The sequence below is a fragment of the Schistocerca nitens genome, chromosome 2 (genome assembly GCF_023898315.1).
Source record: "Schistocerca nitens isolate TAMUIC-IGC-003100 chromosome 2, iqSchNite1.1, whole genome shotgun sequence".
NCBI classification, from domain to species: Eukaryota; Metazoa; Arthropoda; class Insecta; order Orthoptera; family Acrididae; genus Schistocerca; species Schistocerca nitens.
In genome coordinates, this window is record NC_064615.1 from 271,862,912 (window position 1) to 272,007,090 (window position 144,179).

At 40.4% G+C, this 144,179-nt stretch overlaps 1 protein-coding gene across 3 annotated transcripts; it reads right to left on the reverse strand.

Moving 5' to 3' along the window:
- Nucleotides 1–17,702: 17,702 nt before the first annotated feature.
- Nucleotides 17,703–95,049, reverse strand: LOC126236017 (actin-related protein 2-B). Of its 3 annotated transcripts, none has more exons than XM_049945032.1 (10): nucleotides 94,913–95,049; nucleotides 94,155–94,265; nucleotides 92,592–92,609; nucleotides 85,415–85,494; nucleotides 75,871–76,006; nucleotides 64,033–64,242; nucleotides 63,776–63,925; nucleotides 49,535–49,628; nucleotides 22,575–22,759; nucleotides 17,703–18,781 (listed from the first exon to the last, which is right to left on the reverse strand). In XM_049945032.1, the coding sequence occupies exons 1-10, from the start codon at nucleotides 94,958–94,960 to the stop codon at nucleotides 18,611–18,613; spliced, it is 1,203 nt and encodes a 400-aa protein (XP_049800989.1). In that variant the 5' UTR covers nucleotides 94,961–95,049; the 3' UTR covers nucleotides 17,703–18,610. The 3 variants fall into 3 exon arrangements, with proteins under 3 accessions (XP_049800989.1, XP_049800988.1, XP_049800990.1); XM_049945031.1 differs by lacking the exon at nucleotides 92,592–92,609 and adding an exon at nucleotides 87,865–87,882 and having other exon boundaries at nucleotides 94,913–94,975; XM_049945033.1 differs by lacking the exon at nucleotides 92,592–92,609 and having other exon boundaries at nucleotides 94,913–94,975.
- Nucleotides 95,050–144,179: the final 49,130 nt, after the last annotated feature.

The following is a 144,179-nucleotide window of genomic DNA, read 5'->3' on the forward strand; positions in this document are numbered from 1 at the left end:
CACTATGTGACATATTAAAACATCCAGCCTAAAAGCATTAGAGTGGCAAACACAAAGGGACAAAGGACATGTGCAAAAACTTATACAGAATGATAAAACCCACTGTCATGTATAAAACATAAAACTAAATTAGCCGATGAGGTGTTGTAAGCTAAAATTAATGGCAATGAGTCCGGTAACTGAAGAGTCTATTGCAGGGCAGCCAAAGGACAGCTCACCTAGGTACGGGCCACTGTCAGCCGGGCACCACACCGACACTGAGGTGGGTCATTACGGCGCAGGAGGTAGCCGTGTGTCACCCAAGCGTGGCCAATGCGGACACGACAGAGAACCACAAGGTCCCTGCGGGAGGCCTGTGTAGAGGTCTTCCACACGTACATAGTCTCCTTATTTTATTTTTATTTACTCGTCAAGTTCTGTAGGACCAAATTGAGGAGCAAATCTCCAAGGTCATGGAGCGTGTCAGTACATGAAATTACAACATAAATGTAATAACAGATAAAAATAAATGTTCATGAACCTTAAAAAAGTCAGTCCATAAGTTTAAGTAAACGCTATCAGCAATACAATAAAAAAAAGCTTAATTTTTCAAGGAACTCCTCGACAGAATAAGAGTGACCCATGAGGAAACTCTTCAGTTTCGATTTGAAAGTGCGTTGATTACTGCTAAGATTTTTTAATTCGAGTGGCAGCTTACTGAAAATGGATGCAGCAGTATACTACACACCTTTCTGCACAAGAGTTAAGGAAGTCCGATCCAAATGCAGGTTTGATTTCTGCCGAGTATTAACCGAGTGAATGCTGCTTATTCTTGGCAACAAACTAATATTGGTAACAAGAAACGACAATAAGGAATATACGTATTGAGAGGCCAATGTCAAAATACCCAGACTCGTGAACAGAGGTCGAGAAGAGGTTCGTGAACTCACACCACTTATTGCCTGAACTGCCCGTTTCTGAGCCAAAAATATTCTTTTAGAATGGGAAGAGTTACCCCAAAATATAATACCATATGACAATAGCGAATGAAAATTAGCAAAGTAGACTAATTTTGTGTCGAACAGTCACTCAGTTCTGATACCATTCGAATAGTAAAAATGGCAGTATTAAGTCTTTGAACAAGATCCTGAATGTCGGCTTTCCATGACAGCTTACTATCTATCTGAACAGCTAGAAATTTGAACTGTTCAGTTTCAGTTAACATATGCCCGTTCTGTGAAATTAAAACATCTGGTTTTGTTGAATTTTGTGTTAGAAACTGTAAAAATTGAGTCTTACCGTGATTTAGTGTTTGTTTATTTTCTACAAGCCATGAAGTGAGGTCATGTACTGCACTATTTGAAACCGAGCCAATGTTGCACACAACACCCTTTACTACCAAGCTAGTGTCATCAGCAAACAAATATTTTAGAGTTACCCATAATAATAGAGGGCATATCATTTATATAAATAAGGGACAGGAGTTGGCCCCAACACTGATCCCTGGGGCAACCTCCACTTGACAGTACCCCACTCAGTCCCCACATCACAGCCATTATCAACATTGTGAATAATGACCTTTTGCTGACTGTTGCTAAAGTAAGAGGTGAACCAATTGTGAGCTACTCCCCCTATTCCATAATGGTCCAACTTCTGGAGCAATATTTTTTAATCAAAACGATCAAATGCCTTAGTTAAATAATAAAAATATGCTAAGAGTTCAAAACCTTTTGTTTAACTCATCCAGTACCTCATAGAGACAAGAGAATACAGCATTTTCAGTTTTTAAACGACTTCTAAAGCTGAACTGTACATTTGATAGCAAATCGTGTGATATACGAGGGCTATTCCGAAAGTAAGGTCCGATCGGTCACGAAATGGAAACGACTATGAAAATCCGATAAAGCTTTGCACAGATGTGTTGGGTAGTGTCTCTAGTATAACCCCAGTTAGCATCACGTCGCTCTTCTCATTTCTGAGCTCGCAGTGAGTGCGTAAAGATGTCTAGAAAATAGTGTCTGCCGCCAAGTACGGGGGCCTGGTGAGAAATTTCCCCTGAAGCTATGCAGCTAACATTACATAACTGTCGTGCTGTTTCGTCTTCAAGACAATTCTCAGCCGCATTCTGCAGGGGCAATGAAGATGCTCCTGCATCGTTTTCAAATGGAAATGTGAGATTACCCACAATACAGCCCGTAATTGTCTCCCTCTGAGTTTCAGCTCAGGTCACATGAACTGCTGGTTATGAAGACAACATTTCGGCACAAGACAACGAGCCGTAGGCCAGCGTAGAGAATTGGCGGAGAGCACTGGCGGCTGCCTTCTATAGCGAGGGTATGGGAAAGTTGGTACAACGCTACGATACACGTCTAAGTCGGGTCGGCGACTATGGAGATAAGTAGCTGCAAGGTGTATCTAACTGTTGCAAATAAAACATTTTTGATTTTTACCGTGGTTTCCATTTCGCGACCTATCGGACCTTACTTTTGGAATAGCCCTCATAAAATGATCAATTATCCTTACATACGTAGCCTTTTCAATAACTTTTGCAAACACTGATGGCATAGAAATAGGTCTAAAATTATCTACATTATCCCTTTCTCCCTTTTTATAAAGCGGCTTTACTACTGAGTAGTTTAATCGCTCAGGAAACTGACTATTCCTAAAGGAAAAATTACAAATATGGCTAAACACAGGGTTGGTTGGTTGGTTTTGGGGGAAGAGACCAAACAGCGAGGTCATCAGTCTCATCGGATTAGGGAAGGACAGGGAAGGAAGTCGGCCGTGCCCTTTCAGAGGAACCATCCCGGCATTTGCCTGGAGCGATTTAGGGAAATCACGGAAAACCTAAATCAGGATGGCCGGACGCGGGATTGAACCGTCGTCCTCCCGAATGCGTAAACACAGGGCTAACAGCACAGTACTTTAATATTCAGATAGACACTCCATCATAATCATGAGAGTCCTTAGTCTTCAGTGATTTAATTATTGACTCAATCTCCCTCTTGTCTGTATCACAGAGGAGTATTTTAGACATCAATCTCGGAAACACATTTGCCAAGAAAGTTGTATGATTTCCTGTAGGAACTAAATTTTTATTTAATTCACCAGCAATGCTCAGAAAATGATTGTTAAATACTGTACGTATTTCTGATTTATCAGTAACAGAAATATTTTTACTGTGAACTGACTTTATATCGTCAAACTTGTGCTGCTGATCAGACACTTCCTTCACAACTGACCATATGGTTTTAATTTTATCCCGTGAATTAGCTATTCTATTTGCATACCACATACTCTTTGCCTTCCTAATAACATTTTTAAGCACCTTGCAGTACTGTTTGTAATGGACTACTGTAGCTTGATTGTGACTACTTATAACATTTTGATATAATTCTCGCTTTGTTCTACACGATATCCTTATCCCACTAGTCAGCCACCCGGGCTGCCCATTACTGCTAGTATCCCGTTTAGAATGTTCTAATGGAAAGCAACTCTCGAAGAGCATGAGAAATGTGTTAAGGAAAGCATTGTATTTATCATCTATGTTATCGGCACTATAAACATCTTGTCACTCTTGTTCCTTCACAAGGTTTAAAAAACTCTCTATTGCTATTGGATTAACTTTCCTACATAGTTTGTAATTAACTATGACATTGCTTTGAGTACAAAAGCCTTTTAGTGTTGAAATTTGTGCATCATGGTCTGAAAGGTCATTCACGCTTTTACTAACAGAATGCTCATCTAGTAATGAAGAATGAATAAAAATATTGTCTATGGCTGTGCTACTGTTCCCCTGCACCCTAGTTGGAAAAAACACAGTTTGCATCAGATCATATGAATTTAGGAGATCTACCAACATCATTTTTCTTGCACCATCATACACAAAATTTATATTGAAGTCACCAAATATAACTAGTTTCTGGTACTTCCTACAAAGTGAATCAAGAACCCTCTCTAGCTTGAGCAGAAATGCTCTGAAGTTGAAGTTAGGGGACATATTAACAACAACAATTAGAAGTTTAGTCCCACTAAATTCAACTAGCACTGCGCAACATTCAAATATCTGCTCAGTGCAGTGTCGTGATACGTCTGTGGACTCAAATGGAATATTGTTTTTTACATACAGAGCCACTCCCCCACCCCGCAAGGAACTCCTTGAGAAACAGCCAGCTAATCTGTAGCCTGATAAAGGAAGCCTCCGAGTTGTCAAATTATTTAAGTGGTGCTCTGATATACCAATAATTTCATAGTCAACATCTATAAGCAGTCCACTTACTTTATCTCTAATACCTCTTATATTTTGATGAAATACGCTAATTCCTTCTCTACTTGGAAACATTACATCCTCAGAAGGTGAGCCCTTAGTTAGAGGAACTTCCTTTAAGCAGGTATACCTATCAGCTGACTTCAATCTAAAAAAGGTGCAGCTCTAACACCAACTACTACAGGAATTTTTCCATGAGTGCCACCACCTCCACCACCACCACCACCACCATACACTACACTATCACCTATAAGCTTAGCCAGCTTGTACTGCGTATTGAGGTTATGCCATTCCATCTCCCAAAGCCGCCAAACCTTGTGGCATAGTACTGAACGCAGGTCAGTTGCAGAGAAGCCGATCTCCATAAGCAGTTTCCACACAGCCTGTTTGGCCAGCCTTGCGGCAAGTTTGTTGCCTGGGATTCTGACGTGACCTGGGGTCCAGACAAACATCACTGAACAACTGGACCATTCCAGGGCTTAGATGGACTCCTGGATGGTTGCTACCAAAGAATGACGATGGTAGTACTGGATGATAGTCTATAGGCTGCTCAAGGAATCGGTACATAGAAGGAACGACTCCTCGGGGCATGAACGGATGTGCTCAAGAGCACAAGATATTGCCACCAGTTTGGCAGTGAAAACAGTGCACCCATCGGGCAAGAAATGCTGTTCAATGTGTCCTCCATGGATATACGCGAAGCCGACATGATCATCAGCCATCAAGCCATCAGTGTAAACCACTTCATGGCCTCAGTACACGTCAAGAATCGAGAGGAAGTGGCAGCAGAGAGCCGCGGAGTTAACTGAGTCCTTAGGGCCATGTGAAAGGTCCAGGCGAAGCTACGGCCTAGGTGCACACCATGGACATGTATGTGAATGGACCTCAAATATAGGTGGTAAAAGCAAGGACTTTGGAAGCCCTGACCTGGGCCGCCGATGCGGGAGGTGAACCGCCATGGGTCAGAAAAGGAGACTGTAATTCAGATGTGCAGGAGAACTACGAACGTGTGCAACATACCTAGCCAGCAGTTGTGCACGCCTAACCTGCAAATTGACACACGGTCAATACAGATTTAGAAAATGCCATTGTGAAACATGACTAACTCTTTATTCGCATGAAGTGTCGAGTGTTACTGACAAGGGATTTCAAATTGATTCCATATTTCTGGATGGCTTTTGACACTGTACCACACAAGCGGCTTGTAGTAAAATTGCATGCTTATGGAATATCATCTCAGTTATATGACTAGATTTGTGATTTCCATTCTCAGATGCTTCCAGCACCCAAAATAAAAACAGCTGTATGGTGGTGATGCTTACAGTGTTCTTGGAAAATAAGAGCACGAAATTCAATAATATTTGTCACTTCTTCCCTGATCATGGCCATAGCTACATTCCTTCAGGCCAAGTGTTTGATAAAATTGAGAAGTCTTACAGAAAAATAGGTATCTTCTCTGCTAAAGAATATTATGATCTTTTAGAAGGTAATGGTACTATGAATGTTCTAAACACAGAGTGGACTGTTAAAAATCTAAGAGACAGTGCTCAGAAAGTACTAAAATCCAAGCTAGCATGCACAATAAACAGCCAGAATATCACCTCATACATGGAAGAAAAGAAAATTGTTAATGTATCAGTAAATGACACATACTCTAAGAGACCCAGTACAAGTTGACATCCCGAGACAAAAGAAACTGTGCCATCCAACACCCAGAAAGAAAGAAAGAAAGAAAGATGTGTCTGCCTTACTAAAGTATTTTGAAATTCCAGATGATACACAGGAGTTTTATACAGATGGCTCAGACGAATAATGTATAGATGTAAGAGGGAAAACTTAACAGCAATAAAATGATTGTAACATGCAGTACTTTTTGTGTTATTCATTTCATACTTCGTGTAGTACTGACAACAATGATATAAACTAAACGATTATGTTAAAATAGTTATCATTGCTATTATTATATTATACCACTGTATTTCTATTATTATTGTTTGTGTTCTCAATGAAGTCAAAAACTAAAATTAAAAATGCTATCTATAATAACCACAGACCTTGGTGGGGAGGCTTGTGTGCCTCAGCGATATAGATGGCCGTACCGTAGGTGCAACCACAACGGAGGGGTATCTGTTGAGAGGCCAGACAAATGTATGGTTCCTGAAGGGGGGCAGTAGCCTTTTCAGTAGTTGCAGGGGCAACAGTCAGGATGATTGACTGATCTGGCCTTGTAACACTAACCAAAACAGCCTTGCTGTGCTGGTACTGCGAACGGCTGAAAGCAAGGGGAAACTACGGGTGTAATTTTTCCCGAGGGCATGCAGCTTTACTGTATGGTTAAATGATGATGCTGTCCTCTTGGGTAAAATATTCCAGAGGTAAAATAGTCCCCCATTCGGATCTCCGGGCGGGGACTACTCAAGAGGATGTTGTTATCAGGAGAAAGAAAACTGGCGTTCTACGGATCGGAGTGTGGAATGTCAGATCCCTTAATCGGGCAGTTAGATTAGAAAATTTAAAAAGGGAAATGGATAGCTTAAAGTTAGATATAGTGGGAATTAGCGAAGTTCGGTGGCAGGAGGAACAAGACTTTTGGTCAGGTGAATACAGGGTTATAAACACAAAATCAAATAGGGGTAATGCAGGAGTAGGTTTAATAATGAATAAAAAATAGGAGTTCAAGTAGGCTACTACAAACAACATAGTGAACGTATTATAGTGGCCAAGATAGACACGAAGCCCATGCCTACAACAGTAGTACAAGTCTATATGCCAACTAGCTCTGCAGATGACAAAGAAATTGAAGAAATTATTCAGATAGTGAAGGGAGAAGAAAATTTATTAGTCATGGGTGACTGGAATTCGATAGTAGGAAAAGGAAGAGAAAGAAATGTAGTAGGTGAATATGGATTGGGGGTAAGAAATGAACGAGGAAGCCACCTGGTAGAATTTTGCACAGATCACAACTTAATCATAGCTAACACTTGGTTCATGAATCATAAAAGAAGGTTGTATACATGGAAGAAGCCTGGAGATACTGATAGGTTTCAGATAGATTATATAATGGTAAGACAGAGATTTAAGAACCAGGTTTTAAATTGTAAGACATTTCCAGGGGCAGATGTGGACTCTGACCACAATGTATTGGTTATGAACTGTAGATTAAAACTGAAGAAACTGCAAAAAGGTGGGAATTTAAGGAGATGGGACCTGGATAAACTTGCTAAACCAGAGGTTGTACAGAGTTTCAGGGAGAGCATAAGGGAACAATTGACAAGAACGGGGAAAGAAATACAGTACAAGAAGAATGGGTAGCTTTGAGGGATGAGGTAGTGAAGGCAGCAGAGGATCAAGAATGTAAATAGATGAAGGCTAGTTGAAATCCTTGGGTGACAGAAGAAATATTGAATTTAATTGATGAAAGGACAAAATATAAAAATGTAGTAAATGAAGCAGGAGAAAAGGAATACAAACGTCTCAAAAATGAGATCTACAGCAAGTGCAAAATGGCTAAGCAGGGATGGCTAGAGGAGAAATGTAAGGATGTAGAGGTATACCTCACTAGGGTTGAGATAGATACTGCCTACAGGAAAATTAAGGAGACCTTTGGAGAAAAGAGAACCACATGTATGAATATCAACAGCTCTGATGGAAACCCAGTTCTAAGCAAAGAAGGGAAAGCAGAAAGGTGGAAGGAGTATATAGAGGGTCTATACAAGGGCGATGTACTTGAGGACAATATTATGGAAATGGAAGAGGATGTAGATGAAATGGGAGATACAATACTGCATGAAGAGTTTGATAGAGCACTGAAAGACCTAAGCCGAAACAAGGCCCCCGGAGTAGACAACATTCCATTGGAACTATTGACGGCCTTGGGAGAGCCAGTCATGACAAAACTCTACCATCTGGTGAGCAAAATGTATGAGACAGGCGAAATACCCTCAAACTTCAAGAAGAATATAATAATTCCAATCCCAAAGAAAGCAGGTGTTGAAAGATGTGAAAATTACCGAACTATCAGTTTAATAAGTCACAGCTGCAAAATACTAGCGCGAATTCTTAACAGACGAATGGAAAAACTGGTAGAAGCCGACCTCGGGGAAGATCAGTTTGGATTCCGCAGAAATGTTGGAACTCGTGAGGCAATACTGACCCTACGACTTATCTTAGAAAATAGATTAAGAAAAGGCAAACCTACGTTTCTAGCATTTGTAGACTTGGAGAAAGCTTTTGACAATGTTGATTGGAATACTCTCTTTCAAATTCTGAATGTGGCAGGGGTAAAATATAGGGTGCGAAAGGCTATTTACAATTTGTGCAGAAACCAGATGGCACTTATAAGAGTCGAGGGACATGAAAGGGAAGCAGTGGTTGGGAAGGGAGTGAGACAGGGCTGTCGCCTCTCCCTGATGTTATTCAATCTGTATATTGAGCAAGCAGTAAAGGAAACAAAAGACAAATTGGGAGTAGGTATTATAATCCATGGAGAAGAAATAAAAACTTTGAGGTTTGCCGATGACATTGTAATTCTATCAGAGACAGCAAAGGACTTGGAAGAGCAGTTGAACGGAATGGACAGTATCTTGCAGGGAGGATATAAGATGAACATCAACAAAAGCAAAATAAGGATAATGGAATGTAGTTAAATTAAGTCGGGTGATGCTGAGGGAATTAGATTAGGAAATGAGACACTTAAAGTAGTAAAGGAGTTTTGCTATTTGGGGAGCAAAATAACTGATGATTGTCAAAGTAGAGAGGATATAAAATGTAGACTGGCAATGGCAGGGAAAGCGTTTCTGAAGAAGAGAAATTTGTTAACATCGAGTATAGATTTAAGTGTCAGGAAGTCGTTTCTGAAAGTATTTGTATGGAGTGTAGCCATGTATGGAAGTGAAACAAGGACGATAAATAGTTTGGACAAGAAGAGAATAGAAGCATTTGAAATGTGGTGCTACAGAAGAATGCTAAAGATTAGATGGGTAGATCACACAACTAATGAGGAGGTACTGAATAGGATTGGGGAGAAGAGGAGTTTGTGGCACAACTTGACTAGAAGAAGGGATCAGTTGGTAGGACATGTTCTGAGGCATCAAGGGATCACTAATTTAGTATTGGAGGGCAGCGTGGAGGGTAACAATCATAGAGGGAGACCAAGAGATGAATACACTAAGCAGATTCAGAAGGATGTAGGCTGCAGTACGTACTGGGAGATGAAGAAGCTTGCACAGGATTGAGTAGCATGGAGAGCTGCATCAAACCAGTCTCAGGACTGAAGACCACAACAACAACAACATAATAATATATGCATTTTACAACAATGCTGGCATATAATAAACACTACAGCACATAAAAAAATTAGTTGCGCAAAAAATACACGGATTTAAAGAAGGCAACATAACTGATACCGGCAACTATGGGCATTTATCGACTTTTGGCAGAAAAAAACCACCTTAATATGGTGTTACAAGAATTATATTTTAATGTATTTTATTACAATGCTTTACTAATAGCCGTGAGATCTAGCAGTCATCTATACGTTCAAACGCTCAAACATACATTGATGTCCAAAATTAAAGTAACAAACTGCTATTTCCCCTTCCTGTGCCTAATTCACGATACAACCATACAAACTGTGAACAGATGTCGTTACGATCATGTTCTGCGTAGAAAATGGCATTCTGATCAATGAACAACCATGACAGCAATGATGGCAGGGCACCGATCAAGCAGGGCAGGAGTTTGCAGGGCAGTCCCACATCCACAATCACCGTGTACACAGTCACAGATGGTGCAGTATGGCACAGAGAAGATGCCTACAGATGCTCTGCTGTGGAGGGCAATAGAAAGAATGGAAACATGTTGCAGCTGATTACGTTCTGTTTTCTTTATATTGTTTCTACTTTACAATCACCTAGTTATACTGCTTTGTGGCAAAATAAATGCAACCTTGCATTTCCGTTTAATTTTGGACACCAGTGTATATATCTAGTTGAAAACAGGAAAACTATCTGTTGCATTTATCAAGTCCTGAAAAAAATTAATAAATAAAGCTTCTCAGTTGTGATAATGGCTTCTTGCAACACACAGTAGTAGACTGCAACCACCAAAAAGTGAAGCACACAAGTTCATATACAGATTGTGTGTTAACTTTGAAAGGGGCAATGCCAGTCATTTGATAAGAGTTAATGAGCTAACTAACAGTGGTAAATGTATGAATCGCTAAAGCATCAGACAAGATAGTGACAACTGAGAAGATTGGAAATTCATCTGTAAGCTCTGTTGTTAAAAAATACAGAAAGGCGAAGAGTAGATCAATCCATATGGCAAATAACTGTTTGGATGAAAATATAATTAGACAGCATGTAAGCATAGAATTGTATGGTTTACTATCTATAGTCGCCTCTCTGCCGAGTGCAGATCAACGGTGGGCAGTTGTTGTGTAGCTTTCGTGGAGCATGGACGGAGTGTTGTGTTGACGCTGTGGCTGCAGCATGTATCATACAAGTTATGATGAAGTAATTGAAAATATTTGCCCCACAAGTTTTGCGTTTAGTTTCAGTGTTCATGACGCAGTATCAATGTTTATCCAAAAGGTGGTGATTTTCAGTTTCGTGTGTCATGTTGGGAGAACAACAATCAACTGCGCCACGACGGTTACGGAAAAATAATGTGGATTGGTATGATCATAACTGCAATTTCTAAGTGAAAGAAACGCACCTCATTTTGAGTGACTTAATATCATGAACACAGGTACTTTCTCGTTCGTATATCGTACCTGGAATTTTATGGAGCATTCACATCGCAATTCGGTCATGTGCACGCTTGTGTTGTAAGCTATTGAGTTTTTACTGTTGGAAGAACTTTGCCAATCATCGACTGATAATACATCCATTGCACAGTGATTATTTTGTGTTCTGTGTACCATGTTTTTGTATAGGATGCCATCATATATACAGCAACCTTACACGTCACATCGGACACGTACTTTGAGTACAAATACTGATCACATCCATTGTGGAATAATGTTAATTATGAACAGTGCAGCCTCACCCTGTGTGAGTGTTTAACAGAATACAGTGAATTCTACCAGATCAACTTGGTATTGCTGGTGAGAGTTGCTCTTCTCCCTGCTATTACAGGACACTTAATAGCAGGCAGTGCATAGAGCAACCAGCACGGGAAGCACCTTTTATGTGGGTTTAGGCACACGGTCGTTAAATACCCAGCCCTGTTCCTGTGTCTAGGGGGTACGGTCTCAAGTGCTAAAGGCTAGCTGTTATTAGTACTGCATATCCACCCCCTTTTCCTCCCAGGCATGTTACAGGCATACGAGGTGCTATCCAAAATTTTCGGGACTGGTGCTGCCATCTGTTGAAAACCTTACTTTTGGACCAATAGTCACCATCACCCTGGAAGTAGTTCCCACCCGCATGCGCACACCGGTCCCAGCGCTTCTGCCACTGGTCAAATGTTTTATGGAAGTCCTGTTCTTCGAGGGTGTTTATCACTGCCAGTGATGCTTCTTGAACCCTCTCTAGAGTGTTGAACCTACAGCCTTTCAATGTGAGTTTAGTTTTGGGAATAGTGCAAAGTCGTAAGGTGCCAAATCTGGTAAGTATGGTGGGTGGGGTACAACTGTCATGTTGTTTTATGCCAAAAGGGTCCCGGTGAGCAAGGACATGTGACAGGGCGCGTTGTCGTGATGCAGCAGCCAGTTCCCTTGATGCCAAAGTCTGGGCCGTCGTCGCTGCATGTTTTCACAGAGCCGTCACAAAACATCACAATAGTATGCGGAACTCACTGTTTGGTTGGGTGGGACGAATTCTTTGTGCACAATTCCCTCGGTATCAAAGAAAACAATGATCATGCTCTTCACTTTGTTCTTTACCTGTCTCGCTTTTTTGGGTCTTGGAGAGCCCAGGCTCTTCCACTGGGACAATTGTTGCTTTGTCTCTGGGTCATAACCGTAAATCCAGCTCTCGTTGCCGGTGACCTGCGACAAGAAGGTTGCATCATCAGATGCGGTGTGACAAAGGTCCATGCACACTTCAACACACTGTGCCTTCTGATTGGCAGTCAAGATCCTTGGCACAAATTTTGCGGCAACATGATGCATGACCAATTCATCAGTCAACATTTGTTAACGTGTCCCATAACCAATACCCACCTCATCCACAAGGTCTTGAATGGTTCGACGTCGATCCGCACAAAGCAATTGTTTAAGTTTGGCAACAATGTCTGGTGTTGTGTGGCTAATGGGCCTTCCAGTGTGAGCATCATCTTCGACGTCTGTACGGCTGGTCCTGAACTGAGCATGCCACTCAAACACACGTGTACGGTTCATGCTCTGTCCCCCAAACACTTGTTGAATCATTGCAAGGGTCTCCGTATCACTTTTCCAGAGATTCGCACAGAATTTGATACACACGAGCTGTTCTGTTCGCAGATCCATCGTAAAATCGACACACACCAAACACAGAGTATTACTGAAATCACTGTGGACACGCAACATGACCTCCCAGCTGAATGCCACTCTGCACACTGACTCATCAGATATGCAGCTCTCACCAACTAGCGGTGCAAATTTCTACTACTACTCCTTTCCAGATGGCAGCACCAGTCCCGAAAATTTTGGATTCCACTTAGTATGTGTTTGTATTGCAACATAAAAGAGTATCTGACATTTGAATTGTTGATTATGTCATAGCCAGAAAGCAAAATGTCCTCAGACAGTATGACAGGCCTTTCCATTATTTTAAGGAAAATTAGCTTCAGATGAAAAAGATTCTCAGGAAGACAGTTATTAACTGAAACTTGGCAGGGAGATGTTATTTTCTTTTTGAGATGCTGGCAGTATGAATGGTTTGGTGTAGGGCATTTTGTTGATTTGTTCGATAAAAAACCTACCATTAAGAGATGAATGCAGATAATATTTATAGATTGCTTTGTTACTCAGTTGCAGCCAAATTTCTGTCTGTGTATTGCTCTCATCATGGATAATGAGCCACAGCATCCCATTCAGTTAAATAAGGCTACTACTTCCACAAGGAAGGACAAAATTTTGGACTCGTTGAAGGAAAATAATATAGGCTTTAAAGAGAAAGTCATTAACTCCAAAAGTTCTTCATCAAATACAAACCAAAGAAACAATATACATAATGCGTCAAAAAATGTACACACACTTTGAACTGTCATAGACAATTTATTTCCCGTTCTACAAGGTTAAATATCTGTGAGAAAGTAATGTTATGTTTCTTCAACAGGTGGCAGCAGTGGCAAAGAAGTAACTGCAACAAGACGGACATGCGTTTGAGCTTTGAAGTGTGGAAGCAGATAATTAAGTGGTACCGGAAGTTTGAGAATGTAGCTGCGGTTCGAAGACAGTGGAGAAATGAGTATGGTACAGAACCACCTTCAAGGTTAACAATTACACGTCTACAAGACAAATTCGAAATTCATGGAACAGTGTGTGATGTGCATAAAGGTCGATCAGGGCGACCTCGTACAGCTACAAGTGATGATTCCACAACTGCGGTCTTGGAACTGTTTCAGTGTTCACCTCAAAAATCTTCACAGCAAGCGGAACGTGAGAGTAATGTAAATGCTAGTAGTGTGCTACGCATTCTGAAGAAAGGCAAGTTTCGTGTGTACATTCCAAGGCTGGTGCAACAGCTAAGTGACGATCCAGATCGAAGGTTAGAATTTTGAGAATGGGTTCAGGAGATGGTGAGACATGAATCGGGATTTATGGGTAGCATAATTTGGTCGGATGAAGCCCAATTCAAACTCAATGGAACTGTCAATAGGCACAATTGTGTGTATTGGGCTGAAGATAATCCTCACATTACAATTGAGAGGCTGTGAATTTGCCTTGTGTAAATGTGTGATATGGTTTGTCTGCAAGGGTACTCACTGGGCCTTTCCGCTTTGAAGGTACTGTTACTGGAGAAACGTACCTAACAATGCTTGCTGACTCCATATTCCCTGCCATTCGTGCATTATACAGTAATGATGAGTTTTATTTCCAACAAGATGGCGCCCCGCCGCACTATCATAGGGATGTACGAGCATACCTGGATCACAATGTGCCAGGCCAGTGGATAGGACGCAGGGGACCAATCGAGTTTCCTGCACGCTCTCCAGACCTCACGCCGCTGGATTTCTTCTTATGGGGAACAGTAAAAGATGAGGTGTACAAACGTAAACCATGCAACCTGGACACACTTTGGAATGAGATTCAGGCGGTGTGCGCAGAAATCTCATTGGACACTTTGGTATGATGTACGGAATCAGTGGTGACTCATACTCAGAAATGTATTGATGCTGAAGGCCACCAGTTTGAACATTGATCACATTTGCAAAGTACATTTATTTTTCCAATTGGACTTTAAGATATTCATTTATAGAAATTTAACATTGTAGAACGGGAAATAAATTTTCTATGATGCTCAAAGTGTGTATACATTTTTTTGACGCACCCTGTATAATTGACTCATTAGCAGAGAACCACTGCCACAAAGTTATAGGTCTTGTACTGTATCTGGGCTCAAATTAAAGCACACACTGCAGAGTGAAATAAAACGTCTACACTACAAGGTGCTGGTGAGAAGACTGTCATGCAAGTAAATACACACAAATGGAATGAGTTTGCAACCACATGCGAGTGAAGTCTACAGGTAGAACAAAGAAGGCATAAGAGAAGAAACAATAATAAATATGTAAGTTATTCAACAAATTTTGAGAAGAGCAGTACTGAAGATGATGCAGAGTCACCATGGCCACAGAATGTCATTCTGATCGCCATAACTAAGGTGTTTTGACTCTCTCACAAGAAAATTAAAGATAAGGTATTCATTCATTACTACATCTGTAAATTTTGTGGACTTTGCTGTTCCCTTCAACTATAGAAAAATTATGTTGTGTGAGTAAAGAGGTGAACACTGCTAGCTGGCAAACAAATGGTGGACAAGACATGTAGCTTTGGTACCGCTAAAAGCCTTTTGCAAGTGAAAGCTGACAACAGCACTGCCAGCTATCAAGACTCTTTCGCTAGAGGGAAGGGAGCTTATGGTGTGAGGGGGTGGCAGCTGTCAAAGTAGAGTTATTATTGTTTATCAGTTGGTTTTACAAAGGAAGGGCGGGGGGTTGCATTTGATCTTCAGAGAGGCAGAGGTAAATGTCAAGGAAGGTGACTTCATATTTGGAAAAGAATGTGACAAATTTGAAGTGGGCAAATTCAGATTACAAAAATGACATCGATAAGAGTGTGTGTGTGTGTGTGTGTGTGTGTGTGTGTGTGTGTGTGTGTGTGTGTGTGTGTGTGTGTGTGAGGGAGGGAGGGAGGGAGGGAGGGAGGGAGGGAGGGAGAAAGGGAGAGAGGGAGGGGAGGGGAGGGAGGGGGCATGTGAGTGCATACTGAGTGAGGTTGCATCACTAGTGGCAAAAGGGATTCCAGGTGGAACGGTGATGAGAATGGTTTTTGGGCTTTCAAGGAGTTACACAGAATGGTAGGTTATGTCATGGCGTGAAGGAGCTCATCTAGTTAGAACGGGTTGTGTTCAGTGGGGACTCTGAAGACAGCTACAACAGTATAGCTGAGACACAAAAGACTGTTGGGATTGGCAAGCTTTCACTGCCAGTGGCTCCTTCTTCAGACAAAAGGGTTGAAGGGGAAGGAGAAAGGGTAAAGGAAAAGGACTGGAGAGGTCTCAGAAAAGGTGTAGATTATGGGGAAATCACCCAGAACTGCAGGTGAAGGGAGACTTTCCAAAAATCTAACCCTTTTCTTAGACCTCTCCAGTCATTTTCCTTCACCCTTCTTCCTTCCACTTTAACCCTTATGCCTGAAGGAGCTACCACTGGCTCCGAAAGCTTGCCAATCACAACAGTATGTTATGTGTGTGTTCTGTCGCCGCTTGGTGAGTAGATTTTTTATCTATCTAATTAAATAATGTTATCAATAATTGATTGTTTTTATTGTTAAATCTCTCTCATACACAAAAGACTGCCACTTCAATAGCACATTATTTAGGTAACATCTGGAATGTTTAGCAAATGATGTTACTTTGTGGGCAGTGGCTGAATACCTTCACACCTCTTATAGAATCTTATGTATCCGGTCGTGAAATTAGTGTTCACGTGCAACGGCATGCTTTAATATTTTTTCTCTATTTTTGGTTAAAAGTTTCACAGCTCAATAACACAGAAATGATAATTGGTGAATTCTATTTTCTTTTTCTGTTCCTTATCTTTGTATTTTCCCAGGTGAAGAATTAAAAAATTAAGCTTCAGAATCCACTTTTTGTCAAAATGTTTGTCAACCCTGCAATGATTATCAATATTTCAGCAGCAAGTGAATAGATGATTCTCGTCTCCATTAATATACATGTCTTACTTTGATCTAAAATAAATGTTACATCCTTTGTATTGTCACTCACATAGTACATGCACTAACCATATGCTGCCTAACTGATGGAAATTAGCAGTCTGATCTAAAATCCGTAAACACAGTGAATTAAATATATAAAGAACCAGTTGAAACATTACAGTCCTTTGCTTAATCTTATCAATTAATTCTTCACATTACAAATATCAAGTTTTGCCCTCAACAGGGTACTTTTGAGCATCATTCTTAAACTGTTCTTAATGCATGTTACTGTTGTTGAGGAAAACCTTTGATGAAGAAGGGAAAACTGCAAGTCATACCAAATCAATAATTTGAAGACATAAAAATGTGGTACTCACATCCATTTTACCTAATCACTTATTTCAATATTATTACAGGTGTCAAGAAGTGTGTATTACAAATCTTATTTTGTTGAAATTCACTCTGTCTCTGATAGAAAAATGTTAGCAAATAATTTACTTTGTTCACCTGAGAAAATATCACAACAATTGTTACTTCCCGTTTTTGAAGAAGAAACTGAGAAAATATCCAAAGAAGATAAATTCAGGGTTGAAAACTGTAACAATCTCAATATTTTACATTTCCCTGGTACCTTCGTTACATTTTATTCTTGGCAGAAGGCATGTTTTTAGTGCTAAATTTTTTCTCCTCTAACCACACTATGTAGGAAATATAAGACATAGTACGCCAGAAAACTCAAATTCACCTGTGGCAACATAACAGGCTGTTTTTGATTTGGCTTTAATGATACATTAAATCCAAAACTGCAAATGTTAACACACTGGACAGTATTTCTCTAGATCACAGACTCTTAGAGACTTTCATTAACATGTGTTCTGCTAATGATATTCCATGAACAAGTCTAAGTAAATTAACATGTCAAGAGGTCAAGATGAATCTATCAAATTTGAAAGTTCAGTACTAATCACTGAATTTTCCAAACTATAAATTCTGTAGAGAAATGTGTCAACTTACTAATACATATAAATTTCCTGCCAATACTATTAATTATTGCTCAAGGAATTCTATTTCTGTTTTAAAAACAGAAAGTAAGAAAAATCAAAACATATATTTATATACAAGATTTTTAAAACAGTTTACATATTAAAGTTACATGACAAAATAAGAAATTTATTTCTAAATAAATACTAACTTCTTTAGAATACAAACTCTTGTATTAACAAAACTTTTGTCCTTCATGTAGACATATATACGCACACACGTGCTCCAATAACAGTATTCTCATTTAACACATTACAAAACAAACTTAAGGTTCTTATATTCTACGTTATGTCGTTTTTAAAATACTGGTGTTCTTTATCAGATTTAAAAATGTCTGCTCTAGATATACATGTTGTACAACAACAATTGTATACACAACCTATTTGTTATTTAGTTGCTTAGGAACACTGTAGGCCATTCTTTATGCTCCTTTGGAAGAGTGTTGCTGTACTTCATCACTATGGCATTTAAAATATTCAACAATAAATGAGGTACAATTATTTTCCATCTATAAATAGTTAAAAGTTCACATTTTGCTCGGCTGAGGACTCAATTGAGGTCCCTCTTTCTTGAAAACTTTAATAAATTAAAAATTAATTTACTGTGATCTTGATCTTCCCACAGTAATTGGGTGCCTTAATGCTCATTATTTCTCCCAACACACATTGTACTAATACTTCTGAAAAAAGGTGCAATGAATTAGAGTAAGTATGCATTTTAACAATATGATTTGTAAAGACACTGAATGACCATTTTAAACAGAAAAAAGTACATAAAACATTTTACTGGATTGTGATGTGCATTTTTAATGACACAATGGACTCTCCAGCAAGTAAAGTTTGCATAATCTCCAAGCCGGAATCCTGCTACTATAAATGCAACTTGCTTTTATAAAATGCCTCAAAGGCAATGAAAGTCACGCCAATTACAATAATATCCCATAAATTCTGACCGTTCTAGCTGGATCTAGCACCTAGTTTCTTTAGTACACCAACACCTTTCTCCTGATATTCTTCATTGGTCATCCAGAACGTATCTCGATCTTTCATAACATCTGCTAGAACAGCTCCACCAATGAATACCATGTCCTTTCGCCGTGGAGGGTCTTCTATGCGTATTTTGAATTTCTGGAACAATGGGATCTGTACATTAGTTTCAAGTTTTCAGACATTGCCACACAAATGAATTAATATTATACATATGTAGTAGGCTGGTTACTGAAGACATATTTTAACAGTGACATTAAACACAAAACATCAGTCCAGTTGGACATGGTAAGGAAGAGGAGAAGTGGTGATCATCATGCAGGAAACTTGTCAAATTACGCCTGAAGTAATTCAAGGACCTTGACAATCTAAATCAGGATAGCCAGACAGACATGTAAATCAGTGTCCTGACAACTCTCAGTAACTGCCCCCTTTCCTCCTCTCCCCGGTTGTATTTTGAAGAAAAAACAAATTGCAAAGGATTAAGTTTTATTATGATTTCAGTGCACAATTCTACACTATTTCTTGCAATTACAGTTTTTACATTAATCTTCATCTCTCATTTTTTTTTTTTGATATACTATAATTCTGCACAACACAAAATTACTACAAAACCTTATTCTGCAGTGAAGGAAAACATGGTAGCAAAGTTCTCAAACATCAGTCTTATGACTGGTTTGAAGACGTCCCCCATCTTGTCCTACCTTGTGCTTATCTTTTCATCTCCAGGGTGTATACATGGACAAGGAAAAAAAATTCCCGGATTTCTCCCGGACTTCCCAATTAAAAATACACTTTCTCCCAGGTGGAAACATAGTTTTTCCCTGTTAATTGACAGTATATTTTCTCTCGGAACTGTATAACTTATCAATCCTTTGAATGGTTATGGTTTTATACATGGTAGTAGAATTTCCCGGCGCTTTAGAAAACGAAACACCTTTTGGAAAGATGTTTGATGTGCAGCAACACGTACGCTGCATATTTTCGTATCACGAAAGTATAAATTCGAATTCCACCAAACACCGCATGTTACTTTCCGAAGCATTGAAATCGAGACTGCGATGCGTATTTGTAAGCCAGTCATAGCTCATGTCACGTGATCTTGCCAGCCGATGATAGCGGATATTCAGAGCTTCGGACACGTCGTGTAGTCAGTCAATAGCAACATCACTGTTAAGTAGCGCGAACACATGAACAGGAAAGTTAATGGTTTAAATTTATATATATATATATAATGTTGCTACAAGAAAAACAAAACTTTCACATATAATATAGGTCTCTAAGGCCAATACACTGCTAGGGAAGCTAAGCTTTCACATATAATGTTGGTCTTTTACGCACGTATTACATTTTAAGATATATCACACAAATGTGCCAGTAAATTTTTTAGTAACAACATAAAAATGTGATCTGGGCTAAAAATTTCTATTAGGCCTACTACAAGCAAAAAGCTTTACGTTAGGAAATAGTTTCACACCACTCATACGCTCCAGTTTCTCGAGCATGAGATCGAAAAGTAGTAGTGCAAAATTTTTATGGAAATTTGGAATCATCTTATTCTTACATAATGTGTGTGATGTCCCCGTTTCTTCTCCTTCCTCGTTCTAACAGACAATGTTGTCATCACTAATTCTGTATCTATTCCTGCCAATATCAAAGCTTATTCGCTGGTTAACTTCACTAACTTTGCCAGAATCACCAGTTTAGTTACCCCGCAATTATTCTCCGGTTATGCATTGTTACGTGTTCGTACAACGCGTTTTCCGCGCTACGTCCAGAATAGACCTTAAAGCGGCTGCTAGCCGGAGACTGTACAACTGGCCCTTGCTAGTATAGCGATCTGGCCAAAACTTTTCTGTCAAAATTTCATTTTCTTGGATACATCGAGAAGATTACACGTAATCTTTCTTACCTGTTATTCCTGCTGGTCGTTTATTCGCACTCTGGAAGTCTGAATCTATGAATTTAGCTGGTAATCGTAACATTGTTCATCATTTGCAAACCCTATCAACCACATAATCAGACAGTGGTTGGCTTTCTTTCGTTCGGCTATACTCTGCTCAACTCGTATGGCCCCTTTTTTGTCTGCAGGAAAGTTTATTTCTAGATGTGACGAGGATTCCACTGACAGAGACATCATGTACACTATGTATGCACTCACAAATCAACTTATGATTCATTCAAATCAACTTAGAATGTGTTCAACGATGTTCATAAACCGACAGGGACATGTTTCAAAGTCATACGAATAATCGATAGACCAACACGCGGTGGATGCTAGGCACTTTGTGAAACCAGTTTTATATGAATTTGCCCCCCCCCCCCCCTTCCCTACCCCGCACTCCTAGATCCAGGGTTGCTGCGCAATCTGGCAGCTTGGTCGCGCCAGTAAAATTTTTCCAGGTAGCACCTAGCTGCCTTTTTTTTACTACGACTGCTTAAACAGCCAACAGCCACATTTCTGTAGCCAGAAGTGGAAGGAGGTAGTACTCAACTGCGCATGCGCATGATCCCACTCTTAACTGCTAAAACAAATCTAATAACAGTATGACGTCATGCTCATCGAAGGCAATTTGTTGTTACGAAGCATTGCATAGTCTTCCTAAAGCCTTTGACACATTTTGCTGTTGGCAGACACTTGTATGAGCACTGCGTTTTGTTGCTGTATATGACGCATTTCCTTTGCAATTTAAGTTTTATTTTAGTTTTTTCTCTCGTTCATTTTTTATGGCTGCAATATTATTCTGCAGTAGCAGGATTCAGTAATATACTTTGTTAGAGTATTGGTTCTTACCAGTCAAAACTACAAAAATTTAACTGAGAACAAAAACAATGAAAAATTCCCGGGTTTTTCCCGGATCTCCCGGGTCGTAGACACCCTGATCTCTATGTAACTACAACACCAAACATAGTTTGTCATCTATTTTGATTATTATAGTCATGTTACTTCCCATTATTTTTCCCTTCTTCACCTCCTTTAGGTGCTTGAACTTCGTAGTAGGTGTCCTGCTAATTTGCCCTTTCTCTCCCAAATGTTTTTCATATATAGTTCTTCTGTTCTCAAAATGCAAAACCTTCCAGTTTCTTTGTCTTCACATTTCCCATAAATACAATAACGAGCTCCAGGTGTATAGTTTTCAAGAATTTTTTTCTCAGTTTTATATCAATATCTGATATCAGCAGCATTCTTACTGAGTAAAGCTTTCTTCACCTGTGCCAAACTTCTTCCGACATGCTTGATGCTTTAGTCATTCTGTGTAACCTTGCTTCAGACACTAAATTCTTTCACTTCCTCTGCCACTATGTCGTTTCCAATTTTAATGTTAAGCTAGCTGAAGTTCTGATTTCTACAATTCTTCCCCCACCTTTACCTTTGTTTTCTTTAACCTTAGGCCATATTCTGTGCTACGTACATTCCTTTCAGCAGGCCTTCCTAACATGTGGCTAGAAAGTCCATGTCATCTACAGAAGTCAGCATTGGTACTTGTTCCCTTCAACTTTATTTCTTTATTGCTTCTTTGATTTACAAGTTGAACAATAGTGGTGATAGGCTGCAACACCATATTTAACCCTTCTTATTAAGAAGTTTTCTTTCTTGACCTTACACTTTTATTGTAGCTGTTTTACATCATCAGTGGATTTCTGTATTAATCTTCCAATGATAATGAATGTTAATCCACCTTACATTACCAAAGATCTTCTCTAGGTCCCCAAATGCACAAGCTATCCAGATTTTTCTTTAATCTGCTTTCTATTACCACAAAAAATGACATGTTAAAACTAAGTGTTGCACACACCAAACTACCTAGGCACAAGCCACAGCTACAAACTACCAGTACCTCTTTCCAACTTCCCAACTCTACAGATGTTCTGTGCATACTTTCATGTATTTATTTCTATAGTCTAGTGTTATGCTTAATTATAAGTAACTTACAGATAATTTGTCAATGTCATTCTTAAGAACTCGTTCAAGGTACAGCTGCTTGATTTCCCTTTCCAGTCTGCTTGGTAAACCTGGGTACATGGTTGACCCACCAGATAACACTATGTGTTTGTATAATTCTGTGCGCATATCAATGTCGGCAGCCTGGATTGTATTAAAAACCAACTCAGCAATTCCTGTAAAAGAAAAGTTGTATATATAGTCCAGTTACCTTTCTTATATATTAACACAAATGTTTTAACACAGTTCTACGATGAGAGATTCCTATTCTGATTTGTTTCATATATGGCAATACATTCAATGGAGCTGCTACTGATGAAGGAGGAGGTGAGGGGAGTTGTGCTTTGTGAATGTGGGTATTTTATAATCTCCAAGAATGACTTTTTTGTCCAAAAGCTTAAATGTTTAGCAGACTTTTCATTGTGCCTGCCTGAGACTCAATACCTGTATGTGGTAAATATTTTAATCTCTTATAGAGTGATGTGTTTTTGTGTTTACCTACAGTAGTAGTTTCCATTTTTGTGTGTGCATCAGTCTCAAAAGGCATCATTCCCTACGAACAGTTACTGAAAAACTGTTCTACAGGCGGTTTAGCGAAGACATGAGGTGCAAGTGAATGAAGAATACAATAAATTTTGTACTCATGTTACATAAAGAGGAGATCCTCATTGATGGGGATGAGGCTGGATATAAATGCCACTGTGTCCAACATGACTACTACATGGTGTACTGCATTGAGGTCTTCAAGCAGAATAGAAAGTAGATCCATAATCACAAACCAAATCCATAAGAAGTTCTATAAAGATGCAGCTGCCAAATTTTGCCTATGGCCAAGGTATTGAGACCAGTTTTTAATGTTCTGAGTGCTTTGAGGTATTGTGGTTTCGTATCTCCAAAAGATAGGACAAACATCATAAGCTTATCACTGGGAAAATAAAAATCCTTTGACAGGACTCATCTAAGATATGTTCATCCACACACAAATGATGCACTCTTGGGGGGCAACTATTAACTATTACTCAGTATGTTTCAGACTACTCATACACATATGAGCTAGTGTGATCCACTTAAATTTACATCAGAAGAGATAAACGAGGGATTTATGCACTTGTGTATCAGATGCAGCCACTGCCAATGGAACCCTCACTACTACTGCTGATTCTTCCCATGCCCCACCATTTCGACGGAGACCAACTTAGATCAAAGTATTCTTTCTCATTAAATAGTTAAAATTTAAAACAGCCCCTTGATTCTAATTTCTAGAAAATAAAAATTTCATGAATGGTTAAAAAGAACTCGCACAATTTTTATTTAGTTGCTAACAGAAACTGCCATGTGGTTGGTTGGAGGCTACACAAAGAGCAAAACATTGAAAAATAAGAAGTACCGAACAGGGCCCCTTTCTGTGGACAATGTACAGTTCACAGTTCCACACTTGCAACATTATCTTGAGGGAAATCATTCTCTTGTTTAATAAAACTATCTGAAAAGATTTCACAATTCAGTATCATCATTTGATAAGAAGAGGATCCCATACGTAGTACCACGTGCCTTCTGAAGAAAACTCCTCCTAGGTAACACCTAAACCAACTTGTGGAAACAAGTTAAAAGATAAGCAGGACATTTTGTAAGTCTTGTGCCATAGGCAGTGCTGAATTCTGCTCCCACAATGAGACAGGGCGATTTGAAAACTTTGTCACTGGTAGTATTGGTTGTCCTCAGTATTCTCAGTGGTGATTTGCTGGTTCAGAGAGCATTAACAAACTACTCAGCAGTTAGCTGGCACTTTAACTGTGTCTACTCTTTATTTATTCAAATAAAGTTACCGGACTGTACGACATTCAGCTTGTCTTTCTGAGTGCCCACATTGTCCTACACTTTCAAGGCTACTGCTCTCTCTTAGGTGTATCCATGTCAGGAAATGGTTGCTGGAAAGCAAATCATTGACTACTTCCCACTAAGCATGGTGGAGGGGAGTGTAATAAAAGATCAATATCAGAGGACGATTCCACAAAAGTGGCAAAGAGTGCTCTGCTCCATTAGATTAGAGATTAGATTAATACTTGTTCCATAGATCATGAATATGACACTTCGTAATGATGTGGAACATGTCAGGTTAATAAAAGATGTCTGTACAAGATTTACATTACACAAAATATTGCACGACACTAATTTTTAAGTTGTTGTTGTTGTGGAATGGTAAGTCATTAATGTATATCAAGAACAGTAAAGGACCTAAGACCGAACCCTGTGGGACCCCGTACTTGATAGCCCCCCCCCCCCCCCCCAGTTTGAGGAATCAGCTGTTGTTTTAACATTACATGAACCACTTATTTCAATTTTCTGCATTCTTCCAGTTAAGTATGAATTAAACCATTTGTGCACTGCCCCACTCAAACCATAATGATTTAGCTTATCTAAAAGAATTCCATGATTTACACAATCAAAGGCCTTTGAGAGATCACAAAAAATACCAATGGGTGATGTCCGGTTATTCAGAGCATTTAATATTTGATCAGTGAAAGCGTATATAGCATTTTCTGTTGAAAAGCCTTTCTGAAAACCAAACTGACATTTTTTTAGTACTTTATTTTTACAAATATGGAAGGCTACTCTTGAGTACATTACTTTCTCAAAATTTTTTGATAGAGCTGTCAGAAGAGAGATTGGGCGGTAGTTGTTAACTTCTGACGTATCCCCCTTTTTATGCAATGGTTTTCGATGGCATATTTCAGTCTATCGGGGAAAACACCCTGCTCCAAAGAGCTATTACATACATGGCTGAGAATCCTACTTGTCTGTGGGGAACAAGCTTTAAGTACCTTGCTAGAAATGCCATCAATTCCGTAAGAGCTTTTACTTTTCAGTGAGTTTATTATTTTGCTGATTTCAGAGGGAGAGGTTGGTGGAATTACAGTTGTTTCAAACTGCACAGGTATGCCCTCTTCTATTAGTAGCCTTGCCTCTTCTAGTGAAGATCTAGATCCTATTTTCTCCATAACATTTAAAAAATGATTATTGAAAATATTTTCAATTTCTGATTGTTTGTTAGTACACTTGTCATTCAGTTTTATGGCACTAAAGTCTTCCTGTGCTCTTGGTTGCCCTGTTTCCCTTTCAATAATATTCCAAATTGCTTTAATTTTATTATTAGAGTTACTGATCTCAGACATGATACACATGCTTCTGGAGTTTTTAATAACTTTTCTTAGTACGCACAATAGTTTTTATAATATTGAACAACTTCGGGGTCAGTACTCCCTCTTGCTGTTAGATACAATTCTCTTTTACGGTTGCAAGATATTCTTATTCCTTTAGTTAGCCAAGGTTTTTTATATGTTTTCTTGGAATTATGTTTAACTATTTTCTTGGGAAAACAATTTTCAAATACCCTTAAAAATGTATCGTGAAATAAGTTATATTTCAAGTTTGCATCGGGTTCATTACACACTTCATCCCAGTCTAGCTGCTGCAGGCTTTCCCTGAAGTTTGCAATATTTATATTGTTAATTGAACGCACTGCTTTGAAAGTCTGATTTGATATACTGCATGGAGCTATGTCATGTACTGTAACTAGCTGTGCACCATGATCTGAACGTCCATTCTCAACAAGATAAGCATTTATGTCCTTAAACTTATCTTGGTCTATAAAAAAGTTATCTATCAATGTACTGCTGTTCTTTGTTATCCGAGCAGGAAAATCAATGGCGGAACTCAAATTGAAAGAACTGAGTAATACTACAAGGTCATTCTTCCTATTACACTCTTTCAGGAAATCAACATTGAAATCCCCACAAATGATAATTTGCTTCCCCTCCATCTGACAGATAGCACAACAAAGCATCCAAGTTTTCTAGAAATAGCTGGAAATTCCCTGAGGGGGACCTATACACTGTTACAAATATGAAAGTGCCATCATTTACTTTAAGTTCAATGGCATATGCTTCCATATGTTGCTCTACACAAAATTTTTTAGTTTCTACATTTTTTGCACTGTGGAAGCTTTTGACATATATGGCAACTCCTCCTCTCATCATATTATCTCTACTTACATGTGCAGCTAATTTGTACCCATTGATGCTAACCTTTTGCATATCAGTGACAATGTGATGCTCAGACAGGCATAGTACATCTATTACATTCTCAGTTTCTATATCTTCTAAACAAAGCAGAAGCTCATCAATTTTCTTCTTCAATCCCCCGATATTTTGATGAAATATACTAACATTATTTTTCACTTCACTTTTGTGAGTATCTTGAACTTTTTTAACATATTTAGTACTTGCCTGGCTGAGTTTCCCACTGGACACTGATCTTACACTAAAAAAGAGTTTCCACCATGAGATGTAGTTCCTCCCCCCTTTAAATTTCCTGCTATCAGACCAGCCAGTTTACCCTTCCCTTTCTTGTTGAGGTGTAGGCCATGTCTAGTATAGTCCCACCTACAGAGTGAATCAACAGGAACCACACCAATGTGTGATCCTGCACCAGATCCAAGTAGATGTTCCAACTCCAAATTAACTCTCCTGACAGAAGAGCTCAAATGAGGTTGGTCATGGCGCTCCAGAACCGACACAAACCGAACACTGGTATGGTCTCGATGTTGATGCAATCTTTGCCAGGTCACACTCTATGCTGTACCCCGGATCTCTGTCAATACTGTTGCCCGGCCCACCCACAATAACCACAGTATCTTCCTTAGTAAAGCCTCTACATGTTGTTGTAGTTATTGTGGTCTTCAGCCCTGAGACTGGTTTGATGCAGCTCTCCATGCTACTCTATCCTGTGCAAGCTTCTTCATCTCCCAGTACCTACTGAAACCTACATCCTTCTGAATCTGCTTAGTGTATTCATCTCTTGGTCTCCCTCTACGATTTTTACCCTCCATGCTGCCCTCCAATACTAAATTGGTGATCCCTTGATGCCTCAGAACATGTCCTACCAACCGATCCCTTCTTCTGGTCAAGTTGTGTCACAAACTTCTCTTCTCCCCAATCCTATTCAATACCTCCTCATTAGTTATGTGATCTACCCATGTAATCTTCAGCATTCTTCTGTAGCACCACATTTCAAAAGCTTCTATTCTCTTATTTTCCAAACTATTTATCGTCCATGTTTCACTTCCATACATGGCTACACTCCATACAAATACTCTCAGAAATGACTTCCTGACACTTAAATCTATACTCGATGTTAACAAATTTCTCTTCTTCAGAAACACTTTCCTTGCCATTGCCAGTCTACATTTTATTTCCTCTCTACTTTGACCATCATCAGTTATTTTGCTCCCCAAATAGCAAAACTCCTTTACTACTTTAAGTGTCTCATTTCCTAATCTAATTCCCTCAGCATCACCCGACTTAATTCGACTACATTCCATGATCCTCGTTTTGCTTTTGTTGATGTTCATCTTATATCCTCCTTTCAAGACACTGTCCATTCCATTCAACTGCTCTTCCAAGTCCTTTGCTGTCTCTGACAGAATTACAATGTCATCGGTGAACCTCGAAAGTTTTTATTTCTTCTCCATGGATTTTAATACCTACTCCGAATTTTTCTTTTGTTTCCTTTACTGCTTGCTCAATATACAGATTGAATAACATCGGGGAGAGGCTACAACCCTGTCTTACTCCCTTCCCAACCACTGCTTCCCTTTCATGTCCCTCGACTCTTGTAACTGCCATCTGGTTTCTGTACAAATTGTAAATAGCCTTTCGCTCCCTGTATTTTACCCCTGCCACCTTTAGAATTTGAAAGAGAGTATTCCAGTCAACATTGTCAAAAGCTCTCTCTAAGTCTACAAATGCTAGAAACGTAGGTTTGCCTTTCCTAAATCTTTCTTCTAAGATAAGTCGTAAGGTCAGTATTGCCTCACGTGTTCCAGTATTTCTACGGAATCCAAACAGATCTTCCCCGAGGTCGGCTTCTACTAGTTTTTCCATTCGTCTGTAAAGAATTCGTGTTAGTATTTTGCAGCTGTGGCTTATTAAACTGATTGTTCAGTAATTTTCACATCTGTCAACACCTGCTTTCTTTGGGATTGGACTTATTATATTCTTCTTGAAGTCTGAGGGTATTTCGCCTGTTTCATAGATCTTGCTCACCAGATGGTAGAGTTTTGTCAGGACTGGCTCTCCCAAGGCCGTCAGTAGTTCCAATGGAATGTTGTCTACTCCAGGGGCCTTGTTTCAACTCAGGTCTTTCAGTGCTCTGTCAAACTCTTCACGCAGTATCGTATCTCCCATTTCATCTTCATCTACATCCTCTTCCATTTCCATAATATTGTCCTCAAGTACATCGACCTTGTATAGACCCTCTATATAGACTCCTTCCACCTTTCTGCTTTCCCTTCTTTGCTTAGAACTGGGTTTCCATCTGAGCTCTTTATGTTCATACAAGTGGTTCTCTTATCTCCAAAGGTCTCTTTAATTTTCCTTTAGGCAGTATCTATGTTACCCCTAGCGAGATAAACCTCTACATCCTTACATTTGTCCTCTAGCCATCCCTGCTTAGTCATTTTGCACTTCCTGTCGATATCATTTTTGAGACATTTGTATTCCTTTTTGCCTGCTTCATTTACTGCATTTTTATATTTTCTCCTTTCGTCAATTAAATTCAATATTTCTTCTGTTACCCAAGGATTTCTACTAGCCCTCATCTTTTTACCTACTTGATCCTCTGCTGCCTTCACTACTTCATCCCTCAAAGCTACCCATTCTTCTTCTATTGTATTTCTTTCCCCCATTCCTGTCAATTGTTTCCTTATGCTCTCCCTGAAACTCTGTACAACCTCTGGTTCTTTCAGTTTATCCAGGTCCCATCTCCTTAAATTCCCACCTTTTTGCAGTTTCTTCAGTTTTAATCTACAGGTCATAACCAATAGATTGTGGTCAGAGTCCACATCTGCCCCTGGAAATGTCTTACAATTTAAAACCTGGTTCCTAAATCTCTGTCTTATTATATAATCTATCTGATACCTTTTAGTATCTCCAGGGTTCTTCCATGTATACAACCTTCTTTCATGATTCTTAAACCAAGTGTTAGCTATGATTAAGTTGTGCTCTGTGCAAAATTCTACCAGGCGGCTTCCTCTTTCATTTCTTAGCCCCAGTCCATATTCACCTACTACGTTTCCTTCTCTCCCTTTTCCTACTACCGAATTCCAGTCACCCATGACTATTAAATTTTCGTCACCCTTCACTATCTGAATAATTTCTTTTATTTCATCATACATTTCTTCAATTTCTTCGTCATCTGCAGAGCTAGTTGGCATATAAACTTGTACTACTGTAGTAGGTGTGGGCTTCGTATCTATCTTGGCCACAATAATGCGTTCACTATGCTGTTTGTAGTAGCTTACCCGCATTCCTATTTTCCTATTCATTGTTAAACCTACTCCTGCATTACCCCTATTTGATTTTGTGTTTATAACCCTGTAGTCACCTGACCAGAAGTCTTGTTCCTCCTGCCACCGAACTTCACTAATTCCCACTATATCTAACTTTAAGCTATCCATTTCCCTTTTTAAATTTTCTAACCTACCTGCCCGATTAAGGGATCTGACATTCCACACTCCAATCTGTAGAACGCCAGCTTTCTCCTGATAACGACATCCTCTTGAGTAGTCCCTGCCCGGAGATCCGAAAGGGGGGCTATTTTACCTCTGGAATATTTTACCCAAGAGGACGCCATCATTATTTAATCACACAGTAAAGCTGCATGCCCTCGGGAAAAATTACGGCCATAGTTTCCCCTTGCTTTCAGCCGTTCGCAGTACCAGCACAGCAAGGCCGTTTTGGTTATTGTTACAAGGCCAGATCAGTCAATCATCCAGACTGTTGCCCTTGCAACTACTGAAAAGGCTGCTGCCCCTCTTCAGGAACCACACGTTTGTCTGGCCTCTCAACAGATACCCCTCCGTTGTGGTTGCACCTACGGTACGGCTATCTGTATCGCTGAGGCACGCAAGCCTCCCCACCAACGGCAAGGTCCTCTGTAACCTGCCCCAGTCCAGCACTAGGTTTGAAAAAACTTGTGACCTGGTATTCTGACCCTAATTCATCCTGCAGAAGTTGGCCCACACCCCTAGCATGTGAACTACCTAGCAACAAGACTTTCTTTCTCTTTGCAGACTTCCCTACATTCTTATTCAATTTCTACATTTACGTGTCTTCTAGGTCTCTTCCCACTAAGATCATACTTCCTGTGGAAGCTATAGGACCTTAGTGCAGGAGTATCAGTGAATTTAAAGGCATGTTCTTATAAACACAAGTACACAATTCTTCCCTGGGATAGAAATTTAAATTTCTCATATTTATCTCAAATCCAGTTGAATTCCCAAGTGAAGCACAAGCCAAGTTACTGGCGAGACGGTATTTTTGTAATATCTTCTATCTAGGTGGGGATGCTGTGACATTTTTGGAGGTCATTCAGTGGAGTTGCTGGCTCCTTCCAGCAGACTTCAATATCCACCATATCCTGCTTGGAGCACCATCTGGATCACTACTCAAAATCTGATCTGAGAGGTTTAAATCTTCCCCTGTAGCAGTTTTATCCCTTTCTTTGAACTGCCTATTACATCACCAGTGGAGATGGTGATTTCAATATTGCGAAGACATAATTAGGCACTGTCAGCTGGCCTCAAGTGATGAACTTCAATCTATGGTGAAAATTTACTTGCAACCAATGTTGGTGGTATGGAGGAGAAAACTGATTTGACTGTCAAGTCCACTGTCGCACACATAGGTCTTAATGCATATACATTCATCTCCTGGATTTGTCTTTTGCTTAAAGAAACTTTGGCAGTCTCTATATACCACTATTACTCAGTCATCTAAATTTATAAAAACTTTTTGCATTTAAAATTTGTCATAATATTTCTGCGATATGCAAAGAATATTTGAAAAGTATGATATATATGATGTTAGAGTACTTTGCTAATGTATGTTTGTAAATTACGTAAAAAAAAGTGAAACATATAATTTACTAACATTTTGTCATAGATTAACGAAATGAAAATGTTTGTGTGTGTAATTTTATATATTCATGCAAGTTGTCATTTGTATAAAATGGTACGCGCCTTGCGACAATGTGTGTAGGGTGCATTGCTTAAATCCAGACACATGAAACTGTTTTTAAAAGTAAATTTATTAAAACAAAGTACAAATGAAAATGAAATTTCTTTTGCATGTAAGTAGTGGTATCTTTCAAGAATAACATTGTTCAACGTAACCCCCTCCCCTTCCTCCTCAGCCACAATGACCGCCTTCAATCTTGTCCTGAACTGATCGCACGCATTCTGTGAAACAGCACTGTCCATATTCACAAATGCTGCTTCAATAGCGGTGCATAGAAAAGCAACATTAGGGTGCCTCGTCTTACTGGTACTCTTTCAACTACGCTTCAAACATAGTAAGTAGTTGAGCGGGTTCAAATCCAGGCTACTCGGGGGTCAGAAGTCCTTTGACCAGAACATGTCAACGTTATCCGAGAACCAGTTTTGGACTACATGGCTTGTAATAGGTCCTCCTCTGCCATCCGACATATTGTTTGCTCACTGACATTCGATACTGATGTCATTTCCTCAACAACTGCCCTATGTCATCCGAAATCAGTGCCTGATCCTTTTTGATGACTGCCACAGTTCGTGACATATGTTTCCTTGAATGAGGTTTCCTTGGTGGGTCAGTGGAACCTTTCCTAGACTTCTTCAAAGCATTACGTTTGGCCACTGTCTCGAAAACAGTTGATCTCGGGTACCCAAACATCGAACTATTTCAGTGGGCGAACGCCCAGCGCAAAGACTTTTGATAATCTTGGCTCTTTGGTTGTACTCCATTCGGCGCCTATGGTTTTCAAGAACGCCAATTGCGATATCCGGCGGAACTATGACAGGGCAGGAAATTCAAACTGAAATTAGTCTGGATTTAAGTGCTGTACCCTGTTGGATGTGTGTTACGTAAAACAAAGCTGAACTGCTTTTGTATTCTACATAAGTTCCTGTGAGAGTATAAAAGTTGGCATGGGTTTTTGGTGCACTACCTGTAAAGCGAGTGGGAACGAGAACACACAGTCTGTAGCCAGCAGTGAAAGAAGCAACACTCACACGGAGCAGGCAATGTCTTGCCCGGAAATTGTTTCACAACATCCTTTGATGACAACTGCTAAATTATTACAGCTTTGGTACAATAGTTGGGCTATGTTATGGATATTAAAATGACACAAAGAAGAATTAATTAGCCCATATTCAAGAAACCTTTACGCTGTACCATGGGTAGTGTAGCCACCATCACTATCTGCCACACTTATCACTTACAGTCAACAGGTTACGATCTGTATAATTAGAATTGCAGAAGTGTGAACCATTAATCGAAAATTAACTTTTTTTGATTAATTATTGTGTTAAACATAAAATTTAGTTCACCCTCTTATTTTATTCCTAATCATCCACCTATAAAGAGTTCTTTCCTGGTGTTTGATTATTCCAAGTAAACCTGTTATAAAAACATTTGAAGTGCTTCATTCAGTATCTACAAGCATTGATTTTTGTCTTTGAATAAATGTCTGAAAATAATAGTTGTAAAGTAACTTTTACAGTAAAATGTAGAAGTACTGTATAACTTACATAACATGTGAAGTTTTGCTTGTGTACTGAAGTAGATACCTTGTGACAAATTTAACGATTTTAATATTCTTACTCTCTCTCTCTTTTTTTGTGTGTGTGGCATTAAGTGAAGTGGAAGAGAGTCATGTTTTGAGTGAAGTTCAGATAAAAATCTTTCATTTATAAATAAAATTCAGTGAAGTACAAAGAGTCATGAAGAGAAAATTGCTTATGTGGTTCAGTAACACTGAAGTAGGGTTGCATAAAATTGCTGAATAACAATATAGTGTGACCACACCTTGCTTACCTTTGGCTTTTGACGGATCGTTCATTAAGAGACATATGAACAAAGTATCTTAATAAATTTAAATGTGTGTATTATGCTATTAGAATATTTAAGTATTTAATTTGTTGGTTACACAAAATGCAAACATAGAGGTCCCCCCCTCTCGTCAATTTTTTTTAGAAAAAGAAAAAGGAAAAAAAAAAATTAAAAATTTGTGGCCTTTTCTAGATCAAAACTATACAGCTATATATGGGGGTGTAGTAGCTACAAGATTCATGTCTCTTTCTTAGAACCATATCCTCAAATTTATACTTACTTCTGACAATATATTAGGGAACAACAGGAAAGTAGGTCAAATTTACTTCTTCTGCTTCTCTGAGAAGTGAAAAGGCTCAGACAAGGCCAACTGATTCATTTCAAACTTCACATGTCGCTTGTCTACTACCTAAAATGAAGGACTAAGATGTTTTGGCTAACACCCTCCCATTTTTGTGAAAATCAACCCTGAAGGTCATGATGAGAAATCGACTCAAAATTGGCGGGATCGATAGATAACTGTAAATAGAGCATTTTTCATCATCAGGAATGGGGTCTGCAAACACATACTTTTCCAGAAATCCAGGAAAGAAACTTTTGCAATTGCCGCTTATGCACCCACGTGGTAAACGCTTTTCACTGAGCATGCCAATAATGCCGGCACGGTAGCTCAGAGTGTTCGGCCAGAGAGCTAGCCGGTCTCTGTAATAAAAAAACTGAGGGAAGGGATCAACAAGAACGGGAGGGGGGGGGGGGGGGATGGCACAACGGCTAAGGTAACTGGCTGGGAAGCACATAAAATGGGATCGAATCTTGACGAAACTATACGATTTTCATTTTTTTGAACTGTAGTTTTTCGTATCAGAATTCGTGGAGATAGGAAGGTTAATAAGGTTCTCAACTCAACGTGGAATAATAATGGTAATAAGGTAGGCTAACAAATTTCCCAAACAACATGAATTAGTAAAGAATTAAACTCTTAAGCCTTGTCACATGAAAACAACTCCGAGTAAGAGTGGTGTGAATTCCTCATGAGGGACCACAGACAGCCAATCGCGCGATGCTTGTTTACAGCGAAGCACAGGACAAAATGCATGCACGCGGGGAGAGTTATGTTGTACTGGTTGTCTGTTCATCACATCACAGTTGCGAACCTCGAAGAGTGAGGGTGTCCAGCATGAACCTTACAGAAGTCAATTGGAAAGAGTTGTTTTCCATCATTAGGCTGCCGCAAACCTCGAGGATACATCTAACTACTTTTCACTGTTAATCTGCCGAATAAAATATGTTTTGTGAAAAAAACACAGTGATCTTCCATAAGTAACAAACGACTTGTACTGTATGTAGTTTGTAGTAATTAGCTTTTCTGTTTATCCCATACTAACTAGTTATTGTTAGTTGTGGCATATATTTCAGTTGCATTATCTGAATAATGGAGGATGTACACCCTTCAACCACTGTAGAAATATATAGTCACAAATATATAGTCACAGACGATGGCAAGTGGGACGTTACCGATGCTGTGTTTTGGTGTGTGAAAGCGTTGCGAGATGGTCGTATTATCAGTGCATTACCAGAAGCAGGCAGTTCTATTTCTCAGCATTCCAGATTGATAGGAGTGGCCATTGTTGAGTGATTTTTGTAGCTGATGAATGAAATGACTTTTGTTGGTACTGAGGAACTATACCATGAAGGCGAAGCAGAAGGTGATTCAGTGGAATAAATCACAAGTAGTGAATCACAAAATGGTCATAACACTTTGAAAATGTCCACGTCGCAGGCAATCTGTGTTTCATCTGTACCCAATGAGTATTACAAACTGGTTACTAAACAAGTGAACTTTGGCGCTATACCTCTTGAAGTAAAAGTAAAGGCGGTAGTGATAGCCAGGAATCATCCACATTGGAATCTAGAAACACTGCAAAAGAGTGGAGCAACAACAGCCCTGAAATGGGAGAAGAACCTAAAATTGTGGGAAAATGATATTGCTAAAGGAGTGACAAGATACTACACATACCAGGTGATAAATAAGTGGAAGTAAGACGGATTTGTCAACTCTTGTTGTCATAATGAGAATGTAACAACGAGAATACTCCAGGAGTGGGCTGCAACTGCAGTGCTTCCATATAAGACCAATAAAGGTTTTACGTTTGCTGTATCATTATCTTGGGCATCACCTGTTACCAGTTTTAATCGTGATTACATGATGAACACCGATCAAACAGCACGCGAATATTGGGTGAACATTCGACGCACGTTACTGCATAAAGGAGAAAAAAATGAACCCTTGTCGCAGCTGGTAGTAAAAAAAACTAACCCATTCACACTTGGCGCAATATGCCATCACAGCCTCTGGAAAACTGTTGCCTAAGGTTTTCCTGTGTTTACAGGAAATTAATGTTACATTTGATCCTCGGATTACAGAAGAGCTCAATTGCTTAACCGACTCGTTGAAAAATGTTAACACTACTTGCTCCAAACCTGGGAAATTGGCAAATGCGATTTACAGAACATTTCTTGAGAGTGTTTTAAAACCATACGTTGCTGGTAACAAGTTTTGGCTAATATTGGATTCCTAGGGTGGACAAACTAATATTCTAATGTATGACACCATGTTCACAGATGAAGAGGGTCAACCGACGTGCAAGGTAAAAGTAATACCCCCAAACTGCACAGCTGTATGCCATCCCTGTGATGTTTATTTCTACTGCCAGGTTAAAACTTTATTTTGAGGCTTCAGAATTGCAGTGTGCTTCTGGAAATCCAGTGGGAATTGCACAAACGCATGGATGCAATAACAACTCACAGCATAATTCATAAGGAACTTTCAGCACCACTTTTTCAGGCAATGATATCGCATGCATGGTACGCATCACAATTAATTCCAGAAAAAGACATCTTTTTGAATGTAAACAAAGTTTGTTTTCCACCTTCTCTTTGGAAGGAACAGTGTATCTGCGAAAGATTGCATTCATTAGATGTTCTTGGTGCCATGAGTATGTTTGTTTCTAATGTTTATATGACAAGTACCATCTATATAGTTGTCTGAGGAAACGTGAGGACACGTAACAGTGACTGGAAGAGCCATTGTAAAGTGACCAAGAGTAACATTTTACTTGTTTACTATCCCAAGAGGTTTGAGAAATTTATTTGCCTACCTTTTTATCATTCCTTATTGATTTACTTACCTTAACAACATTCCTACCCCTATCAATTGAGATAAGAAAAAATACAAATGAGAATAACATCCACTAGGTTTCCTCGAGATTTGATTCCAGGTTATCCCCTTGCCAGCCAATTACCTCGGCCGTTGCCTTATCGGCACTCTTGGCAAAAGGATACATATGGGGCAATTGTAAGTGTTTCTTCCCTTGATTTCTGGAAACGTACACATTTGTGGACACCATACCTGATGATGAAAAATGCTCTATTTACGATTATTTATCAATCCCACCTATTTTGAGTTGATGGCTCTTCATAATTTTTAGGGGTGATTTTCTCAAAAACAGGAGGATGTTGAGCCAAAATATCTTGGAGCCCTTCATTTTAGGTTGTACACAAGGAAGCTGCCAAATTTGAGCTGAATCGGTTGGCTGTGTCTGACGCCTTCCCCTTGTGAGACTTAACCTTTTCTTTGCCTAGATAGGCTGGCAACCACAAAACCACTAGACAAACCAATCAATGAACTTGGTACAGAAAGGTCCTACATTCATTTATTACGGTCAAATTCTGTAAAAGGGGTAACATTATACCATATGCACAATTCCCAGCATAAAAGTGTTACACGTGGCATTTCCATTAGGACAACTACATGTTTTGTTGAAGTATAGCATTAAATCTACTCCGAGCTGCTTATTTGTCCAGATTGTGCACACACTTGCAAGACTAAAAACACAGTTCGAACAATGGAAAGTACAGGTTGGAAAATCTGTCTGGCAGAGCAGCAAGACAAGGCTGTCAGGCGCAACGTTGGGAGGCTGTGGTGGTGGGAGGAGGAGGGGGGGTAGGGGAAGGGGAGCGAAAAGGAGAGGAACAGAAACGGGAAAAAGATCGGTGGGTTTGTTGGCAGAGATGGGCGCATGCTGAGGGTGAGGGGACATGAATAGGGAGGAGGAGATAGGGCAAGGGGGAGGCAACTGTAGAGTGGAGGGTGTGGGGACAGTACATTACTGGAGGGTGAGGACAGGATAATTTTGGGAACACAAAATGTGTTTTAAGGGTAACTCTCATCTGCACAGTTCCAAGAAGCTGGTATTGGAGTGAAGGATCCAGATAGCCTGGGTTGTGAAGCAGCCCTTGAAATCCAGTATGTTATGTTCAACTGCATGCTGTGCCCCAGAGTGGTCCGCTTCGCTGTTGGTCACAGTTTGGGGGTGGCCAAGGAAACTGATAGACAGTTGGTTGGTAGTCATACCAATATAAAAAGCTGCGCAATGGTTGCAACAGACCTGGCATATAGTACAGGTGCTTTCACTGGTTGCCCAGCCTCTGTGGGATAGGATAAGCCAGTGACAGGATTGGAATAGGAAGTGCTGGCTAGGTGGATTGGGCAGGTCTTTCATCTAGATTTTCCACAAGGGTATGATCCTTGTGGCAACAGGTTGGGAGTGTGAATGGCATACAGATGGACTAAGATGATGTGTAGGTTTGGTGGGTGACTGACCACTTTAGGAAGGGTGGGAAGGATTCTGGGTAGGATGTCCCTCATTTCAGGGTACTATGACATAATCAAAGCCCTGGTGAAGGATGTGGTTCAGTTGCTCCAGTTCAGATTGGTCTGGAAGTAGGATGATAAGGTCAGGGTCTGTTTTGAAACTGTACACTGCTATGCTGTAAGGATGGTGTTCTTAAGAAGGGAGCTGGGAAAGCATCATGAGGCCAAGTTTGAGGTAAGGAATTCCTGGAAGGTGACCAGGGTGTGGTTAGGTGAGAGGGGGATGATTATAGTTGGATGATGGTACAAACTGGGAGAGGCAAGATTCAATGTTGAGATTAGATTGGCTTTGGTTGGAGGAATATGTGGCAAGGAAATGTTTACATTGCAGGAATCACAAGCCCAACATAGTTGAATTTGGGTGTAGGACTGCAGGTAAGGCCTTTGGATAGGACAAACTTCTGTGGGGGCTTAGGATTTTGGTGGAAAGATTAACAACAGTGTTTCGGGATTGTTTCAACTCTGGATTTTAGTGGAGTACATACAACTGACGGCTGTTCATATTCGCAACTATGAATGCATTTCATAACGGCTGTTCCTTTGAGCATGCAAGCATATCCAAAGGAACACTGTATCTTTCTTGATGATGATTATGATGATGAGACTGGATGACGACTTAGAAGTAATACGTGATCCAGTCACTATGTGATACATTAAGATCTCACAACAAGTATTTTGGGAAGAATTCCGGACACCCCACAAAATTTTAAGACACGAACGACACTCGCCTCATTATCGGTTAAAATAGAGGGAAGATCCTATGGGAGACCCAGTTCAACCCTCAGATCGTCATATAAAACACACTCAGTTAACAGATGTTGCACTGACAGCTGTGTCCCGCATCTCTGACATACTGGGGGCTCCTCCCAACATAAGAGGAAGCCATGTGTCAGTGGATAATGTCTCACTCTTAAGCCGAGTAAGTGCTACTTCTTCACACCGACGCGAGCAGGAGGAGGTGATCCATGGTCGCACTTAAGTCTTGATGGAATGTAATTTATTGTTCCTCACTACCAGCCACTGGGACTCCCACCAACATATGGCCTTCCTAGTCACAAATGAAGTGACAGCCCGCAGAGGGACTGAACAGCGAGCAGGAGGAGGAAAGGAGCAAGCCTCCTTAGCAGCAGCATCAGTGAGTTTGTTTCCCTCGATGCCTATGTGCCCTGGAACCCAGCAAACAATGGTTTCCTTGTTTTGCCTGTACAAGAGAAGGAGAGTGTCCTGCACTTGTTGCACCATCCGATCTGCTGGGTACATCTGTCCAACAGTGAGAAGGGCACTTTGAGAATCGGGGCAGATAATAAATTTGTCATGGCGCCATCTCATCTGCTCCACTGCCCTAAGGATAGCAAACAATTCCACATAATAAACTGAAAACTGCTCTGGGAGCCCTATCCTGAGGACAGTGTCGGGGAACATGACACAACAACCGAAAACATCTCCTTGCTTAGAACCATTCGTGTAGACGGTAATAAAATCTGGGTGGCTATGTAAAATTTCATTAAATTTATTTTTGAAAACATGGTCTGGGGTACAATGCTTCTTGTAAGCAGTCAGTTCTAAGTGCAATCTAGGCCTTGGTAGTTGCCAGGGGGATGCCCTACTCGACCCCTGGCTTTGGACCTTAATGCCCCCACCTGTAGTAATTCAAGGCTCTCCCTTGCACAAATCCCAAATGGCCGTGTCGCTTGTGGTTGATGATCGAACAGCCGTTCCAGTGGCGGCTGAACAACATAACTGGATGCTGGCGAATTAAGAATGGACAATGCTCTATATGTTCCATAAAAACACGGGAGAACTGCCGGAACAATCAGTACGCCGGGAAAGCTTTAAACATCACATCAATGCTCTATATGCTCGGCGTACCACGAGAAGAAGACGTCGAATAGACAGTGGAGGCTCACCAGCCTCAGCATACAAACTAACAGCACACTAACAAACAACAGGGCTCGTGCGATAGGCTCCTGTTGATAGCCTAATACCCTCGTGGTGAACTGTATCCAGCATTTTAAGGTATGAAGGCCTTGCTGACCCATAAATCTGGCATCTGTATTCAAGCTGGAGTCGCACAAAGGCCTTATAAAGTTGGAGCAAACATGCTTTGTCGGCTCCCCAAGACCTATGACTGACACATTTAAGGATGTTTAACGCCTTGAGACATCTCAGTCTCAGTTCTTTAATATGTGGTAACCATGTTAACTTCTCATAAAAGGTAGGACCCAGATACTTCACCTTTTCTTTAAAAGTGAGATCGGTGTCCCCCAGTTTTAAAACGGGCAAATTAAACAGACAGTGGAAACAATAGCAACACAAACTGTTTTTTCTAATGAGAATTTAAAACCTGTGGTGTGAGACTATTCCTCCAACCGCCTGATCGTCAATTGCAATTGCCGAGTAGCCATGGTGAGGCTGGAGGATGCACGGAAGATGGAGAAGTCGTTCACAAATAAGGAACATAGTACTGGATGTCGTACTGTGGTTGTAATACAATTGGCTGCTATGGTGAAAGCAGTGACACTTAAGACACTCCCTTGAGGGACACCATTCTCCTGCTTAAAACGGGCAGACAAGACATTCCCAAGCCTGTATCTAAAATATCTGTCTGAGAGAAAGGACCCTATGAAGGTCGGTAGACGTCCCCGGAATCCCCACTGATGGAGCTGCGACAAAATATTATGCCTCCAGGTGGTGTTGTACGCCTTTTCCAAATCGAAGAAAACACCGATAAGGTGTTGCTTACAAAGGAAAGCTTGTTGAATTACAGCTTCAAGCAGGATCAGGTTTTCGAGAGTGGAGCGATACCTCCTGAACCCACACTGGAAGGGACTGAGTAGGGACCTGGTTTCCAGAACCCACACTAGGCACCGATTGACCAAACGCTCCAATGTCTTTCCTACGCAGCTTGGGTCAGGCTAATACTATGGTAACTACCAGGGTCTGTCCGATCCTTTCCTGGTTTGAAAATTGGGATTAAAATAGATTCATTCCACAAGTTGGGAAAGTCGCCAGTTATCCAAATTTTATTGAAGAGCTGAAGGAGGACTTCCTTTGACCATTGGTCCAACTGAAACTGAGATGTCTCAAGGCCTTAAACATCCTTAAATGTGTCAGGCATAGGTCTTGGCGTCCATGCTGTAGGTTAACAGGTCATTTCCAGGGGACATATCACAAGACACTGACAATGCAGAATCCAGCTTCCACAGAAAGGCTGGTTGTACTCTTCCATGTTGGTGGAACGGAAATCAATATCAGCCTTCTCCTGTGCCTCCCGATATTGACGGAAGGTGGGATCCTGGCTGGAATCGGCTGTAATGGAGTTATATGATTCAGCCATTGTCTGAGCTATATCCACTGTCGATGTTACAAGAGACCCCTGTATTCGTACAGCTGCTATCGGCGGTCAAGAGTTGTGCCTTGAGATCCTCCTAATGGCTTCCCATACTGTACATGCAGGTGTGGACCTACTGATGGAGTTCAGGAACTCTTGCCAAGACCTCTGCTTACTCTCCCGAATTATTCTCCTTGCCTTTGCATGCCCCATTAGAAAGTTTGCAAGATTCTCATGTGCAGGGCATCAATTGAATCTGCGCATTGCTGCCCTCCTGTTCCTAATTGCAAGACGACACTCATCATTCCACCAAGGGACAGGTCGCCTCCTAGGCACATCCATAGACTTCGGGATGGATGATCCAGCTGCATGGTGAATCACAGCTGTAATGTGATCCACCCAGTCCTGGATGCTGTCACATTGCTCGAAAACAGCTAACTGCCTGTAAAGCATCCAGTTAGCCTTCTTGAATAACCATCTTGGTGGCTTTATTTCAGGATCTGCTCCATCAGACAGAGGGATCCAGATTGGGAAATAGTTACTACCATGAAGGTCATCGTCCACTGCCCACTGAGCAGTGTCCCCAAGAGCAGGCGAGCAGAAGGCGAGGTCTATGGCTGCAGACGAACCTGAAGCAGTGCTCAAATGTGTGGCTTGACCCATGTTCAGCAGTATAAGATCTGTTGTGTGTAGCATATCCTCAAGTACCAAATCCTTGGGGCATGTGGTGTTAAGAGCCCCATAGCGCACTGTGTGCATTGAAGTCCTCCAAACGGAGAAAGGATCGGGTTCATCAAGAAGATGAGTGAGGACCCCACTATCAAGAGGCTCATTTGGTGGTAAGTACACAAAGCACACTGTGATGTCAACATGGGCCACTATCCGAAAAGCAACAGCTTGTAGTGTTTTTGTTAAGGGAATAGGTGAGGAGTGAAAGGTATCCTTTAATACAGGCAATGCAATATTGTATTTTAGTGGAGTGTTGGCAGGGATCTTGGGAGATGTGACAAGTTGATAAGATCAGCTAGGCAGGGTTTGGGTGCTATGAGGGGTTGCCAAGGAGGAACACTGTGAGTAGGATAGGGGTTGGAGAGTGGTGTCCTAAGACAGATAACTTACGGAGGTGGTATCTGGAATTCCCTTCCAGGTGCTGGAGATTGAATGTCAGAAATGTGATATATGTAGTAGGGATTGTGTGTAGCAGCATCTTGAAAGGGATCAGAGGTACTTCTGGGATGCATGTGGCATGGAGATGTATTCTGCCGTACCAGGTTTGTGAGGACCAGGGACTGGCGGAATCTGAAATGGTGAAGGTCATTCTGAAAGGAGGGGTGGGATCCAGACAAAAGTATTTTTATGCTTAGGCTGTTGGGAGGGGAGGGTGGATTTCATGGTTTAGGCAGCATTTCAGGAACACTATGTGGGAATGGGTTTTAAACAGGTCTTTGGCCAAAAGCTCAATGTGCAACAGTCTTTTTGTTGTGCCTGTCCGGAGCTCTATGTGTCATCTTTATGGTGAGTAGCAATGTGTTGCTGCAAAACACAGTTCCATTTTCATGTGCAAGTTGGTTACATTTCCTGTAAGATGCGCATCCCTTGCACAACAAAGTGACGAGCTCACAGGATGGAAGCTCTACACATGATACCTGTTATTAATTGTACGCACAGTGACAATGTATTGGAGGTGAACACAGTTCAGCTCACTCTTCATAATATTTTCCATATCTATTACAACTTTTCTTTTCCACTCTTCTTTTAATGCTTTTTTCATAAATCATTACTAGTCTGTCAGAGCTGGTAGAGAGGTGGTTGTGCAGTTCTTTTGGTATCAGGAATTATCCAATAGTTTACCATTAATGATCTGTTTGGTTTGATGAAAAGGTATTTCCACAGTACACACGTCACTTACTAACTGTTACATAATTGCTTGGAAGTCCTGCAATAGTTGTAAGTCTTCAGTGACATGAAATGGTAGCGCCTTTTTTCGAATAAGGCCTGTTCTCTCTTGGTAGTAAAAAACACATTCTCGAGACGACCCACATTTGTTACTATTTTATAGTCTCTCTTGAGTTTCTGATGCTTTTGATGAAATATCTATGAATCCTTATTAACCGGATGTGTATTGCAGCTTTCAAAATGTGCATCCATCCGACTGGCTGATGACGATGGACTTAGGGTGCTCAACAGCAACCCCCCTCCCCTTCTCCCCCTTACTTTGTATCAGTCATACATATCTTGTGGTTCGGTGTCATTGCCTGTTATATGGGTGGCTGGGGGGGACATCTGCGGTGTTCACAGTTTGTGAGTTGCTTTCTGGACAACCCATACGTAGCCCTGCATACCTGGCAAGTCCAATACAACTAGAGGTTGCAGGGCTACTCACTAAGGGTTATCTTGCTTCAAAAGCATCTACTGAGTGACAGAGGAGTTGGGCATTTTTAAAATAACATTACGCAGTCAGGCTCCAGTTCTTGCCTGTTAAGCACCAGTAGACCAGCAAGTTATGTATTTATCTTCTTATGTGTTTTCTTCATAGTTTTACTCTTAAATTCCATGCGTGTTTTTCTATCAAGACGTAATCTCGCATTTTTGTAACTGAAGCGTAGATTCGTGCAGTTGTCACTTCTTTTTAATGGCCAGCAGCACAATTCATTAGAAGTCAGCCTCCATTGGTAACATATCAGGATGGTAGCAAGTAGCATATTTAGGATTCTCTCAGAGCTTCTATAATTTACTTCTTTAGTTGTGCTAGAATAGGTAGGATGTGTGCATGCTGCATTTGAACACAGGAAGAGCTGGCCACAGCTTGTGAACAGCTGGATGCACTTTTGGCTACAGTCACTGTCTTCAAGCTGCTGCCTCAGACAGTAGCTTTGGTGGAGGATCTGGTGTATTGCATGGGACACCTCAGGTGTGGCTTGTTTTGCCCATGGGATCTGCTGCTGAGGAACCTCCCAGTGTACCCAACGTGGTGGATCTGCCCACACCACAGCGCAAATGTTGGGTAGTAATGTGTTCGCACTGCTCAAGGCAAAGGGTCCATGTGGAATCTGCCCTTCTGGCCTTGTCCAGCCACCTTGTGAGTGGGCAGATGACTGCTCCTTCAACAAGGTCCCAGCAGGCAGGTGGGGGTGGGGCTTGCTAGTTACCAGGAGCTCATCATTATTCACATTATAAAGCCCCTTAAGAAAATAGCATCCAGAGCCCAGAGTCAGAAAGAAAGCCAATGAGCACTCTGTAGGTCTGCCATGGGGACCTAATCCGAGATGTGGAAGCCTTACCTGTGGCTATTGAGCAAGCAGGGTGCAGTTGCAGTTCACATCGACACCATGCTCAGTTCATATGAGTAGCTAGCAGAATGGTGGAACAGAGCTTGCAATTTTCAGCACAGTTCCCAGAGTTGTTCGGGGTCCTTTAATTTGAGGCCGATTGGAGGCTCTCAACCAAAGGCTACAGATCTCTGGTGGAGAATTTTAGGACTCTCCTTGACAGATCAGGAATATGCTACACAAAGGAAGCAGCTACTCAGGTAGCGGAGTACTTCTGGAGCAAAAAGAGATTTTTTTTTAAGGCTAGGTGGTAGACTGAGGTAGTGCAATGAACACTCACGAGACATGCAGATAGCAGAACCAGACCGTGTTTAGAGTAATGACACTTCGATTACCAAAAGTTTATCAGAAAATTGTTGAAGCATTGTAATGAAGTACCAGAATTTACTGTCCTCCAGGAATTTATCACACTCAATTTTTGGGACAGGGAGCTGGTTGAAACGTGAAATAGAAAGCTCAGAGATATTTACTCAGTCATGGAACACGGATTGGAAAGACAGGTTAGACGCCTCTGGAGGAGGAGTGTTCACTGAAATCGACAAAAACATTCTTTCTATTGGGGTCAAATTTGAGTGTGACTGTGAAGTTATTGGGACTCGTATAACAGGTCTTGATGGAATCACAGAGTTGTTGGATAGCTTTACTGTCCACCTGATTCCATTGTGACAGTCATTCAAAGAAACCCTTAAGCTCCATAGTGAGGAAATACCCATATCATGCACGTTAATCTGCCAAGTACAGACAGGGACGTCTATGGATTCACTGCAGCAGGTACAGACAGGCAGTCCTCTAAAGTATTTTTGAACATGTTTTCCAGAAATTGTCTTTAACAGATGATTAGATAACCTACAAGCAACAGAAATATTTTCAACCTTGTAACCACAAACAGGTCTGACCTTATCGGAGGCTAAGTATAGAGACTGGGATTACTTATCACGATGACACACCAATGAAGGTTGCTAAAGTTAATAAATCTATCAAGAAGGCTAGGACAGTGTTTCTGCTAGGAAGAGCAGATAAGCAGCTGTTAGCATCCCACTTACACAATAGACATCACTTAGTTCCAGTATGCAGGACGTAGAGGAATTGTGGACTAAGTTTAAAGAGATTATAAATCGCACGTATGTGCCAAGTATGTGGATTAAAGGCATAAAAGATCCACTGTGGTTCAAGAGCAAAATTTGAATACTGCTGAGGAAGCGAAGACCGCAGCACTCTTGCTTCAAAGGAGAATGCACAAATGACAATATGCAAAAGTTTGTAGAGATAGTGCGACTGTGAAAAGGTTGATGGACGAAGCATAGAACTACCACCATCATATTCTAGTAATATGATCTGGCAGAGAACCCGAGAAAATTCTGGTCCTACATAAAGTTGCTCAGTAGGTCAAAGGCTTCTATCCAGTCATTCATTGACCAGTCTGGTGTCGCAACAGGAGATAGTAAAAGAAAAACTGAAGTTTTAATTTTTTTGTTTGAGAAATCTTTCATGCAGGAGACTCTTACAAATGTACGATTGTTCGACCATTGCACATACTCCTGTAGCGAGGACATACTAATAGCCATCCTAGGCATTGAAAAGAAAAACCTCACTAGGTGCGGATGATATCCCAATTCATTTTTACAAGGAGTACTCTACAGCATTGGCCCCTTACTTAGTTTGCATTTATCGTGAATCTCTCGCCCAGTGCAAAGTCTGAAGCAACAGGGAAAAAAGTGCAGACGACTCCTGTTATAAGAAGGGTACAAGACTGGCCTTGTAAAATTACAGACCAACATCCTTAACATATGTTTGCCGAAGAATTCTTGAACATTTTCTCTATTCAAATATAAAAAATTTCCTTAAGGTGCAAAACTTTTATCCACAAAGCAGCGTAGAGTTAGGAAACACAGCTCAAGTGAAACTCACCTTGCTGTTTTCTCGAATGATATCCTGCGAACCATGGGTGAAGGGCATGGTTCCAAATTCTAGCACGAAAAGAGTTTGACATGGCACCCCACTGAAGACTGTTAGTGAAGGTCCAAGCATATGTAGTAGTACCCCAAACATGAGAGTGGCTCAAAGACTTCTCACATAATACAACCCAGTATGTTGTCCTCAATGGCGAGTGTTCATCAGAGACAACGTTATCATCAGGAGCACCCCAGGGAAATGTGATAGGGCTGCTATTATTCCTCTATATACATAAATAATCTGGCAGACAGGGTGGGCAGCAATCTGCGGCTGTTTGCTGATGACAATGTATACAGGAAGGGTGTCTAAAGTTTAGTGACTATATGCGGATACAAGATGACAGACAATTTCTAGATGGTGTGATGAATGGCAGCTAACTCAATGCAGAGAAATGTTAAGTTAATGCAGACGAGTGGGGAAAAGGAATCCGTAATGTTCAGATACAGTATTAGAAGTGTCCTGCTTGACACAATCATGTCATTTAAATATCTGGGCATAGAATTGCAAAGCAATAAGAAATGCAGTGAGCTTATAAGGACAGTAGTAGGGAAGGTGAATGGTCGACATTGGTTTATTGGGAGTATTTTAGGAAATTGTGGTCCATCTGTAAAGGAGATTGCATATAAACACTTGTGTGACCTGTTCTTGAGTCCTGCTTGAGTGTTTCAGATCCCCACCAGGTCAGATTAAAGGAAGACATTGAAGAAATTCGGAGGCAGGTTGTTAGATTGGTTACTGGTAGGTTTTAACAACATTTAGGTATTACAGGGACATTTTGGGAACTCAAATGGATATCCCTGGAGGGAAGGTGATGTTCTTTTTGACGAACATAATTGAGAAAATTTAGAGAACCAGTACTTGCGAGTTTACTGCAGAAAGATTCTACTGGCACCAATGTACATTTTGCATGACCACGAAGATAAGAGAACTTAGGGCTCATACGGAGGCATACAGACAGTCATTTTTCCCTCATTATTTGCAAGGGGAACAGGAAAGGAAATGACAAGTAGTTGTACACAGTACTCTCCATCACGCACCATATGGTGGCTTGTGAATTACGAGCGTAAGTGAATGTAATTTGTGAAGCACAAGTGAAACTATTACAACATCTTTGTAATTACATGCCATCTGAAACACATATTACGAATGAAAGATGTCTGGTAGGTGGTGTTCCCTTTCTCGAATGCAGGTTTGAAGACTATGCTGAAAACCAGTGTAAGCACAATCCAACATTTCATGGTCAATTGCTGCCACTTGTCTCCTACAAATCAGTCAAGGTGCAGGGTTTATGGAAATATACATGGGATTTTAGGTGTCCTGACAAAGAGAAGTCACAAGCGCTTGAATCGGGGGATGCCGAAGACCACGGGAATTCACCAAAATGGAAAATGACTCCCTCCCCCTGAAACATGCAATTAACTACATCCACAAATAGATGTGAAGTTTGTGGGTGGCACTATCTTGTTTAAGATAAAAGTTGTTCTTGTGTAGATGTTACCATCACAGAGGAGAATGCAAGAGTGTGAAGCAAGTGAATGTAATGTTCAATGTGTTGACTGTCACAGCAGCAACATAAGAAAAAGGAGAGAGAGAGAGAGAGAGAGAGAGAGAGAGAGAGGCGGAGGGGGGGGGGGGAGAAGAAGAGAAAAAAGGAGCCAATGATGTCAAAATTGCTAATTTCACACCACACCCTTACATGAGCTGCATGGAGTGGTATTTTGTGACTGATATGTGGATTCTCAGAAGCCCAGTAGTACAAATTTTGCTCATGAACCTTCCCACTCAAATGACAATGAGCTTATCACTCATGACGATTATCGCATTTCCATTGTCTTCAAGCAGCACTTTGAAGGGAGAGTTTCTCTCATTGTCATAATCTGTTACTTTCAGCTACTGAACAATAACCATATTGTATGAATGAAATGTTAATTGTTCTCAAAAACAGCGCACACCAACTCATGGCTTAACTCGCGTATGTGTCATGTAGACCACTCTGAGCTCCCACTTGATGCATGTCTCATCATCTCAATGGTTTCCAGCATCTTTGCTCTCTTCCAGAACCAGGTTCCCCCACTATCTACACAAGTGGCATCATACTAGCCATTTCAAAAAAAATGGTTCAAATGGCTCTGAGAACTATGGGACTCAACTGCTGAGGTCATTAGTCCCCTAGAACTTAGAACCAGTTAAACCTAACTAACCTAAGGACATCACAAACATCCATGCCCAAGGCAGGATTCGAACCTGCGACCGTAGCGGTCTTGCGGTTCCAGACTGCAGCGCCTTTAACCGCGCGGCCACTTCGGCCAGCATTTCAAAAACATCCTGTTCTCAGTCACCCAGTATATCATGAGGTTGATTAGGTTTTATTATTTTAATGATCTAGGTGTCATCATCATCATCATCATCATCATCATCATCATCATCATCATCATCATCCTTCTAGGAACATTTGCACTAAACAGTGGTCACCGACGAGTGCTTATATGCGTTGTAAATGCCTAATGGCAGTTAATAATGGACCTATCCCAGATTCTTTCTCATTATCTCACGAACTACAAAAACCATTCTGTGCAGAGATATTTGTGTCGTGTACAATCAACACATTTTACAACTGTGGTGGCTTTGTTTACCATAAACATGTTGCTGATCATGTTCTGCATGTACCAAAAATAAAAATTTATTATGCAACATCTTACCTTGCCCTTCAACATTGATTAGATGAGGCTGGAATAAAGCCTCGGGTGCTTCAAATCTCTCACCACCAACCTTAATAACTCTGCCATCAGGTAACTGAAACAAGAGTTAATAAGTGTATTAATTAACTGATTCTGGAATATGGAATTTAACAATGCTGTCATAATTTTTTGGAGATTTTTTTTTTTTTTTTTTTTTTAAACAAAGACAACATAGTTACATGAAAAGCTTTACTGGCAACCGGTACAGCAATGTTTCAACTATTTCTCAACATAGTCACCAAAAGAAATGGCTCTGAGCACTATGGGACTCAACTGCTGTGGTTATCAGTCCCCTAGAACTTAGAACTACTTAAACCTAACTAACCTAAGGACATCACACACATCCATGCCCGAGGCAGGATTCGAACCTGCGACCGTAGCAGTCGCACGGTTCCGGACTGCGCGCCTAGAACCGCGAGACCACCGCGGCCGGCAGTCACCAAAAGAACTGGCATACTTGTCTTCTCGTGGGATCAACTTTTGTACACTCCTGGAAATTGAAATAAGAACACCGTGAATTCATTGTCCCAGGAAGGGGAAACTTTATTGACACATTCCTGGGGTCAGATACATCACATGATCACACTGACAGAACCACAGGCACATAGACACAGGCAACAGAGCATGCACAATGTCGGCACTAGTACAGTGTATATCCACCTTTCGCAGCAATGCAGGCTGCTATTCTCCCATGGAGACGATCGTAGAGATGCTGGATGTAGTACTGTGGAACGGCTTGCCATGCCATTTCCACCTGGTGCCTCAGTTGGACCAGCGTTCGTGCTGGACGTGCAGACCGCATGAGACGACGCTTCATCCAGTCCCAAACATGCTCAATGGGGGACAGATCCGGAGATCTTGCTGGCCAGGGTAGTTGACTTACACCTTCTAGAGCACGTTGGGTGGCATGGGATACATGCGGACGTGCATTGTCCTGTTGGAACAGCAAGTTCCCTTGCCGGTCTAGGAATGGTAGAACGATGGGTTCGATGACGGTTTGGATGTACCGTGCACTATTCAGTGTCCCCTTGACGATCACCAGTGGTGTACGGCCAGTGTAGTAGATCGCTCCCCACACCATGATGCCGGGTGTTGGCCCTGTGTGCCTCGGTCGTATGCAGTCCTGATTGTGGCGATCACCTGCACGGCGCCAAACACGCATACGACCATCATTGGCACCAAGGCAGAAGCGACTCTCATCGCTGAAGACGACACGTCTCCAGTCGTCCCTCCATTCACGCCTGTCGCGACACCACTGGAGGCGGGCTGCACGATGTTGGGGCGTGAGCGGAAGACGGCCTAACGGTGTGCGGGACCGTAGCCCAGCTTCATGGAGACGGTTGCGAATGGTCCTCGCCGATACCCCAGGAGCAACAGTGTCCCTAATTTGCTGGGAAGTGGCGGTGCGGTCCCCTACGGCACTGCGTAGGATCCTACGGTCTTGGCGTGCATCCGTGCGTCGCTGCGGTCCGGTCCCAGGTCGACAGGCACGTGCACCTTCCGCCGACCACTGGCGACAACATCGATGTACTGTGGAGACCTCACGCCCCACGTGTTGAGCAATTCGGCGGTACGTCCACCCGGCCTCCCGCATGCCCACTATACGCCCTCGCTCAAAGTCCGTCAACTGCACATACGGTTCACGTCCACGCTGTCGTGGCATGCTACCAGTGTTAAAGACTTCGATGGATCTCCGTATGCCACGGCAAACTGGCTGACACTGACGGCGGCGGTGCACAAATTCTGCGCAGCTAGCGCCATTCGACGGCCAACACCGTGGTTCCTGGTGTGTCCGCTGTGCCGTGCGTGTGATCATTGCTTGTACAGCCCTCTCGCAGTGTCCGGAGCAAGTATGGTGGGTCTGACACACCGGTGTCAATGTGTTCTTTTTTCCATTTCCAGGAGTGTATTCTTGTGTCACAGAAGTCTGCCGCTTGTGAATGGAACCAGCATGTGACAGTTGTCTTTAGCTCTTTGTTGTCGTCAAAATGCTGGTTGGGGGAGAGGAATTCCTTGAGGTGCAAGGAAAGGTAGGAACTGCTGGGAGCACAAGTAAGACTGTATTCTGGATAATCAAACAGCTCCCAGCTGTATGGGAATGAGCATTGTCATGGAGCAGCACAACACTTGCAATAAGCATTCCACACCTCTTGTTCTGAATGGCACATCGTTGTTTCTGCATTGTTTCACAGTAACGGTTAGCATCACTGTTTCACCTCTGGGCATGAAGTTAATGAGCATAATTCCCTTCCTATCCCGGAACACTGTGCACGTCACTTACTGCAGTCACAGCCTGTTTGAATTTCATCTTAACTGGAGATCCACTGTGGCACCAATGCATTGACTGCTGCTCACTTTCCAGGGTCAAGTGAGAAATCCACATCTCATCGCCTGTGATGATCCCATCGAGGAACTCATTGCAGTCATAGTGATACTGCTGCAGAAATAATGGTGCTGCTCCAAAAAATTTCAATTTTTGCTTGGGCATCAGGTTTTTGGCGTCCACCTGGCACACAATTTCTTGAACAGTAAGTGCTTAGTGACAACTTCATGCAACAAGGATCGTGATATCTGCAGAAAATGGCTGCTGAGCTACATAATCATGAAGCAACAGTCCTCCGCGATGCGCTGCCGCATCAGCTCAACCAGGTGACCATCGATGAGGGACGGTCGCCCACTGCACTCTTCGTCAGGGACACTTTGATGACCTTTGGAAAAAAGCCTACACCAGCAATGCACCATCTGTTTGCTCATGATGTTCTGCCCATTCTGGTGAATTTTAATGGGCACTATGTTTTGTGCATTAAGGACCTTATCTTGCTGGCGGTGGGAGGGTGAATAAGAGATGTCATTTCAGGGCACTGCTGCCGTAGTACTGGCACCAGGCAGGACCTGCCTGGTCAGCATTTGATTGTCACGTCATAGATCTGTTGTACATATGCTATTTTCCCAGTTAAATACATCTACTTTAATGGAAGCACCACTGGGAAACTTACTTTCTGGCTGCACCTAATAATCAACTAAGGCCTTCCCTTCTACTCCCAACTGCTGAGCTTGTTGAAGACCTTCTCTCCTTCTCCTGGTCCCTACAGGGGAAATACTTTTTCGTCACCAACCCTACCAATTGGACTCAACCCAAAACCAATGCATAACCCTGCCTCAGGCAGTTCACTCCTCCATTCAATTGTGATCCACCCCCACTGTCCCCATACCATTAACATTTCAGAATTTCTCAACATCAATCACTGCCTAACCATCATTCCTCGTATTCCGTAACATGCAAGCTAACCTTACACCTGCAGAAAGAACCACAATCAACCACCTAAAACTGATCCCAACTTTATAATCCTACCTGCTGACAAAGATTCCACTACAGAGGTCTGGTTCAGATTCAATGACGACATCTTCATGATCTGGACTGTGACAGTTGGTAGGTCTGACAGGGGGAAGGGGGACTAGAGAAGTAAATGATTGTGGGTGTGTTGGAATAGAAGGATGTTCAGTCATGTATTGGTAGCAGGGAAGGGGATATGTGGATGAAAGACAGTGACTAATGAAGATTGAGGACAGGGATGTTACAGGAAAGTTGGATATATTGCAGGGAGAGTTTCCATCTGCTCAGTTCAGAAAAGCTAGTGTTGGTAGGAAGGATCCCGATGGTGCAAGCTATGAAGCATTCACTTGAAGTGAAGAACAGTGCGCAGTAACTGCAGGGTCCAGCTGTCTCTTGGCAGACAGCTTGTTTGTTATCAAGCCCACACAGAACGCAGCACAGTGGTTGCAGTTACATCACATGACTGCTTTCACAGCTAACCCTGCCTTTGATGGGATAGGTGACGCTTGTGACCAGACTGAAGTAGTTGGTGGTGGGAGGATGTATGGGGCAGGTCTTGCATATAGGTCTATCACATGGACTTGAACCATGAGGTATGAGGAGGAATAGGGGTGGATGAAGATATTGTGTTGGTGGTACCCTCCACCATCCCCATCACATCCACAGGGGGAAGCAAATTATTATTTGTGGGGACTTCAATGTACATTCTCTGAAAGAGGGTAATAGGAAAAATGACCTTGAAGTATTACTTGGTTCTTTCAATTTAACACCCGTTATTGATTTTCCTACTCGGGTGGTAAAGGATAGCAGCTCACTGATAGATAACTTCTTTATAGACCAAGATAAGTTTAACCAGATAAATGCTCAGCCTGTTGAGAATGGTCTTTCTGATCATGATGCACAGCTAGTTACAATATATGACATAGCTCCATTCAGCAATACTAAACAGTCCTCCAAAGTAGTACGTCCAGTCAACGATTTAACAATTGCAAATTTCAGGGAAAGCCTACAGCAGTTAGACTGGGATGAGGTGTACCGTGAACCTGATGCCAATTTAAAATATAATTTATTTCATGACATTTTTGTAAATGCATTTGAAAACTGCTTCCCCAAGAAAATAGTTAAATATACTCGTAAGAAACCATGTAACAAACCATGGCTTACTAAGGGTATAAAAATATCTTGTAACCGGAAAAGGGAAATGTATCTGACAGCAAGAAAGAGTAGTGACCCAGAAACTATCAAAAATTATAAAAACTACTGTGTTATATTAAGAAAAAATCCAGGAGTAAGTGTATCATGTCTGAAATCAGCAACTCTGATAATAAAATTAAAACAATTTGGAATATTATTAAAAGAGAAACAGGTCAACCAAGAGCAGAGGAAGACAGTATTACCATCAAATCGAATGAAAACTTTACGAACAAAAAGTCAGAGGTTGAAAATATTTTTAATAATCATTTTCTAAATGTTGTGGATATAGTAGGATCCAGGTGTTCATTAGAAGATGCTAGGCTGTTAATGGAAGAGGCCATACCTATGCAATTTGATACAATTGAAATCTCACCCACTTCTCCCTCTGAAATTAGAAAAATAATAAACTTGCTTAAAAGCAAAAACTCACATGGAATTGATGGCATTTCCAGCAAAATACTAAAAGCTTGTTCTCAACAGATAAGTAAGATTCTCAGCCACCTGTGTAATAGCTCTCTGGAACAGGGCATTTTCCCTGATAGACTGAAATATGCTATTGTTATACCTTTGCATAAAAAGGGGGATAGATCTGATGTCAACAATTACCGTCCAATCTCCCTTCCAACAGCTTTATCCAAAATTTTTGAGAAAGTAATGTATTCAAGAGTAGCTTCACATATCTGTAAAAATGAAGTACTAACAAAATGTCAGTTTGGTTTCCAGAAAGGTTTTTCAACAGAAAATGCCATATATGCTTTCACCAGTCAAATTTTGAATGATCTGAATAACCGAACACCACCCATTGGGATTTTTTGTGATCTCTCAAAGGCTTTTGATTGTGTAAATCATGAAATTCTGCTAGGCAAGCTCAAGTATTGTGGCATGAGTGGGACAGTGCACAAATGGTTTAATTCGTACCTAACTGGAAGAGTGCAGAAAGTTTAAATAAGTAGTTCTCGTAACATGCAAAGATCAGCACATTCCTCAAACTGGGGAACTATCAAGAATGGGGTTCCACAAGGGTCAGTCTTGGGTCCTTTGTTGTTCTTATTATATATTAATGACTTGCCATTCTATATTCATGAAGAGGCAAAGTTAGTTCTCTTTGCTGATGATACAAGTATAGTAATCACACCTGACAAACAAGGATTAACTGATGAAATTGTCAATACTGTCTTTCAGAAAATTACTAAGTGGTTCCTTGTAAACGGACTCTCACTGAATTTTGATAAGACACAGTACATACAGTTCCGTACAGTGAATGGTATGACACCATTAATAAATATAGACCTTAATCAGAAGCATATAGCTAAGGTAGAATATTGCAAATTTTCAGGTGTGTCCATTGATGAGAGATTAAATTGGAAGAAACACATTGATGATCTGCTGAAACGTTTGAGTTCAGCTACTTATGCAATAAGGGTCATTGCAAATTTTGGTGATAAACATCTTAGTAAATTAGCTTACTACGCCTATTTTCACTCATTGCTTTCATATGGCATCATATTTTGGGGTAATTCATCACTGAGGAATAAAGTATTTATTGCACAAAAGCATGTAATCAGAATAATAGCTGGAGTCCACCCAAGATCATCCTGCAGACATTTATTTAAGGATCTAGGGATATTCACAGTAGCTTCTCAGTATATATACTCTCTTATGAAATTTGTTATTAACAACCAAACCCAATTCAAAAGTAATAGCAGTGTGCATAACTACAATACTAGGAGAAAGGATGATCTTCACTATTCAAGATTAAATCTAACTTTGGCACAGAAAGGGGTGAATTATACTGGCACTAAAGTCTTTGGTCACTTACCAAATAGTATCAAAAGTCTGACAGATAACCAACAAGTATTTAAGAAGAAATTAAAAGAATTTCTGAATGACAACTCCTTCTACTCCATAGAGGAATTTTTAGATATAAATTAAGAAAAAAAATTAAAAAATAAAAAAAATAAAAAAATAAAAAAAATAAAAATAAAAAATAAAGAAAAACAAAAAACACAATAAAATAAAGTTGTTATATTAACTTAAGTATGTTGTTAAATTAACCTAATTATGTCATGTATTGGAAAATTCGACTCGTTCCACATCATTACGAAATATCGTATTCATGATCCATGGAACTAGTATTAATCTAATCTAATCTAATCTGTATGCTCCCACAAGAAGGGCTTCACTGTCCCCCACCCATGCCCTCTTATCCTTCCCCTTCCCTGCCTCCTCCTTAGCCCCACCACCCAGATAGCTCCTCCCATCCTGCGCAGTTGCTCTTAGTCTGGCCTAAGTGGCCTGAGACAGAGTGAGTGAGTGAGTGAGTGAGTGAGTGTGTGTGTGTGTGTGTGTGTGTGTGTGTGTGTGTGTGTGTGTGTGTGTGTGTGTGATGTTTGGGGATGTTTACAGTTCTTAATTCTTATCCCCTTCCTTTGTTAACATAGCTTCCGTAACTGATTCCCAATGATGCAGATTCTATCAACAGGTTTTTCTTTCCATTGCTCTATCACAACAATATTTAACTGCAACCTAATTGAAATAGTGAAAGTAGCAATACCAACAAGAGCAGGTAATTTCACAATTAGGTTGAGAACATTCATTCCTTAAAAAGAGTGGAGTTATTAATAGTGCAATTGGCAATAACTGAACTTCAACTGGGCCCACTCATCAATATAGACAGTCAAGTAAGTATACTAATGAAAATAATAAATTTTGATAGTATAATGTAATTGAATAGATAAAAAATCTGCTCACCAAGGGGCAGCAGGAAAACACACATACAAAAAAAGGTTCTACTTATGCAAGCTATCAGAGCCAGTGGTTCCTTCTTTCGGCAGAACGGTTGAAGGGGAAGGAAGAGGTGTGAAGGGAAAGGAACTGGCAAGGCTTAGGGAAAGGGGTAGAGTTTGGAAAAGTTACCCAGAACCCTGAGTCACAGGAGACTTACTGGACAGGGTGAGAAGGAACGGCTGATTGTTGGGGACTGCACCAAACGAGATATGAACAGTTGAGAGCTTAAAGGGGAAAGAAAGGGTAATATGCAAGATAGAGATTACTGATAAGACATCACGCATGAGGTAATGAGAGGAAAGCAAAGTGCATTGTATGTGATGGAGGCTGGCTTGATGGGGGGACAGTGAAAAATAGACAGGTCAGAAAATGAAAGATGTAGAAAACTAAAAGGGAACTAAGAAAGCAACAGTTACTGTGAAGAAATGCTGAGACCGAAGAAATTAATGTAATTTAAGATGAGGTGGATGGACAGAACCAAGGACATACTTCCCACCTGTGGAGTTATGGTGTCTGTGGAAGAATCCACATGGCACATGTTGCTGGTGGTGAAACAGCACTGAGGTAATGACTCATGTTGTAAAGCATGTTTTCCAAAAGGATATTGTGTGTTGACATGTACACCCTCTGCCTATGCACATTCATCCTAATTGATAACTTGGTGGTGGTCATGATGATGTAAAAGGCCAAACAATGTTTACATAACAGCTGGTACAAGTGGTGGTAGGAGGGTGCATAGGGCAGGTCTTACAGTGGGGAAAATCACAGGGGTAGGAGCCATAGGGTAGGGAGATGGGTACAGAAGGAGCATAGGGTCTGACAAAGATATTGCGGAGATTGGAACAGCGATGAAAAGCTTTTCTAAGTGTGGTGGGCAAAATCTCTGACAAAATGAACCTCATTTCAGGGTATGATTTTAAGAAGTCATAGCCTTGTCAAAATAGCTAATTAATATATTCAAAACCAGGATAATACTGAGTGACAAGTGGTGTACTCCGAAGTTGTTTCTTGGAGGGACCAGCAGTGCATGGATTGGATGTTATGGCCAGGGAAATCTGCTTTTTAACTAGGCTGGTGGGATAATTACGCCAATTGAAGACTGAGGTGAGAATGGTGCTGTGCTGCTGTAAAAAGTTTGCATCTGAACAAATATGTTTGTCTCAAATGCCAAGCCTGTATGGGACGGAACATTTGACATGGAAAGGATGGCAACTGTCAAAATGTAAGTACTTTTGTTCTTTAGTATGTTTAATGTGAACAGACATATGTAGCTGACCTTTAGCGAGGATGAGATCAATGTCAAGAACAGTAGCATGGGATTCGGAATATAATCAAGCGAAATATAACTGGAAGAATGCATTTAGAGATTCCAGGAATTTTAACAAGCCAGCCTCACCACGAGTCCATATGGCAAAGGTATCATCATCATTGTATTCATTGTATCTAAACCAAACCCGGGGCCAACCGCGGTGGTCTAGCGGTTCTAGGCGCTCAGTCCGGAACCGCGCGACTGCTACGGTCGCAGATTCGAATCCTGCCTCGGGCATGGATGTGCGTAATGTCCTTAGGTTAGTTAGGTTTAAGTAGTTCTAAGTTCTAGGGGACTGATGACCACAGATGTTAAATCCCATAGTGCTCAGAGCCATTTGAACCAAACCCGGGGCTGAAGGCTTATGGATCGCATGAAAGCCCCCTCCAAGTGATCCATGATGGAGCCATCCTGGTTCCTATGGCTGCACCTTGATCTGTTTGTGTGTGTGCCTCTCAAAGGTGAAGCAGTTGTTGGTAAGTGCAAAGGTGATTAAGGTAAGCAGGAAAGATGTCATAAGTATGGAATCAGATGGGCACTGACTGAGGAAATGTTCAACAACAGACAGATAATGTACGTGGGACATGTTGGTATAGGAGGAGGTGGTATCAATGGTGACAAGCAAGGTGTGTGGTGGGAGTGCAACAGGATGATCTAAGAAGTGGTTGGCATCTTTAATGTAGGAGAGAAGTCTTTGTACTACGGGTTGTGGGTGTTGATCAACTAAGGCAACATACATTTGGTGGATGCTTTGAAGCCATCAACTACGGGACGACCAGGGTGACTGGACCTTAACATGAAGGTAAAAGGTGTGTGGTCTGGGTGGGGTAGGAAGTTCTGTGGACTGAGGTTTTAAGGAGGGACTGAAGGTCAGTTTAAATCACAGGGATGGGAACTTGATAGCAGATGCTGCATGCAGAGGTGTCAGGCAGCTGGCACAGATCTTCACTTAGATTTTCCCATTGGTTAATTACCACAGTGGTAGATCCCTTGCCCACTGGGAAAATACTGATGGAGTTATTAACTTTTAGGGAATGAAGAGCTTGGAGTTCTGCAAAGGACAGGTTAGGACCATGTTGTTGTGTCTTGAGGAAGGGTTGTGGTGCAATACTGGCTGTAAGGAATTCTTGGAATGTCCTTGGTTCTCTTCACCCACCTGACCCTAATTTATATTAATTTCTTCGGTCTTAGCATTTATTCACAGTACTATTCCTCCCTACATGACCTTTAAATTTTCTACATCTTTCATTTTCTGACTTTTATATTCTTCGCTGTCCCCATCCCACCTCCATCACATACAATGCACTTAGCTTACTGTTCTTATTAACACATGCGCGATGTTTTAGCAATAATTTCTGTTTACATATTACACTACCTTTCACCTATATGTTCTCAGGTTCTCAAATCTCATTCGGTGCAGTCCCCAAAAATCAGTCTCTCCTCCTCATCCCATTCGGTACGTCTTCCCTGACATGGGATTCTGGATGATATTTCTGTACTCTACCCGTTTTCCTAAAACTCACCAATCCTTTTTCTTTGCCCTTCTTACCCCTCTTAAACCCTTTTGCCAGAAAAATCAGCTCCAAAAGCTTGCAAACTGTAGTACCTTTTTATACTTGTGTTCTCTGGCCACCTCTTGGTGAGTAGATTTTTAAAAAATTAACTAATGTTAATCTAAAATTCTCCAACTTCCTACCTACACGTGGTGCCCCTGTTAAGCCGAGCAACTCAGCGGAAGGTTGGGTAACCAACCCCAGCGGGAAACTGAGTCGGTGAGCAGATAGGAGTTGGAGGACAGTGGAAGGCAACGGGAAACCACCACTGAACTATCCCAAGAAAACCCCATGGCTTCGCTCAGCTCAAAATGTTCCGGAGTTTCAAGTTCCCCGATCAGATCTCCGGGGGGAACCAGGTTGAGAGGAGCTTCACGAAGAGTAAGATGGTGCAAAGAGAAGCACTGCATAGGAACATGGAATGTAAGATCCATGTATCAAGGAAAACTAGACATAGTGAAAAGAGAAATGGAGAAAATTAACATCGACATATTGGGAATAAGTGAAATGAGGTGGACTGGCATGGGAGAATTTGCTTCGAATGGCCATATGGTGTATTATTCTGGGCACGATAACAACAGAAGTAATGGAGTAGCCTTCATAGTTAGTGATAAAGTGAGAAAAGCTGTGATGGGATGCAAATATAAAAATGATAGAATGATGTCCATCAGACTTCAAGGTCAGCCCCTCAACATCACAGTAATTCAAGTTTATGCACTAACAACCGATGCTGAAAAGGAAATTATTGACCAGTTCTATGGAGATTTACAAGAATTACTACTGTCAACACCAAAAAAGGATATCGTCTTCATAGTTGGAGATTGGAATGCAAAAGTGGGAAATGAAGCTGTAGAAGGTATAACAGGGAAATATGGTCTTGGTACAACAAATGAAGCTGGACAGAGACTCCTAGAATTCTGCCAAGAAAATTCATTGATAATTACTAATACACTGTTTCACCTACCAAAACGACGCCTATATACCTGGACTTCGCCAGATGGCCAACACCGGAACCAAATTGATTACATACTTGGTAATCAGAGGTGGAAGAGCGCGGTTCAGTCAGCTACAACAAGACCTGGGGCTGACTGCGGATCAGATCATGAGCTCCTGATTGCAAAATTTCGGCTGAAACTTCAGAATGTAGCAAAAAGTATCCCAACTTGCAGATACGACCTTAACTCTATACCCTCCGACTATGCTGCAGAGGTACAAAACAGATTTAATGTATTACAGCTGGAGGACAAAAGCTCGCAAGAGATGTGGACAGAAGTAGCTAATACTGTCAAGGAGGCCACAGAAAAACACATTCCCAAGAAAAGGAACAGTAAGAAGGCTAGATGGCTATCAGTTGAGGCACTGCAAGTTGCAGAAGAACGAAGGAAAGCAAAAATCAAGGGAGATAGATCAGCTATGTTTGAATTAAATAAAGATTTTCAGAAATTAGCTAGAAGAGATAAAAATATATTCTTTAATGAACAGTGCAAGGAAGTTGACGATGGTAACGTAATGGGGAAGACAAGAGACCTTTATAAGAAAATTAGAGAAATTAAAGGAAAATTCGAGACAAAAATTGGAATGATAAAAGATAGAAACGGGAAAGATCTGAGTGAAGCAGAGGATGTTAAGGAAAGATGGGCAGAATATGTAGAAGACCTATACAAGAAAGAACTGCATCATGACAGGGCTCCTACTGCTGATGTTAATGTTAATTTAGAACTAGAGCCAGATATTTTGGAGAGCGAAATCCAGTGGGCCCTTGAAAATACGGCTGATAACAAAACTAGTGGACATGATGAAATACCAGCAGAATTGTTTAAAGTCACTGGAAAGGATGCAGTGAAAGTGCTGCACTCAATATGTCAAAAGCAGTGGCCAGAAGACTGGAAAAGATCAGTATTCATCCCCATTCCAAAGAAGAAAAGTTCTAAAGAATGCTCAGATTACCGAACAATCGCACTTATTTCACATGCTAGCAAAGTTATGTTGAAAATCTTACAAAATAGACTTCGCCAATATCTAGATCGAGAGCTGCCAGAAGAACAAGCTGGATTTAGGAAAGGAAGAGGAACTAGAGATCAAATTGCTAACATTCGGTGGATTATGGAAAAAGCGAGAGAATTCCAGAAAGATGTGTACCTCTGCTTTATTGACTACGCCAAAGCCTTTGACTGCGTCGATCACAACAAATTATGGAACGTACTGAAAAACATGGGTGTACCAGATCACCTCATTCATCTGATACGGAGTTTATACCTTGACCAAGAAGCCACGGTGAGAACTACGTATGGAACAACGAAATGGATAAAGATTCAGAAAGGGGTCCGGCAAGGCTGCATACTGCCACCGTACTTATTCAATCTGTATGCAGAACATGTCATGAGGAATGTGAGGCTAGATGAAGGAGAAACAGGAATTAAAATAGCTGGAATAAATGTAAACAACCTCAGGTACGCGGATGATACGATCCTGTTGGCAGAAAGTGAAGAAGAATTGAGAACACTCTTACTGAAGGTGAAAGACGAAAGTGAAAAGGCTGGTCTTATGCTGAATGTGAAGAAAACGAAAATTATGGCAACTACACCTACCAATTCGTGGGATATAGCAGGAGAAACCATGGAGGTAGTGACCACATTCAGTTATCTCGGTTCCCAGATCTCTGCTGACGGTGACTGCAGCCATGAAATCCGGAGACGCCTGTTGCTCGGTAGACAGGCGATGTCAAACCTTGACAAGGTTATAAGGTCCAGAGATATAACACTAGCAACAAAGATCCGTATTGTGAGGGCTATGGTCTTTCCAGTTGTGATGTATGGATGTGAGACCTGGACCATTAGAAAGGCTGAACGGCACAGAATTGACTCCTTCGAATTGTGGTGTTGGAGGAAACTTCTTAGAGTTCCATGGACTGCAAAGAGAACCAACAGATCAATATTGGAGCAAATTAAATCAGATTTCTCCCTGGAAGGTCTAATCTTAAAACAAAAGCTGACCTACTTTGGACACACAATGCGAAGGCATGCCTCGCTGGAAAAAACATTAATGCCGGGGAAGATTGAAGGAACTAGAAGAAGAGGACGTCAGAGGATGAGATGGATCGATGACATCACAGAAGCAATGTGTTCCAACCTGGAAGGTCTACAGGAGAAAGTGCAAGACAGGAAAAAGTGGCGTGATTTGGTTCATGGGGTCACGAAGAGTCGGAACCGACTAAACGAATAGAGAGAGAGAGAGAGAGAGAGAGAGAGAGAGAGAGAGAGAGAGAGAATCTAAAATTATTGCTCACTCTCTTTAAGGAGAAATTAAACTCTAATTACAGTCTCTTTATACCAGAACCATTATAACTCTTTACAGAAATGGTATAATTTTCATATAAATATGTTTGTACTTTTTATTGTCTTTATGTCAATGTCACACTGATTCACTGTTAGCAGATTCAGTATCAGTTATAGATAGAGCATCTGTATCCACTGCTGATAGGAATGAGACAGCTGTTGCTCTTAATAAAACTGTTCAGAACAGTATGGAGACACCTGACAAGATAAGTAGTATTAACAAAAAACTGGTGGAAATTAATTACATTATAGTGGGTGCTGGTGAAGGTAAAATAACTGTCATTATTAAAGAAGGCAACTATAATGCTAAGTTACAGGAGATCTTTGCTGAAAATGGGATAATCAGATGTAGATTTGATCCTATACCTGTAGCATGTGGCATGTGAAGAAACATCTGAAAACCACTAAAAGTTTACCCAATTTTTTTAATAAACATACTCTCATTCCTATGAAACCTTCTGGCAACCACTAAGATCCACAAGGATGGGTGTACTCAATTTTATTACGACAACCCACCTTTGTGGTTTGACGTTTAATGTGGGTGATCTCCCCAAAGACGGGACTCCATAATTGTAAAAACCTGTTCCAAAATGTCATATGTATAAACACATCATTAACTGATAGGTAATATCTCCAGTTTAACAATATAAAGAACAATATTTTTGTTGAAAAAGCAAGAGCCTTTCTTACAGTATAGGGTTCAACTAGTACTGTTGTTTCAAGGGCCAATTTTTGTTCTGTTTCAATGTTGTAGCCAATGTAACACAGCTTCTCCTTCATTATCCTCACAGTCTCAAAATCGGCAGAATGGTTGAAGGCATATCCACGCAGTAGCAACAGCTGAACAAAAAGACAAAAGACATTTACTTTACATACAACAGCTCAAGAAAGAGATTACTTAAGCAAGTCTCAAAATTGAATAACAAAAATTTAGAGAAAGAAGTTACCTTTATTAAGTATCTAGTGATATCTCTTCCCGCAATGTCTAATCTTCTTGTAAGATGTGGTAGGGCAAATTCTTCATAAACTGGACAAATATGTGTTACGCCATCACCAGAATCCACCACAACACCACTTAGCAGCCCTTGTGCATACAATGTGAGTACAGCTTGTATGGCTATGTATGCTCCAGCAAACTGATATTTCTCAAACATTACCTGAAAATTGAAACATATTTCATAAAACATTTTTTCATGTTAAATTCAGCAATATGCAATCTTATTTCCATAAAAAGTGAGAAAATTTATGGGAAATTCTAAAATCTCTGAGCACAAGTTATATATATATATACAGTCCTTACAAACCTTTAAATTAGATGAAAGCAATTATATTTGTTTCAGGTTATTTACTTTTGAAATTGTTATACATTTAGATCATAGTAGAATTTTACAAATAAAAAGAGAAATGAAGGGAGTGTAACTGCAATGACTTAAACGAGGATTTATCAAATTATTTTGATAAAGAAACGTAATTCAAAATGCCTCAAAGAGTAATAATAAATACATTACACTGAAGTTCCCAAATCCTTTGATTTATATGTAAATGCAGGAGGGACAACTCGCGTATTATCTTAACAGCCAGTGCAACAAGAAATAGTAACAAGAGTGAGCGAGCTGAATATGCTTGATTATGTGTGACATTGTTTACAACAACTGTGCTGAAACGTCTTTTGTGAAGGGATTATTATTGTTTTCTCTTAACGTTAGTACAGTAATGAAGCTCAGAATGCCAATGGGCATAAGCTTGTCAACAGACACTCTGATATCTACTAGACATATTATAACAAGTGTTTTATTGGTATGCATCACCACCATATACAAATTTATAACCCTTTATTGTGTGATCTGTCTTTTGATTTCATTATTTTGAATTACGTAGTTATTTGTTAGCACAAAAACAATGAAAAACACCTTCCACAATTCTTTATTAGAATATTATAATGTTTTTGGACTGCATTTGTGAAAAACAGTGCTTGAAAGTACACTTCAATCAAACACAAATTCAAGTGACACACATTTAATATGATGTCCATGTGTTCTCATGAAACAGTTTTTGTCCTTGTTGCAATCCAAGTTATCAGTTCACGTCACATGGCACAAAAAAAGTATTTTTCTTTTCCTTGTCATACAGGCCAATGGTCCTTAGCATCAATGCATAAATATTTGGGAGGTATGGATGAGGCTTTGTTGTTCTTTCTGGTATCTTTTATAGATCCACATGATTAATACCTGCCTCTCTTATGACTCTGATGTCCCAAGTCACATGGACTCAACTCTATTTTGAAGTTCTTCTGATTTAAAACCTTCGCTACTTCCTGTGCCAGTCTACAATGCAGAACCCAATAAATTATGATAATGATTAAACCTGTTTGGTAAAAGCCTCATACACCATTTTGTTGATCTGGGTGTGTCGTTACTGCCAACTATGGCATTTCCCACATCACACACCTTGTGGTTACTGGTGCCAGATAGGGAGATAGGTTTTTTTTTTTTTTTTAGTATTACTATTCAGGCACACAGGTTTGAAGGAAGTCAAAATAATACAGGAGCTCCACAAAATGCTGAAGAACGCTCACTAAAATCCAGTTAACTTATTTCATCAAAATATTAGTGAACTGAGTAATAACATAGAAGAGTCGCTTGTCTGTCTGGAAAATTTAGAGACCTCTGAAAAGATAGACATCCTGTGCCTCTCTGAGCACCATATAACCACAGGGTTTGATAACTTACATACAAAACATTGAACTATAATATACTCATGCAGAATTAACATAGGAAAAGGAGCAGTTGTTGATTAAGACAGAACATGCAAAAATTGACACAAGTAGATTTTGTAGAAATCAGCACTCAAGAAGTGTTTGCTTGTGAATTAATGCCGAAAAATAGTTCACTTTTAACAGTAACTGTAGATACATCCCAACGGGAGTTTGTGAAAGGTTTATGAGGAACCTAGTTTGTTTACTATGCTACTTATCAGACAACATCAAACAGTCTGTGGTGACTGCAATGTAGTTTTTCTATAGGACTCTGGCACGAAAATGATCTGGAAGCCTTATTTGGACCCTACAATTTGATCTCAGTAACTAACTTTCCAGTATGGATGGAATGTTTTCTTTGCTGAAGCTCAAAGCAAGCAAATAACTGTTTCCCAAGTAACAAATTCTCTCTCTGATCATTATGCGCAGTTAGGATAAATAAAATTGCCTTACAATATTTATACTCCACAGCAGAAATCAGTCAGAATAATTAATGACTCCAAATGCAAACATTAAATTTAATCTATTCTATCATAAATTCACATCAGTATTTGAAAATAGCATTCTAAATGAGCTGATCAGAAAGAATGGTAAACAACCATGTATAACAACCATGGATGATTGGAGGGATTAAAGTATCTTGTGAAAGGAAAAGGAAAATGTACCCATTGGCAATAACAATTAAGAGACCCCATGGTAACTGCACACTACAAAGCCTACTCAAAATTAACAAGACAAGTTATTAAAAAGCTAAGGAACATGCACATAACGTCAGAAATCAGTAATTCTGACAACAGACTTAACCTTACATGGAACATTGTAAAATGAGAGACAGGACAACCTGCCGAAGAATAGGATAACATCACTATTGAACTGAATGGAAGGGCAATAAATGATGAGTCACTGGTAGCAAATATAATTCCATAACATTTCTTAAATATAGTAGAAAGTATAGGAATAAACATTTGTAGAGATAAATCACAGCAGTACGTTGAAAAGGCAGCTCACATAAAATTCAGTCATATGAATGTATAACTGACTTCCCATTCTGAAATTAAGAAAACTATATATTCTCTCAAAAATAATGGCTCATATTGATTTGATAGTGTTTTCACTAGAGAACTAAGGACTTGTTCCCATATATTAAGCCCTGCATTATCTGCACTGTGTAATGCATCACTAACTCCAGACATTTTTCCAGAGACTAAAAAATGCCGTTCGCAAACCATTCTTTAAGAAAGGTGAAAGTACGAGGTGCATTCAAGTTCTAAGGCCTCCGATTTTTTTTCTCCGCACTGGAAAGAGATAGAAACATGTGCATTGTTTTAAAATGAGGCCGCGTTCATTGTCAATACGTCCCAGAGATGGCAGCATCATACGGCAGATGGAATTTTACCGCCAGCAGCGGGAATGAAAACTGTTTTAAATACTTAAAATGGCGACGTTTTCCTCACTTGAACAGCGTGCAATCATTCGTTTTCTGAATTTGCGTGGTGTGAAACCAATTGAAATTCATCGATAGTTGAAGGAGACATGTGGTGATGGAGTTATGGATGTGTCGAAAGTGCGTTCGTGGGTGCAACAGTTTAATGAAGGCAGAACATCGTGTGACAACAAACCGAAACAACCTCGGGCTCGCACCAGCCGGTCTGATGACATGATCGAGAAAGTGGAGAGAATTGTTTTGGGGGATCGCCGAATGACTGTTGAACAGATCGCCTCCAGAGTTGGCATTTCTGTAGGTTCTGTGCACACAATCCTGCATGACGACCTGAAAATGCGAAAAGTATCATCCAGGTGGGTGCCACGAATGCTGACGGACGACCACACGGCTGCCCATGTGGCATGTTGCCAAGCAATGTTGACGCGCAACGACAGCATGAATGGGACTTTCTTTTCGTCAGTTGTGACAATGGATGAGACGTAGATGACATTTTTCAATCCAGAAACAAAGCGCCAGTCAGCTCAATGGAAGCACACAGATTCACCGCCACCAAAAAAATTTCGGGTAACTGCCAATGCTGAAAAAATGATGGTGTCCATGTTCTGGGACAGCGAGGGCGTAATCCTTACCCATTGTGTTCCAAAGGGCACTACGGTAACAGGTGCATCCTACGAAAATGTTTTGAAGAACAAATTCCTTCCTGCACTGCAACAAAAATGTCCGGGAAGGGCTGCGCGTGTGTTGTTTCACCAAGACAACGCACCCGCACATCGAGCTAATGTTACCCAACAGTTTCTTCGTGATAACAACTTTGAAGTGATTCCTCATGCTCCCTACTCACCTGACCTGGCGCCTAGTGACTTTTGGCTTTTTCCAACAATGAAAGACACTCTCCGTGGCCGCACATTCACCAGCCGTGCTGCTATTGCCTCAGCGATTTTCCAGTGGTCAAAACAGACTCCTAAAGAAGCCTTCGCTGCTGCCATGGAATCACGGCGCCAGCGTTGTGAAAAATGTGTACGTCTGTGGGCGATTACGTCGAGAAGTAACGTCAGTTTCATCGATTTCGGGTGAGTAGTTAGTTAGAAAAAAAATCGGAGGCCTTAGAACTTGAATGCACCTCGTATATCAGTAATTACCAAACTGTTTCACTGCTGACATTTTCAAAAATTTTTGCGACTGGGATGTATTCTAGAACAGTGACTCTGGGTGGGAACTGCTCAGGGGGACATCTTTGTCAGCAGAAACAAAACTGGCGTTCTATGGATCGGAGCATGGAATGTCAGATCCATTAATTGGGCATGTATGTTAGAAAATTTAAAAAGGGAAATACATAGGTTAAATGTGGATTTGTCGGAATTAGTGAAGTTCGGTGGCAGGAGGAACAAGACTTCTGGTCAGGTGCATACAGGGTTATAAATGCAAAATAAAATAAGGCTCTCACAATAATGCTTTCGGCCATTGAGGCCGAGCACGCACACACACACACACACACACACACACACACACACACAAAAAGACGGCAGTCTCAGGCAACTGAAACCACACTGCTGTGTGTGGTTTCAGTTGCCTGAGACTGCAGTCGCGCGTGGTTGTGCATGCGCACATACATGCGTCTACTGACGAAGGCCTTAATGGCCAAAAGCTTTATTGTGAGAGTATTTTGTTGTGCCTATCTGTGACTCAGCATCTCTGTTATATGATGAGTAGCAACTTTCCTTCTCATAATATTGTTACATTCCATCATGGATTTTCCTTAGTTTGAAATAAAATTAGGGTAAAGCAGGAATAGGTTAAAAAAAAGAAAAGAAAAACAGGAGTACGGATAAGCTACTATGAACAGCATAGCGAACCCATTATTGTAGCTAAGATAAGACATGAAGCCCCTGCTTGCCACAGTAGTACAAGTTTGTGTCTACTAGCTCCACAGATGAAGAAGACATTGAAGAAATGTATGTCATAAAAGAAATTATTCAGATAGTTAAGGGAAACAAAAACTTAATAGTCATCGGGACTGGAATTCGATAACAGGATAAGGAAGAGAAGCAAAAGAAGTAGGTGAATATGGACTGGTGGTAGGAATGTAAAAGGAAGCTGCCCGATTCATAAGTGAATATATGTATTTGCACAGAGCATAACTCATCATAGGTAACACATCTTTAAGAACCATGAACAAAGGTTGTATACGTGGAAGACGCCTGGAGACACTGGAAGGTTTGATTGGTTATATAATGGTAAGACAGATTTAGAAAACATGTTTTAAATTTTAAGACATTTCCAGGGGCAGATGTGGACTCTCACAACAATTTATTGGTTATGAACTGTAGATTAAAACCAAAGAAACCGTAAAAAGGTAGGAATTTAAGGAGATGGAACTTGGATAAACAGAAAGAACCTGAGGCTGTACAGAGTTTCAGAGAGAACATTAGGGAACAATTGACAAGAACAGGGGAAAGAGGTACAGTAGAAGAAGAATGGGTAGCTTTGAGAGATGAATAGTGGTGGGAGGATCAAGTAGATCAAAAGATAAGAGCTAGCAGAAATCCATGGGTAACAGAATAAATATTAAATTCAATTGATGAAAGAAGAAAATATAAAAATGCAGGAAATGAAGCACGTGAAAAGGAAGACAAACGTCTCAAAACATTCTCGGCTGTTTCCCCAAAAGAATTTAATTTGATTTTGTGTATGATGTTTATATTTCAGGCTAAAATGCATAAAAAGACATTAAGTTGTTATAATCGATACAACTAAAATTATTCTTCTAGTAGAAATATATGAAATTATGAAATACCTGGTGTACTTCAAATTCATATTATCAACTGCACAATCTAATGCTAATTATTGAATTTATTTCTGGATTAATTTATAAAATAATGATATAACTTTGTATGATTCTTCTTTTGTCAAGAAAGTATGTAAACTCTTTCCCTTCATAAACTCTTTGGAATATTGTGAGTACCGCACAATGTACGTAGTAGAGAGCATGCATCTGATGGAAAAGCACATTCCCCCCCTCTCCCCCTCCCCCCTACAACAATGTAATTGATGGTTGTATGAAAATGGAGAGTGTGAAGCCAGTATGATATAGAAGAATGGGGTAAAATAAAAGAAAATCATTGCAACAGATAGTACTTAATAAGTTATTTAGTCATCTGGGACCCAGTACGTCCAAATTTCAGCTGCAAGAATGCACCCCTAGACGCAAGAACTGCAGCCAACAACAAGAACAGGAAATGAAGATAAGTAAAAAGTCTTTTTGTTTGTGTATCTTATGCCTCTTGAAGCTTTTGAAAATAATGAAGAGACTAAGAGAAATTTAATGATGATGTGTGGAAGGGTAAGATTACACTAAGCAGGGATGGCTAGAGGACAATGGAAATAGAAGAGGACATAGATGAAGATGAAATGGGAGATATGACACTGCATGACGAATTTGACAGAGCACTGAAAAATATAAGTCGAAACAAGGCCCTGGGAGTAGACAACATTTCATTGGAACTACTGATAGCTTGGGAGAGCCAGCCATGACAAAAATCTTCCATCTGGTGAGCAAGATTTATGAGACAGGCAAAATACCTTCAGACTTCAAGAAGAATATAATAATTCCAATCCCAAAGAAAGCAGGTGTTGACAGGTGTGAAAATTACCAAACTACCAGTTTAATAAGTCACAGGTGCAAAATACAAACACGAATTGTTTACAGACGAATGGAAAAACTTGTAGAAGCTCACCTAGGTGGAAAATCAGTTTGGATTCCGTAGAAATGTTGGAACACACGAGGCAATACTGACCCTACAACTTATCTTAGAAGATGAATTAAGGAAAGGCAAACCTAAATTTTTAGCATTTGTAGACTTTGAGAAAGCTTTTGACAATGTTGACTGAAATACTTTTTTTCAAATTCTGAAGGTGGCAGGGGTAAAATACAGAAAGTGGAAGGATATTTACAATTTGTGCAGAAACCAAATAGCAATCATAAGAGCTGAGGTGCATGAAAGGGAAGTAGTGGTTGAGAAGGCAGTGAGACAGGGTTGTAGCCCACCCCGGATGTTATTCAATCTATATATAGACCAAGCAGTAAGGAAAATAAAAATAAAAATTTGGAGTACGAATTAAAATCCATGGAGAAGAAATAAAAACTTTGAGGTTCGCCAATGATACTGCAATTCTGTCAGAGACAGCAAAGGATCTGGAAGAGCAGTTGAATGGAATGGACAGTGTCTTGAAAGGAGGATATAAGATGAACATCAACAAAAGCAAAACAAGGATAATGAACGTAGTTGAATTAAGTCGGGTGATGCTGAGGGCATTACTTTAGGAAATGAGATACTTAAAGTAGTAAATGAGTTTTGTTATTTGGGGAGCAAAATAACTGATGATGGTCAGAAAAGGGAGGATATAAAATGTAGACTGGCCATGGGAAAGAAAGCGTTTCTGTAGAGGACAAATTTGTTAACACTGAGTATAGATTTAAGAGTCAGGAAGTCTTTTCTATGGAGAGTAGCCATGTATAGAAGTGATACATGGACAATAAATACTTTAGACAAGAAGAGAATAGAAGCTTTAGAAATGTGGTGTTACAGAAGAATGCTGGGAGATTAGATGGGTAGATGATATAACTAATGAGCGTATACTGAATAGAATTGGGGAGAAGAGGAATTTGTGGCACAACTTGACAGAAGAAGGGATTGGTTGGTAGGACACATTCTCAGGCATCAAGGGATCACCAATTTAGTACTGAAGGGAAGTGTGTGTGTGTGTGTGTGTGTGTGTGTGTGTGTGTGTGAGGGGGGGGGGGGCGGTCAAAAATTGTAGAGGAAGACCAAGAGAGGAATACACTAAGCAGATACAGAAGGATGTAGGCTGCAGTACGTACTGGGAGATGAAGAAGCTTGCACAGGATAGAGTAGCATGGAGAGCTACATCAAACCATCCTCTGAACTGAAGACCACAACAACAACAACTCATCTGAGCAACACTAATATCCCCAGCAAATCACAGTTTGAATTTCAGAATAGTTACGCTACTGATAATGTCATTTACACATTCACTCACCAGATTTTACAAGCATTAAATCACAAAACAGTGTCAGTTGGTATTTTCTGTGGTATCTACGTGGCTAAAATAAAGTCAAAATGGCTGACAGCACCTGACCCAATTATTTTCCAAATAATAATTCCAAGTACTGGACCACCTGACTTACAGATAAATTGTGATGTAACATGGATGAGGATAGGAAAATGGATCACAGGCACAGTAAGCAAGATACCAAAGATGAGCACCACAGTGAAGTGACAACACTGGATCTCTAACGAAACTTTGGCTTTGATTGAAAGGTGACAAAACATCTGACTGTCAGTCACAGATCCAGAACAATGAGAATGACTAATGAAAAAAGTGAATAATGAAATTAAACACACTTGCAGGAAATACAAGAATGACCGTATTAAGAAAATTTGCACTGAGCTAGAGCCACCTGTGATAGAACCACAGCTCAGAACTATATGACAAGGTGAAATACTTGGCACAAGAGTTTTCATCCAGCAAACAGATTATTAAAGATGACCAAGGGAATGTCATCACAGACACAAAAGGCACTGACTAAGTATGGAGTGAATATTGCTTCAAGTTGTTCACTGAGGACTCTCATCCAATACTAAGGGAACAGAACAGATACTGAACCAGTGATCCTTAGAAAAGAAGTGAAATATGTACTGAAAATGTTGCAGAAGCAAGGGTCATCAGGCTAGTGTGGAATTAGTGCTGATATCCTAAAAAAAATATGGGTTACTTTGGTGTGGACATCTTGCACAGTCTACGTAAAAATAATTTAGATGTCTGGAAAATGGCCAGACTGGTGGTGCCCTATTTTCATACCGCTGGTCAAGTAATGTTCTCCACTTGACTGTGCAAACTATCAAATGATAGCCCTTACCTCCCATGCCAGTAAAATAATACTCACTATACTGAAAGAGGGGCTGAACACCTTTCTTCCACAAATAACAGATGAGCTTACTGGGTTTATTCCAGGCATGAGGATCAGTGAGCCGATCCTAAATATCCAGTAGCCCTTACAGAAGGCAAGGGAATATAACATCAAGATGTTTATGTGCTTTGTGGATTACAAGTAAGTTTTCAACAAGGTGAAATGGTCAAAGCTATGGACTGTGCCATCAAGATGGGTACACAAAGAAACCTGGTATACCTGATCCAGCAACTGTACTTTTCGAACACAATGACAGTAGTAATCAAGAACACCTTCTCAGGCACCTTTCCTACTAATGACAGCAAGGGGTATGGTTCCTTCTCTTTCCATCATTGTTCAACACACACAGCGAGCACATTATGAGGGATGTTCTTGAAGACTGGTATGATGACATCATTGTAGGTGGCTGAAGAATTACCTATTTCAGGTGTGCAGATGAAACTCTGGGAACTGTAACAGATGAGCATCAGCTGGAAACAAACATTTGAATGTCACATTGTCAGAAGACAAGAGGTAATGAGAAGGACAATGATGGAGGGAAAAGTCAATGACCAAAGACCTAGAGAACACCCACCATTATGTGGATGGACCAGATTAAGAGCTTGGCCAGGATGGGCTTGCAGCAAGCAAGCCATCATGTCAAAGCTGACTGTGTGAATCACTATATTCTCCTGGATAGACTGTAGTTTTATGGGTTTGATGGTTACCCAACCAATGGATAATGTTATATCTAACCAAAATAGTGCAGAAAGTTGTACCTAGTATTACAGACAATGTATCCGCCATGTTGTCGACAACATGGCGGATAACGCAGTGCGCCTGTGTAAAATGCATGATAAAAAGTGTTTGTGTTGTTGCAAAAAAGAAGAAAAGCCAAGAAAAAACAAGGAGAGGAGAATGCCTGCTGCAGCATCCAAACTGCTGTCGAGATTGTACTACTATAGTAACTGAAGATCCATGTAATTTGCCAGCTGAAGATGGGTGCAAACCCGAAATGCATATTGGCATAAATAAAACGCATTAAAAAGTGGCTGGTTGCTGTATTTTTAAAGTGAAATATCAGTCTACCAATGCTGGGGTAACTTTTCTTTTCAGCAGCTGTTGAAATCACGTGGTTTTGAGGCAAAGAACTCGTCAAGTCACATTTGGAGTGCATTTTCATCTGGAAAGGAAGTTCCATGAAGGTTGTTTGATAGAGAGCAAAAAATGTGAAAAACTGAGTGCGCAAGATCAAGTGAAATGTGAGTGCGGAATGACTTCCCAATCCAACTCTTGAATATAATTTTTTGTCAGTCTAGAAGAATGCATCTGGGTTCATGGAGTAGCATCACTTCACACAATCTTCCTGGTCAATGTTATTGGACTGTGTCTGCAACACGTGTCAGTTGCTGACAATAAATGTAAGCAGTTATGTTACAGTTGAGAAAAGCAATTCACAGCACACCAGATGCATTACTTATGGATGCACACAGGTCTTTGTACAGAAAATTGCTGCTTTGTCTGGGCTCAATTGTTTCTTTGTTTTCCTTATGTTAACATAAAGACACCATTTCTCATCAGCAGCAATGATATAGGCTATAAATGGTCAGTGTTGACCAGGAGTAATTGATGACAAGCAAGCAGAGATACACATAGGGCAACCTGCTGGTTTCTGTGATTTTGGCTTAGAGCATTCGGTATCCATACACCCAATGTGTATGCAAATGTTGCATGATGGTGGAATGATCACAGTTCATCACATTTGCCAGTTCTCTAGTACAGCAATGTGTATCATTGTGGATTAATACGTTTAAGTAGTCTTCATCAAACCCCGAAGGTCTTCCTGAATGTGGAGAGCCACTAATGTCAAAACAATCCTCCTTAAAATCAGTAAACAATTTTCTTGCCATGCTCTGTCCGATGGTATTATCCCCATACATAGCAAAAATGTTTCTGGCTACCTCTGCTGCTATAATCTCTTTACTGAACTCAAACAGAACAATATGTCAGAAATGTTCCGCTTTCTCCACTTTGCACTATTTTCTAGCTTATACAGTTCCCCAGACTATCTCTAAATGACAAAATGTTAACTCAAATAACAACAGTGAACTACAAATAAAAAATGACAACACATAAACTCCCAACAACCGAAATACCAACATAGGAAAAAGTACAAACTTATACATCAAGCCAATATAACATATGGCTCCGAATACAAGTTTTTATCAATATGAACGTCTATTTATAATATCCATTTATTAGTTGCCCTCGTGCATTATTGCTAATGGTGTGGTCAGCTCTTCTGCACTACAGAATTGTATGTACTGTATTGTATTTTATCTAAGTTCACAAAGGAACAAAAGCTTAGGTTGGGGGAACGTGGGGGAGAAAACTTGTGACTTAGGGAAATGACTGTTTGTTGTCCTTAAGAATACAAGTCCAATATCTTAACACTGCCTCACATCATATGTCAAGTGTTAAATCAACAGGTGAAAGAAGAAAGGGTAAGGAAGTTTATGAAAAAGTCGTCATGATACATCAAACATGAAAGCTAAATACATACTAAAATGTAAATAGACCATTATTATTTAAGGACAAATAATCATTCAAAGCAATACCTCTATCATTTTTTCTCTGTTCTTGGTTGGGTTCATTGGAGGTTCAGTCAGAAGAATTTTGCATTCTTTTGGGTTTATGTTCATTTTCTCTTCACCAAATGTATAATCCCATACATGGCACATATCTTCCCAGTTCCTGAAAACAAGAACAATATTTTTATGATGCTATGAAAACACAAACTTTGCAGCCTTGCAGCTCTTCTTACGTAACTAGTTATTGGAAGCCTCAGTATTGACCAAGTAAAACAACATATTTCTTAGCTGCAGAAAGCATTATTTTCTCATATAAAATACTCTGAGTATTACAATTCTAATACAAAATACTGACAGTTATACTTTGGATTTCAAAATATTGCCAATAACATTTTTAAAAAATTTTTATGTTTCTTTGTTTTTACACCAGCAGCAGTAGACGTAACTGCCTGAAATCATTTGGGCACTACAGGCCAATCAAAGAATACACTCCTGGAAATGGAAAAAAGAACACATTGACACCGGTGTGTCAGGCCCACCATACTTGCTCCGGACACTGCGAGAGGGCTGTACAAGCAATGATCACACGCACGGCACAGCGGACACACCAGGAACCGCGGTGTTGGCCGTCGAATGGCGCTAGCTGCGCAGCATTTGTGCACCGCCGCCGTCAGTGTCAGCCAGTTTGCCGTGGCATACGGAGCTCCATCGCAGTCTTTAACACTGGTAGCATGCCGCGACAGCGTGGACGTGAACCGTATGTGCAGTTGACGGACTTTGAGCGAGGGCGTATAGTGGGCATGCGGGAGGCCGGGTGGACGTACCGCCGAATTGCTCAACACGTGGGGCGTGAGGTCTCCACAGTACATCGATGTTGTCGCCAGTGGTCGGCGGAAGGTGCACGTGCCCGTCGACCTGGGACCGGACCGCAGCGACGCACGGATGTACGCCAAGACCGTAGGATCCTACGCAGTGCCGTAGGGGACCGCACCGCCACTTCGCAGCAAATTAGGGACACTGTTGCTCCTGGGGTATCGGCGAGGACCATTCGCAACCGTCTCCATGAAGCTGGGCTACGGTCCCACACACCGTTAGGCCGTCTTCCGCTCACGCCCCAACATCGTGCAGCCCGCCTCCAGGGGTGTCGCGACAGGCGTGAATGGAGGGACGAATGGAGACGTGTCGTCTTCAGCGATGAGAGTCGCTTCTGCCTTGGTGCCAATGATGGTCGTATGCGTGTTTGGCGCCGTGCAGGTGAGCGCCACAATCAGGACTGCATACGACCGAGGCACACAGGGCCAACACCCGGCATCATGGTGTGGGGAGCGATCTACTACACTGGCCGTACACCACTGGTGATCGTCAAGGGGACACTGAATAGTGCACGGTACATCCAAACCGTCATCGAACCCATCGTTCTACCATTCCTAGACCGGCAAGGGAACTTGCTGTTCCAACAGGACAATGCACGTCCGCATGTATCCCGTGCCACCCAACGTGCTCTAGAAGGTGTAAGTCAACTACCCTGGCCAGCAAGATCTCCGGATCTGTCCCCCATTGAGCATGTTTGGGACTGGATGAAGCGTCGTCTCACGCGGTCTGCACGTCCAGCACGAACGCTGGTCCAACTGAGGCGCCAGGTGGAAATGGCATGGCAGGCCGTTCCACAGGACTACATCCAGCATCTCTACGATCGTCTCCATGGGAGAATGCAGCCTGCATTGCTGCGAAAGGTGGATATACACTATACTAGTGCCGACATTGTGCATGCTCTGTTGCCTGTGTCTATGTGCCTGTGGTTCTGTCAGTGTGATCATGTGATGTATCTGACCCCAGGAATGTGTCAATAAAGTTTCCCCTTCCTGGGACAATGAATTCACGGTGTTCTTATTTCAATTTCCAGGAGTGTATATTGTCAGCTCTGCAAGTCTCACTTGCTGTCCTTTATCAAAGATGTTCAAAGTGAAGAGGTTTCTCATAGACAACTTGTTCTTTCTGCAGAAGAATTTCTATTATTGTAATGTGTAACCGATGGTGGGCAGGAATTACTAACTCATGTCTGCATTAAAAAGAAATCAGCATGTAGCACTATTTATGAGTTAATTTATGACTCATTCCACACCATTATGGTTTATAGTGCAAATGAACATGAGACAAACTATTAACAAGTGCTATTTTTGTTCACTGTGCTAAGTTTTCAGCCTCAAGACTTCTACACCATTCTATTGTGTTTGGTATTTTTCATTATCATCACTCTACTTCCTTTTCATCTTTCTGCTGTTATTTTATCATCTTTAATTGTACTGAGTTACGCATTAACCCACAACCATATGCTGCTAAAAACAGAGCTGAACTGCTACACAACTGCAAGGAGTGTAAATACATAGATGCATAGCAACACAAACATGGATGCTGGAAAGGAAAATTTGAAACTTATAGGAAGAAACCCCATGAATCAGCACAAGATCATATTCTGTGTTGAATAAAAATAGTGATATTAGAAATAATACAAGAAATTTAAGAGCTTACTTTATTTATTACTTTTGCAAATTTGGTGTTTTCAATTTCTTGAGATTCACTTAAAATATTTCACTGATTTTACATTACCAATGAAAACTTTTATCTCAAGTTATGATAAAGTATGGTACTTACTACAGGGAATTCAACAACAATTTTGAAAGACAGATAGAAAATGAGAAAAGACCAATTATAATTAAAGTAATTAAAACAAATACAAAAAATATGATAATTTTCTTTTCTACACAGATTGCTAGTCAAGCAAGGTAAGTAAGTAAATAACTCTTAAGACTTGATAAAAACGGGAAGGATGCTGTTTGGATTGTAACTGTTACGGGGAATCTTAAGTAATGTATGAAACTCTCAGTTGGTAAAAGAGTAGTCTTTGAAAGATGACGACGACAACAACAACAATATAGTACATACAGACTTTATACGTTCTACCCTGGTACCTCTCAGTAATATATACCCTAGGAGACATTTCTATTAACGAATGCTTTAAAATGATGAAAACAATTCAGGTTTATTTGATCTTCTACGAACAAGTGGAAATGCTGCTGTGTCCACCAGTGAGAATAAATATGTGAAAGAGAATCCTTGTTATGTGTGCTATACATTTATGTCTTCCAGTCTGGCCCAAACTGAGTAATACTATTTCCACAACTCCATCCCTTAACTCAAAACTACTGACCTCTCAACCTGCACAATATGTCACTTGTGTCATTCCTGCTACCAACCCATCACTTTCCATTTGCCATATGGTCACATGTGAGGGTGATCTGTGTGCAAAGCTCACTCCATGCATCCATAAAATACATCCTGTGGTATCAGTCAGAGACTCCATTTGTTTAAAATGACAAGGTTTACCAGATCAAACCATCGGTGGCACTCATTCTCGTGTGCTTGCACTGGAGAGCGTTGCTCTATGCAACGGAAATTTCCCTACCACCAAACAGAGTCGAGTCAAGATGGTGTACAACTGCAGTCTCAGGACTGCATATAGCCGTGTCAACACGTGACCTGCCACACTGCACAGCTTCATGCTGCACACAAGTGCATAGTGCAGGACAACACAGAACAGCGCACACCACGGCTGAATCATACAGAATTGAGTAGAGTGCTCCTAGGTGCACAGCAATGTTGCAGCATGCTCATGTCATTAAAAATGGAAAATGACGAATGCTGACCAAACATAGCTGCACACAAGTGAACCATTTCCTTGGATATAAAGCCACTGTGTGGAACTTCTTCACTGTTGTGTAGCACGGCACGGTTTGTGTGCATACCAAATGTGCCAGACTGTGCCGTACCTATATCCTCCGTTTTGAGCTGTGCACCGAAGCGTGGTGTAGCCGGTGTGGACGCAGCTATAGAAGGCAAAAGCAGCAAGCTCCAGTGAATTCGTGTGTATGTGTGCTAAGTATTTATTTGCTGAAATCTGGCCACTTCTCCAAAGACTACTTCTATGCCCATGGGCTTGTTACAATTTGCTATATTGATGGATTCCTGCTTGCTGTTCACCAATGATTAAATGTGGGGTTTGTTCCATATATTAGACTTGTTCTTTGTGTAGCTGTTCTTGTGTTCAATGAGACATTTAGCATTTCTCTACATGTACAATTTTAACCCCATCACTGGTTTAGTCATACAGTCATATGCATGACCACCTGCAAAGTGTTATCAAATATCATCCACTGGAACTGCTGCACGAGTTTTTGTGTGTCTGCTTGGCAGCTGTTGGAACACATTAATATCCAGCACTTTTACTATAGGGTACATAATTTTCAGTAAGACTGACATATTCCCTAAATAAATATAAACACTTGTTATGAGAAAACTAAATGAACTACTGTAATTTGTTGAATCATATTTATGCATATATATACACATTTCTCTCAGATATAGCATACTTTCATTAGTATTTTCATTATTTTTTCAGTCTTTCAAGAATAAAGAACGTTTCTCATGCAATTTCTTTCTTCCAAATTACATTACTCAAAATTATGCATCTCATTTTGTTTTCTGGAAAACAGCGAATTTCTGCTTTCTTCCCCTATTTTGTTTGGATTCACAATATGGACTTACCCTAATATAAGAATGAGTTTGTGTAGCCTATTGCTAATCTATGAGTAGTTAGTTTTTTTTAAGCAATTCTGGACCCTGGACTTCAGACAAATGTCTCACTGTGTTATTCAGTCTTGTTGAAGTGTGAAGTTCGTCGGGTAAAGTTAAGAAAAAAATGCATACAGTGAAGCAAAGCATCAAAGTAAAATTACAACAGTTTGTATCTCAATATGGTGAGAAAGTATTTTTGATCAATGATAAAATACTGTACTTTAAACTGTGTGACATAAGATTAACTGTAGAGAAAACATTTAAACTTTTGTTCTCTGAATTATCAAAAATACCTAAATTTTCCAGTTTTTTATTGATCACATCAGTAAATAGTAACAAAACAACAGTGAACTTTTTCAGATTCTAACTTTATTTTTGTCACCATTTTACAAAAATGAGACTTTTGAGTACTGTCTGGACCTCCAGTGGTTTACTGACCAACAGTTCCCAGTAGATCACTTTTTCTAAGTAATAAATCAAAAATGTGTTAGAACTCACCATTAGGAAGGTAATTACATAGCTGGTAAATGGAATTTAGCAAAAACATCTTTATTTTTATTGCAGCAGAGGGACACTCCACAAAGTAAACATTTTGAATTTGGTCTAGACTGAAGCTTTTTTGATGAATTTTATCCATAGTGGGCATATGCTGCAAAAGTGAGAAAATGAACACCTTTATTTCCCAGTTGTACATCTTTTGGGGCTAATTTTTTCCTTTTATTGCTTTCTGTCAGAACTTGCCTTGTAGCTCTGGGACTGACAAGCTTTGTATTCGTGTGATTCATCAACCCCTAAGTAATGTTACTCCTAAACTCCAGAAGTGGAATCTTCCATACAGCTCACCACTCATTTCATAAGCACTTATGAAAACTTTCTGGATCTTCATCCCAGCCCATACGCAGATCAAAGACTGCAAGCACGATTCATACCTCTCACATTACAACTGCAGTCCCTTACTAGAGAAGTGCAGTGAATGTTGATGTTAGTACCACACTTCTGTTTTCTGGTCATAATTACTACCTCTGTTCTATGGTAACTGGAAATCTGGCACACAGTTCTGTTGTCTTTCCACAAAAACATCCCAACTGCAGAAGATGGCATCCTCAATCCAAAGTCACTTCTCTGTATTCTCTTTAAAAATGTGCCCCGATAGGAATTTTTTTCTATTTAAAGTAATTAAAGTTTTCCATACTTCTAGGCTGCGAGACCACCAGGGCTGACACTAGACAATTTTTCACAGTGAGAAAGTACCACAGTCAGCACCCTTACAGGAACTCAACTGCTGGTCAGAATCTTACTTTACTATCAATAATTAAGTTCATGTTAAATGAAGGACTGTTATCTTGACAGATAATGCTAGCACAACAAGAGCAGAGTCATAGTGGACTTTTTTGGCTTGTTCAAGCTGGAACCTAATGTCATCCACCAAACATACATGAAAGCTGTGCTCTAGGATGAAGTAGCATGCCTGTGGGGTGTAATGATTATCTCTGGACACACTCTTACTCTTTCATACCTATTCAAACCAATTATAGTCAGCACAGCTTTAGAAAGATACCATCCTAATGCTTCCTTACATCCTCCTACTGGTATGACAGTCTACTAACTGCTAAAAGAACAATTAAGGTCAATCACAAAAGGGCTCATCTCATTAACAGCTCTCCAAAGACAAACGCTTAAATGATTTACTTGGTCAGCTCACACTCTTAATCCAATCCAGAAATTATGTCTGCAATACATTTAAGTTTGACAACAGCTTTTGAAGTATGACATTCAGTTGTTGGGAGAGTTAAAGATTTAATAACATTATATACTGATTAAATATTGCACTACATTCCTGCCAAAACCATTCTTCTACATTATCTCAACAAGGTATTTAAATTTATGGACTAAGTACTTCCTCAAATATATTCAGAAAAACCAAAAACGTTTTATATTCGTCTTACATACTATAAACTGAGGTGGCAAAAAAGTCATGGGATGCCAATATGTACTCAGGTGATTCACATGAAAAGGTTTCCAATGTGAATATGGCCACACAACAGGAATTAACAGACTTTGAAAGAGGAATAGCAGTTTGGGCTAGACGCATGGGACGTACCATTTCGGAAGTTGTTAGGGAACTCAATATTCTGAGATCCACACAGTCAACAGCATGCCCAGGATACAAATTTTCGGACATTTACTTCTCGTCGCAGACAGTACGGGCATCAATAGCCTTCACTTAATGACCGAGAGCAGTGGCATTTGCATAGCGTTATCAGTGCTAACAGTGAAGCAACACTGCTGAAATAACCACAGACATCAATGTCGGCCATACGATGAATGTATTTGTTAGGACAATGCGGCGAAATTTGGCATTAATGGGCTATGGCAGCCGACGACCAAAGCGAGTGCCTTTACTAACAACATGTCATCGCCTGTACTCTGGGGTCGTGACCATATTGGTTGGACCTTAGATGATTGGAAAACCATGGCCTGGTCAGGAGAGTCCCAATTTCAGTTGGTAAGAGCAGGTGGTAGGGTTCAAGTGTGGTGCAGACCTCACAATGCGATGGACCCAGGTTGTTGGTTGGATTATTAATATGACCAAACTACAAGGTCATCAGTTCTTTTTCCTCTAACAGACGGGTCTACATGACTGTAGATAAGTCACAGCCTACTGCGCAAAACCCAGGGGAAGAACCCCCACATCTACGAAAGGTCAATGAACATGAGATAAGGGACAAAACAAAGAAAGGGGGACAGAGGAACAAAGGCAGGCAAGGAGCCCCATGTAGGGTGCAGCCGGATGCCCCTTATAGAAGTATGCAATGAGGGGATATACAATCCCAGCCCCCACCACTTACCAGAGGTACCCCACTCAGAAATTGCCTAGGAAAAACTAGGAACAGGAACAGGGTAAGATAAGCACAGAGGATGAAAGATGAACAAGTTTAACAAACCACACAAGAGGGAGGAGAAGAGCAAAAAGTAGGTAGGGTGAGGACCAGACTGGAACACCAAACCCAGACAACACAGTCCAGGCTGGGCAGAGGAGGCAACAGAATGTTCTGTCAACTCCTCAATGTGCCGATAAGGTTAAATGGCCATCCCTTAAAGGGAGTGGTAAAAGCCGCATTCATGAATAAAATAAAACAAAGTCAGCTGGTGAGGCACCAGCTCCTAACACAAGGGAGATGAAGAGTCCGGCACAGGGCGGCTATTTTGGGACAGTCCAGCAAAATGTGGACCACCGTCAAACGAGAACCACAATGATGGCGAACAGCTTGTTAACAATGCAATGTGCAAGCTGGCGGTGGCTCCATAATGGTGTGAGCTCTGTTTATACAGAATGGACTGAGTCCTCTGGTACAATTGAACCATCACTGACTGGAAATGGTTATGTTCAGCTGCTTGGACACCATTTGCAGCCATTCAATGCTGAAATTTTTATGGAAGACAAAGTGCCTTGTCACTGGGCCACAATTGTTTGCAACTGATTTTAAGAAAATGCTGGACTATTCAAGTGAATTATTTGGCCGCCCAGATTGCCCAACATGAGTTCCATCGAATATTTACAGGACATAAGCGAGAGATCAATTCATGCACAAAATCCTGGACGGGCAAAACTTTCACAATTATGGACCAATGGCTCAATATTTCTGCAGGGGACTTTCAACAACTTGTTCGGTCCACACCACATTGAGTTGCTGCACTACATCGCGCAAAAGGATGTCCGATACAATATTAGGAGATATCCCCTGACTTTTGCCACCTCTGAGTATTTGTCATGCATTATGGGCATTGTTATTATAATTAGAATCTGAATAGTTTATTGGCAACCAATTTCATCGGAATATATGTACTGTCAAAATGTAGTTAAAATGTCTGACTCCTCTAAGAGGTGTTTACATACATTGGTTGGTTTAGCTCCTAATGAAGTGTAAGAGGAATGGTTAGGGAACTCAGATATGAATCCTTTGAAAAATGGTGATTACTTTTTCGTGAATTGATGGGTAAATTTAGAGAACCTCTTTCTAAAGCCTTTGCGACCATTCTTCTGCCACTGTCATGTTCTAGCATATGGATCACTAGGATAAGATGAGAGAGATTAGGGCACATACAGAGCCATATAGGCTATCATTTTTCCCTTTCTCAATCTGCGATGTTCCTTCTGCCACATACAGTACAGTGATTGGCGAAGTATACATGTAGATAACCAGGTGGGATCATCATGATCTTACTCTATGTTTTCTTTAGACACTTCCATAACAGTCAAGTATTTGACATCCACTGCTGAATAAAGGTGTCCTCTACACATTTCATGCCTTATGGTCTTCAACTATACGCATCTTCCACGAGGTTTTCTTTTGTACCTCTTCTTAGTTCTTGGCATCTACAGAAAAAATTACTCGGCTCATTAACCATCAAATTATTTGGATATGTGTTTTATCCATTCCCATTTTCTTTTCATTACAGTCATAATTACATCCTCAACCCCATATGTTCCCTGGACCATCTGCTGTCCTGCCTCTCCAACCGATTCCTAGCACCTATCTTACCACCGTTGGTTACGGTACCCTTAGTTTTTGAATGATTTCTGCTTTAGAAGCTTATGCAGCTTAATTATAATTGAAAACTGGTGATACATACTGACCGTAAAGTTTCCTTTGTAAACACACTGGAAATGTGGCTTAGAATACCACATTTATTCATTCAAGTTCTGTAAACCATTTTTGAATGACAATTGAGGAAAAACCTACCTTTTGTTTGGTCACAAAGGAGTGCAACAATACAAAGAACGAAAGCTGACAAACCCTGTTTTTCAAATGCTATATTAACGTAACAACCACTCACAGAATGCTTCAGGTTCCAGCGACATTATGTTCTTTATTCTTGATGTTCTTGTGCAACAAAAATCCCAAAATTGAACAAGTAATACAGTTTAAAAACATACCTTACAATTCCATTTTCCATTGGATAATTTACTTCCAGCATGGATCGAAGTTTGCTCGCTTCATCTCCGACCATTAAGTCCTGTTCATTAAATAACATCAATTATTAGGCAAAACGAAGCAAATGTACAATACAGGAGAGAGAATACATGCTCTCAGTGATTACTAAGATGAAAAATTAATACTTTAGTCAGAAAATACATGTTCAAACTACATGCACAGCACAGTTTTCTAAATTGATATACAGAATACAACCCCATCTCCAGAGCTATTCAGTAATACTGTACTACAAAAACTGGAATGCCCATGCAGAGTGTGTATAATAGCATACTTCATCTTACATTCTACAATATAGATGTGATGTAGTTTTTACATATGTGACAATAGTACAGTTACTGACACATGCAGTTGGAAAATCAAATATGGCAAAAAGCAACAAAAATCAAAATAAGGCATTTATTACTAATGAATAAAATTTCTTCATATTTCTGTCTGATAAAAGTAGGAAATATAGCATCTACACATTTGATAATCACCCCCCCCCCCCCCCCAATTATTTTCAGGACTGCTTGGACATGTCTTCTACCTTGCAAGCCTGTTCAAATATTACATGAATTTGACTTTTTTTTTAGCTAAAATGATCTGCATTATGTATATGGTATAATGGTTTTCATTTGCAAAGACGTAAAAGTGGGCAAAAGCCTACCTGCTAAGAAGCAACAGCATCTCATGTCTGTCAAACATAAGAATACTCTTTTCCAATTACTCCATGATATAACAGGGCCAACATAGTTTTCTTTTATAGTGTCATTAAACTAATATACAGTTTACATTTGCATGAGAAAAATTTACTGCCATGTATTCCATTTTACACTTGACCGTCCAGCACAACTATCTCCATATCGCAAAAAAATGTATCAGAATCTTTCAAATCTCAGATGCACCGGGGTGATGAGATATCACCAATGGTATGAGCGGAGTAAAGTAAGTTACAGCATAGGAGTGATGAGAAATCATGACTCAGAAAAGGAAAGGTGGAATGTAAGAGCGCAGAGTGTAATAATTTAAATGATCGAGACAGGGAAAAGGAAGGGAGGACACAGAATGTCATTTAGTGAGCAATAAATGTAGCAAAATCTGAAAAAACACTTTATAACTTAGTGCTTTAATGTCTGTCTGAACAGAAATGAGCATACGGACAATTAGTCTATGAACACTTTAGGCACCAAACATACACAACTGTTTGTGACAAAAGGAGTGGAAATACGTAGTAACAGAATGAACACTATTTCAGTAAATTTTATGGACATAACAGTAAAAATTATGAGGAAAACACATGTATTAACTCTGGATCGCTGTACAGTTATTTCACACATTGAAACCAGAATGAGTTCCAAAAATTAATTCACACCACAGCACGAAATACTTGCATGCTCCCTGTAATTGCTTGAAGTCAATATGCTCCACATTTGCCTTGATAGCACATGGAACAGCTGTTTCACTGCAATTTGACACCATCTGTTCATTATAGGTACAAATCTAAGAGAGTCACATCTGCATCGTTAGGTTAATATTACATTTGACAAATGCAGTTTGCATTGTTCTTATTCTAGTTTTGCTTGAAACAGCTTAAGTGTTTCAGAATATCTAACAAATCTGAGATTTATGGTTTGCAAGGGGGGATGGGCAGACGAGGTTAGGTGGGACGCAATCTCCATGTTCTTCAGAATACTTTGATGGGCTCTTTCATTTTGCCTGCCTGTTTTCGCAAAAATACAGTGTTGTGTCTCTTTTTGCTCAAGATAGCTCCAAGGAAGTAAATACTAACAAGGAGCTTAGCTCTAGTTACATTGCTGTCTTTTGCGGCTACAATTACCAGCAAATTTTCATTCTGCTAATGGTTCAGGAAATAGGAAGTAATCCAGTAAAAACTGAAAAAAGGGCATGAAATATTTCAGTATTTCAAACAATGTCTGTGCTTGGAAACAAGCACCCCAATTCAAGTTGAAACCTAGACAAAGCTTTGTGTTTATGTTTACAAATCTGGTGCTGTAAATGGGTGACGAAGTTTACTTCCAATCATATATTTTCAGGCAAATACAATAAATGTCAAAAGGAGTAGGAGCTGCAGTCAAGTAGATTCCAACTTCATCACATGAACAGTGGTTTTGTACAAGTTTTGTATCAGGCTACTCCAATGGAACCAGAAATGTAAGTAAGGCAACTAGAAGTACTGTAAGATAACATCTACAATCTGACATTATTATACATCAGAAAAGAAAAGCAGAGAAAAAAAGTGGCAGCCAGAAACAGTAAATGACTCTTACAAAGGCAAATGTGGTATTATAAGTTATAGTTAAATTAATTAACTTGATATTCACCTATAAGTAATTTTGCACAACAAAGCACACGTCTACATTCCAAGGGTATGAGGACAGTATTACATACTTACGGGTACATGAGCAAACTCCTATGCAGCAGTAAATAAAAAGATTACAAACTGTCATAAGAATTAAATGGGTGTAAATGAATGATTTAGTGTGTGCAGTACAAAAGACAAATTGCTGATATTGTGACCACAATATTAGAAATAAATCAATATCTGTTTTCAGAAATTCTGTCAGCAACAGATCATAGCATGTAACATTACACAAGATATAGAGTGCACAAAACTCAAAATAAACCACAAAAAAATTATTTCTCAACAATCACTTACGAACTGTTTCTCGGTTTGGCTGATTTTCAATTAAAGGGTCATTCACAGATTACTTTCACTGAGAAAGAATTACAACATGGGGCTGTGCAGTAATGGTAAGTACAAATTTCACAGTTTCTATGGTAGCTTCCCTAAGTGACATCCAAATCTCCAAATCTTATTTGTGAAAGTGGACAACCTCATTTTAATAATTCACATTACTGCAAAGCAATGCTGAGCTGCAAACATACGTCTTCAGACAAATAACAAGAAAATTTGATAGCTAATCAAGAAAAGCAGCAGGACTTACAATGTGACAAACTATTATTTTTAAAAAAATGTGTATAGCCCTACATCAAAAATGCATAATAAAGATGTACAGAGACATAGCACTTCAAACTGGTGACAAATATGACCAATGACTGTCAATGACAACTACAATCAATATTGTTGATGTTAAAATATACAATTAGGAAATTAAAGTTTACAATGCGTAAGGATACCTACTGTAAATATTTATGTCTATGGTTAATAACACTAAAACAACTGAAAGACATCATGAGTCTGAAAGCATCCTCCACTAAGAGAGGAAGAAAAGCAGTAAATGTGGTGCAAGTTGCAGCAGAAGTAATGAAGGAAGAGTGAAGGCTGGATAAGTGGTCGGGAGGGGATGGTAGAAAAGGAGATGAGAGGGAGAGACTTCCACTAAACATTTGAACTTTTTGCATTCTGCGCGTCTGTCTTAACCATAGGTTGAGAGCAAATTCCTCCTTTTGATTAGATCTCAAGATTTCTTTCTTTCTGTTATTTTTTGATGGATGCTAAGACTAAGTCAGTATCATAACTTGATGATTGGGCTTCAATTTCTGACAGTGTTAACTCTGCACGTAGCAGTCATGCATGCATGAGGTGCGTCTACTTGTATGAATGAGGGTGTGTAAATTTTTCTGAGAAAGACTTTGGCCGAAAGCTCAATGTGCTACTTTTCATGTTGCCTGTCTGGAACTCAGCAGGTCATCATTACTGTGAATAGCAATCTCTGCTTTTCAATATTAGTGATGATATTAGAAGGCCCATCCACCTAGGAACCCATGACCCTATTTGTTCCTCATTTAGGCTCACCCTCACCAGTGAACCCACCATAAAGGAGAGCTTTCACAAATACAAAGCAGGCAAAGAAATGCATTATGATAATGAAAAAACTACTTAAATGTCACAGATGTAACCAGTGAAACATCTGGCATTCTTCAGCTTTTGAAAAGCCAAAATTATGTAAACTAAAATTCCCATGTAATGTCCTTTGGTTACACAACTGGAGTATTTTTGGAAGACAGAACTTCCACAGCACTTTCAGGGAGGTGACCACTGAGAAATATTATATCGTGTATCTAAAAAAATAACAACAACAACAATAATAATAATAATAATAATAATAATAATAATAATAATAACAAGAGCAATAAATTAGTCAATTAACAGTAGTCTAAAGTCGTCATTAACCTGAAAATTGTTCTTACAAGGCATATTCCTAATAGATGTAATATGTCCTTCCCTCTGACTTTGGAACAACTAAACCACCCAATCACAGATTTGGCTTTGTCTCTACATTTATCACTGATACATTAATAATAGCTATTATACAATGGTAAATATCGACAGACTTCATGAGTTCCAAGAAATGTCTGGCTTCCAAATAGTGTATCAACAACTGTTTAAAGGTAGCAATTAGTCTTAAGCTAAACAACTTCACGAAAAATCAAGATTAGGCACAAAGGCTGTGTGTCATTTTATTATAACTTAAAGAGTTTCTGTCAAACAGTACACAATCCTCAGGCACAGAAACTGTCCTGTTAATATTTTACCTAAAGTATAAGTATGGATTGCATAATTTTGATGCTGTCCACGAGCAATGTTGATCGAAATACAAATAAACATGGCTGGGCGTATGTCCCTTGATAAATATTGTCTTTCTAAACTGTAAGATGTTCTACTGTTCAATAGAAACTCTTTTTAAGTTAAAATAAAGTGACATACAGCTACAGTACCAAATCTTGATCGTTACAAAGTTGTTTAAGATTAACTGCAAACTTTAAGCAACTTTACAGGGACAAGCCTTGGAAGAGTCTTAAGACACTTGCAAGCAGCATACTATGCTGCTCTAGAACTGTTAGCAGACATGCGGATGCCAGGGGATTGCTGGCCTGCAGGCACCTAGGACTCCATCACAGGTTCTCTCTGTACAGGTACATTTTTAAAGTGTTCAACACAGAGGAACTTCTTGCTGTTTTATTCAAGCTAGTGTCAATGTTGCACTCCCCACTCCCATGACTGCAGGGTGGCATGAAACAGAAGGGCTGATAAAGCATAAGCACCCTTTGCTGTTTCAGATCATGTTCAAATTTCGAAGAATGATTTTGAGTGGTCCTTAGTGGTTCATCCCCTGTACACCAGAGGAAAAATTGTAATTGTGCTACACACTACCACATTCCATGCGATTGTTGGCCCACAATGTCCTCACAAAAGGGGCGAATCTTTGGAGGGGGGTGGGGGGCAGAAATCAGCAGTGTCAAAAGTTGTCAAGAATGTCACCCTGTGGCTCACTGCACTGCAAACAGTCACTTTCGACCATGAAATGTGTAGTAATCAATGTCCCACAGAAAAGGGTGATTTCACTGATGCCTTTTATTAATACCCTCCTGAGGCCTCCTCATGTCAATTCTGAGTGGCAGTGCACTGGAAATGTTTTCCTCCACCACACATAAGAAAACTGGGTTTTCAATGCTGGGCATCACAATTCTGACCTCCATCGCAGACGCATCACAAGAAGGGGCTGAAATGTGGACAAGAGAGAGTATGATGGCTTTCCCTTAGTATGACATGTCTTTTAGCAGAATGGTGGTGAAATTATACCATCTTGCACATCACATGAACTTCTGAGCTCTGACCCTTTCTCCGCATGTGTTGACGCTTTGCTCTGTAGAGTGTCACCGAGACTCAGGGCGAAGCTGCAGGGCACCATGCTTTTGCATCACTACCGCAGAAGGTTGTAGCCGTCTTTGAAGCAAACGTCAAACTCGTACGTTGCAACAGGAGACAATTACAGGGGTTTCGAGGTAGCGACCATTTAATTGTGTTGCACAGTGTGTTTTGATATAAATAAAATTTGCAAAAAAAAAAAAAAAAAAAAAAAAAAAAAAAAAAAAAAAAAAAAAAAAAAATCTTTTTTAAAATGTGCCTAATATATCACTGTTCTGAGTGCTAATTTATCAGCATAAGCAAAGTGTAGTTGTTACTTTTAGTGTTAAACAGACTTTCACACCTCCAATATTTGGTTGTCTGCCTCCAAACTGTTCTTTGCTTTATAAACAACATCAAAAGTATCGGCAGCAGCATCGTTGGAACAACCACTTCAGTGTCCACACTAAGTTTTTGGGGGAAACTACACAACTCTGTAAGTAAAGTGATCAGATAATGCTTTTTATCTTTTTTTTTTCAAACTGAATCAATCATTAAGTACAGATGCCACTTGGTTTTACAATATTAGTCATTCCAGGTGCATATGTATCCAATTTCAAGATCAGGAGGGAAATTAAATACTGTTCGTCAGCTTTGACAAATAATATTGCATTAATGGCTGTTGTGACACCACCTTTTGGTGCGTGTTTTCATATTTTAAGTGTTAGTTGGCAAAACCAATCAATGTGAATGCAAAACACCAGACTGTGGTGACAGACTGATTTAAGTTCAGCACGTTTGACAAAATCTACTGGTATCACGTTCCAGTTACCACGTTTAAGACGTTTGTTGCACATTTCCTATGTCACTAGTCAAAGCCAACAATGGTAACAAGCATTTCCCTTATCCCAATTCCCATCTGTGTGTTGCAAAGGATTTGCTATGCCTCTCTCTTCTAACTTTACGTTTCACGTACCTGAAGGCTCTCTGTCACAATGTGAATGAATGAATGAGCACATACTCTGTACCACTGCTAGTATTTCACTAAAAGGCAAAATTCCGAGGATGCCTTAAAATCTAGAATTCCAGAATAGGAGTTGATTTTGGCCCTCATTGTGCTTGAAGAGCAAACCCATCCTGGCTTTCTTTTTATAATACAGTTTTTTTGTTTTTGCACATTTGAACAATATGGTCATATCACTTACACACATTTACATCTTTAAAATCTATTATGATGTTAATATGTATCAACAACATACTAATAACCCAATTCCAGCAAACCAATAATAAATACAGGGCAAGATACTGCAACAAATGTTAAGAGCCCTGTACTTTCCTTCTGATTAATATGCTACATTCAAAGTTTACAATACAACATGTGTGTGTTAAATCAACGCCACTACTATAAATCAAACCCACAAACTGTATTAAGATGCCCATGCATGACAGAATTAATGAGTTACTAGGAATTAACCCACAAATTTATGCAATATGCTTTTGTGAGCTTACAGCAATGATGAGCGCCTTACTTTGACATAAACATCTTCCTGTAATAGAGAAAAAAAATGCTAAGGAGGCTTACAATTTGATATGCGATACAAGATTGTTCTCATTTTATCATCCGTCTGTAAAAGTGGCACTAAAAGACTTATAGCAACAAGTAAAATAAACAGTCTTGATTAACAAATCCTTTTAAAATTACATAAATCATCAGCAGTGATTAACAAATGCTGGTGAACAATTGCAGCCACAGATTAGTGTCAAAATTTACTAACCAACTTCAGAAAATATCACTTTTATACTCAATGTCTACACCTGGTTTTAACACATCGGAGCCAATTCATTGATGTCTCTTAAGGGTATCACGGTCATCTTCTTATGATTTTCACAGAACTAACTTAATTCTGTTCTCTTTCATTAAATTTTGCACTTGGTTATCACACCACACAAATCTGCATCCATAAACAAACCATCACAATACGTGAACAACTGATTGAGTTGCAAACTTTGAAATAGCTTACTACCACTCAATGAAAAGATTTTAGCCTGACACATCATTTGATATATGCTGTTATCTTAAGTTAAAAAGAACAAATAAGGGAAGTCCACATAGGAATATCAACAATGTATAGGAAACAATAATTTGCTACTTACTGTAAGGAAGACACATTAGGTTGTAGACAGGCACAATTAAAAGGCACACAGGATTCGAGCCTGAGCTGCTGGAATTGGTAGTCACGTGTACACAAGGTGGGCTTGCTTGTGTGTATGAATGGTGTGTGTTTCTCTTTTGCTGATGAAGGCTACAGCCAACAGCTCAAGGTGTCTTTTAATCATGCCTGTCTGAGTCTTCTTTACAGTAAGTAGAAATCTACCTTTTCCTACATTGTTAAAGAACAAATAAGGCTGCATTATTACCACAAACATAAAATGTCGGGCAGTTTGATTCTCACCCTCTGTAATCATCAGATGATTACCTCCACTTTATATGGCACATGTTGAAGTTACTTTTACTCACATAAAATTTGTCTGCCATAAATATTAAAAGTGGTTTCTAATACAGTATAGGTTAATACATCAGTGTGGTATCACTGCTAATATTCAAGGTGCATCCCTTAATGTTGCATAAACAAATATAGAAAATAGAATACTTTCTTTGATTAAAATCTGAAGAGCCATATTTACAATGCAGGTGACTCACAATGACACAACAACTATCTCAACCCTACAGCAGTATTTACAATATATCAAGGTATGTATGTATGTATGTGTGAATGAATGTATGTTCCAATATCAAACAAGTTTTTGTTGATATGTCTATTGCAAATTCTTTCAGTGCTCTCAACAATACTGAGGGACCTATAAAAAATGACAGTGCTTAACAGAAACTAAAGACTGCAAGTGAAATTTAAGTATCAAGTTGACTGGTTCATGTTTTACAGTGAATTATCTGTCTCATATGTTAAGGTATCGCTGGGTTTATGAAACCATGGTTGTATTCAATATAACAGATTGCCAATGGGAAAACATTGATGTAGTATTACTACACACCATACTGTCAGTATCCCATATTGCAAAAAATTCTTACTCACCTTAACTTCTATGTCACCAATCTTATTTACAGCTCTGATAATTGGCCTTCCAACCATTGATGGGAATATATGTGCAGGAAAATTCGAGCCTGCGTACCCGCATTTAACGAACTGCAATGAAAACAAGCAAGGTATTAATTAGGTCCAGCTGAGTCGTCCATTACTTCCCCTTCTTCTACACGTGCAAAAGAGTTGCCACAATATTATTCCACATACCCGTTTAGTTACACATCAATGAAAGGAAAACAGTGAAATCAAAACAGTAGGGCTACAAATGAAACACAACAGAAATTTCAAAATTTATAAACTGGCGGAAACAGAGCTTGTATGTCCAGAAAGTAGGCAAAACTCAGCAAAGTATGACAACCTGATAATAAATTTGGCAACAAGACTGATCCAACCACTGCTTAAAAGGTGCGGTTATGTCCCACGAAATAAAATAAAACTTTAGCAACAAAGAACTAGTTTTATGTTTTCCTCTGAATTTCTTACATACGAACATGGAATAAAGGCTTCTGAAAGTATAAACGAAGATGTAGACTGAAAAACTACTCGTAAGTCTGATACAATTATTTTGACACATAAACACTACATATTCCAACACAAATAAAACAAACATAAGGGATCCCACCGCACAACAAATGTTTACTGATATAGTACAACTTCTGTAAACTCATGAGATGACAGTTGACACTTATCAAGAAGCATATTACGATAAAAGCGATGCGCAACAAAATATAAATAGCATACATACGTACCCCTGTTCCATTATCGCAAACAATAACTTTTCTGCCCTGACTATCCATTTAAAATATTTAACAACTTCCTAATCCTACACCACACCTCCCCGGCACCTCCCTAAGATACTGATAACCAAACATTACCGTTTCCCGTCAGAGATATTCCACTTAATGCAGCGATTCTTTTTTTAGGAGTTTTTTTCAGCCCTCAGTTTTTTAGGACAGGAGGAAAACGCCAATGAGACAATAACCATTATTATAAAAATCCTTAATTATGATAATGGCTAAATATAATGTAATAATCACAGGTGACAGTTGTGGTTGTATCCTTATTGATGTACACGTAGCGATGTACCGCAGTGTGGAAACGGAAGAGAAGATGACGCAGACATGACGTGTATCACGGCATCCTTTAATGAGAAGCGTCACTTACAAAACAATGTTTCTAAACATATTCGGTATATTGTAACTTTGTTCTTGAGTTTCTCGTAGATGATGCAGTTATCTACAAGGAAGTTAAGTCTGAACGAAGGAGCACAAATATTCAGACTTTGATAAGATTTCGAAGTGGTGCAAATATTGACGATTTGCTTGAAATGGTCAGAAATATAAAAGTGTGCGCTGCACAAAACGTAGAACCATGGTATTCTATGTGTATAATATCAGTGAGTCACAGCTGGAATCGGTACACCACTGCCGCCTGACAGGATACATTGGAGAAGTGTCTCACCGATATTGAAACCAATTCTAGCTGCCCACAGCGGTAACCATAGACCATGGTCTATGGCGGTAATCAAAGTTGACACTTGGCGCGGTGGCTGACGGGAGCGACTGTAAATGAGAAATGCATTTACGATCGCTCCCATCAGCCACAGCGTCGGGTAGAGCTATGAAAGTAACGAGAAAATGTGTATCCGTATGTATTTATTACTACAGACAACAATACTCGTTAAAACGTACCGTTACTTTCGTTACCGACGGTACCGTGTAACTCGTATGGAATCCAGTCGCACTCATACGACTGCATTTTGGTACTTTTGTACTTGAATCAGTTGGAAGCGGGTTTAACAACTGAATAAAAACAAAAACCACTAAATCTTGAATTATTTAATGTGACAGCTAAAGACAATTTGTTGCAAATGCAGTAGCAAAAAAATAACGGTGCAATAATCAACATAATATGTAGCTATACAACTGACAGAAAATGTACAGTGAAATGTCTTACAGAAACCTTTGGTTCAAATTTAAAAATAAAATTTTTTCCATGGTTTTCGGATTCAGGGAACTCCACCTATCAGACAATATTTGGCCTGACTTCGAGAATTCTCTTTCTGACGGTACTGAAGTAGCCATGATGGACAAATATTTTTGTGCTAAGCATGACAGCTCAGGACAGAAGTGTTCGCGCCTACCACCGTTTTAAAGGACGTTCATGCCTATTTAATAACATTTCTTCCATATATTGCCTCATTGAATTTATGCTGGTAACACCTGATGTCGCAGAACTTGACGTTGCCTTAGCATCAAATTCTTTCCAAATTGAGTCCTCTTTGCCAAAAGGAATGACCGATACAGACTCGGGGAACTCTGCTTTAAGTGGTGTTCCTGAATGAATATTTGTTTCCAATTCAGTTTTTAATAAATTTTTGGCGAACTCGTAAGCGGATTGGTCTTTAAAAGCAAGCCTCTTAAATCTTGGATCGGTGGCTGCTAGCACCTTTGAAATAGACACCTGCGTTTGCCAGGACATTTCTTCTGTAAACTGTTTAAAAGGCTTTAAAATTTTGATGACTTCTATTAGAGCTAACATTCAGTTTCAAGGAGACTTTCAACAGGATTGTGAAGAAGTCCAACCGCCTCTTCAAGGAGTTCTTGTAGAATAGAAATCCTTTCCAGAATAACCAGTGTGTTGTTCCACCTAGTTGCAACGTCCATTTTTAGTTTTAAAGACTTTTGTATAATGGTTTCAATGCTCTTAAGTCCAGAACGCACTATTAAATTAAGTGTATGTGCGACACAAGCAGATGTTCAAGCCCGCCAACCAAATTGCTGATTTCATGTTAGCGGTATTATCTGTAACAAACACGTATATTTTGTCTTGTACTTCCCACTTAACGTAATAAATAACATAATTTCATTTTAATATAGTCAGCTGTATGCTGCTCAGGAAATCAAAACATCCTAATAATGCAGACTTCAGTTCCCAGTTTACGATGTAGTGTACTGTAACTGCTAAATAGGACGTCGTTGCACAAGAAGTCCAACCATCGGTCGTGATGGAAATGTGAGACGCATTTCCCAGTTCGTCTTTTAGTTTATTTTTCACTCTTACATATTGAGCATCCAGTAATGTTGTGCTTAGTATGTACCTTGATGGTAATTTATGGCTGGGCTCCAAGTATTCAATTAAAGCTTTGAAGCCAGCATCTTCAGTCACAGAAAAAGATTACAAATCTTTAATTAGCATATTGAAAACTAACTCAGTAATTTTTTTCTCTTGCAACACTTACGAGTTTTTTTATAAAGGTGGCAATGGTTGTTTGTTGTCGAGGTCGAGGTTTTAAAGAAGCGACTTCAGATGTTGATGTAGATGGTACTGGCATTTCAGAAGAAAATTCTCGACCTTCATGGGATCTGGTGAGCTCTAGTTGATTTAGTGAAATTGTAATTATGGTCTCGTATGATGATCGATGTTTTTTTATAATTTTTTTTTTTTTTTTTAATTTGATGTAGAGCCGCCTTTCACGGAATATAAGGTATGGCAAAGATCACATTTTGCCTTATCTTCGGTAAGTTCGGTGAAAAAGTTCCACAGTTTGCTTCTTTCCTTGTCCATTGTAAATTGCTCTGAGTAGAACAATACAGAACTGTTTAACAATCGTCCTGATTGACACAAGAGTCAGGAAACGAATAAGAACGCTAAGTACTGCTCCTGCATTCTATCTTGAAGGCTTGGCCCGAAGTTCGCTCATAGAATTTCAGAAACAATCGGAATATTTCGTGACGACTGTCGCCTGTTTCCCATTACCGCCAGTGTGACCGATCTTAGTTGTATGACTCCATTTGCGAACCGCGGGACTGTTGTGCTGTGTTTTGTCACATTAACAATTAAAATAATATCGACATTAGTGAAAAAGAATCGCATTTGAAAATGACAATCTGTATAAAGCGCATGGAAAAACTGATAGAAGCCGACCTCGGGGAAGATCAGTTTGGATTCCGTAGAAATGTTGGAACACGTGAGGCAATACTGACCCTACGACTTATCTTAGAAGAAAGATTAAGGAAAGGCAAACCTACGCTTCTAGCATTTGTAGACTTAGAGAAAGCTTTTTACAATGTTGATTGGAATATTCTCTTTCAAATTCTGAAGGTGGCAGGGGTAAAATACAGGGAGCGAAAGGCTATTTACAATTTGTACAGAAAGCAGATGGCAGTTATAAGAGTCGAGGGACATGAAAGGGAAGCAGTGGTTGGGAAGGGAGTGAGACAGGGTTGTAGCCTCTCCCCGATGTTATTCACTCTGTATTTTGAGCAAGCAATAAAGAAAACAAAAGAAAAGTTCGGGGTAGGTATTAAAATCCATGGAGAAGAAATAAAAACTTTGAGGTTCGCCGATGACATTGTAATTCTGTCAGAGACAGCAAAGGACTTGGAAGAGCAGTTGAATGGAATGGACAGTGTCTTGAAAGGAAGGTATAAGATGAAGATCAACAAAAGCAAAACGAGGATAATCGAATGTAGTCGAATTAAATCAGGTGATGCTGAGGGAATTAGATTAGGAAATGAGACACTTAAAGTAGTAAAGGAGTTTTGCTATTTGGGGAGCAAAATAACTGATGATGGTCGAAGTAGAGAAGATATAAAATGTAGACTGGCAATGGCAAGGAAAGCGTTTCTGGAGAAGAGAAATTTGTTAACAACGAGTATAGATTTAAATGTCAGGAAGTCGTTTCTGAAAGTATTTGTATGGAGTGTAGCCATGTATGGAAGTGAAACGTGGACGATAAATAGTTTAGACAAGAAGAGAATAGAAGCTTTCGAAATGTGCTGCTACAGAAGAATGCTGAAGATTAGATGGGTAGATCACATAACTAATGAGGAGGTATTGAATAGAATTGGGGAGAAGAGGAGCTTGTGGCACAACTTGACTAGAAGAAGGGATCGGTTGGTAGGACATGTTCTGAGACATCGAGGGATCACCAATTTAGTATTGGATGGCAGCGTGGAGGGTAAAAATCGTAGAGGGAGACCAAGCGATGAATACACTAAGCAGATTCAGAAGGATGTAGGCTGCAGTAGGTACTGGGAGATGAAGAAGCTTGCGCAGGATAGAGTAGCATGGAATGCTGCATCAAACCAGCCTCAGGACTGAAGACCACAACAACAACAACATAATGCACATACATGAATCCATTACACCTCTGCAGTTATATGGTATAGGCGCACTTCCTAGCTTCTAGGTTGGCAGCTCCGATTCCGTGGTGTGTCAACACTCCCTCACCCATGACTTAACTCACCCATGACTTAACTCCTCTCATCCATGATTTAACTCACGGCTACCCACTCTCAGGGGGGGGGGGGGGGGGGCAAATGGCCTGCGGAGATCGGCGAATATTTCGTCTTGGTCGTTCTGCGCGTGACGTCAGCATAGGAGCACGTTGTGTCAAGCCGCCAAAAGAGCTTTTTATATCGGTGTTGTTTTGCTTTAGTTTGTGGTGTTGATGCGGTGCTTTGTAAAAGTTTTGCTTTAAAATGCCTGGGTGTGCTGTAACAGGGGGTCTGTTGTACAGCCGTCCGCAGCTCGTGGGCTTGCGGTAGCGTTCTCGCTTCTTGCGCACGGGGTCCCGGGTTCGATTCCCTGCGGGTCAGGGATTTTCTCTACCTCGTGATACTGGGTGTTATGCGTTCTTCATCATTTCATCACCATTGACTTGCAACTTGCCGAAGTGGCGTCAACTAAATAGGACTCGCAATACGGCGGCCGAACTTCCACGCAAGGGGCCTCCCGGCCAAGAATGCCATACGATCATTTCATTTATTTTTTATTTTTTTTTGTCGTACAGCCGAAAGACAAAAGGCACGGATATAGTTTATCATTCGATCCCAAAAGACGTTAAAGTGCAGAAGGCCTGGATAATGAAGTGCCACCGAAAAGATCGCTTCAATGTTGCGACGTCAACTGTTCGTTCGTTGCATTTCACATCCGATGATTATCTACGTGACTTGCGAGCAGAACTTCTCAATCTACCGCCGAAGAAAATACTTAAACCAGGCGCAGTGCCGAGTGTAAATATACCAGTAAGTGTACTCGGTGTTAGTGGAAATTCAGGCTCTGATGACACAGTTTCTCCGAATAGGGCAGACAGGTTGCAGGCAAGAAAGACAATGAAAAATGGAATTGAGCACCTAGCTAGTGTGTCTCCGAAAAAAAAAGAAAAATAGACCAGTCAACAGCGACAGATGACTGTGACACTAATAGTAAACAGATCAGCGAACTCTGTAAACGTAGAGAAGAATTAGAATACAGGAACCGCAGACTGACAGCTATGTGTGCAAACCTCAGGTGTAATGAGAAGTGTTTGAAACTCAAAGTGAAAGCTTGTGGTGATAAAATAAAATATCAACAAAAGTGTCAAAAGGAGCAAGTGTAGGAGAAAGTGACTCAAATATTACGCAAATTGTTTAAATAACACAGATAAACTGCTTGTTGAGTAGAAAGAAACGAGCAAAATGGCAAAGGGAAGATATTTGTAAGGCGGTTACACTTCGTGCTGTGTCTAGGAAGTGTTATTTGTTTTTAAGAAATCAGGTCGGTTTCCCAATTCCAGGACTGTCAACACTTAAGAGATGGACGTCACGCTCTTTCAGGTGCTTTCCTGGTGTGCTGACAGATGTTTTGCAACTAATGAAAGCCCACTCATCTGTATTGACAAAAACTGAACGTGTGTGTGTGCTATCATTCGACGAAATGAATGTAGATAGCAATATTACTTATGATCCTGTTGAAGATCGTGTTGTAGGGCCACACAGTAACGTGCTATTTGTTATGGTACGTGGTTTGTTTTCTGGATGGAAGCAACCCATTTACTATGATTTTGACACACAAATAACAGCTGATCGGTTAAACAGTATTATCTGCTCTGTACAAGATGTTGGTTACGATGTTGTTGCGGTAGTGTGCGACCTTGGAACAAAAAAATCGATCTTGTTTCCAGATGTTCCGCATTTGTTTAAATTAATGAGGAACCACTTTCTGGATGACAGACTGAAGCTTCCAAGTGGGAAAATTGTTAATAAATCTATTGTAGAAAGACTGCTCGCATTAGATAGGAGTGAAATGAAGCTGTGTCCTAAACTGTCACAGCTTCATCTCAGTGTCAAGGGGAGAGAGCGTCAAAGGGTTTATTTGGCAATGCAACTTTTTTCGAGTACCACAGCTAAAGCCATAAAGTACCTAATGCCCGAAGAAGAGAAAGCAGCAAATTTTTTTCAGTTAGCAAACGACGCATTTGACATTTTGAATGCTCGGAGGTACAATAAGAATGCGTTATCATGTGGTTATGGGATACATAAGGATGTTCAAGAAAGAATATTGAGAGAACTGTATGCGTGTGCCGAAAAAATGCGCGTAGGCAATGCAAATCACTTGCTCCCATTCCAGAAAGGCATTATGACAACTGTTCAATCATTATTTGGACTGTTTTCAGACCTTCAGCCACGAAAATGACATATATTTTAACTGCAAGATTGAACGAGGATGCACTGGAATTTTTTTCTCACAGATCAGAGGAATTGGTCATTTCCATTTGAACCCTTCTGCAACAGAAGTAAAATATCGATTACGGCTGTTACTGCTGGGACACAATGCTCATGACATTCCTCTGTCCAGTGACACATCAGTAGAGGCAAATGAGTGTGACGGATTTTTGACGTCACATCTGTTCACAGGAATTTTGCCTGACGTGAGTGAAGCACTGCAAATGATAGATGGTCAAAAAGAGCTACGAGATATTACTTTCCTCTTCAACCTGCACCAGAAGAATCTGCTGTCAAAGAGGGATGTGACTGCTCTGCAGAAGGATTCCGTTACCTGGCTGGCTACATTGCATATCGTGCAAAGAACTGTGACAAGACACTAGGAACGCCGTCTGCTGATATTTTAAGTCCTCCAACAAATGAAAATTACGGTTGGATTGAATTTCTATCTCGCGTTGGGCTTACAGTTCCAACAGATGAGTGGCTACATAAGGTGTCTCAGTTTGAACTAATTTTTAGTGAATTTAATGGATTGGATAGTATTTCCAAGGAAAAAAAATATAGTGAAAACAATATGCACTGCTGTCCAAACTAAATATCCGGAATTTTCTTCACAAGTTATAAAACTGTATGTCAGAACACGACTTTTCATTCGTATGCGGTTCCTCAATACGAAGCATAAAATGCAGAAAGCAGCAGCAGCACAGGAGCGGAAATCAAGACAGTGGCACTCTTCTTCTACTGCAAACATCTAAACAGGTAAATCAACTGTTTTAAATAATTTCCTGAGAACTTATTGGTGTTATAAGTAGTTGCTTGTCCTTAGTAAGAGTCGCTTGCTGCGCTAGCCGCTGCCTCTGTTTGCTCCTACAGTGATGTCACTGCGCCAGCCAATCACAGCCGATTTAGCTTCGGAGCCAACCTCCCTTTTAAATAACCTCGACCCACACTACAGCCACATCCGCCTCTGAAATGAAGTAAAGTAACAAATAATAAACATCTAAATCATTTAAAATTCGTCAATATTGCGTATATAAATTACTCACCTCACAATAAAAATTAACAGAGAATATTCCAAAAACAATATTTCAAATGAAGCTAAATTTACTCAACAAAGCTTGTACAACAAAGCGAAATAGCATCTACTGCGCCGATGCGCGCGCATGTCTTCCGAAAACGGCCGAGTAGAACCGAGCGCAAAGCACGGCACGGTAACGAGTAACGAAATTATGAGTAAAGATTCGGTACTTCATGTCCGCCAAAGTAAACGTTACACAGTACCGAATACATGCGGTCATATGAATAAAACTGAAGCACAAGCTTGGAGCAAAAATTAGAAGTAAGAGTATTCACTTGGAAGCAAAAGGTAAGAGCAGAAGCATTAGCTTCTGATTGTAAGAATAACCTTTCGCTTTTCCTCTCTACCTTTTACTTCTAACACAGTAGCGAAAGCTCCTAGCCGCCTGCTTCGTACCCATTGTCAGCGAACCATTGTTGAGCAAGGGCAGACTTCATCACTGTTTCCTTTGCCGTGCGACTGCGTTTCGCTTCATTTTTTTATCGCTGAGTACTGTCACTTATCGACTGAAGGTGTCCTCGTCCGATTCAGATGAAAGCTCTGTAAGTGCAGAAAGTACGATGTTGTTTTTAGTCACAGCTTTAGAAAATCCTCCTGAGTTATTAGAGAAGTCACAACTTCCAGAAGCAAAAATAAAGAAAGAAGAAGCAATCCTAAATGTTATTCATTTGAAACTAATATCGGAATTAAAACTGACAGAAAACAATTGCTAAAGAAAGTTAGTAACGTGAAAACGAGACTAAAAAGGATAACGGATAAGAACAGAACAGGAAATAAACCGATTGTTTTAAATGTTTGGGAGAAAAAGTTTTACAGCTTGCTACAAGGAGATGGGAGTCCTACAACGAACCAGATACCAGGTAAGATAAATTATAAGCTCTTGTGATGTTAATATTTATTTATTTTCATTCGGTTAAAAAATTACACACAGTCAGTAAATGTTAAAATGAGCTTTTTTCCTAAATCGTTAACTTTCAGGGGCAGTGACACTAGGGGTTGCACCGTCCATATCTACACTATCGCCAGTAGAGCCAGAAGAGCACTCGAAGTCATCTGGTAAGATTCAGTTCTAGTATTGTTAGTCAAACAAAATTAATTATTGCTACTTATAAAGATACTAGTGGAAATTTGTTTCTCGCGAGAGTAGCGAAATGTTCTTATTACTGTATCGTATGTGCTACTACTTCTATAACTATTATTAGTGGCGCTAGCAGTAATAGTATATGTTTGCTATTCTGTTTCATTAAGTGCCATGGCTAGAGTTAACTTGGGCCACCAACATTTCATAACCCTTTGCGAAGGAAAGTTTCCGCTGTTATCTTTGTAAAGTAAATCTTCATAAAAATGCAAACACGCATTAAGTTCTACCCTTGTATACATCTCTGCCATACATATGTGTTTCTAGGCACAGACGTTACACTTCGTGCTGGCCCACCATCCTCTTCGCCTAGAGCAAGTCCATATGCCAGGCCACCACCCTTGAAGAAAGGAGCATTGCCAGAAACAGACGGACGAAGATGCTCAGTATCACAGAATTACATAGTCTAGTGCTACTGGAGCAACTGAAGCTCACTCGACTGCAAATGGAAAAAGAAGCTATGTTAATGAACTTTCTTAATATAAAGATGAATAATGTAAACAATTTGCAACAGGAGGAAAATGAAAATAGTTTTAATGTATATACCGTTCTGTAGACAGTGTTATTCCTTTTGTTGTAGACGATTAGTAGTTTTGTATCTTTTCATAAATAAAAAATTCAAAATCCTGCATTTTGTATTAGAGCTGCAATTTCTTGTCTTCTTTGACGTCCTCCCCGAAGAATATTCGCTTCAGTTAAAGGCTCCTCCTCTTCGTTATCGTCATCTTCATGTAAATCCTGTGCCGTGTCTTCAAAATCTTCATCTTGTAGATGTTTCGCAACATTATGCAGCATAAAGCAGCAACCTATTATTGTTGGAACATTTGGTGAGGCATCTCTACACATATACTGCAAAACAGGAAACCGCCTCTTCAGCTGACCAAAGCAACGCTCTATCACAATTCTATCTTTTTTTAAAAGGTTATTAAAAGACTTGTGACAGTCCTCAGTTGGATTACGAAAGTGGGTCATCAGCCACTGCTCTAGGCCATACCCTTCATCACCCAAAAGAACAGTGTTTTTACATTCACTCAGCACTTTCCAGACACTTGAATTTCTCCATATTCGATTGTCATGTAATGACCCGGGCCAGCTAGCCTCAACACTAGTGAACTGGTCCTTCACATTGCATGTAGCCTGCACATTTATACTAGCAAAACCCTTTCTGTTGATATATTCGTCGCCAAATTGCATATGTTTTGGAATTCGCACATGTGTACAGTCTACTACACCAACAGCACCTGGAAATTTACATTTTTGTAGCCACTCATTTTTAGCCACAGTAATATCATGTGTTGATGACGGAAACTTGATCCACAAATCAGCTTTTTCCATTATCTTTTTAGAAACACCACTCACTGTTTTACTCACTGTAGTTTGATGAATTCCAATTTCTTCTGCTAGTCTAGACTGAAATCCTGGATCAGCTACATACCGAAGGAAAATTTTCATCTTCTGTTCCGACGATAGTGCTCCACCTCTACTTTCCCCTGCCTCTGTCAGAAAATACTTTGCACCCACTTAACATTTTCTTCGTTGAAACGATACAGAGTTTTATAATGCTTTCCAGGTGGACATCGACGTGGTCTGTAGGATTTTTCGCGGCGTAAACGTGCTGCTATTTGAGCCATATCGGCACTCTGCAAACGTGAGCCTGTTACTGACCAGCCTTCAAGTTTTACAAACAGTTGCTTCCAGAATGAAGTCAGAGCTTCTCTTTATTCTTACAGTTCATCTAATACCGATGCAAGAGCTCAAGGGGAAAGCAAAAGCTTTCATTGTTCTTTTTGTTCCCACAAGCAAAAGATCTTGCTTCACATTTTATTCATAAATTCCGAAGCTTTAGCTTCGAAATTTGAAGGAAAAGCATTTGCTTCACTTTATTCTTACGGTCTATGATCTTGGTACTATGATGTATTTATTGTACTTGAATACGTTTGAAGTGGGTTTAGTTATGAAATTAAATAAATAGTAAGTTTTAAATTATTTAATGTGGAAGCTAAAAACAATTTCTTACAAATGCAAGATACAACGTATGTATTTTAAATAACTGATCAGCGAAATGAAAATAATGTCAGTGATTCAATCAACTAAATAAACTAAAAAAACATATTGAGCTTTATTTCAAAGTAGGACACCAAATACAACGAGACCAAAAAACAAATACTAACCATTAAACTGAAACATTTGCTGGTAATTTTTTTAAATGTGTTTGCGTTTAAGACGGTGGACCTGCAGATCATCGAGGATTAATCTGCAAACACGGACCAAGAAGTAAGATCAAAAATATTTTATAACAGTATCCATCTAAATCATAGACCCACGCACGTCAAATTCGTCAAGAATGTATATACAAATTAATCACCTCACAATAAATATTAACAAGAATATTCCAATTCCAAAAACAATATCAATGAAACTAAATTTGCCCAATTCTCTAAATAGTAACTACTGCGCCGACGGGCGTACGTCCTTAAATCTTCCGCAAACGGCCGCGCAGAACCGAGCGATACGAGCCGAACGCGGAGTACGGTAACGAGTAACGAAATGTATTTATGAGTAACGATTCGGTACTTCGAATCAGCCAAAGTATTCGTTACTCAGTACCGAATACATACGGTTCGCTACAGCTCTAGCACTGGGTGTCAACTTTATTTGTGCGTATAACGCGCATGTTAGTGACCTGTACACACCTATTTTTTAGCATGTTTGTGGATGCTGGTGTAGAAATCTGTTAAACACAGATGTAAACTTTAATAAGCACAATGGATAAATGATGCATTTGGGTGCTGTGCAACTTGAATCTTCCGTATTCTAGATAACATTGTAGGAGCATCAAAAGCTGAACTGGAAATAAAAGCTTTCTTCCAAGTATGCTTAATGATGTTGTTGAATATGAAGGCACTGAACTGATTATGGATGAGTGCATGGAGGCTGATAACAGCGTTACGACTGTGGAGTTCAATATCAATGTTGTCGGGTAAAACTCAACGTTTAGCGAACTTTTTCACCACTGGCGAAAAAATTATACATCCGAAAGTAGAACAAGGGATGTTACGCCAAGTGGAATGGTTGTTACCTATATGTGTTTATCTGCAATTACGAGCAGATCATTTTGATGGAGCGAAAATTAATCCAGAATCAGACAACATTTTGTTCCCGTCATTGGTCAAGAATATGCTTGTCCGCTTCGCCTGATTTTTACGCGTTATATATACATTCGAAGGTCGGTTTATTTTCTTTTGCACAAGGGGATCAAATGAACAACTTGGTGCACGGAAGACAGTGGGTAGTGGAGAAAGAAGTCTACCTTCCATGGAAATAACTGGCTAAACTGTATACAAATGTGATATTCCAGACGCTAATTGCATCCCGCCAATCGTGTCTTGTTCACCCATGCTAGACAGTGTGCGATCTCTGTAAATGTCATAATTAAATCCAGATTGGTCGGTATTTAGAATTTCAGCTGCTAAATAATTAGCAACGATAGTGTTCGTGAATTCAGTACTAAATGAAGTCGCAGAATTCTGTATCTCATCTTGCTCTTGAAAGTGTTTCTACGTTACATACTGCGTAACTTTGCGTCTTACAATCTAGTGAACTGCCTTAAAATTGCACACCCAAGTAGATTCAGCTTTGAAATCCACCAGTCCAAGCGGTCTATCGTCCCGCGGCATTATATCGACATCTTGCACAGCCATAGAGTTAACCACTGCCTCTTGGAAAATAGACTGATCGTTATTCCTCGTCGTTCATAATATCTCTTACAATGAGATAGATATTTATGTCCTCGACCCTTCTGAAGTGATGGAAGTGATACAAAATTGTTTTCAATGACCAGCCTTTATTTTTTTATTCGATTACTTTCCTGACATAATTGAAAGGAACATAGTCAGTAACAGGCTCATAAATTGGTTCGACATACATAATGTCCTGGGAAGGTATTTGTACCGGTTCTTAATTCTCCAGGATTTCAGTGATAGTGGGATCTTCAAATTTCTTGATCAAACAGAAGTTAGTGATTGCAGTGTCTCTTTTCTCTGCATGTACTTCAAGTGATGGAGACAGTAGTTCAATCTGGTGTAAAACTTCTAACACCTTGTTTGCATCAATTCTTACTGTGCACGATGTTGTTGTTGTTGTGATCTTCAGTCCTGAGACTGGTTTGATGCAGCTATCCATGCTACCCTATCCTGTGCAAGCTTCTTCATCTCCTAGTACTTACTGCAACCTACATCCTTCTGAATCTGCTTAGTGTATTCATCTCTTGGTCTCCCTCTACGATTTTTACCCTCCACACTGCCCTCTAATGCTAGAGTTGTGATCCCTTGATGCCTCAGAACATGTCCTGCCTTCTTGTCAAGTTGTGCCACAAACTCCTCTTCTTCCCCATTCTATTCAATACCTCCTCATTAGTTATGTGATCTACCCATCTAATCTTCAGCATTCTTCTGTAGCACCACATTTCGAAAGCTTCTATTCTCTTCTTGTCCAAACTATTTATCGTCCATGTTTCACGTCCATACATGGCTACACTCCATACAAATACTTTCAGAAACGACTTCCTGACACTCGATTTTAACAAATTTCTCTTCTTCAGAAACGCTATCCTTGCCATTGCCAGTCTACATTTTATATCTTCTCTACTTCGACCAACATTAGTTATTTTGCTCCCCAAATAGCAAAACTCCTTTACCACCTTAAGTGTCTCATTTCCTAATCTAATTCCCTCAGCATCACCCGACTTAATTTGACTACATTCCATTATCTTCGTTTTGCTTTTGTTGATGTTCATCTTATATCCTCCTTTCAAGACACTGTCCATTCCGTTCAACTGCTCTTCCAAGTCCTTTGCTGTCATCGGTGAACCTCGAAAGTTTTTATTTCTTCTCCATGGATTTTAATACCTACTCCGAATTTTTCTTTTGTTTCCTTTACTGCTTGCTCAATATACAGATTGAATAACATCGGGGAGAAGCTACAACCCTGTCTCACCCCCTTCCCAACCACTGCTTCCCTTTCATGTCCCTCGACTCTTATAACTGCCATCTGGTTTCTGTACAAATTGTAAATAGCCTTTCGCTCCCTGTATTTTACCCCTGCCACCTTTAGAATTTGAAAGAGAGTATTCCAGTCAACATTGTCAAAAGCTTTCTCTAAGTCTACAAATGCTAGAAACGTAGCCTTTCCTTAATCTAGCTTCTAAGATAAGTCATAGGGTCAGTATTGCCTCACGTGTTCCAGCATTTCTACGGAATCCAAACTGATCTTCCCCGAGGTCGGCTTCTACCAGTTTTTCCATTCGCCTGTAAAGATTTCGTGATAGTATTTTGCAGCTGTGACTTATTAAACTGATAGTTCGGTAATTTTCACATTTGTCAACACCTGCTTTCTTTGGGATTGTAATTATTATATTCTTCTTGAAGTCTGAAGGTATTTCGCCTGTCTCATACATTTTGCTCACCGTATGGTAGAGTTTTGTCAGGACTGGCTCTACCAAGGCCCTTAGTAGTTCTAATGGAATGTTGTCTACTCCTGTGGCCTTGTTTCAACTCAGGTCTTTCAGTGCTCTGTCTAACTCTTCACGCAGTATCGTATCTCCCATTTCATCTTCATCTACATCCTCTTCCATTTCCATAATATTGTCCTCAAGAACATCGACCTTGTATAGACCCTCTATATAGACTCCTTCCACCTTTCTGCTTTCCCTTCTTTGCTTAGAACTGGGTTTCCGTCTGAGCTCTTGATATTCATACAAGTGGTTCTCTTTTCTCCAAAGGTCTCTTTAATTTTCCTATAGGCAGTACCTATCTTACCCCTAGTGAGATAAGCCTCTACATCCTTACATTTGTCCTCTAGCCATTCCTGCTTAGCCATTTTGCAATTCCTGTCGATCTCATTTTTGAGACGTTTGTATTCCTTTTTGCCTGCTTCACTTACTGCATTTTTGTATTTTCTCCTTTCATCAATTAAATTCAATATTTCTTATGTTACCCAAGGATTTCTACTACCCCTCGTCTTCTTACCTACTTGATCCTCTGCTGCCATCACTACTTCATCCCTCAGAGCTACCCATTCTTCTTCTACTGTATTTCTTTCCCCCATCCTTGTCAATTGTTCCCTTGTGCTCTCCTTGAAACTCTGTACAACCTCTAGTTTAGTCAGTTTATCCAGGTCCTATCTCCTTAAATTTCCACCTTTTTGCAATTTCTCCAGTTTTAATCTACAGTTCATAACCAATAGATTGCGGTCAGAGTCCACATCTGCCCCTGGAAATGTCTTACAATTTAAAACCTCTTTCCTAAAACACTGTCTTACCATTATATAATCTATCTGATAGCTACCTTCTGTGCACGATACAAACACAAGCTCAAATGTCCACTTACAGTTCACTACATCACTCACACATAAATGCTACAGAATATACTTCTCTTGCACAGCCAAGGCACTTCGGTACCAAATGCACAAATTACGCGCTGATGACCTCGCTGTTCAGCGCCCATAAGATCCAGGACAGATTACCTGCAACTGACATTCTATTACGAACCAATTAGAATGGGCAGCTAACATGTGCGCTACTGATATCTCGGGATCGATTATGCCTAACTACAAAACATGAGTTCAATGCTTGTGAGCCACTTTGCGAATGTACCTCGTGAGACCGCCGTGGGTAAACTCATACAGATACCTGTGTGTGAGACATAGTAGGGACATGAAATACAGCGACCCATAGGGCCAGTCATGAGTAAAGCAGATAGTGGACTTCGTTTTATTGGTAGAATACTAGGGAAATGCAACAAGTCTACAAAGAAATTGCTCGTGCAAACCATCCTGGAACACTGCTCGAATTTGTGGGACTGGTACCGAATAGAACTGCCAGGGGATATTGAATGTATACGGGGGAGAGCAGCACGAATGGTCACGGGAGAGTGTCACAGAGATGTTTAAAGAGTTGAACTGGCAGACTCTTGAAGATAAGCTATCGTGAGAAAGTAATGTAACAATGTTTCAAGATACAGCTTTAAATGATGACTCTACGAATATACTAAAACTTCATATATACCGCTCTTACGGGGATCTTAAGACAAGACTATTCTAATTACGGCACATACAGAGGCATTTAAGTAATTATTCTTCCCACGCTCCATATGTGAATGTAACTAATACAGTAAGGTTGAAAGGGTACAGTACCGCCCGACATTGAAAATAGGTACAACATACTTCATTATTTTTGTCAGAACAACACATTTTTTTTGTAAAATAACTCAATTTCAATTAATACAACGAAGCCGGATACCAGTGTGGGAAAGAATGACAATTTATTTATTTAATTGATCACATGTGCACTCCCACAAAGTAAATCCCTACATCCAGTTTGGTGAGATCTGTGAAATGAATGAATGTATGGTCGTCTGCTAACCGCAGATAGTGAATGTGAATTTATGATCATCTTTGAGACGATCCTTTGGCCACCTTTGGTGGGACCAAAGAGATGAAATTTACCTGAGCTTTGAGCGCCTGAAATGTGGCTGACCAATACGATAGCATGGTCTTCCCCCACCTCGACAGAGGTGCGAGATGACCTAAAGAACGGCCATGTTTCAGCACTCTGCCGCTGGATCTTGTGCTGTCAAGACCTGTTTTAGTTGTGCTCTGTAATGACGAAAGAGTGGAGACATGGTATGCATGTGGAATATTTAAGAGTAGTTTGAAATAATAATTTCTCTATTTCAGGAACTTTTGTGGGGAGAATTAAATGTCAGGCAGGTAATATTAATGGGATTGTAGTAATCTTCGGAAGTGACCAACGGTCACAATGAAACCACGTGTAGCAATAAGTTGAAATACTTCCGTGTGCTTAAGTTAAGCTGAATTACTAGCGTGTGTACAATAAGTTGAAATATTTAAGAAATAGCGTGTGTACCATAAGTTGAAATATTTAAGAAATGGCGTGTGCAGGACTTGAAATTAGAGACGAGTACTTCCACGTGGTGAGTACTGTGTGAGTCTCAAACTGTGTATGAGACAAAAGATAAAGAGAAGTACTCGTCCATGGTATCAGTTGAGGACTCGCGTGTGTGATGAATACGTTCTTAATATTACTTTGCGTGATATGATTCCGTGTGACGCTAGATTCAAACTCTGAGAGAGAAGCAAGGTGAGTCGGCCGTCTATCCAGCAACGCCACTTGGCTTGCACTGCACAGGAAGACGTGCATATATCTCCAGAGTTCATAGTAGGAAAGTAGAATTACAAAGTGGGGCAGTGTCGTGTGAAACTGGGATAAATACTAATTGAAGTGGGAAAGCTGAAAGTGATAATGTTGTGACTATTTCTGTGTAGTATTTCATATTCCATGTCGTAGTGTGGTGTATGTCATGTAATTTGGGTATGTGTGGTTTGCATGGGAGAGTAGCAAGGTAGTTTCAAAAGATTAGTGGGTTATGCTTGTTCCTTCGGTACTGCTCGGTCTGGAGGATAGTTTCGTGATGATGATTGTGAGAGTCGAAATGTGAGAAATAATAAAAGATCCACCATCCTATCCAGATAGTGCACTGTAGCGTTAAATAATTACGAGACCATAATATAGAGATTCACCAATGTAAAGCCATGCCCATTGGGCGGAATTTCTCATGTGTTATTGTTGTAGGTTATAGAATTTGTGTGTTTAGGTTAGAGAATTTATCGGAATAAATAAGATAGTGAAAAGAAAAAGATTGGTGGACTTTTCCTTCGAATTGTATGTTGTCATAATGTCCCGAATTTATAATGTGTGCGCCATTCATATTCAGTGCGATGGCCACGTGTTGACAAAAGCCGTTAAATAAAAGACAAAAAGAAAATGTGGTATTGCCAGTGCGTAGTGTACAGTCAGAGTTCTGTAAATTACTGATAGTCAGATGCGTGTTTCCGTTGCGTATTAATCATATAGGAGGATAACTTGTAACTTAAGTGTGAGTACTAGAGTTCATGTTACTCGATAAATAAGAATGAATCCACTCGCTTGGCAGACCACTCATCTTGCAGGCCTGACTGCTTGATGCCACAGTATGAGCAAGGCATGTGGGTGCCTCTCAAGGTAGTACCCTCTGTCATGCATTTCATAGTGGTTCGCAGACTATAGATGTAAATGTAGATGTAGAGATGTAAATTTTAAAGACTGAGACCTGGACTTGACCATTGAGCATTTACACACCATTCATTGAGAGCACGTTACTCTTGATCTACAATTAGATAATTCGTACTGATGCCAGTACCGAATGGCGCCAGGAGGAGCAGTATTAGAATTAGTATTTATTTATCTCTGACAGTTTAATAATTAGTATAATTTGTATACGAGGTGAATTTTGAAAGCGTGTTTCATTTACCAGTATCTGAGCCATCATGCATCAGCTATGACGGACTTCTTTCAACATTAACAGAATTAACTTATGCATCAGTTCTTGTAGTTTGGAGTATATCTGAGGAGGTAACAAAAATATGTTGAACAAGGTCTTTTTTTTTTTTGTTCAAGAATTACCACTGACAATGGTGTTTAGTAAACCCACATCAGCATATTTTAGGAAGTTTTAGAAGTAATATAGCCTTCATTTTAGAGAAATCTGTGCATATAGCTGAAACTATTGTGAAGTTATATGTACCTTAAGTACTTAAATGTTTCTGAAAAATCAGGAAAGAAAGATTATCGCAACTTTTTCACACTCTATGGCACTTTCTTTAAGATGCGTGTCCACCAGCAATTAAGTTCTGCAAATAACACCTGCAACCACTTGCTGAAGTATTTCATTAGAACAGAAAATTGCGCAAGTTGTAAACGATGCACCTGTTTACCCACTCTGAATTTACCCACTTACTTTAATGCATCTATAATTAAAACCTCATGTCTACAAGATAAATTTAAACAGCGGACTAATTTCGTTCATCCGCTGTTTTCGTTCTTTTGATGATTCGAATAATCTTGTTTTAGATTAGAGATTCGTTGTTCATTGTCATTATAATGATATTGCTGTGCTAAGAGACATTCCAGTGATCATCATCCTGTACATTTATGATTACTAAGACCGACTGACACGAAATCTAAACCAGCATCTTCCAGGGGAATAAACTAAATACTATTTACTTGTGTCGATGTATATACATTTTACGTAATCAGGACCGATAATTGCTTATAAAACTTGTAGTGTTTACGATATATCGTGACAAACAGTGACAGGTTCTGCTCAGCGACGCCAGGCAATTATGAATATGTGTCATAATTTTGTATTATAGATTTATGTGAGTTAATACATTGAAAACGTTTATTTTGTATTTATTTCATGACACACGATCGAGCTCAGCCAGGTGTTCCACTGCTGTTCTTACGACGAGGGAGCTGGTGGACTAGGTTAGGGTGACCAAACGTCTCGGAAAACCGGGATTGTCCCGGTTTTCATCCCTGTGTTCCGGTGTCCCGAAAATTTGTTTCGGGACGCTCAAAAGTCCCGGAATTCAATTTTTAAATATATTTCGTGAAACTTTCTCAAGTTTTTGTGATTTCGCTATATTAAAGGAAATACAACACAAGAAATTAATATATTTTAGCTTATTTGTCTAAAACGTCCATTGTCTCATACTAGTAATCACAGTATCAGTATTGATACACTCAGGCAATAATTTACTTTGAGCGGTACTTCGGCCAACAAGTAGTAAGTTGTATTATTGTAACAGAGCTATGAAACCGTCCGATTGTCGCGCCACTTACACACTCATTGTCAGAACAGTGTAGTAAATGAAGTTTTGTCAGACAAACTGCAATAGTTTGTTCTCATATTAGTGGTATTATTGCTGCAGTACTGTGAAACGCAACGCCGAAACGTGCCTGCAAGTTCAGTGACTGTTATTCCAAGGAATGGAATTTCATTAAGAAAGGTCGTTTTGATTACGAAGCAGAGTGTTCCGTATGTAACTGTTTTATTAGTATAAGCCATGGTGGACGTTTCGACATAGTTGATCACATCAGGTCAAAGAAACACATTAACAGATACAGTGCACCGAGCTGCAGTAAAACTATAGAAAATTATTTTGTGAAACATCAGTTAGTGAAGAGACGAAAGTTCGAGCACCCGACCTTACACTAGCCTACCACACTGTAAAACATCACCAAACTTATAGATCTAGTGATTGTACTAATAAGCTTAACAGCATTATGTTTGATGATTCTTCCATTGCAAAAAAGTTTAGTTCAGCAAGAACTAAAGTGTCAGCCTTAGTGAAAGGAGTTATTGCTCCCCAGAGTATAAAGGAAAGCCTTGAATACATCAAAAAGTCTTCTTTCTACGGTATATCCACTGATGCCAGCAATCATAAGGCCACTAAAATATTTCCGTTTGTTGTTCAGTTTTTCGATGTTAATCAGGGAATTCAGACCAAACTTTTGAAGGTGAGTTCCCTACCTAATGAAACATCTGACGAAATTTCAAGATTTTGTATGAATACTATCGAAATGTTTAATCTTGAGAAAAATAAATGTGTGGCATTTTGTGGAAAGAACACCAACACAAACTTTGGTGGTTTAAAAAGACAAGGCAAATGCAACGTATTTAACAAATTAAAGGCAACATTGCATGAAAACATTGAAGGCATAGGGTGCCCTGCACATGTTTTACACAATAGCGCGCAGACATCTGCTGACAGTTTAAGCTGTGATGTTGAAACTATCGTCATGAAGGTATACTCACAGTTTTACATATATACTGTTAGATTATGTGATTATGTGAAGACAAAACCCCCAAAAGATTGGTTCAGTTTTTCAGTAACCCTTTAAGTGAAGCATAATTATGGTTCATTCACAGTCAGCTTAGCACTTTGCAGCATGGGATAAAGGAAATTGAGGGAAGCACGAAAAGTGTAATAGAGGTAAATGATGTTTTGAAAAATACTCTGGAAACTGTTACTAAGAGGAGAGAACAGCAGTTCATTTCTTTTAATGTTGAATCTGTCCTTAAAAGAGCAGAAGTATCAGAAGCAGCGAAAAGGAGTTTTAGAGAATAAGTTAACAAGTTTTATGACACTTGTGTAGAATATCTCAACAAGTGGAGCGCCTCATATTTACCCTCATCGCCGGTGTTTGATTGGATGTTACTGAAGAGAGTGCCAAAATGGGAAAGTGTTGAAGAGACAGTTTCTTATTTGAAGAGTAAAGAGATTGAAATCGATGATTCCATTCTCTTTGATCAGTTCGGCATACTGACAACTTTTGTTGAAGAAAGTCTTCACAAGTGGAATGATGAAAAAAAAAAAACACCATTGGAATGTCATGAGAAGTGGGTGAGTTTTTTTAAAAGCTGTGACTGTCTTCAGCATTACTCTGAGTTGGTAATAATTGCAAGGTATGTATTTGCAATCCCAGCCCATAATATTTTTGTTCATGAATATCCAGTGGACCTATGAAAGAAACAGAATGGAGGTGGATTCCCTTGAAGCAATCCTGCAGATCCTGTACAACTACAAAATGGATAGTGCCGAGTTTTATCACTGTGTCTCAAAGAACAAAGACATGATCAAGAAGGCTGGAGGCAGTGAAAAATACCCTTTTCTCCAAGGACAGTCAATTCCATCTACAAGTGCTCAGTAATATTAAAGCTCATGTTAATATTAATTGATTAAAAGTTGAATGGCTGTAAAATTTTGTAAAATCGTAATACATTTCTTTATTACTGTATACGTTTGTTACATGTCACTAATTATACAGATAATCTAGATTATAACAATCTTTTGTATCCTCTTATTAGTTATAATAATCGGGGTAACAAAATGTATCAACAAAACATTAACATTTAAAATTAAGAAACCTGGGTACATGTGGAATGACGTGTCCATTGGCACCCGGGTGAATGTGTCCCGGTTTTCACCGAAAATAATTTGGTCACCCTAGACTAGGTGCTATTGGGGTTCAACAGAAGGCCAGTGGGCGGCAGATGACATGGAAGATATTGTCGAGATTGAATTTAATTATTAAAAATGTCTTGCTCATAAATGAACACAAAATTGTTTTCACTTCTGTATCTGATGTACGACTGATAACATTAAAACGTTGTAATATATCTGATCTGTACGTGTTGGTGATTGATGTGTATGTAATAAGCTGTCCGATATATTGTACAAAACATTAAAACGTGCGACGAAAAGTCAGGCACAAAACAAAGTAAAATGAAAATAGTAAAAAATGCTGAAATGAAATAATAATGGTGCAAACAGACTCTATAAGATAACTGTATAAGATCTCTGTATTAATTATTCTTTTACTCGCTGACGAAAGAAACGAAAAAGACCAGCGTTATTGCTCTCTCTCTCTCTGTTCTAGTCTCGAAGCTAACACACGCTACGGCGGCCATTACGCATTGTAAGTTGTAAATTTTAACCCTTAACTACTATCGACCGTCTCTCAGACGGCTACTAATTTTTGTGTCGAGATATTTCTCACACCCCTGCAAAGCCAAATGGACCCCTCCATGTACCTTCCTATTGGGTGTCAAGCTACACGTGCCAGTATTCTTGCATTGTTGCTGCTCTTTGTTTCGTAATTATTAGCCTTGAGAGGTCTCACAGACGTACGACAGTGTTTGCGTGCCGCGTTTTTATTGCATGCTACTGTTTCCCCATGGCGGGGAAAGCTGGGCCTTCTGTGCAACGTGTGTTATGTGAGACAGATGTCTTCACTTACAAGATGAGCCTCAGACACCGAAAGAAGAATTCGAAAATCGAAAAATGTGCACCTTTTGCCCTCCTCGTCTGAAGAGGAAAACAAGGTATCCATGTCAACAGCGTGGGGTTCCGATTTATTTGGAGTGTTCCAGGAAGGTCTGCGTGAAGTGTTTGCAGGTGGAAATTGACTAAAGTATGATTCAGTGACACATGAGAACAAGTATTAGTTTTTACTTGTAATTTTAGAAGTAAAATGGTGGCAAAGTTTCTCCATTCGTAGACTTATGTACTGCAATATTCGCTCTACATTGCAAAGTGAGTCGTAAACTGAAAGCTAACTTCGCATACAATTTATCGTAAGTCATGTCGGATTTTTCCACCTAGTTACGTTGCCGATTTGTAACATAATCCCTCTGATGAAAATCTGTGTGAGTAGAGAGCTAACTATTTGCTGTTATTTTCGTAACTCATAAAATAAAAATATACTCCAGATTTCGCTTTGTTTTAATTGTTGAAGTGTTTAAAATACCGCAGTGTTTAAAAAAATCAAATTTCTACAAAAGCCACCTCTAAGAAGTGTAATGAATGACTGGAAGTCAAGAAACTATGTATATTCAGAAAAATTCTGGTTTGATATATAAAATAGAAAAATGCGGTCTGTCAGACCCCTCCATAGTAATTGTGTTCCTGTGAATGACCATAGTAGTTAAGGGTTAAATAATATACGATTACTTATGCTGATTGTGTATTTTTTCATTCATATGCCTTGTGACCTTCATGCAGAAATAAAAAATATTACTTGTAAGATTTACAGCACGCTGGATAAACGACAAGAACGGTCGAACAATCGACCATTCTCGGTAGCCATCTTGCGTAAGAAAAATTTAATTATAAATTTCATTGCGTTCCGTCATCATTGGAGTATTAAAGGACTTTTACCATTATTATTAAGGAAAAGAAAGTGAATGCTTGTTTAACCAGTTCAACAGTGATTCGATCTTTATAGGAAAATCAATGAACGATATTACTACGATTGTGAATTCAGAGCATGTGAGTTACGCCAAGTAAACCCAATAAAATTGTTAACGGCTTAGGCATTGTTGAAGAACATATATGGTGTAATTGTGTCTTTTGGTAAATTGCTGGTGCCTTGCAAGCCAGTTAGAATTAATATCGGAGCGATATTTGAACACACATTATTCCGACTATGAATAAGAGAGTCTATGACTGTGATTCATAGCTGACGTGAACATTGATATTTTAACTATACCGTGTATTATCTTGGTAAGATACCGCAGTCATTCCGCTGCGCTCTTATAAAGATTCCTATGAAAATCTTATTAAAATTTTCTTTAAAAAATGTGAATATTGTTCTGCCTTTCAATTATACTTTAAACCTCATTTCTCTATGTCTTTTAATTCATAAGTGTTCTCAGAGAGGCGCGGCTGGGACAGAGGAGTCGATGACACATTGTTAGTGAGCATGCACTAGTCATTTTCCATGATTGCTTTTCTTTGCTTGTTACACAGTACGTCCTTGAGATATCTGTACCAGTCATTTCTTGTACTCGGCACGTAGCGTTGACTGACTTTTTTCTTTTTTTTTGCGGCGAGTCACACACCCGCAACCACCATCTGGTGACAAGTTCCCCGATTACAGATTATTTTCCAATTTATATCAAATCTCAGAAACTTAGGTTTTAAAATCTGTTTACCGGGTGGTAACGCATCATTCTGGCGCCGAACATGGGCCAGACAAAATAATTTTTATTGTACTAATCTGTGTTTTTTTTGTGTTTCATGAGCCGTATTCTGAGAATGGAAAAAGAAAAAAAAAAAAAGAAAAATCACTGTAATTGTCAAGAACTGGACCATTGATGAGAAACTGGCTGGCTTGTAAGAAAAGAAAAAGTCTTAATAATTCTGTGCTCTCGTAATTACGACGCTGTACGGCACATTTGTATGAAAATTAAGGGACATCGACGCTTTTTTAGAGCTTTACATTTTTCACGACTTTAAGCCGTTGCTTAATAACTAATGTTCTCACATTTTTCAAGTAACTGTGTTAATTTTCCTTATAAATTAGATACTCATTGTTGTGATAAATTGTTAAACATGTCTGCCTTTGCGCTGTGCCGCGAGAAGATGGCATATCATTCATTCTAATGTTTAGTTTTGCCCTTCAGGCATCCATCTTGCCTTTTCTGCTTAACATTATTACAGTTACACGTAATATTAAGTCATCGGCAGTATGTCATTACGCAGTTTAATTGCATTTGGATTTCTAATATCAACATTAAAGTCGTTTGTCGCAAATGCCATACGACAAATTTCCAAACACTGGCACCGGTAATGAAACAGAAGGACAAGCGCACGTCGAAGGCGGCAGTGTTGCCGATTCAGTAATGGCGTGCATGGTCATTTCCGAAACTGGAGTAGCAAATGTTACCGGAGTTTTGGAATCAGAGGAGGTGCGACCAGCAACCGGAAACGAGTCATGAACTGCTCAAATTGCGCAATCGATTGCATGAGTCGACTTATACCAGAGACTAGCCTCTATATTGACAGTTGTTATTACAAAACAAAGTGCCAATTTGACCACAAATATGTCAATAAACATAGGCGAAAAACCTGATGAACAAGAGTACTGAATTGTATGCAAAATTTGAGAACTTATCCAAAAATATGCAGAAGAAGTTTGGTACTGTTGTCACAAATCTGAACGATCAGTTAAATGCAAATCTCACCGAGATCGAAACTGAACTCACGAGCCTCACCTTGAGATTCTTGACTGACTTAAAAAGTTGTCTGAAGACGTGAAAGAATTCAGACAGCTGTTCAGACAAAAGTGTCAAATTTAACGTAACAGGTTAGCTATCTGTCCTTTAAGTCAGATCATAAGATAGGAAAATTTCACTGCTGAAAGTGAAAAAAATTAATAGAGTATTTGACGAGTGGATTACGTAAGACTGACATCTTCAGAAAATGGAGAAACGCGCCACAGGGTGCAACGGAGCGGTGCGGGGTTGCTGCGAGCAGGTTGCAGTCTCCTTGGAGTGAATCTATTGTCACTCGCGCCTCATACTGAAATTCACTTCTCAGCCCGAAAAAACTGTACAAAAAAAGCTGCACACCTCGTAACTGCAAGTCGCACTAAAAATTATTTTGCCGGTGGAAGTTTGGTAACAGTTACATGAAAGTATTTATGTACATAAAATTTAACTCTATAACGGTAAGATTGCACACCAAGCCTTACTTTATGTGGTACAAAATGTGAAAAGTTCATATGCACACATCATTCATTACCATAGCCAGATTATAGCAGTTATTTATGATACTTCCCAGAAATTTTACAAACAGATTGTTTCATTGAGAACAGCTCGCTCAAATGTTGCTATAATCAGTTTCACGTAACAAAATGTTCAAGTTCGCGAGTAAGCAGCACACCACGCGGAATTTAGTTATTTAAAATGTCACCAAAAGTTCTGATTTTCACACCGTGCATTAAATCGAACTCTCTTCCACACTTTACGGCACTTCTCAGACATTTTGGTACCGAAATATCACAATATTAATCATTTTCGTCGGAGCACCTATCAATAGGTCCGATCACTGTGAGATCCAAGTCCCGATGCTACTCATCTCTCTACACAAAAGAAGATTCTAGTACCCAAAATAAGAGCGAATATGCTAATTTCTGATTAGCAGCGAAACATGACAGTCAATTGGGAAGCAGCATCAAACCCGCTCACCCCGCGCATGTATACGTATCCAGTCCAACTTTTCACTTAATGCGAACAGTAAATTACCATAAATAGATTTTGAAAACCCGCAAATATAAAATTAACTCTCTCTTAACAAAACTACTTTACCGAAATCATAATCTCATTTCCTCAGTACCATGAACTGATGTACGGTTTATAACGAATGACTAACACGCGTTATTCTCGGTCATACCTCACGAAACAAGTTACTTCAATGTATAGTATAAATACTTTACATAAAACATTATTCACATTCACACCTTCATTCACTCTCGTAACTAAGCACAATTATAATAGTAATTAATAAACAATTATAAAATGAAACAAACAGAACGCCAGCCGCTGTGGCCGAGCGGTTCCAGGCGCTTTAGTCCGGGGCCGCTCTGCTACTACGGTCACTGGTTCGAATCCTGCCTCGGGCATGGATGTGAGTGATGTCCTTAGGTTAGTTAGGTTTAAGTAGTTCTAAGTGTAGGGGACTGATGACCTCCGATGTTAAGTTCCATAGTGCTTAGAGCCGGTTGAACCAGTTAAACAAACAGAACTGCAAATAAAAATGACAGTATTTGGAGTGCAGCTCAAACTGTGTCCGTCAGCTATGTTGTGACCTCTACCAGATCGCACAGAACCTACATACTCTCGGGCATTTGGCGCCACCTGTTCTCCGCGTGACTCATACTGCAATTCTCTTAAGTGCTGTTACGAGCTCAATAGGCACGATGTAAGGCGCTAGGTATCAATTGCAAGCCGTCGGTGCGGAACCGGTAACATCAGGCGCATCGCCTCGCAACCGACTCGGTTAGATATAAAACATATTAACGGACGAGTTCCCTGGAAGGCGGCTACAAGTGACGAATTAAACTTCCACCGCCGTTTTTGTCTGATAATTCGGCGGGGGCGACTCAAAATAATGCGACGTTACCGCAATGTACTGGACAAACAGTTCGTATGGAAATTCCCCTCTGGAACCAGTGAGTGCGGCAACTTTAACCGCGATGTTGTTAGAGGAACGACTACTGAAACACCGCCAATTTCAGATTTTGATTCCGGAAAAGAAATTCTCACACCCCATCGTGTTCATAAGAAGATTAAGTGGAGTTCTGCCTGCAACCTGGATAGATCGTCAAAAGATACAATTTACAGCTGCCTATATGTAAATTGAACAGCTGAACAGTGTTCTACTTGCGAACAGTTCGAGCAACCGTTCTTGGCCAAGTATTCTCCACCGCATATACTAGCCCGCCTGCGACGGGAAGTATTCAGTCCTCAGACAAACACAAGGGAGCCTACGAAAATATTTCGAAAGGTACATTACCAAGGCGCGAAACTGGGACAATCCCGCCGCACCAAAGGATGTTATTGGTGTACTTAAAGGAGTGGCGGCCGCTGTGACCGAGCGGTTCTAGGCGCTTAAGTCCGGCACCACGCGGCTGCAACGGTCGCAGGTTCGAATCCTGCCTTGGGCATTTATGTGTGTGTTGTCCTTAGGTTAGTTAGGTTAAGTAGTTCTAAGTCTAGGGGATTGATGACCTCAGATGTTAAGTCCCATAGTGCTTAGAGCCATTTGAACCATTTTGAACTTAAAGGAAAATTACCGATGATTTACATGAATAATTGATTCACGGGCCGCAAGATATCACTGAGTTTTTTTGTTTTTTGTTTAGTCTGTCGTTGATATGTTGGATCTTATCCACGATGACATGCGACATACAAATGATAACGGTGGCGTGCCAACAGTGACAACCACAACAACAATGGAAGGAACCGCGCTGCTCGCAACAGTATTCGTAACCAGCTGGAAATCGCCCCGACTACGGTCAAACGCTTGGCAGCTGCTGCGAATCGGTGTGTTGGTAGAACTCTTGAGAGTCGTGTACCTGTGACACCAGTACTAGAGGTACCTCAAGCACTACCCCTCTCCTGTCAACCCTGTCTCCTCTGCAGAAAGTACAGGACCTGTCATTACTCGTCCACTTGAATATGAGTGGCATGTCAATGGTAGATCCAGGCGTACTGTACAGGGTAGGCATGGGCCCAAGGAGGACTCAAAGTGTTGTACCGATCCCACCAACAAGTCTGAGGTGCTTTCTCTCACTGAAACTGAGCCAGTGGGACTCACTCAAACTGTTCTGGGGAAACCTGAATCTTGTCCAGTGTCAAGAGGAGGCAAATGCAAAAGGGTCTATTAATCGTCGACAGTTCAAACGTAGGCGAATGATGGTACCACTTAGGGAAATGGCAGCAAGTGACAGGAAAGAATAACCAGGTGCACTCAGTGTGTATGCCTTGGGGTCTTACGTTGAAGAGGCTATTCTAGCTGCCGTTGAGCGAACAGGATGCAATCAACTGCAGATTGTTGCACACGTTGGAACAAACTATACCAGTCATCTGGGCTCTGATGTCGAACTTGGATCATTCCAGCGACTGGCAGAGAAGGCTGAGAAGACCAGCCTTGCGCATGGGCTTTCAACAAAGCTCACAATTTGTAGCATTGTCCCCAAAACTGATCGTGGCCCTTTGGTTATGAGTCGAGTGGAAGGACTGAACCAAAGACTTCGAAGATTCTGTGACTAGCTAGGCTGTGACTCTCTGTTGTTGCACCATTGGGTTGAGAACTGTAAGGTCCCCCTAAATGGGTCAGGTGTCCGCTACACATCAGAGGCTGCTACTCAGGCAGCTGTCTGTGTGTGGGGTGCACACAAAGGTTTTTTTTGATTAGGCGACTCTCCATCCAATCCAGATAATGAGAAGTCTGAGAAACTCAGAAGTATCAGTGTATGATCGAAAGAATTGCGTCCCACAGGTGAGAGTATTAAAATCCTAATGGTAAACTGCTGAAGCATTCGCAAAGCATTGCCAGAGTTTGAAGCGACAATTATCCGATTAAAAAAAAAGAATCATAACTATTATGTTATTTGAGATACGTTCATGAACAATGTACTGTTGGAACGAGGAAAATCTGGAGTTTTACACTCCTGGAAATGGAAAAAAGAACACATTGACACCGGTGTGTCAGACCCACCATACTTGCTCCGGACACTGCGAGAGGGCTGTACAAGCAATGATCACACGCACGGCACAGCGGACACACCAGGAACCGCGGTGTTGGCCGTCGAATGGCGCTAGCTGCGCAGCATTTGTGCACCGCCGCCGTTAGTTTCAGCCAGTTTGCCGTGGCATACGGAGCTCCATCGCAGTCTTTAACACTGGTAGCATGCCGCGACAGCGTGGACGTGAACCGTATGTGCAGTTGACGGACTTTGAGCGAGGGCGTATAGTGGGCATGCGGGAGGCCGGGTGGACGTACCGCCGAATTGCTCAACACGTGGGGCGTGAGGTCTCCACAGTACATCGATGTTGACGCCAGTGGTCGGCGGAAGGTGCACGTGCCCGTCGACCTGGGACCGGACCGCAGCGACGCACGGATGCACGCCAAGACCGTAGGATCCTACGCAGTGCCGTATGGGACCGCACCGCCACTTCCCAGCACATTAGGGACACTGTTGCTCCTGGGGTATCGGCGAGGACCATTCGCAACCGTCTCCATGAAGCTGGGCTACGGTCCCGCACACCGTTAGGCCGTCTTCCGCTCACGCCCCAACATCGTGCAGCCCGCCTCCAGTGGTGTCGCGACAGGCGTGAATGGAGGGACGAATGGAGACGTGTCGTCTTCAGCGATGAGAGTCGCTTCTGCCTTGGTGCCAATGATGGTCGTATGCGTGTTTGGCGCCGTGCAGGTGAGCGCCACAATCAGGACTGCATACGACCGAGGCACACAGGGCCAACACCCGGCATCATGGTGTGGGGAGCGATCTCCTACACTGGCCGTACACCACTGGTGATCGTCGAGGGGACACTGAATAGTGCACGGTACATCCAAACCGTCATCGAACCCATCGTTCCACCATTCCTAGACCGGCAAGGGAACTTGCTGTTCCAACAGGACAATGCACGTCCGCATGTATCCCGTGTCACCCAACGTGCTCTAGAAGGTGTAAGTCAACTACCCTGGCCAGCAAGATCTCCGGATCTGTCCCCCATTGAGCATGTTTGGGACTGGATGAAGCGTCGTCTCACGCGGTCTGCACGTCCAGCACGAACGCTGGTCCAACTGAGGCGCCAGGTGGAAATGGCATGGCAAGCCGTTCCACAGGACTACATCCAGCATCTCTACGATCGTCTCCATGGGAGAATAGCAGCCTGCATTGCTGCGAAAGGTGGATATACACTGTACTAGTGCCGTCATTGTGCATGCTCTGTTGCCTGTGTCTATGTGCCTGTGGTTCTGTCAGTGTGATCATGTGATGTATCTGACCCCAGGAATGTGTCAATAAAGTTTCCCCTTCCTGGGACAATGAATTCACGGTGTTCTTATTTCAATTTCCAGGAGTGTATATGGTTCCCGCTGGGTAGCAGCAGTGTGCGCCCACATTGGTTCTAGTAAAAATGGTATCGGGAAACAGAAAGCGTTTTGTGTTCTAGATTTTGCGCGGTGCTTGTCAGTAATAACTGTTCAGTGTGACTTTCGTACTAGGTATTGTGTGAATCCCCCTACAGCTCAGAGCATCATGGCATGAAAATTCCGAGAAACAGGTTGTTTCTGTAAAGGCAAATTACCGGGCTATCTCCGAGTGTCTGACACAGAGGTCGAACGCATGTGCCATAGTTTCACAAGGAATCCGCAGAAATTCGTTCGAAGTGCAGCTCGACAGCTCAACATGCTCCGATGTCTGTCTGACGTATGTTGCTTAGACATTTACACATGAAACCATACAAAATACAGCTACTGCAAGCTCTTTGTGAAGGTGACAAACAACAACGTGTGGAGTTTTGTGGTGGTGGTAAGTTATTATGAGACACACTGCTGAGGTCATCGGTCCCTAGGCTTCCACACTACTTAATCTAACTTATATTAACTTACGCGAAGGACAACACACACACCCATGTCTGAGGAAGACTCCACATCAACAGGAACTGGAAGAAAGACGAGGATTTTGTTATTGCATTGCAATGCGCTTCCAAACTACATACAAATACTATAGTCCAAAGCAGATCTGCGTTCCTCAGGGTGCATTCACACCTGCCACCCAAACATTCTATCATCGTTGTTCTGTACCATCGAACAGAGACAAACTGCGAACTATGTGTGTTTAGCTAACTTCATCTGACACAGAAATCGATAAGATTTTTGCCGCATCTCTCTCTTACGATACATTGAAAACAAATACCGTCTGATGCCAGTATATGTGGCGATCCTATTAAATATACAGGTACTGATCTATTGGAGCAGGCGTCCAGTGCAAAGTTTCATCACCCATACTGTAGGAGGACCATATCCAACAGATTGTCAGTCGCAAGAGAGGGTCCCTATTTTGTTGTTTAATACAGGGTTCTTTTCTGCTGTAACGCGCTTTGTACAACGCTGTACATTTAGTTTTTTCCACCACGACTTCAAAGTCTTTGTCAGGTCCTCAACTGACATTAACACATTTCAATCAATTGGCTCTCACAGAAAACTGGACATCACAAGGTGTAAATCATGTTGCTGCTGCTACCACAATATATGCACAGGATGATTTTAAATAAAAGACAGTCACAACATATGTAAACTGGAAGAGTTTTGCGGCGTTGTGGAGCGTTTCCAAACTGGTGTCCAAAGGTGATTGACAGCCTCTACATTGAAACTCATCTTTCATCATGATGGAATACCTAATGGCTCAGTGTTGCATTTCGATTGATTCCTCATATTTCAGTCATGTACGTGACCACTGTTTCGGTGCTAGCCATCCCTGAAAGGTGTTGCCCCTCCACCAAGACTCTTTCTCCATCTCAAACAAGCGATCTCCGTCGATCATTATATGGTAATCAACAGCGTACCAGCAAATGGTTGGGATGGAAAAGACACCACCGATGTACTGTAAGAATAAGCATTACAATTGATAGTGTGAACAATTTTAGCTTTTTTACCGTAATTTCAACACTGACCAATGACACGGCAGCATGCTTCCCAATTTCTGTAACATCGCTGAAGCGCCCCTCCTCTATTTTGCGAGTACCATTTCGAATGTAGATAGATGAGTGTGCAGCGTGTCGATACATTGTTAATTCTCGAATATACAGGGTGAGTCACCTAACATTACCGCTGGATATATTTCGTAAACCACACCAGATACTGACGAATCGATTCCACAGACCGAACGTGAGGAGAGGGGCTAGTGTAATTGGTTCCTACAAACCATAAAAAAATGCACGGAAGAATGTTTTTTAACACAAACCTACGTTTTTTAAAATGGAACCCCGTTAGTTTTGTTAGCACATCTGAACATATAAACAAATACGTAATCAGTGCCGTTTGTTGCATTGTCAAATGTTAATTACATCCGGAGATATTGTAACCTAAAGTTGACGCTTGAGTGCCACTCCTCCGCTGTTCGATCGTGTGTATCGGAGAGCACCGAATTACGTAGGGATCCAAAGGGAACGGTGATTGGCCTTAGGTACAGAAGAGACTGGAACAGCACATTACGTCCACATGCTAATACCTTTTTATTGGTCTTTTTCACTGACGCACATGTACATTACCATGAGGGGTGAGGTACACGTACACACGTGGTTTCCGTTTTCAATGACTGAGTGGAATAGAGTGTGTCCCGACATGTCAGGCCAATAGATGTTCCATGTGGTGGCCATCATATGCTGCACACAATTGCAATCTCTGGCGTAATGAATGTCGTACACGCCATAGTACATCTGGTGTAATGTCGCCGCAGGCTGCCACAATACGTTGTTTCATATCCTCTGGGGTTGTAGGCACATCACGTTACACATTCTCCTTTAACGTACCCCACAGAAATAAGTCCAGAGGTGTAAGATCAGGAGAACGTGCTGGCCAATTTATGCGTCCTCCACGTCCTATGAAACGCCCGTCGAACATAATGTCAAGGGTCAGCCTAGTGTTAATTGCGGAATGTGCAGGTGCACCATCATGCTGATACCCCATACGTCGACGCGTTTCCAGTGGGAAATTTTCGAGCAACGTTGGCAGATCGTTCTGTACAAACGCGATGTATGTTGCAGCTGTTTGGGCCCCTGCAACGAAGTAAGGACAATGTTTCAAGCGTCAACTTTAGGTTACAATATCTCCGGATGTAATTAACATTTTACAATGCAACAAACGGCACTGATTACGTATTTGTTTATGTGTTTAGATGTGCTAACAAAACTAACGTGGTTCTATTTAAAAAAACGTAGGTTTGTGTTAAAAAACATACTTCCGTGCATTTTTGTATGGTTTGTATTAAACAATTACACTAGCCCCTCTCCTCACGTTTGGTCTGTGTAATCGGTTCGTCAGTATTTGATGAGGTTTACGAAATATATCCAGCGGTAACGTTAGGTGACTCACCCTGTATACATCAAGGTGTACCAGACAGGGATCTACAAATTTTTTGCACTTCGAGCATAGTGCACGATTTACGATCTTTCTCTGTATGGGTGGAAGTCACAGGGCATTCTCTCATTCCAAGGATAAAGTTAGAGACTAAAAGATATCCTCGTACTGTCTTTGACCAGCCTGCCTTGCAGCACTGTCACTGATTTAATCTGCAGCTGACTAGAAGCAGACCGCTACAATCCACCTCTCGTGAAGGAATAGAACGAGCCGAGTCTGTAACTGCTGTTCTGCACCCATCCAAGAGCACAAGATTTCTCCAGGTGCGCACATGTCGAGGAGGTTCGCACCCCTTATCGGTGTACAGTAGTAGATATGAAAGTGTTGCGATGTAATAGCGGACGGTTAAGAAGGAGAGGAAATGGGTGGTTTTCTTGCATGACTGAGCTCCAAGTGGACGCAGTTTGAAGCGTTTTACGTAAACCAATTGCGCTATCAATTCTAAAGTATTGTTCTAGTGTTTGGAATCAGTATCATGAAGGTATTGGTAAGAGGGAACATAAACTCATGCACTCCTAAGGTTACACGGATCTGCACTTAAAACGGAATGTAGTGTTAGAGTGGTACGGCCTCCAACCTATTAGTTGTGTGGAATACAATGCTGTTAATATTCTAATGTAAGAAACGTATTTCCAGCGCATGACATACATTCTCCTTGCAGGTTTCTCTACCATAAAGTATGGTGACAAAATGAAAAAAAAAACTTTTCCTTAAAACACTGACTCTGTGTGATACGTGCACAATATAGCTTTCCAGAGATGTATAGTGTCCACTTTTCACATCCGATCATGGTTTCAGAAACTATAGTATGCTCGCATCAGTTCTATATAAATTGATCGTTAGTAATGGAGAATAACTCTTACAAAGAAAGAGATAAGTGCATAGCAGCGGCATCTGACATGTTAAATTACATGTCATGCCGCCACTAACTCCATAAACAGGACATCTATCAAGCAGATTTATACACAGGGATTGCAATACCTCACAAACACTTGATGCTAACTTAGAACCACTGTAGTTATGAAACTGAAGACTCGATTTTATGCCCAAGATGTGACAACGGAATGGAAAATGTTGGATAAATCTTCATTTGTCTAGAGGAATGTATAGAAACAGGATGGATATGTTTGATCACACATGAGATGGAAGTCCTCTGATGACTGAGAGGTTTGGTGTTAACAGTCGCAAGTAGACAGTGCTCTTATTGTAAGCCACACAGAACACGCAGTTGTCCACGAGTCGAATGCAGATTATGTCACACAACTGGTGCATCCCAACAGAAAAATGGAAAAAAATGGTTAAATGATATGCAGCGACATCTCCCTCTTTTTCTAGAATGCATGATCAGTCTGCCATTAAATCATACCTTGTTACAACTTCATCTCGACCAATCACTCCATCCACTATCGGTTGTCCTTTAACACAGAGGCAAGCAATTTTAGAGGCAGATGGTTCTCCTGTTTCCAGGACACCATCAAAGACAGCAGTCAACTCCTGTGTATCGGTATTACCTCAACAGACATACAGTAGAATGTTGACTCGATGAAAAAATGACTGTTTCCATGATACCCGGTGCTTCCATGTCATTGTTTTCTGGTATTCCTCTCGCCGTCACATACTCATTCCCATGCATATGAATTGTTCTGCAACAAGCCATTTACCTGCAGTTCGATGTATTTTCCCTCAATTTATAGATATTTTCTGTCATTTTTTGAAGTTTTATCGATCTTACGTCATTTCTACTCATCCAATCATGACATTACTTCTCATTCCGTATTCTAAAATTGCTTGTAGTACAGTTGCTAACAGCTAGCATAAATGCACTATTTTTCTGCTCAGGCGGGGTATAGCACTGTACTCGAATGTATCCCGTCACCTCCAACCACATATTCTACCGTTGCAGTGCATTTGCTCTGTTTTCTGTATGTCTGTGTCGTGGAAGGCTCCCATGACCCAGAGTAGACACGAGGTAATATTCGAGTGTGGATCTGCCGCACGTTATATCCGAAGTGATGTTGGGATGCCAATCTACGATATCCCACATCTGGGATAGGGTTTCAAGATGGATATGCCACACATGATATCTGGAGTGATGTTGGGATGCAGATCCGCAGTATGCCACATCTGGAATAGGGTTTTAATGTGGATCTGCCACGTGTTATGTTCGGAGATGTCTTCTATGTCCAAACTTGGATCCACCAGCACATCGACTGGGACATCGGAGCTTTCTGTGACTGACGGCTCATGCAGGCCCAGTAAGACACGAGGGGAAATAGAAAAAGAACACATGTTTTGATGGGAATTTCTGAGGTGTCAAGTATGGAAGGGATGCTGCCACCTGATGCTTTTGTTCGACGATTAGCATGTCATCCGGTCTGTGTGCATGCATGCTTCATGATCGAAAGATTCGTAACAGTGTAATTACATGTGATGGGTGTTTCATGATGGTATTCCTTGTGTGATTGGAATTAAAAAAAGATCTATTTAATTACTTCTTACAAGACCTGCATCTTACCAAACAGCAGAGAATGACGAGCAAGAGAAGTCCAACCCCTGCAAACTTAATTTTTTATAAATAAGCAAATTTCTGCTCACTACTTCACCTCACACGCACTTACACAAAATGTGGTTAAATGTGATCTGAGCAGACACTGAGTGTGTTGTCAGAAGTGTCTGCTCAGATCACATTTCGCCACATTTTGTGTAAGTGCATGTGAGGTGAGTTTGTGAAAAACTGAGTGAAAACAATGCACTAAATAGCAGTTGATTGAGACACCAACCAGAGACACGAAACAGGACGAAAAATTTTGCAGATGACATGTTGTCATAAAAATGACGAAAGCGAGCACTAAAGTCGATGTATAATAATGCAATTAAGTTAGCGATGTAATTTTAAGAAATATATATAAAAAAAAGACGCACAGAAGATGACACACTGGAGTCGAAACATGTCTGGGTAATTATAAAAATAAACTAATTGTGTTTGCATAAGGCTGATTTCCAAAACAACCCAGTTTTTAAATCGCAAACACGGAAGAACGAAAATAGGAGCTTCAAACCTTAGTAAAATGAGTTTTTCACTTTTGTTTCGCTGACCGGTACCCCCTACCTGGCTCTGGTCTTAAAGACCTATTCACGCCAGAAAGACGTATAAGTAAGTGTGATACACAGAGCCCGACAGAAAAATGTATACACTCTTTGTCAGGCTCCGTCGAGATATCGATACTGTCGTTCGATTTGAGTTACGAGTGTGTTGTAGTATGGTTTTTGACTCAACAGATGTTAGTACTTTCACCTCAGTATTGAGAAAACAAGATGTCTGGACCACGCTTGACATTCGAGCAAAGAAAATGTATTGTGAAGTAGTTTTTCAAGTTTGAAAATGCTGTTGAAGAGCAACGTCTGTGGAGGCGACAGTTTGAAACAGAACCGCCAACCCGCCGAACAATTAAATGCATCATTGACAAGTTGAATTCTTGGAACGATTTGTGATATTCACAAAGGAAGATCAGGAAGACAGCGTACAGCTACAAATCCTGCTTTGTCGACTCTCGTGTTGGAAACGTTTGTTAATTCTCCACAGAAGGCTCCTACGCAATGTGCACATGAAGTGGCGGTTAGCAGTACAGGTGTACGAAGAATTCTGAAAGCTGCAAAATGGAAAGTTTACATTTCACGATTACTGCACGCTATTAATGACGGCGATCCTGATCGCCAAATGCAGTTTCGCGAATGGTATCAGCAAATGATAACTGATGACGAACAATTTGTAACGAAGGTAGTGTGGAGTGACGAGGCACAATTTAAACTTAATGGAACCGTGAATTGGTAAACAGTGTGTACTGGGCACCGGAAAATCCACATGTTTATGGGGATAAAGCGGTCAATCTACCCGGGGTTCATGTGTGGTGTGGACTATCATCTAGGGGCTTAGTAGGACCCTTTTTCTTTGGTGCTACTCTCATTGGAGAAGTGTACCTAGAAATGTTACGCACATCATTTTTGCTAGGTATATGTGCGCTTTATAGAGTTGATGAAGAGGTCTTCTACCAACAGGACGGGGCGCCACCACCAAGCTGTACGAGCTCCCCTGGATGACGATTTTCTGAGGCACGGTCACCAAGTGCAACACCTATGGACTTACACTTGTGGGGAACTGTGGAACATAACGTCTATTGGCGTAAGCCACGCACGCTGGAGGAACTTCGCCAGGAGATTACAGCGACATGTGCAGCGATCTCCGCAGAAACATTGACCGACGTAGCTGCGCTCGTCGTTTTGTTACGTTTATAGCCACCAACGATGAACATTTTGAACATTTAAAGTAACTATGTACTAAACTGAAGGTTGTACAACATCTGTGATGATTGTTAATGTTAAATAAACACATAAGTAATACTATTCGTCCCTTAAATTGTTTATACATTTTTCTGGTGGACACTGTATGAAAATAAGACGCCATGGTGGAGGAAAGTTGACTATACCTGAAAATGCAAGGAGAGTAGGAGGAGAGGGCGGTACTTGAAATTTTCGCACAGGGCTGGAAAAACGATGGAGCTTGCCCTGTCGGCAGGTTAATTACAGGAACTTGCTGCAAGTACTTGCAGAAGTGTTTCCACTAAAGTTGCATCGTGTGATAGTCAAGGCGAAGTTTACTTTATGGTGTTCAAAAACAGAGCTGCCACCATTGTTGCACAATAATAATAATAACCATTATAAATATTTTATATTATTCTATAATTATTGTAATATAATTATTATTAATGTTACTATTATTATTGAAAAAATCGTTATGAAAACAGAATTAAGAAAAAAAAGTTTATGGGCTGAGAAATGGATTCAGAGGCATACATATTTAGGTTATCAAGAAACACTATTGAATAAAATAAAATCAGTGGACTTCGCCCAGATTAAAAACTTTCTGGGAATGTCATATGCTAGTTTTGAACACGTCTTGTCTCCTGTACAACGGATCAAAACCGGTTACAAAACGTGGCAAACTATACCACCAAACGATAGCCTTTTAATTACTCTACGATTTTTCAAACACTATTAATTTTAGCACAAATCTCATGCATTTATGGTTATGCTAACACTAAAAAAATCAACTGAAATTTAAAGACGTATGCACTGCCATTTTACTTCCCCTTCTAATGAAACGAAGTAACCTGTCAATTAATTTCGCACTTACTTGGCGGTGGTGGCCGATTTTATGTGTTTAGTGATGCCAATCGTACATCTGTCTTTGGCCCATTCTCCTTTTCAATACTGACATTTTCATGTTGGTACTGAACGCGTGGAACTTCTGGAAGCGTGAGAAAAACTCCCAGCAGCTGGCAAGTTTGGTAAGAACTTCCAGCAAGATGCACTGCCTCCACTGACTTGTGGAAGCTGCTTCTGCGTGTCGACGAAACTTGCGAAAGTCGACCTGCTGAGGGTGTTTCTACGTCAAACAACTTGCAAAAGTAGCTTCTGGAAGCGACTTGAAAAAGTTTACTTGCCGGTGGACATACATCATTAGACTCCAGCTGCAAATTCTTGTGGACTGGGCCATGGGGGTTCCAGACAGTGATAGATATACTACTGATGGCTCGCAAGGATATTTCAGGTGGTATGCATACAAGTAAACAAAACACATACAGATGTAACTACAATTATTTTCTTACTTTATTTTTAAAGTAAAATGATAGTGAGAAACCGTTTTATAAAAGTAGCATCTTTGAACACCCAACCCCCCCCCCCCCAATTCCCATAATTATTCGTCGCTGCCTTGGCCATGAATAATTTATCTTATTTAGACGTTAGCGATATTTTGATTGGACCTTGTCGCTGGTTTTTCGAAATTTTTCGTGCCGCTTTGCAACTGCTGCCAACTTATGCGGTGCACCAATGTGAGGTGCTGCAATAGGCATTACGCAGTGAATAGTTTAAAAGCATAAGAAGCAGTTTTCGTTAATAATGCAGCAATACATATCAACACATGTACGTGTCCGCTGCACTCGGACGTGCACGTAAGCGGCGCGAGAGTCCTTCTCTTATGCATTACGCAGCCGACACCAGTACTACCCAAACCAGTCTCACTCTGGCCGACCACGTCCCACTGTGAATATGATGCACTGCTATGCAGTCAGTGACCCCGAGCAAATCATGGTGAATACAGATCAGTACAGCCCACTCTGACTCGCCTCTCAACCCATCGAATGAGTGTACCACACCCCCACCCAACCAGTCGAGAGTGAAACAATGGACCATCCGCAATGGTACAGTGCACCATATTCTCACGACTCCCGGTCCACCAGTCTGCCACAAAGCACGCCGGTATGTACTGGCACACTTACATGCCACAAAAGTGGTAGTTTATGAACTATTACTATCAGGCATAGTCCACCGTTTGGACAGCTCTAGGGCATAAGCGATAAAACTTGTACCGAAAGAGGACGGTTCCATGAGCTCTGCAGACATTACAGAACTCTCAGCGCTCGCACGATCTATGGCAGATACCCAGTTCCAAATTTTCAAGACTCTATACACTCTCTATAAGGTGCCACTATTTTCAGCATCAGCAATTGCAGAAATGTTTACTACCAAATACGTATAAGTCTGGATGACGTCTCTAAGACCACAATAACCTCACCATTCAGAGTTTTTGTGTTCCTATTCAGATTGTTATCCATCCTCTTCTCCCTACTTGCATCTTTTGCCCACTTTAGTCTTTTATGCACTCGTGGTCTAGAGGTAGCGTCTTTGATTCATAATCAAAACGTCTTCGGTCCCGGGTTCGAATACCGCCGCTGCTTAAATGTTGGTTAATAATCAGCACTGGCGGTCGAAGACTTCCGGCAAAAGAAGTCACCCCTCATTCTGCCAACTGCCTTGTCAAAGAAGGCGGAGGAGCGGACAGAGATTCAGGGCACTCTCTTGTCCTAGGGGTGGTTCAAATGGTTCAAATAGCTCTGAGCGCTATGGGACTTAACATCTGAGGTCATCAGTCCCCTAGAACTTAGAACTACTTAAACCTAACTAACCTAAGGACATCACACAAATCCATGCCTGGGGCAGGATTCGAACCTGCGACTGTAGCAGTCTCGCGGTTCCGGACTGAAGCGCCTAGAACCGCTCGGCCACCGCGGTCGGCTCCTAGGGGTGGGAAACTGCCCCTAGAGGCGGAAGAATCAGCAAATAAACGTCATGAGGTTGCAGAAGGCCATGGAAACCACTGCATCAAAGACACGTAACGTGTATCCACAGGACATGTGGCCTGTAATTGAAGAAGTGTCATGTGATCTCTCCATTAGCAAAAGATACTGTAATAGTCCCCCATTCGGATATCCCGGAGGGGACTGTCAAGGAGGAGGTTACCATGACAAAAAGATTGAATAATCAATGGATGGATACCGTTATACGAGTCTGGGGCGTGGAATGTCATAAGCTTGACAATCTGAAAAGGGAAATACAAAGGCTCAGTCTAAATATAGTAGAGGTTAGTGAAGTGAAGTAGAAAAAAGACAAATATTTCTGGTCAGATGAGGATAGGGTAATATCAACAGCAGCAGAAAACGTTATAACGGGAGTAGGATTCGTTATGAATAGGGAGGTGGGGCAGAGAATGTATTACTGTGAACCGTTCAGTGATAGGGTTGTTCTTATCAGAATCTACAGCACACCAACACCGATTTCAATAGTTCAGATATACATGCTGACGTCGGAAGATGAAGATGAAGAGATAGAAAAAGTATACCAGGATACTGAAAGAGTAATACAGTATGTAAAGGGAGATGAAAATCTAATAGTTATGGGGGATTGGAATGCAGTTGTAGGGAAAGGAGTAGAAGAAAGGGTTACAGGAGAATATGGGCTTGGGATAAGGGATGAGAGAGGAGAAAGATTAATTGAGATCTGTAATAAATTTCCGCTACTAATAGCGAACACTCTGTTCAAGAATCAGATGAGGAGGAGGTATACTTGGAAAAGGCCATGTGATACGGGAAGATTTCAGTTAGATTACCTCACGGTCAGAGAGAGTTTCTGAAATCAGATACTGGATTGTACGGCATATCCAGGAGCGGATATAGACTCAGATCACAATGGAGTAGTGATGAAAAGTAGGCTGAAGTTTAAGAGATTAAGCAGAAAGAATCAATATGCAAAGAAGTGGAATACAGAAGTACTAAGGAATGAAGAGATACGGTTGAAGTTCTCTAAGGCTATAGATACAGCAATAAGGAATAGCTCGGTAGGCAGTACAGTCGAAGAGGAATGGACATCTCTAAAAAGGGCAATCACAGAATTTGGAAAGAAAAACATAGTTACAAGAAGGTAACTGAGAAGAAACCATGGATAGCAGAAGAAATATTTCAATTGATCAGCGAAAGAAGGAAGTACAAATATATTCAGGGAAATTCAGGAATAGAGAAATACAAGTCGCTGAGGAATGAAATAAATAGGAAGCGCAGGGAAGCTAAGACGAAGTGGGTGCATGAAAACTGCGAAGACATCGAAAAAGAAATGATTGTCGGTAGGACGGACTCAGCACGTAGGAAAGTCAAAACAACCTTCGGTGACATTAAAAGCAAGGGTGATAACATTAAGAGTGCAATGGGAATTCCACTGTTAAATGCAGAGGATAGAGCGGATAGATGGAAAGAATGCATCGAAAGCATCTATGAGGGTGAAGATTTGTCTGATGTGATAGAAGAAGAAACAGGAGTCGATTTAGAAGAGATAGGGGATCCAGTATTAGAATCGGAATTTAAAAGGGCTTTGGAGGACTTACGGTCAAATAAGGCAGAAGGGATAGATAACATTCCACCAGAATTTCTAAAATCATTGGGGGAAGTGGCAACAAAACTACTATTCACGTTGGTGTGTAGAATATATGAGTCTGGCGACATACCATCTGACTTTCGGAAAAGCATCATCCACACAATTCCGAAGACGGCAAGAGCTAACAAGTGCGAGAATTATCGCACAATCAGCTTAACAGCTCATGCATCGAAGCTGCTTACAAGAATAATATACAGAAGAATGGAAAAGAAAATTGAGAATGCGCTAGGTGACGATCAGTTTGGCTTTAGGAAAAGTAAAGGAACGAGAGAGGCAATTCTGACGTTACGGCTAATAATGGAAGCAAGGCTAAAGAAAAATCAAGACACTTTCATAGGATTTGTCGACCTGGAAAAAGCGTTCGACAATATAAAATGGTGCAAGCTGTTCGAGATTCTGAAAAAAGTAGGGGCTATAGGGAGAGACGGGTCATATAGAATATGTACAACAACCAAGAGGGAATAATAAGAGTGGACGATCAAGAACGAAGTGCTCGTATTTAGAAGGATGTAAGACAATGCTGTAGCCTTTCGCCCCTACTCTTCAATCTGTACATCGAGGAAGCAATGATGGAAATAAAAGAAAGGTTCAGGAGTGGAATTAAAATACAAGGTGAAAGGATATCAATGATACGATTCGCTGATGACATTGCTATCCTGAGTGAAAGTGAAGAAGAATTACATGATCTGCCGAACGGAATGAACAGTCTACTGAGTACAGAGTATGCATTGAGCGTAAATCGAAGAAAGACGAAGGTAATGAGAAGCAGTAGAAATGAGAACAGCGAGAAACTTAACATCAGGATTGATGGTCACAAAGTAGATGAATTTAAGGAATTCCGATAGCTTGGCAGTAAAATAATCAGTGATGGACAGGGCTAGGAGGACATCAAAAGCAGACTAGCACTGACAAAAAGGGCATTACAGGCCACGAGAAGTCTAGTAATATCAAATATCGGCCGTAATTTGAGGAAGAAATTTCTGAGAATGTACGTCTGGAGTACAGCATTGCATGGTAGTGAAACATGGACTGTGGGAAAACCGGAACAGAAGAGAATCGAAGCATTTGAGATGTGGCTTTACAGACGGATGTTCAGAATTAGGTGGACTGATAAGGTAACGAATGAGGAGATTCTGCGCAGAATCGGAGAGGAAAGGAAAATCTGGGAAACACTGAGAAGGAGAAGGGACAAGATGATAGTAAATCTGGTAAGACATGGGGGAAATGACTTCCATGGTACCAGAGGGAGCTGTACAGGGCAAAAACTGTAGAGGAAGACAGAGACTGTAACACATCCAGGAAATAATTGAGGACATAGGTTGCAAGTGCTACTCTGAGATGAAGAGGTTAGCACAGGAGAGGAATTCGTGGCGGGCCGCATCAAAGAAGATTGATGACCAAAAAAAAAAAAAAAAAGTCTTTTATGAAGATTTGAGAGGAGCGAAGATTACAATAAACTTTCTAGTTTATTTAGCCCGTCATGTAGAGGTGGCTCTAGTTCTTCTTGTCTAGGGGTCTGACTCTGGAAGCGGAAATATTCACATTTTAGGTCCTCATGGTTGAATTGAACTAAATAAATTTGAAGATTGTTGTTAAAGAATTATTGTTTTTACGTAAATATATTTTGTCACATTTAAGTATATCATACAGCCTTTTGATTTTTCACGTAACAAAGCCGAAATTACATTGTTCACACAAAAATACGTCCGATCACAGCAGGAGCATGCTTACAACTCACACTCTGTGCGAAAATAACCATATTGCAAAGAGTTTACAATTTTTCTTAACAAATGAATTTCTACAAGTTTCCGCTACATTATTACTTTCGATTAGTATTTCATAACTGAATCCAGGAATAAACACAGTAACCAGCACAGTATTACTTAATTAATAACAGTAATTCTTAAGAGTGCCAATAATTAGCAATTTCAAATGCTTCTAAAAATTATTTTAAGTGCACATTCAAAACTAGTACTTATCGATTATAACATCGAGACTAGAAAATTTTATAAAGTGATTCATTTTCATAAATTTTAGCCTGAAATACAACGTACTTTGTATAAAATTATATGAAAGTGTTCAGAAAAGCAACTGATATAACACTGACCTGTCCAAAATTCCAAAAATAATAGTGGTATCGACAAATATTCTTGAGTAAAAGTAATACTAGAGGAGGATTCCCCGTTACAAGGTCTTATGGGCTAAAGAATGCAGCTCAAACTTGGCAGCGGTTCGTTGAAAGAGTTCTCTTCAAATATGACTTTTGTTATGCTTATCTGGACGATATCGTATTATTTTCTGCCACTCCGCACGATAGGGAACGACAACTTGAACTAGTTCTCACCGCCCAGCAGGAAGCAGGCATGGGCGTGAACGTGAATGAATCACAGCTGTGGAGATCCAAAGTGATTTTTCTCAGACACGTACTGAATGCGTAAGCGATCAAACTCTTCTTAGAACAAATGGAACACGTTAAGCATTTACCACCCCCGCAGATTTACCAAGACTACGACGCCTTGTAGCCACTGTAAGTTTTTTTTGGCCTCTACTGCCACAGGAAGCAACGACACAAGCCCCCCTCAGTGACACTCTTGCTGGGCCAAATACTCAGGGAAAAAGAAAATGAGAGGGGGCCGACAAAATGCAGGATGCATTCACACTATCCAAAGACTTATAACACTAACGTGCCGCGAAACGCGCTAATGTTACCCTGTGAGAAGATTTCGAAGCTCGACCACGCGTGAGTCTAATGAACAAGGATATTGGACTATAATTTCAATTTTGGTGAAATTAACAGAAAAACCAAACGGGCTTTCTCCTTGGGAGTTAAGAAAGTTATAATAAACTAAGGATACCTTAGCAAAAGCCTATCCAAGTTCACTTTTGTGGTTTTAGCTTGATCTTTGACATTTTTGTACTTAAACTTCCTACCTTAACAATTTCACTTGGAGTAGTTCATTAACAAAGCATAAAAATGTTATTCTTACTTTAACTTTTACTACTCCTTTTACTTTAGACACAAAATCCCTTTTAAACGCATGAATGCAAAATTATTCATATAATTAGGATACTCGGTTTTAGCAGCACTTAGGTGAGTACCCTGCATAGGTTCATAATCAGGATTGAAGATATGGTTCCGGACACGAATTTATGTTTTTTGTGATTATTTTTGAAACAACACACAAATTAACTGGTCCATGTCCATATTCATTACTTAACTGAAGATATGCAGTTCGTGAAGCAGTGGCGAAGACTGGTGGCAGGCGCAATGGCGGCTAACTGGCGGCTCTTGATGTGCGAATCCTCTATAAATTCTCTTCCTGACGTCGGACTTTCAATATATTAAAGCCATTCTATTATGCCGTGAATACCAAATAATAGCCAGATCCACATCCGAGGCAAATCCCTTCTAATGCAGCTTCCAATTACCTCTCTTAGCACCGTCGAAGAGTACCGTGCTAAGGCTAGCCACATATTGCAAGTCGTTCACACAAAGGAGCCGCTCAGTTCGACCGCCAAACCCACGTTTCACATCGCGCCTTGCCACTTCCGTTGCGGATGGACTTCCCTACAGCATTTACATGTTATAAATACAAGTGCCCTAAGCATGAACCAGCTATCAACAAACATACTCCTTTTATAAACATATTCATATCATAATAATATAAAATTTCAACATACTCTTTTGCTTTTTTTCATATGTACATTACAAAACACTAATTTTCCTGCCATACATCAAGGGGTTTATACTACAAAGAACACACACTTCATAAATTGCAAATACACAGTTAAATAAAATAAACCTACTCCTAACACATGTAAGTGTTGCAAACTACCTCGCAAAAGTAATGACTTTGGCTCGTCAAATAGCTAATGCACAGCTCACTGTCGCAACCGACGCCAGTGATTCACCCTTCAGAGCAGTCTTACAACAAACTGTGGCAGGCGAAGCACAGCCGCTTCGCTTTTTATCGGAAAAACTCATGGCCTCGCAGTCAAGATGGTTTACGTCCAACTATGAATTACTCGCCGTCTACGAGGCACTCAAAAACTTTAGAGAAGATATTGAAGGAAGACACATCATTATATAAACAGATCACAAGCCACTTGCAGACTCCATATGGCCCCCCTTCAAAATAAGTTAGTCTAGAACAAACTTCAAAGTTTTGCCATCAAAAATTGTAATTATTATTAGCCAGGTGAAAGATGTACGGAAATGTGTAAAGTTCTGTCACTGACAATAGTATCGTTACCTACACTGTTTTTCTAAAAATTGCAAGGTAATCTAGTGAAACCTTACTATCGTTATCATAAAATCTGATATGTAGTGGTACAACATGTATTGCGAAAACCCTTATTACGACATGTCAGTATTCAAACATTTTCTGGGACCTCCTACTTTCGTACACGTCAGTATTCTGATAGAGAACGAAAGCAGAAATTAATTACTCTTTCTGTAAACCAAGAAAAATCAATTCTCTAGCATCTGACTGTGATTTTAAAAACATCATCTAACTTCTCCTAACACTTGCACGGCAATGCTCCTGCATGCAACAGACTACTTGCCTCGTCTTTCCACTACAACTACATAAATATATTGTTTGCAGGAACACGTTAAAATAATTCAAAAGAAATACTGCGATCCATGCAGAGTGCAATCCATGGTCACAACTAATGATGCAGCTACTCCTTTGTTTTATTGTTATAGAAATTAAACCATAAGGTGGGGTTTAGTCAAAAACTGAAGATTCATACACTGACGAACTTTACTCAGATCTTTCTTTTCCTTGGACAGTTTGATTAGCAAAAACTGTAATTATTCTACAATGTCTATAATAAATAATCATGTATCTGGTCGCAACAAAAATATGAATATTACTTCCAAAAAATCTGACAAAATACTTCTAGTGCACATGCAAGCAACAACTACGTGCAACAAAAAAGGTAAATTACCAAAAATTCTCGATTAATACCAAAATCTCCTCTGGCGCTACTAACACGGTCAGGGCAGACTGCGACCTCTCCTGATGCGGCTTCCTCCATACCACTCTGCGTACTATTGACGACAATTGTTCGCTCGCTACCACTCGCGGCAATAACATCTTAGAGTTTATGTATGCACGCAACGGCAGAATCAGTAGCCAAATTTCCAAAAAAAAAAAAAAAAAGGGGGTATGAACGTCCAACTTTCAAACTAGCGGAAGGGCAAAACCTCGAAGTGACTATTATGGACTTACCTAATAGTTATTCCACCAATCTCTGCCTAAAACGGCTGAAAGACTTCCTGAGACTAACGTCCAAAAACTATGCGATGAACCTCAGAACAAAATTCGGCCACTAGTGGCCTCTTCTATGCGCCCCACAACCTGGTGCATCTGAGGTTTAGGCCAACAGTAGGGCTCATCACTGAACGTTTCGTTTGGACAAACGTTAAATGTGAGAGTTGAGCCTGGGCACAAGCTTGTCTGGCGTACCAGCACAGCAAAGTTGTTTGTCATACGTTACATCAACTAGAACGTTTAAATATACCACGAACACGTTTTCGGCACCTGCTCCCAGACAACACTGGGACCCTTCCAGCATCAGTAGGTTACTGATACATACTATCAGTTGTTGACAGAGTTACTCGTTTGGTGGAAGCAGTCCCAAAAAAAGAGATTACAGCAGGATCAACAGCTTTATTCGGTTACCCTGAAATGATAGTGACAGAGCACGTAAGACAATCTCAGTCCACACTGTTCGAGGCTCCGTGCAATCTCTGCTGCATTAAGCATAACTGGACAACTTCATCCCACCCTCAGAGTAAAGAGCTTGTGGAGCAGTTCCACAGAGCTGTAAGATAGGCACTCATGTGCCATGGAGGTCTGCAGGTGGAAGCCTTGCCATTGGTGCTACTAGTTTTTATATGACGTTTGAGGAAGACTGACACGGATCACTAGCAGAATGACTCACGTTTCCAGCAGAGTTCCTTCTGCTGATCTGCCCCCTCGACTCAGCACTGATCCAGCGAGTAAAGAGTTACATCAGTCATACGCAGGTGCCACCCCCTACCTCACATACCAACCCCAAAGTTTTTATCACAAGGCACTGAATAACTGCGAATTTGTGATGCCAGAGAACGATACGTCGAGGTCAGTTTTACAGCCATCCTACTCTGGCCCATATAAAATGTTAAAACAGGATACCTACACATTCGCCATTTTGATCAACGGAAAAACAACGACCGTCTCATTAGATCTGCTCAAACCAGCGTTGATTCTGCGTGAACATGCAGCTGCGTGTGACACGAACTCAAAAGAAATAGACAAAGAACTGTGCGGTCATTTACTCCTTGACATGTGTTGTTGTTGTGGTCTTCAGTCCTGAGACTGGTTTGATGCAGCTCTCCATGCTACCCTATCCTGTGCAAGCTTCTTCATCTCCCAGTAACTACTGCAACCTACATCCTTCTGAATCTGCTTAGTGTATGCATCTCTTGGACTCCCCCTACGATTTTTACCCTCCACGCTGCCCTCCAATACTAAATTGGTGATCCCTTGATGCCTCAGAACATGTCCTACCAACCGATCCCTTCTTCTAATCAAGTTGCG

Excerpts from the sequence above, each read along its gene's own strand:
- LOC126236017 (XM_049945032.1), bottom strand. The coding sequence starts at position 94,960 with ATGGATAGTCAGGGCAGAAAAGTTATTGTTTGCGATAATGGAACAGGG. Across the intron at positions 63,926-64,032 it reads TCACTAGATACTTAATAAAG|CTGTTGCTACTGCGTGGATA; the intron begins GTAACTTCTTTC and ends CTTTTTGTTCAG. Across the intron at positions 18,782-22,574 it reads ATGACATTGACAAATTATCT|AAATTCAAAATACGCATAGA; the intron begins GTAAGTTACTTA and ends CCATTGTTCCAG.